Source organism: Lipophrys pholis (genome assembly GCF_963383615.2).
Source record: "Lipophrys pholis genome assembly, contig: SCAFFOLD_34, whole genome shotgun sequence".
In the NCBI taxonomy this organism is placed as follows: domain Eukaryota; kingdom Metazoa; phylum Chordata; class Actinopteri; order Blenniiformes; family Blenniidae; genus Lipophrys; species Lipophrys pholis.
The window spans coordinates 125,001-237,500 of NW_028292022.1; the positions used below are offsets into that span (position 1 = coordinate 125,001).

The 112,500-nt window shown below is 49.6% G+C and overlaps 3 protein-coding genes across 3 annotated transcripts in view; all 3 read right to left on the reverse strand.

The window, feature by feature from the left end:
• Window positions 1-19,965: 19,965 nt before the first annotated feature.
• On the reverse strand, window positions 19,966-32,376 carry LOC308128281 (leucine-rich melanocyte differentiation-associated protein-like). The gene is made up of 5 exons (XM_080493986.1): window positions 32,324-32,376; window positions 22,242-22,406; window positions 20,641-20,823; window positions 20,444-20,521; window positions 19,966-20,249 (listed from the first exon to the last, which is right to left on the reverse strand). The coding sequence occupies exons 2-5, from the start codon at window positions 22,373-22,375 to the stop codon at window positions 20,060-20,062; spliced, it is 585 nt and encodes a 194-aa protein (XP_080350112.1). The 5' UTR covers window positions 22,376-22,406; window positions 32,324-32,376; the 3' UTR covers window positions 19,966-20,059.
• A 1,762-nt stretch (window positions 32,377-34,138) lies between these two features.
• frem1a (Fras1 related extracellular matrix 1a) lies at window positions 34,139-77,646 on the reverse strand. The gene is made up of 37 exons (XM_080493989.1): window positions 77,605-77,646; window positions 71,114-71,664; window positions 68,587-68,681; window positions 64,527-64,837; window positions 63,504-63,700; window positions 63,004-63,327; window positions 62,805-62,913; window positions 61,447-61,578; window positions 60,778-61,122; window positions 55,895-56,037; window positions 54,922-55,118; window positions 54,762-54,852; window positions 54,512-54,679; window positions 54,234-54,442; window positions 52,520-52,613; window positions 52,196-52,448; window positions 51,323-51,493; window positions 51,000-51,185; window positions 50,168-50,364; window positions 48,305-48,515; window positions 47,338-47,482; window positions 47,129-47,270; window positions 44,777-44,972; window positions 44,405-44,669; window positions 43,866-44,283; window positions 41,325-41,520; window positions 41,105-41,249; window positions 40,907-41,036; window positions 40,741-40,813; window positions 40,513-40,656; window positions 39,483-39,886; window positions 39,293-39,340; window positions 39,048-39,221; window positions 38,653-38,784; window positions 36,072-36,187; window positions 35,895-35,980; window positions 34,139-35,200 (listed from the first exon to the last, which is right to left on the reverse strand). Exons 2-37 carry the CDS (start codon window positions 71,336-71,338, stop codon window positions 34,998-35,000), a joined length of 6,675 nt encoding a protein of 2,224 aa, XP_080350115.1. The 5' UTR covers window positions 71,339-71,664; window positions 77,605-77,646; the 3' UTR covers window positions 34,139-34,997.
• Window positions 77,647-101,855: 24,209 nt separating this feature from the next.
• The window catches only part of mllt3 (MLLT3 super elongation complex subunit), a 61,387-nt gene continuing 50,742 nt past the window's right edge, over window positions 101,856-112,500 (reverse strand). Inside the window, exons 9-14 of the mRNA XM_080493987.1 lie at window positions 111,447-111,500; window positions 109,241-109,379; window positions 108,083-108,179; window positions 107,946-108,005; window positions 107,366-107,437; window positions 101,856-102,225 (exon numbers count right to left, since the gene is read on the reverse strand). Of these exons, the coding sequence (XP_080350113.1) occupies window positions 102,094-102,225; window positions 107,366-107,437; window positions 107,946-108,005; window positions 108,083-108,179; window positions 109,241-109,379; window positions 111,447-111,500 (554 nt within the window). The 3' untranslated portion in view covers window positions 101,856-102,093. The remainder of the gene's footprint in view (window positions 102,226-107,365; window positions 107,438-107,945; window positions 108,006-108,082; window positions 108,180-109,240; window positions 109,380-111,446; window positions 111,501-112,500) is intronic.

Genomic DNA, 112,500 nt, shown 5'->3' on the forward strand with positions numbered 1-112,500 from the left:
AGCACCAGCCTGGGGAGTAAGTGGTGGAAGTAATGCTGACTCACCTGGCGTCCTGCCTGCTTTGTCTCTTGTCCTCTGAGGGGGAAAATCACATCATTCTGCCGGTTCTCTACATTTGCTCATGTTCACTCTGAGAAAAGCTTCTCATTACTTGCTTGACTTGTTTAATGTTACAAAAAGAAATGGTTTTTATTTCACCTTTGTTGGTTCAATCAAATGTTGTGGGGGGTGTAGGGTGTGGGGAGGGGGGGGGGGGGGTGGTGTAAGTGGGGGGTGGGGGGGGGGGGGGGGTGGGGGGTGTAGGGGGGGGGGGTGTAAGGGGGGGGAAGGCGGGGGGGAACCCTGCCGGTTTATTCAATGTTCATTGCTAAAGAAGGAAATGGAATTAAGTAAACTAAATAAATGTAAGGAGATAATCCATCAATGTAGCCTTCAGATCCTGGGGATCAATAGAAAACAGTTGTCGTAGCATTAGCATTAGCATTAGCATTAGCATTAGCATTTGACCCACTCAGGGATACTCTGTTGTAGATGAAGCAGCAGCTTCACGTCACTTTGATTCTATTGATCCTCTGAAGATAAAACAGCAAGTCAGAGCTCAGATCCATGGTAGAACCAACAACCCCATGGTAGAACCAACAACTCCATGGTAGAACCAACAACTCAGAGCTCAGCTCCATGGTAGAACCAACAACCCCATGGTAGAACCAACAACTCAGAGCTCAGCTCCATGGTAGAACCAACAACTCCATGGTAGAACCAACACCTCCATGGTAGAACCAACAACTCCATGGTAGAACCAACAACTCCATGGTAGAACCAACAACTCAGAGCTCAGATCCATGGTAGAACCAACAACCCCATGGTAGAACCAACAACTCCATGGTAGAACCAACAACTCAGAGCTCAGCTCCATGGTAGAACCAACAACTCAGAGCTCAGCTCCATGGTAGAACCAACAACTCCATGGTAGAACCAACACCTCCATGGTAGAACCAACAACTCCATGGTAGAACCAACAACTCAGAGCTCAGATCCATGGTAGAACCAACAACACCATGGTAGAACCAACAACTCCGAGCTCAGCTCCATGGTAGAACCAACAACTCCATGGTAGAACCAACAACTCCATGGTAGAACCAAATACTCAGAGCTCAGCTCCATGGTAGAACCAACAACCCCATGGTAGAACCAACAACTCCATGGTAGAACCAACAACTCAGAGCTCAGCTCCATGGTAGAACCAACACCTCCATGGTAGAACCAACACCTCCATGGTAGAACCAACAACTCAGAGCTCAGCTCCATGGTAGAACCAACAGCTCCATGGTAGAACCAACAACTCAGAGCTCAGCTCCATGGTAGAACCAACAGCTCCATGGTAGAACCAACAACTCCATGGTAGAACCAACACCTCCATGGTAGAACCAACAACTCAGAGCTCAGCTCCATGGTAGAACCAACAGCTCCATGGTAGAACCAACAACTCCATGGTAGAACCAACAACTCAGAGCTCAGCTCCATATTAGGGCTTTTCCACCAAAGAACCGGTTCTTTTTCCACGTTAGCGGAGCCAGTAGAACCACGTCATGGCGTCCCTCCAGAACGTGGTCCGTCACTGAGCTCACCAATGTAGACTGACAGAACCAGGAGACGGACTGTCCCAGTGGTTCGGTCCGGGTCGCTCCATCTAGTCTGACCAGAACCTCGATGAAAACATAGAGTCTCCTGGTGCCGTTTGTTCACCTCCGTCTTGTTTTAGTCCAGAGCTCCAGAGTGGACATAGAGACAATAATAATAATAATAATAATAATAATGATGATGATGATGATGATGATAATAATAAAGGAGAGCAAGGTGTAAGAAAGAAAAATAAACTCATTACTCGTCTTCATTATGAAGACGTTCTGTGGAGCGTCAGACTGTCCTACCAACCGACAGTCCTGACAGGAACCAGCAGGGGGCCAAGAAGAACCAGGGGAGTTCTGGTGCAACACACACACACACACACACACACACACACACACACACACACACACACACACACACTGAAACTCCTCATCAGATCAAAGCATTTATTGGGACCCGTCAGTCCTGATGGACAGAGACAGTCTGAAGCAGTGGAGCCCAGAGACACTGTGTCCAGATGAAGACAAATCCTCCAATGAAAAGCAGTGAAGAGGACAGAGACCAAGCTCTGGGAACGAGACACAAACACATCGGAGGAGAGGTTCCAGCAGTTCTGATGGCAAAGAGCCGGGTTCTGGAAAGGTTCTGGAAAGGTTCTGGTGCAGTGTGAGGGACATGGCTGGGAGGAAGAGGAGGAGGAAGAGGAGGAGGAGGAGGGTGGGCTGGAGGTCAGTCCTCAGTGTGTTATCGTTGTCACAGAGGAAGACGTGACGTCTGGGGATGAAGACGTCAGAACTGAAATATCACCTCAGTGACGTCATGTGACCCTGAAGGTTCCTCATGTGACCCTGAAGGTTCCTCATGTGACCCTGAAGGAACCTCATGTGACCCTGAAGGTTCCTCATGTGACCCTGAAGGAACCTCATGTGACCCTGAAGGTTCCTCATGTGACAATGAAGGAACCTCATGTGACCCTGAAGGAACCTCAGGAACCTCATGTGACCCTGAAGGTTCCTCATGTGACCCTGAAGGAACCTCATGTGACCCTGAAGGAACCTCAGAGACGTTCTCATCTGGGTCTTTCACTGAGACGCCTGTAGAACTGACATGAACTCAAACTAAACCAGCACCCTTAAATACACACACACATATATATATATATTACAATATTACTAGAGCAACAACACACCATCAGCAGGTCAGACTAACCTCACCAGGTCTAATCCAGCTCACGTTCACTATTACTGGTGAACAATCCAGCGCTTGGTGGGTTCTGCTTCACAATGAGAGGAAGAGCGACACCGAGGATCAAAACACAGCGTTGCTATGAAGGCCTCCTTCTCCTCCTCTTCCTCCTCTTTCCTCTTCCTCCTCCTTCTCCTCCTCCTCTCCCCTCCCCCTCCCCCTCCTCCTCCCCCTCCTCCTCCTCTTCCTTCTTTTCTCGCTCCTCCTCCTCCTCTTCCTCCTCCTTCTCCTCCTCCTTCTCTTCCTCCTCCTCTCCTCCTCCTCTTCCTCCTCCCCCCCCCTCCCCCTCCTCCTCTCCTTCCTCCTCTCCCTCCTCCTCCTCCGTCTCTCCTCCTCCTCCTGCTCCCTCCTCCTCCTCCTCCTCTCCTTCCTCCTCTCCCTCTCCTCCTCCGTCTCCTCCTCCTCCTGCTCCTCCTCCTCCTCCTCCTCTCCTTCCTCCTCTGCCTCCTCCTCCTTCTCCTCCTCCTCTCCTCCTCCTCCTCTCCTCCTTTCTGCTCCCCCCCCACCTCTCCCTCCTCCTCTCCTTCCTCCTCCCCCTCCTCCTCTCCCTTCCTCCTCCTGTCTCCTCCTCCTCCTGCTCCTCCTCCTCCTCTCCTTCCTCCTCTGCCTCCTCCCCCCCCCCCCCTCCCTCCTCCTCCTCCCAGCCATGTCCCCTCTCCCCTGTCCTCTGGTGTTCTCCAGGGCTCGGTTCTAGGTTCCGTCCCACGTGGCCATACCTCCTGTAAAACACAGAACCGCTGTTCTGCTGAGCCTCTCACTGTTGCTCTCCTGCATGTCTTAATGTCCCACCATGTCTTTCTGTGTCCATGATGTCCAGTGACCTGGGATGTGTTGCGAGGCGGTGAACTATTGGGTGGTGTTGTGAGCGGGTGTCTCCTCAGTGCTGGGTGGAGGTGGGGGTGGAGGTGGGCTGATACCCCAGCAGGTCCTGCAGGTTGCAGACGAAGCGGTAGACGTAGCGTTTCCCCGCCGTCTTCCGGATGATGTTCTTGTCGTAGTAGTAGCGGAGACCTCGACTCAGCTTCTCGTAGTTCATCTTGGTTTGTTCTTCCTTCGACCCCAGAGCAGCGCCACCTGGAGACCCAACAGGAACCATCAACCCGGGGGGGGGGGGGGGTCGTCCTGTGTCGTCCTGTATCGTCCTGTATTGTCCTGTATCGTCCTGTATCGTCCTGTATTGTCCTGTATCGTCCTGTATTGTCCTGTATCGTCCTGTATCGTCCTGTATTGTCCTGTATCGTCCTGTATTGTCCTGTATCGTCCTGTATTGTCCTGTATTGTCCTGTATCGTCCTGTATTGTCCTGTATTGTCCTGTATCGTCCTGTATCGTCCTGTATTGTCCTGTATTGTCCTGTATCGTCCTGTATCGTCCTGTATTGTCCTGTATTGTCCTGTATCATCCTGTATTGTCCTGTATCGTCCTGTATTGTCCTGTATCGTCCTGTATTGTCCTGTATTGTCCTGTATCATCCTGTATTGTCCTGTATTGGTCCCTGTATTGTCCTGTATCATCCTGTATTGTCCTGTATTGTCCTGTATCATCCTGTATCGTCCTGTAATGTCCTGTATTGTCCTGTATCATCCTGTATTGTCCTGTATCATCCTGTATTGTCCTGTATTGTCCTGTATCGTCCTGTATCGTCCTGTATCGTCCTGTATCATCCTGTATTGTCCTGTATCGTCCTGTATTGTCCTGTATTGTCCCTGTATTGTCCTGTATCGTCCTGTATCGTCCTGTATCGTCCTGTATCATCCTGTATTTGTCCTGTATTGTCCTGTATCGTCCTGTATTGTCCTGTATCGTCCTGTATCGTCCTGTATCGTCCTGTATTATCCTGTATTGTCCTGTATTGTCACATGAACTCTTTAGCACAACACGTCACCAGCGTTGGTTCATCCTGTCACTACAGAAACATCACTTATCTTAACATCACTTATCTTAACATCACTTATCTTAACACGACTTATCTTAACATCACTTATCTTAACATCACTTATCTTAACATCACGTTATCTTAACATCACTTATCTTAACACGACTTATCTTAACATCACTTATCTTAACATCACTTATCTTAACATCACTTATCTTAACATCACTTATCTTAACACGACTTATCTTAACATCACTTATCTTAACATCACTTATCTTAACATCACTTATCTTAACACGACTTATCTTAACATCACTTATCTTAACATCACTTATCTTAACACGACTTATCTTAACATCACTTATCTTAACATCACTTATCTTAACACGACTTATCTTAACATCACTTATCTTAACATCACTTATCTTAACACGACTTATCTTAACATCACTTATCTTAATATCACTTATCTTAACATCACTTATCTTAACACGACTTTATTCGTAGTTCAGAAGTTTTTTCCGCAATTTATCAATTTGAGTTGTGAAGAAAACAAAGAGAAGAACCAAACGTCTGTCATACTAACTGATCCGATCAGAGACTAAAGCTCAGTCTGATGACGTCCACACTTAAAGGACAGAACGAGACAACGTGTCCTCCAGGACGTAGGAACCTGGTTTACCTCGTCAGGGTCTGTCAGCTTGAACTCCCAGCCGTCTCCCGTCCAGCTGATACAGGACTGACAGCTGTGGTCAGTCAGCAGCTCCAGGAGGAACTGCCACAGCTGGATGGGACCGCTGCCTGGTACACACACACACACACACACACACACACACACACACACACACACACCCACACACACACACACACACACACACACACACACACACACACACACACACACACACACACACACACACACACACACACACACACACACATTGAAGTACATCAAGCACTCTAAAGGTAAATTCCCTACTTTCCACAGAGTGTCTGCAGTCCTCTGATGTCTCGTCAGCCAGGGACAGTGGGTCCTCTGCAGTCCTCTGATGTCTCGTCAGCCAGGGACAGTGGGTCCTCTGCAGTCCTCTGACGTCCTCTGACGTCCCGTCAGCCAGGGACAGTGGGTCCTCTGCAGTCCTCTGACGTCCCATCAGCCAGGGACAGTGGGTCCTCTGCAGTCCTCTGACGTCCCATCAGCCAGGGACGGTGGGTCCTCTGGGGACGACTGCTCATGTGCCAGAGCAACGAATAACAACAACTCCTGCTAACTTTGTGAGGAAATCCTCCGTCTCCGTCTCAACAATCACAGCGTCAAAGACTAGGAGGACGACTCGGCGCTCCTGGAGGGAAACCATGATCTACTGTAGGAATGGAGCAGAACACCGTCACCAGACGTGGAGAGGGCTTCGGGGTTGTTATGTTACGTTATGGAACCCGTACCCACGTGAACCCTGAACTGTATGAATGGAACCGCGAGACCGTCCGCGGTCCAGGTGCAGGTCATAGCGGTGTGCGGGTTGGGCACGACACCGTCCCCCAGAGACACCACCTTGTCCGCTGACCGTGACAGACACACTGACAAACCATGTAGTTACTATGCCTGGCCACCGGAGGGCGCTGCTGCTTGTTTTTATAATGAAACCACACAGCAAAGAGAAATATGCTATAAACGTTAAGAATGGTGAGAACTGACATTCGTATGGCTGATGAAGGAATTGGGTGGTGTTAGGGCGGAGTCTCAACTTTACAACTAGAATACAGACTGGGCGTCACGCCGCTGGGAGGCCGCCATGTTTGTTACTCTGGAAGAGCAGAAGAACTATTTACCCCCGCTGGAGGTGCACGCGTGTGTGTGTGTGTGTGTGTGTGTGTGTGTGTGTGTGTGTGTGTGTGTGGTGTGTGTGTGGAGGGGGGGTATTTGTGAGACTTGTGGATCCGAGCACCACTGTCGTGTGAAATCCGACCCCCCCAGTAAAGAAAGTTTTGCTGTTACACTGGTTTTCATTGTTGTGTAAACCAGGCCTAAGAAACACACACACACACACACACACACACACACACACACACACACACACACACACACACACACACACACACACACACACACACACACACACACACACACACACACACACACACACACACTCACCAGTGTAACCCGGCGAGGACGGCTGCTGGGACGATGGCTCCGCCCACATCGCTCTCGTTGCTCCTGTACTCTTTAAAGCCGCCATGTTGCTGTCTGGAGGCGCCGCCGCCGCCGTCTCCTGCCGCCGGGTGGACGTCCTCCAGAGGACCCGTCCAGGACACAGAACCCGCCGTGTCCGAGTCGTCGCTCTGAACATTGTCTGTGTCCGAGTCCGTCTCTGAAAGGGAGCAAACAACGATCACACACTTCTTCCTGCTCTGGGACGGTGAGGACACCTGGTCAACAGAAACCCAATACTTCATCGTCCTCAAAGTACTGAAGGTACCTGGTGCCTGTACTGTCCTATGAAACATTAAGTACTGAAGGTACCTGGTGCCTGTACTGTCCTATGAAACATTAAGTACTGAAGGTACCTGGTGCCTGTACTGTCCTATGAAATATTAAGTACTGAAGGTACCTGGTGCCTGTACTGTCGTATGAAACATTAAGTACTGAAGGTACCTGGTGCCTGTACTGTCCTATGAAACATTAAGTACTGAAGGTACCTGGTGCCTGTACTGTCCTATGAAATATTAAGTACTGAAGGTACCTGGTGCCTGTACTGTCGTATGAAACATTAAGTACTGAAGGTACCTGGTGCCTGTACTGTCCTATGAAATATTAAGTACTGAAGGTACCTGGTGCCTGTACTGTCCTATGAAACATTAAGTACTGAAGGTACCTGGTGCCTGTACTGTCCTATGAAATATTATCAGGTGAAGTGTTTTGATTCCAACTGTGGTCTGTCAACATGGAGTGAACAAGAACAAGGAGTGAACAGGGGGTGAACAAGGAGTGAACAAGGGGTGAACAAGGGGTGAACAAGGAGTGAACAAGGGGTGAACAAGGGGTGAACAAGGAGTGAACAAGGAGTGAACGAGGGGTGAACAAGGGGTGAACAAGGAGTGAACAAGGAGTGAACAAGGAGTGAACAAGGGTTGAACAAGGAGTGAACAAGGGGTGAACTAGGAGAGAACAAGGGGTGAACAAGGAGTGAACAAGGAGTGAACCAGGAGAGAACAGCTCAGGTAAAGACGTTTGTATTTGCAGTTGTAGGAAGTGAACTCTGTGTACAAGTAACTACTTTAAAGTGGAGAAAACTCAAATACAGACAGATGAAGTATTTAAAATCACATCTGAAGAAAAGTAACGGTGTCACCTGGACTAATGTTTGAACAAATATTTTCTGCTTTGATCTCAGATCGTTCTAGATTGATCCTGATGTTTCTGGATTGATTCTGGATTGATCCTGGATTAAACCTGGATTGATCCTGGATTGATCCTGTATTGTTTCTGGATTGATTCCGGATTAATCCTGGATTAAACCTGGATTGATTCCGGATTGACCCTGGATTGATCCTTGATTAAACCTGGATTGATTCTGGATTGATTCTGGATTGATTCTGGATTGATTCTGGATTGATTCTGGATTGACCCTGGATTGATCCTGGATTAAGCCTGGATTGATTCCGGATTGATCCTGGATTAAACCTGGATTGATCCTGGATTAAACCTGGATTGATCCTGGATTAAACCTGGATTGATCCTGGATTAAACCTGGATTGATCCTGGATTGATCCTGGATTAAACCTGGATGGATCCTGGATTGAACCAGGATTGATTCTGGATTGATGCTGGATTGACCCTGGATTGATCCTGGATTGATCCTGGATTGATCATGGATTAAACCTGGATTGATTCCGGATTGATCCTGGATTAAACCTGGATTGATTTTGGATTGATCCTGGATTAAACCTGGATTGATTTTGGATTGATCCTGGATTAAACCTGGATTGATTCCGGATTGATCCTGGATTAAACCTGGATTGATTTTGGATTGATCCTGGATTGATCCTGGATTGATCCTGGATTGATCCTGGATTAAACCTGGATTGATCCTGGATTAAACCTGGATTGATCCTGGATTGATCCTGGATTAAACCTGGATGGATCCTGGATTGAACCAGGATTGATTCTGGATTGATGCTGGATTGACCCTGGATTGATCCTGGATTGATCCTGGATTGATCATGGATTAAACCTGGATTGATTCCGGATTGATCCTGGATTAAACCTGGATTGATTTTGGATTGATCCTGGATTAAACCTGGATTGATTTTGGATTGATCCTGGATTAAACCTGGATTGATTCCGGATTGATCCTGGATTAAACCTGGATTGATTTTGGATTGATCCTGGATTGATCCTGGATTGATCCTGGATTGATCCTGGATTGAACCAGGATTGATTCTGTGGTCACATCCTGGAGACAATCAGTAGAACCATAGAAAATATTTCTCAAGATAAGTGATGTGTCATATCTCTTGACCGCCACGTTCTCACCTGCGTCCCCTCCCCCGTGCAGCTGAGGACCGTGAGGGTCAACCAGGTGGTGATGATGATGATGAAGGTAGCCGTGGTGTGGTGCAGTCACGGGCTCCAGAGCGGTGAGGTCTGCGCTCTGGAAGGGACGGTACTGAGCGCAGTAGCTCCTGTGGTGGGAGCGCTCTTCAGCGCAGTGGGAGGAGCTTTCTGAGGAACAGATCGATAAATCCGGATCAATAACTTGAGGCGGAGCCGCGTCTGGAGTTCTGTCAGCCGCTGTACCTTTGTTCAGCTGGAGTTTGTAGTACGATGCCAGTGATGTGGTACACGCCAGCGAGGCCTCGTCACTTTCTGCAGATTCACAGTGAAATGACGTGAAACACGTCGTCAAACTTCAAGATCAATAAAGTACAAACAAAAAGTCAGTTCAGACAACTGCAGTAGTTACTGATTTACTAGAGTATATCTGTGAGCTAACAAGAGTATTGTCATTACCAGAAGGTAGTGTTACTACCTGATGGCATTGCTAGTACCAGAAGGTATTACTCTTACCACAGGGTATTGCCACTAGCGGCTGGTACTGTTACTACCAGAAAGTATTGTGACTACCAGAGGGTATTACTCTTACCAGACTGTATTGTTACTACCAGAAAGCATTGTTACTACCAGAGGGTATTACTCATACCCAAGGGTATTGTTACAACCAGAGGGTATTACTCTTACCAGACTGTATTGTTACTACCAGAGGGTACTGTTATTACCAGATAGTACTGCATGGCTCAGCAAAATACTGCAAGTGAAACTGTTCTACTTTCACTTGTAGCATCACCTGCTAAAGTTCTCTGTCCGGATACACATGCAGTACTACACAGTACTTCCTGGACTCGGGGAGAGAATTCTTTCCTCTCTGTGCTCCTGAAAACTGATTCACTTCGGAGAGGAAGACTGATCTAGTCTTTAGAACCAGGAGAGGAGGAAGAGGAGGAGGAGGAGAAGGAGGAAGAGGAGGAGGAGGAGGAGGAGGAGGAGGAGGAAGAGGAGGAGGAGGAGGAGGAGGAGAAGGAGGAAGAGGAGGAGGAGGAGGAGGAGGAAGAGGAGGAGGAGGAGGAGGAGGAGGAAGAGGAGGAGGAGGAGGAGGAGGAGGAGGAGGAGGAGGAGGAGGAGGAGGAGGAGGAAGAGGAAGAGGCGCTACCCGTCCTCAGGGTGTCCAGATGCTCCCACAGGATCTCTCCTGCTGTGCAGTCGGACGTCAGGCTGAGGAAGTTCTGGCGGTCCAGACCACACAGCTCCCCGCCCTGCAGGGTCCTCAGACCCGAGTCCAGACCCGAGTCCAGACCCGAGTCCAGACCCGGCAGACCGAACTCCACCCGGCACCAGTCCAGCCAGTGGTTCACCTCCAGCACCGACCACAGCCTGGGGTCTGGGTGAACACATGAAGGTCATCAGAACATCTCCAGCAGGGGAGAGCAGGGGAGAGCAGAGGAGAGAAGGGGAGAGAGGAGGAGAGAGGAGGAGAGAGGAGGAGAGAGGAGGAGAGCAGGGGAGAGGAAGAGAGAGGAGGAGAGAGGAGGAGGAGGAGAGAGGAGAGCGGAGGAGAGAGGAGGAGAGCAGGGGAGAGGAGGAGAGAGGAGGAGAGGAGAAGAGAGGAGGAGAGAGGAGAAGAGAGGAAGAGAGAGGAGGAGAGAGGAGAGAGGAGAGCGGAGGAGAGAGGAGGAGAGAGGAGAGCGGAGGAGAGAGGAGGAGAGCAGAGGAAAGAGGAGAAGAGAGGAGGAGAGAGGAGGAGAGCAGGGGAGAGGAGGAGAGAGGAGGAGAGAGGAGGAGAGAGGAGAAGAGAGGAGGAGAGAGGAGGAGAGAAGAGGAGAGAAGAGAGCGGAGGAGAGCAGGGGAGAGGAGGGGAGAGGAGGAGAGAGGAGGAGAGCAGAGAGCGGAGGAGAGAAGAGAGAGGAGGAGAGCAGGGGAGAGCGGAGGAGAGCAGAGGAGAGAGGAGGAGAGAAGAGAGCGGAGGAGAGCAGAGGAGAGCGGAGGAGAGTGGAGGAGAGAGGAGAAGAGAGGAGGAGAGAGGAGGAGAGAAGAGAGCGGAGGAGAGCGGAAGATACCGGAGGAGAGCGGAAGAGACCAGAGGAGAGCTGACAGCAGGGGAGAGCGGAGGAGAGCAGAGAGCAGGGGAGAGCGGAGGAGAGCAGGGAGCGGAGGAGAGTATAGGAGAGTAGAGGAGAGCAGAGAGCAGAGAAGAGCAGAGAAGAGCAGAGGAGAGCAGAGAAGAGCAGAGGAGAGCAGGGGAGAGGCGCCACCTCCGGAGAGCTCACCATGAGGGAAGTGCTGATTGGCTCTGTCCTGTAGGAAGCCTGCGAAGCTGGCCTGGACCGCCTGGCTGACCACCTCGTGGCTGGTCGGTGTGAGGGGCGGGACATCCAGAGAGTCCAACTCTGAGACGCAAACACAGTGTCAACCATCAACAACCATCAACAACCATCAACCATCAACTATAATCAACCATAAACAACCATCAACAACCATCAACAACTATCAACTATAATCAACCATCAACAACCATCAACAACCATCAACCATCAACTATAATCAACCATCAACAACCATCAACAACCATCAACCATCAACTATAATCAACCATAAACAACCATCAACAACCATCAACCATCAACTATAATCAACCATCAACAACCATCAACAACCATCAACAACTATCAACTATAATCAACCATCAACAACCATCAACAACCATCAACCATCAACTATAATCAACCATAAACAACCATCAACAACCATCAACAACTATCAACTATAATCAACAACTATCAACAACCATCAACAACTATCAACAACCATCAACTATAATCAACCATAAACAACCATCAACAACCATCAACAACTATCAACTATAATCAACCATCAACAACCATCAACAACTATCAACTATAATCAACAACTATCAACAACCATCAACAACCATCAACCATCAACTATAATCAACCATCAACAACCATCAACAACTATCAACTATAATCAACCATCATCAACCATCAACAACCATCAACAACTATCAACTATAATCAACAACTATCAACAACCATCAACAACCATCAACCATCAACTATAATCAACTATCAACAACCATCAACAACCATCAACCATCAACTATAATCAACCATCAACAACCATCAACAACCATCAACTATAATCAACCATCATCAACCATCAACAACCATCAACAACTATCAACTATAATCAACAACTATCAACAACCATCAACAACCATCAACCATCAACTATAATCAACCATCAACAACCATCAACAACCATCAACCATCAACTATAATCAACCATCAACAACCATCAACAACCATCAACAACCATCAACCATCAACAACCATCAACAACTATCAACCATCAACAACCATCAACGAACAACAAACATGAACATAAACAACCATCTGACAGGATCAATGATAAACAAACATAAACAACAAACAAACATCTGACAGGATCAATGATAAACAAACATAAACAATAAACAAACATCTCAGTAAACAATTCAAGCTTCACCACATTTTATTAATTTCACTGGAAGATTCTGGGGAAACAACTGCTATGAAGGAATCAGTGGATTTTCAGATCCATCCCTCCATCCCTCCATCCCCCCATCCCCCCATCCCCCCATCCCTCCATCCCTCCATCCCCCCATCCCTCCATCCCTCCATCCCCCCATCCCTCCATCCCTCCACCTCTCCATCCCTCCATCCCCCCATCCCTCCATCCCCCCATCCCTCCATCCCTCCATCCCCCCATCCCTCCATCCCTCCACCTCTCCATCCCTCCATCCCCCCATCCCTCCATCCCCCCATCCCTCCATCCCTCCATCCCCCCATCCCTCCATCCCTCCATCCCTCCATCCCTCCATCCCCCATCCCTCATCCCTCCATCCCCCCATCCCTCCACCTCTCCATCCCTCCATCCCTCCATCCCTCCACCTCTCCATCCCTCCATCCCTCAACCTCTCCACCTCTCCATCCCTCCATCCCTCCACCTCTCCATCCCTCCATCCCTCAACCTCTCCACCCCTCCATCCCTCCACCTCTCCATCCCTCCACCTCTCCATCCCTCCATCTCTCCATCCCTCCATCCCCCCATCCCTCCATCCCTCCATCCCCCCATCCCTCCATCCCTCCACCTCTCCATCCCTCCATCCCCCCATCCCTCCATCCCTCCATCCCTCCACCTCTCCATCCCTCCATCCCTCCATCCCTCCATCCCCCCATCCCTCCATCCCTCCACCTCTCCATCCCTCCACCCCTCCATCCCTCCACCTCTCCATCCCTCCACCTCTCCATCCCTCCATCTCTTCATCCCTCCATCCCGCTACCTCTCCATCCCTCCATCCCTCCATCCCTCCATCCCCCCATCCCTCCACCTCTCCATCCCTCCATCCCTCCATCCCTCCATCCCTCCACCTCTCCATCCCTCCATCCCTCAACCTCTCCACCTCTCCATCCCTCCATCCCTCCACCTCTCCATCCCTCCATCCCTCAACCTCTCCACCCCTCCATCCCTCCACCTCTCCATCCCTCCACCTCTCCATCCCTCCATCTCTCCATCCCTCCATCCCCCCATCCCTCCATCCCTCCATCCCTCCATCCCTCCATCCCTCCATCCCTCCACCTCTCCATCCCTCCATCCCTCCATCCCTCCATCCCCCCATCCCTCCATCCCTCCACCTCTCCATCCCTCCACCCCTCCATCCCTCCACCTCTCCATCCCTCCACCTCTCCATCCCTCCATCTCTTCATCCCTCCATCCCGCTACCTCTCCATCCTTCCACCACTCCACCTCTCCATCCCTCTTTCCCTACACCTCTCCACCTATCCACCTCTCCACCCCTCCATTCTGCCACCACACACACACACACACACACACACACACACACACACACACACACACACACACACACACACACACACACACACACCCCCCAGGGTACCTAAATCCCTCAGATTAACACCAACAGCTGAGTTCGGTGGTGAAATAATGGAGGACGAACACATGAAGAATCTGATGAAGAATCTGATGAAGAATCTGATGAAGAATCTGAGCAGCTTTTCTTCTCCGTCGCTCAGTTTGAACAATAAAACGTATAATAGAGGAAAAACACTGCGCTGAGAGCTCAATGAAGTACTGAGAAGTACTGAGAGCTCAATGAAGTACTGAGAAGTACTGAGAGCTCAATGAAGTACTGAGAGTTCAATGAAGTACTGAGAAGTACTGAGACTTCAATGAAGTACACAGAAGTACTGAGAGCTCAATGAAGTACTGAGAGCTCAATGAAGTACTGAGAAGTACTGAGAGCTCAATGAAGTACTGAGAGTTCAATGAAGTACTGAGAAGTACTGAGAGCTCAATGAAGTACTGAGAAGTACTGCGAGTTCAATGAAGTACTGAGAGCTCAATGAAGTACTGAGAGTTCAATGAAGTACTGAGAGCTCAATGAAGTACTGAGAGCTCAATGAAGTACTGAGAGCTCAATTTAGTGCTGAGAAGTACTGCGAGTTCAATGAAGTACTGAGAAGTACTGATAAGTACTGAGAGCTCAATGAAGTACTGAAATGTCAATGAAGTACTGAGAAGTACTGATAGTTGAATGAGGTGCTGAGAGGCGGGCACTCCTACCGTATGAAGGGTAGTCCATCCTGGGGTGGAGCGGGTGGAGGAAACACTCCACCCCGGGGCTTTGCCTCTTTTGTATTGTCCTGAGGAGGAGGGAGGAGACACGGTGTGAACGACATCCGTCAGCATGTGGGAGGTGGGCGGTGCAGGACGGACCTGAGCCTTCCTCTTCATCATGGTCTTCCTCTGTTCAGCAGGGTCAGAAATGACTGAAGGTACTCCTCAGTACTTATTGTGGATACTATGGATTTATAGTGGATAAGAAGCTTGAACCAGACAGGAAACATCAAGGTGTCCCCTTCACCACCATGGAGTCCAGCCTGAAGACGTCGTCCCTCTGTCTCCACTCTGGGACTTCAGGACGGAGTCACTGGGTTTGACATGTGTACAGGAGACGTGTCTTCTGATGCTTCTTCAGTCATCATGACTCGTCTGTCTTGAAACGCTCCTGCAGGTAAACAAATACCTCATGTTGATACTTCATACAGTTTCCCAGAATGCATTGCATTCAATTCACTTCCACTTATTATATAGTAGGATGAGTGGAGACTGTGGAGGATGAGAGGAGACTGTGGAGGATGGGTGGAGACTGATGGATGGGTGGAGACTGTGGAGGATGGGTGGAGACTGTGGAGGATGAGAGGAGACTGTAGAGGATGAGAGGAGACTGTGGAGGATGAGATGAGACTGTGGAGGATGAGTGGAGACTGTGGAGGATGAGAGGAGACTGTGGAGGATGAGTGGAGACTGTGGAGGATGAGTGGAGACTGATGGATGGGTGGAGACTGTGGAGGATGAGTGGAGACTGTGGAGAATGGGTGGAGACTGTGGAGGATGAGAGGAGACTGTGGAGGATGGGTGGAGACTGTGGAGGATGAGAGGAGACTGTGGAGGATGGGTGGAGACTGATGGATGGGTGGAGACTGTGGAGGATGAGTGGAGACTGTGGAGGATGGGTGGAGACTGTGGAGGATGAGAGGAGACTGTGGAGGATGGGTGGAGACTGATGGATGGGTGGAGACTGTGGAGGATGGGTGGAGACTGTGGAGGATGAGAGGAGACTGTAGAGGATGCGTGGAGACTGTAGAGGATGAGAGGAGACTGTGGAGGATGAGATGAGACTGTGGAGGATGAGAGGAGACTGTGGAGGATGTGTGGAGACTGTAGAGGATGTGTGGAGACTGTAGAGGATGAGTGGAGACTGTGGAGGATGAGTGGAGACTGTGGAGGATGGGTGGAGACTGATGGATGGGTGGAGACAGTGGAGGATGGGTGGAGACTGTGGAGGATGAGAGGAGACTGTAGAGGATGACAGGAGACTGTGGAGGATGAGTGGAGACTGTGGAGGATGAGAGGAGACTGTGGAGGATGGGTGGATACTGTAGAGGATGTGTGGAGACTGTGGAGGATGGGTGGAGACTGTGGAGGATGAGAGGAGACTGTGGAGGATGAGTGGAGACTGTGGAGGATGAGTGGAGACTGTAGAGGATGAGAGGAGACTGTGGAGGATGAGTGGAGACTGTGGAAGATGAGAGGAGAATATGGAGGATGAGAGGAGACTGTGGAGGATGGGTGGAGACTGATGGATGGGTGGAGGCTGTGGAGGATGAGTGGACACTGTGGAGGATGAGTGGAGACTGTGGAAGATGAGAGGAGACTGTAGAGGATGAGATGAGACTGTGGAGGATGGGTGGAGACTGTGGAGGATGAGTGGAGACTGTGGAAGATGAGAGGAGACTGTGGAGGGTGGGTGGAGACTGTGGAGGATGACTGGAGACTGTGGAAGATGAGAGGAGACTGTAGAGGATGAGAGGAGACTGTGGAGGATGGGTGGAGACTGTGGAGGATGAGAGGAGACTGTGGAAGATGAGAGGAGACTGTAGAGGATGAGAGGAGACTGTGGAGGATGAGAGGAGACTGTGGAGGATAAGTGGAGACTGTAGAGGATGAGTGGAGACTGTGGAGGATGGGTGGAGACTGTAGAGGATGAGTGGAGACTGTGGAGGATGGGTGGAGACTGATGGATGAGTGGAGACAGTGGATGATGGGTGGAGACTGTGGAGGATGAGTGGAGACTGTGGAGGATGAGAGGAGACTGTGGAGGATGGGTGGAGACTGTGGAGGATAGGTGGAGACTGATGGATGAGTGGAGACAGTGGATGATGGGTGGAGACTGTGGAGGATGAGTGGAGACTGTGGAAGATGAGAGGAGACTGTGGAAGATGAGAGGAGACTGTGGAGGATAGGTGGAGACTGAGGGATGAGTGGAGACTGTGGAGGATGAGTGGAGACTGTGGTGACCAGGTCTGAACTCTTTCTTTACTCATTAACTTCTCACTGACTAATTAAACCCTGATGGTTATAATTTGTCCTCAGATTTTTATCACCGTGTCTCATGTGTCCGATTCCGTTGATTCTCACTGTGGAACTTTATTTTGTAGAAAACTGTTTCCTTTCCCCAGATTGTGTTAAATACAGTTTAGAGTACAATTTGTGTTTGAAAACGCTGAAAATGCAGTTTAGAATGTGATTAAATAAGTAAACTTGGGTTAATTTACTAAATACTAAATGTTTTTTTGGTGGAAAGTAATGAAATACTACCTGACTCGGCAGTTTAAGTAGAATTCCAGGTTCTTGTTGTTGATGAATATTTTATGACAGTTTTCTTGTAATCCAGACGTTATAACTCACTTGTCCTGTCTCCTCCTGATATTTAACTGTCCTGTTACGTGATGATGGACGTCCTGTCTCCTCCTGATATTTAACTGTCCTGTTACGTGATGATGGACGTCCTGTCTCCTCCTGATATTTAACTGTCCTGTTACGTGATGATGGACGTCCTGTCTCCTCCTGATATTTAACTGTCCTGTTACGTGATGATGGACGTCCTGTCTCCTCCTGATATTTCCCAAACTGTCCTGTTACGTGATGATGGACGTCCTGTCTCCTCCTGATATTTAACTGTCCTGTTACGTGATGATGGACGTCCTGTCTCCTCCTGATATTTAACTGTCCTGTTACGTGATGATGGACGTCCTGTCTCCTCCTGATATTTAACTGTCCTGTTACGTGATGATGGACGTCCTGTCTCCTCCTGATATTTCCCAAACTGTCCTGTTACGTGATGATGGACGTCCTGTCTCCTCCTGATATTTAACTGTCCTGTTACGTGATGATGGACGTCCTGTCTCCTCCTGATATTTCCCAAACTGTCCTGTTACGTGATGATGGACGTCCTGTCTCCTCCTGATATTTAACTGTCCTGTTACGTGATGATGGACGTCCTGTCTCCTCCTGATATTTAACTGTCCTGTTACGTGATGATGGACGTCCTGTCTCCTCCTGATATTTAACTGTCCTGTTACGTGATGATGGACGTCCTGTCTCCTCCTGATATTTAACTGTCCTGTTACGTGATGATGGACGTCCTGTCTCCTCCTGATATTTCCCAAACTGTCCTGTTACATGATGATGGACGTCCTGTCTCCTCCTGATATTTAACTGTCCTGTTACGTGATGATGGACGTCCTGTCTCCTCCTGATATTTCCCAAACTGTCCTGTTACGTGATGATGGACGTCCTGTCTCCTCCTGATATTTCCCAAACTGTCCTGTTACGTGATGATGGACGTCCTGTCTCCTCCTGATATTTAACTGTCCTGTTACGTGATGATGGACGTCCTGTCTCCTCCTGATATTTCCCAAACTGTCCTGTTACGTGATGATGGACGTCCTGTCTCCTCCTGATATTTAACTGTCCTGTTACGTGATGATGGACGTCCTGTCTCCTCCTGATATTTAACTGTCCTGTTACGTGATGATGGACGTCCTGTCTCCTCCTGATATTTAACTGTCCTGTTACGTGATGATGGACGTCCTGTCTTCTCCTGATATTTCCCAAACTGTCCTGTTACGTGATGATGGACGTCCTGTCTCCTCCTGATATTTAACTGTCCTGTTACGTGATGATGGACGTCCTGTCTTCTCCTGATATTTCCCAAACTGTCCTGTTACGTGATGATGGACATCCTGTCTCCTCCTGATATTTAACTGTCCTGTTACGTGATGATGGACGTCCTGTCTCTTCCTGATATTTAACTGTCCGGTTACGTGATGATGGACGTCCTGTCTCGGAGGACAAGCATCAGAAAACAAAGGGTTGAGTCCAGAGTGGGAACAAAGTGAACTTTAGAACTGAAGTTATAGAAAGAAGAAGAACAAGCTGAAAACTTGATTCAGGTACTCTGATCCTTCAGATGTTTACTTTTCATCCATGAACTGTGTCTTTTCTGTAACGTCACATTGTTTGTATGTAGAGAGTGAAATTCAAAGTGAAAAGCAGCGGCTCACTCTCTGGAGAAGCAGGTCGCCCCCTGGAGGCCAGAGGGGAAACTGCTCACATCACACACACACACACACACACACACACACACACACACACACACACACACACACACACACACACACACACACACACACACACACACACACACACACACACACACACACACACACAGGTCAGAGGTCATTGTTGTGGATTCTTATTCAGACACAGAACCCTGATCCAGACTCCAGGAAAATATTAATCAATAAATGTCCCCATATTTAAAGCCTCGGTCGGGCAATCCCGGTCCGGCGGTACTGGTCCGGTACAGCCTCAGTCCGGTGTGGCAGGCGGGTCCAGCAGGCGGGTCCAGCAGGTGAGTCCAGCAGGCGGGTCCAGCAGGCGGGTCCAGCAGACGGGTCCAGCTGGCGGGTCCAGCAGGCGGGTCCAGCAGACGGGTCCAGCAGACGGGTCCAGCAGGCGGGTCCAGCAGACGGGTCCAGCAGACGGGTCCAGCAGACGGGTCCAGCAGGCGGGTCCAGCAGACGGGTCCAGCAGACGGGTCCAGCAGACGGGTCCAGCAGACCGTTAACAACAGAATATGATCCAGAAGAAGACAGTTTCCAACAGATGATCTAAAAGTAGTTTTTAGAAGAAACTGAAAGAAAAGCAGGAAGAAGAGATGAAAACAGGCGGATCCTTCGAGAGCTCAGCTTTATTTCAATCCAGGTTCTGAGGACCGAAAGAGAACGTGACCCTGGAGGACAGTCCAGTTCTTCCTGTGGCTCGGCTCTATTGTCGTCTGAACCGGACGGCGCTGTGTGTGTGTGTGTGCTTCCTGAGCGCGTCGTCCTTCGTCCTCCGGCCGCCCGCCGAGCTCTGCTGCAGCCGGTACGTCCTCCGGGCCTGGACCCGCTCCTCCTGCAGAACCCCGGTGTCGTCCAGAACCTCCAGGCCTGGGATCTGACTGATCACGTACTGCCTGAGCAGGAAACACACCGTCAGTGTGCGTGCGTGCGTGCGTGCGGGCGTGCGTGCGTGCGTGCGTGCGTGCGTGCGTGCGTGCGTGCGTGCGTGCGTGCGTGCGTGCGTGCGTGCGTGCGTGCGTGCGTGTGTGTGTGTGTGTCCTGAGCCTCACTGATCAATAAGGTTGAGCAGCTGATCAGAGCAGCAGACCTGTAGTCGACGTACTGAGTGTGAGAGCCTCCGTTAAAGTAGCTGGGAGCCGCCTCGTTGTTCATCATGCTGAGGATCCTGCAGACGGGCAGAGCAGCGTCACACACACACACACACACACACACACACACACACACACACACACACACACACACACACACACACACACACACACACACACACACACACACACACACCTGATGGCGGGGAACTTCTGGCGGACCTCCTCCACGAAGAGCGGCAGGTTGCCGATCCGGTTCTTGTTGACGCAGACGGTGGTGACGCTCGGCATGAAGGGGAACTTGATGTGGGACGTGTAGCTGTTACAGTCCAGGACCAGAGTGCTCAGCTTCTGCAGCTGCCCGAGAAGAACTGGGTTTCTGAGGAAGGACTGAAGGACAACACACTTCACACACGTCACACACTTCACACACACACTTCACACACTTCACACACACACTTCACACACTTCACACACTTCACACACACACTTCACACACACACTTCACACACGTCACACACGTCACACACGTCACACACTTCACACACACACTTCACACACTTCACACACTTCACACACGCACTTCACACACACACTTCACACACTTCACACACTTCACACACACACTTCACACACGTCACACACTTCACACACTTCACACACTTCACACACACACTTCACACACTTCACACACTTCACACACTTCACACACACTTCACACACTTCACACACTTCACACACTTCACACACACTTCACACACTTCACACACTTCACACACTTCACACACTTCACACACTTCACACACTTCACACACACACTTCACACACACACTTCACACACGTCACACACTTCACACACTTCACACACACACTTCACACACTTCACACACTTCACACACTTCACACACACACTTCACACACACACACGTCACACACGTCACACACGTCACACACGTCACACACGTCACACACGTCACACACTTCACACACTTCACACACTTCACACACGTCACACACTTCACACACTTCACACACTTCACACACTTCACACACTTCACACACTTCACACACATCCCAACACACCCCTCAGCTGAACCAACACACACTAAACATTATGGCTCAGAATCTCAGAGGGAAAGAAAAAACTACAAATATAATTCATGGAGTCACTGCAGAGTCACTAGAGTCACTGCAGAGTCACTAGAGTCACTGCAGAGTCACTAGAGTCACTGCAGAGTCACTAGAGTCACTGCAGAGTCACTACAGAGTCACTATAGAGTCACTAGAGTCACTACAGTCACTACAGTCACTACAGAGTCACTAGAGAGTCACTAGAGTCACTGCAGAGTCACTGCAGAGTCACTACAGAGTCACTACAGAGTCACTAGAGTCACTAGAGTCACTACAGAGTCACTACAGAGTCACTAGAGTCACTATAGAGTCACTAGAGTCACTACAGAGTCACTATAGAGTCACTAGAGTCACTACAGTCACTACAGAGTCACTAGAGAGTCACTAGAGTCACTGCAGAGTCACTAGAGAGTCACTAGAGTCACTGCAGAGTCACTGCAGAGTCACTACAGAGTCACTACAGAGTCACTAGAGTCAGTAGAGTCACTACAGAGTCACTAGAGTCACTAGAGTCACTACAGAGTCGGAGATGATGGAGGTAGTGTAGATGATGGAGGTGTTGGAGGTGTTTGAGGTGGTGGAGGTGGTGGAGATGGTGGCGGTGGTGGAGATGGTTGAGGTGTTGGAAAGTGATGGAGGTGATGGAGGTGATGGATTGAAGGATACTCGTCCAGCAGGTTGTAGCTCAGGTCCAGGACCTCCAGGGTTTCAGTCTGAGCCAAGATGCTTTCATAAGGGATCTCGGTCAGATCCTGGTAGGCGAAGGAAAGACGCTGGAAACCTGAGACATGATCTTCCATGTCCTGAACCACAGTGGACCCGAGTCTGGTTCTGGAGAAGAGAGGACAACAACCATCAGAACCAGAGGGAGAACCAGAGAGGAACCAGAGAAGAACCAGAGGAAAAACCAGAGAGAACCAGAGAAGAACCAGAGGAAGAACCACAGTGGCCCAGATTCTGGTTCTGGAGAAGAGAGGACAACAACCATCAGAACCAGAGGAAGTGTGTGTGCGTGTGTGTGTGTGTGTGTGTGTGTGTGTGTGTGTGTGTGTGTGTGTGTGTGTGTGTGTGTGTGTGTGTGTGTGTGTGTGTGTGTGTGTGTGTGTGTGTGTGTGTGTGTGTGTGTGTGTGTGTGTGTGTGTGTTGACCGGTCTGTCTCAGACAGGTTGAGGAAAGGATAGAATAGACAGAGAGATAGATTGGGGGAGGGATACAAACCTTGGAACCACACCCTGGTTTGGGTAGGAGAGGTAGAGAGAAGTAGAGAGAGATAGAGAGAGGTAGAGAGGGAGGTAGAGATAGAGGTAGAGAGAGGTAGAGATAGAGGTAGAGAGAGAGGTAGAGAGGGGTAGAGGGAGGTAGAGAGAGATAGAGAGAGGTAGAGGGAATTAGAGAGGGAGGTAGAGATAGAGGTAGAGAGAGATAGAGAGAGAGGTAGAGAGAGGTAGAGAGAGAGGTAGAGAGAGGTAGAGAGAAGTAGAGAGGGAGGTAGAGAGAGATAGAGAGAGGTAGAGGGAATTAGAGAGGGAGGTAGAGATAGAGGTAGAGAGAGATAGAGAGAGAGGTAGAGAGAGGTAGAGAGAGAGGTAGAGAGAGGTAGAGAGAAGTAGAGAGGGAGGTAGAGAGAGATAGAGAGCGGTAGAGAGAGGTAGAGAGGGAGGTAGAGAGAGATAGAGAGAGGTAGAGAGAGGTAGAGAGGGAGGTAGCGAGAGATAGAGAGAGAGGTAGAGAGAGGTAGAGAGGGAGGTAGAGAGAGGTAGAGAGAGAGGTAGAGAGAGATAGAGAGAGGTAGAGAGGTAGAGAGAGGTAGAGAGGGAGGTAGCGAGAGATAGAGAGAGAGATAGAGAGAGAGGTAGAGAGAGATAGAGAGAGGTAGAGAGAGAGGTAGAGAGAGAGGTAGAGAGGTAGAGAGAGGTAGAGAGAGGTAGAGAGAGGTAGAGAGAGGTAGAGAAAGAGGTAGAGAGAGGTAGAGAGGGAGGTAGAGAGAGAGGTAGAGAGAGGTAGAGAGGGAGGTAGAGAGAGAGGTAGAGAGAGAGGTAGAGAGAGGTAGAGAGAGGTAGAGAGGGAGGTAGAGAGAGAGGTAGAGAGAGAGGTAGAGAGAGTTAGAGAGGTAGAGAGGTAGAGAGAGGTAGAGAAAGAGGTAGAGAGAGGTAGAGAGGGAGGTAGAGAGAGAGGTAGAGAGAGGTAGAGAGGGAGGTAGAGAGAGAGGTAGAGAGAGGGGTAGAGAAAGAGGTAGAAAGAGAGGTAGAGGGAGATACAGAGGGAGGTAGAGAGTGGTACATAGAGTAGAGAGAGGTAGAGATAGAGGCTGGGGGGGGGGGGGGGTGTAGCAGTCCTCACTATAGCCTCAGTAAATAGAACAGTCTTGAGTAGAACCTTAACAGTAGAACCTGTTTCAGCCTCCCTAACTGAAACTGGGATCTGGTTCCACATCAGAGGAACCTGAAAGCTGAAAGCTCCGCCCCCGTTCTACTTTAGAAAAGCCAGGAACCTCCAGTAAGCCAGCACTGTGAGAACCAAGAGTTCTTCTGGGGAGATCTGGGACCAGCAGTTCTTTAAGATCTGATGGAACCTGGTTGTTCAGAGCGTTCTAAGTTAGAAGGAGGATTTTAAATTCTCTTCTAGATAGAACAGGGAACCAATGAAGCGAGGTTAGTATTGGAGTGAGCTGATCTCTGGTGCTGGTTCTGGTCACGACTCTGGCTGCAGCACTTAGAACCAGTTATTGTTCCACCCTGATGACAGGGAGTTACAATAGTTACTCTGGAAGTAACTAATGATGGATTACTTTTTCAGCATCACTCTGAGTCAGCATGGTTCTCATGTTGGAAATATTACGGATTGTTTAATGGTTCCCAGGTTCCTCACAGTGGTACTGGAGGACAGAGTAATACCATCTAGTGGTACTAGATCTTTACATCATTTCTCTCTCACATGATTTGGACCAAATATAATAATTTCAGTTTTAAGTTCAGGAGCAGAAAATTACATCTCATCCAACCTTTATGTCTTCAAGACAAGGTTCTAGTTTAGAACGTTGGTTATTATCCTCAGGTTCCAGAGAGAACTAGATTTGTGTGTCATCAGCATAACAATGGAAGTTAATGGAGTGTTTATTAACTATATTCCCTACAGGAAGCGTGTATAAAGTAAAACCTATAGGACCGAAGACAGAACCCTGTGGAACTCCATGTTTAACTTCAGTCTGGACTGAGGAGTTCTCATGAACATGAACCAAGTGGAACCTGACTGATTAATATGATCAGAACCAATTTAGTTCTGTAGAAAGAACCGGTGGCAGGACTCAAATAAGTATTAATACATAAATGGTCACATGGCTGACAGAAACTACTTCCTGTAGGATTTTAGAAATAAGGGAAGGTTGGATATTGATACTCAGTGACTGGCGCTACTTCCTGTAGGATTTTAGAAATAAGGGAAGGTTGGATATTGAGACTCAGTGACTGGAGCTACTTCCTGTAGGATTTTAGAAATAAGGGAAGGTTGGATATTGAGACTCAGTGACTGGAGCTACTTCCTGTAGGATTTTAGAAATAAAGGAATGTTGGATATTGATACTCAGTGACTGGAGCTACTTCCTGTAGGATTTTAGAAATAAAGGAAGGTTGGATATTGATACTCAGTGACTGGAGCTACTTCCTGTAGGATTTTAGAAATAAAGGCTGGATGGATATCGGCCTGTAACTTACTAAGACACCTGGTCAAGGTGAGTTTTTAAGAAGAGGTTTAACAACAGGAACCTTAAAGGCTGGTGGTTCATAACCTGTTATTAGAGATCTGATCTAGTATTGATTACTAATCACTCTCTGAACACTATCAGACCAGACCTCACTCTCTGAACACTATCAGACCAGACCTCACTCTCTGAACACTATCAGACCTGACCTCACTCTCTGAACACTATCAGACCAGACCTCACTCTCTGAACACTATCAGACCTGACCTCACTCTCTGAACACTATCAGACCAAACCTCACTCTCTGAACACTATCAGACCAGACCTCACTCTCTGAACACTATCAGACCTGACCTCACTCTCTGAACACTATCAGACCTCACTCTCTGAACACTCTCAAGCCGGACCTCACTCTCTGAACACTATCAGACCTGACCTCACTCTCTGAACACTATCAGACCTCACTCTCTGAACACTCTCAGACCAGACTTCCATCTCTGAACACTAGCAGACCAGATCTTACTCTCTGAACACTATCAGACCAGACCTCACTCTCTGAACACTATCAGGCCGGACCTCACTCTCTGAACACTATCAGACCAGACATCACTCTATGAACACTATCAGACCAGACATCACTCTCTGAACACTCTCTGACCTCACTCTCTGAACACTATCTGACCAGACTTCCCTCTCTGAACACTATCAGACCTCACTCTCTGAACACTATCAGACCTGACCTCACTCTCTGAACACTATCAGAACAGACATCGCTCTCTGAACACTATCAGACCAGACCTCACTCTCTGAACACTATCAGAACAGACATCGCTCTCTGAACACTATCAGACCTGACCTCACTCTCTGAACACTATCTGACCTGACCTCACTCTCTAAACACTATCAGACCAGACCTCACTCTCTGAACACTATCTGACCAGACTTCCATCTCTGAACACTATCAGACCGGACCTCACTCGCTGAACACTATCAGACCAGACCTCACTCTCTGAACACTATCTGACCAGACTTCCATCTCTGAACACTATCAGACCAGACCTTACTCTCTGAACACTATCAGACCACACTCTCTGAACACTATCAGACCAGACCTCACTCTCTGAACACTATCTGACCAGACTTCCATCTCTGAACACTATCAGGCCGGACCTCACTCTCTGAACACTATCAGACCAGACATCACTCTCTGAACACTATCAGACCGGACCTCACTCGCTGAACACTATCAGACCAGACCTCACTCTCTGAACACTATCTGACCAGACTTCCATCTCTGAACACTAGCAGACCAGACCTTACTCTCTGAACACTATCAGACCAGACCTCACTCTCTGAACACTATCAGACCTGACCTCACTAGCTGAACACTATCAGACCAGACATCACTCTCTGAACACTCTCTGACCTCACTCTCTGAACACTATCTGACCAGACTTCCCTCTCTGAACACTAGCAGACCAGACCTCACTCTCTGAACACAATCTGACCTGACCTCACTCTCTAAACACTATCAGACCTGACCTCACTCTCTGAACACTGTCAGACCCCACTCTCTGAACACTATCAGACCAGACATCAGTCTCTGAACACTATCTGACCTGACCTCACTCTCTGAACACTGTCAGACCTCACTCTCTAAACACTATCAGACCTGACCTCACTCTCTGAACACTATCTCACCAGACCTCACTCTCTGAACACTATCTGACCTGACCTCACTCTCTGAACACTGTCAGACCTCACTCTCTGAACACTATCTCACCAGACTTCCCTCTCTGAACACTAGCTGACCAGACCTCACTCTCTGAACACTATCAGACCAGACATCACTCTCTGAACACTATCTGACCTGACCTCACTCTCTGAACACTATCTGACCTGACCTCACTCTCTGAACACTGTCAGACCTCACTCTCTGAACACTATCAGACCAGACATCACTCTCTGAATACTATCTGACCTGACCTCACTCTCTGAACACTATCAGACCAGACATCACTCTCTGAACACTATCTGACCTAACTCTCTGAACACTATCAGACCTCACTCTCTGAACACTATCAGACCAGACCTCACTCGCTGAACACTATCAGACCAGACTTCCATCTCTGAACACTATCAGACCGGACCTCACTCGCTGAACACTATCAGACCAGACCTCACTCTCTGAACACTATCTGACCAGACTTCCATCTCTGAACACTATCAGACCAGACCTTACTCTCTGAACACTATCAGACCACACTCTCTGAACACTATCAGACCAGACCTCACTCTCTGAACACTATCTGACCAGACTTCCATCTCTGAACACTATCAGGCCGGACCTCACTCTCTGAACACTATCAGACCAGACATCACTCTCTGAACACTATCTGACCTAACTCTCTGAACACTATCAGACCTCACTCTCTGAACACTATCAGACCAGACCTCACTCGCTGAACACTATCAGACCAGACTTCCATCTCTGAACACTATCAGACCGGACCTCACTCGCTGAACACTATCAGACCAGACCTCACTCTCTGAACACTATCTGACCAGACTTCCATCTCTGAACACTATCAGACCAGACCTTACTCTCTGAACACTATCAGACCACACTCTCTGAACACTATCAGACCAGACCTCACTCTCTGAACACTATCTGACCAGACTTCCATCTCTGAACACTATCAGGCCGGACCTCACTCTCTGAACACTATCAGACCAGACATCACTCTCTGAACACTATCAGACCGGACCTCACTCGCTGAACACTATCAGACCAGACCTCACTCTCTGAACACTATCTGACCAGACTTCCATCTCTGAACACTAGCAGACCAGACCTTACTCTCTGAACACTATCAGACCAGACCTCACTCTCTGAACACTATCAGACCTGACCTCACTAGCTGAACACTATCAGACCAGACATCACTCTCTGAACACAATCTGACCTCACTCTCTGAACACTATCTGACCAGACTTCCCTCTCTGAACACTAGCAGACCAGACCTCACTCTCTGAACACAATCTGACCTGACCTCACTCTCTAAACACTATCAGACCTGACCTCACTCTCTGAACACTGTCAGACCCCACTCTCTGAACACTATCAGACCAGACATCAGTCTCTGAACACTGTCAGACCTCACTCTCTGAACACTATCAGACCAGACATCAGTCTCTGAACACTATCTGACCTGACCTCACTCTCTGAACACTGTCAGACCTCACTCTCTAAACACTATCAGACCTGACCTCACTCTCTGAACACTATCTCACCAGACCTCACTCTCTGAACACTATCTGACCTGACCTCACTCTCTGAACACTGTCAGACCTCACTCTCTGAACACTATCTCACCAGACTTCCCTCTCTGAACACTAGCTGACCAGACCTCACTCTCTGAACACTATCAGACCAGACATCACTCTCTGAACACTATCTGACCTGACCTCACTCTCTGAACACTATCTGACCTGACCTCACTCTCTGAACACTGTCAGACCTCACTCTCTGAACACTATCAGACCAGACATCACTCTCTGAATACTATCTGACCTGACCTCACTCTCTGAACACTATCAGACCAGACATCACTCTCTGAACACTATCTGACCTAACTCTCTGAACACTATCAGACCTCACTCTCTGAACACTATCAGACCAGACCTCACTCGCTGAACACTATCAGACCTCACTCTCTGAACACTATCAGACCTGACATCCCTCTCTGAACACTATCAGACCTCACTCTCTGAACACTATCAGACCAGACCTCACTCTCTGAACACTATCAGACCGGACCTCACTCGCTGAACACTATCAGACCAGACCTCACTCTCTGAACACTATCTGACCAGACTTCCATCTCTGAACACTATCAGACCAGACCTCACTCTCTGAACACTATCTGACCAGACTTCCATCTCTGAACACTATCAGACCGGACCTCACTCGCTGAACACTATCAGACCAGACCTCACTCTCTGAACACTATCTGACCAGACTTCCATCTCTGAACACTATCAGACCAGACCTTACTCTCTGAACACTATCAGACCACACTCTCTGAACACTATCAGACCAGACATCACTCTCTGAACACTATCAGACCTCACTCTCTGAACACTATCAGGCCGGACCTCACTCTCTGAACACTATCAGACCAGACATCACTCTCTGAACACTATCAGACCGGACCTCACTCGCTGAACACTATCAGACCAGACCTCACTCTCTGAACACTATCTGACCAGACTTCCATCTCTGAACACTATCAGACCAGACATCACTCTCTGAACACTCTCTGACCTCACTCTCTGAACACTATCTGACCAGACTTCCCTCTCTGAACACTAGCAGACCAGACCTCACTCTCTGAACACAATCTGACCTGACCTCACTCTCTGAACACAATCTGACCAGACCTCACTCTCTGAACACTGTCAGAACTTACTCTCTGAACACTATCTCACCAGACCTCACTCTCTGAACACTATCTGACCTGACCTCACTCTCTGAACACTATCAGACCAGACATCACTCTCTGAACACTATCAGACCTCACTCTCTGAACACTATCAGACCTGACCTCACTCTCTGAACACTATCAGACCTGACCTCACTCTCTGAACACTATCTGACCTGACCTCACTCTCTGAACACTGTCAGACCTCACTCTCTGAACACTATCAGACCAGACATCACTCTCTGAACACTATCTGACCTGACCTCACTCTCTGAACACTATCTCACCAGACCTCACTCTCTGAACACTATCTGACCTGACCTCACTCTCTGAACACTATCTCACCAGACCTCACTCTCTGAACACTATCTGACCTGACCTCACTCTCTGAACACTGTCAGACCTCACTCTCTGAACACTATCAGACCAGACATCACTCTCTGAACACTATCAGACCGGACCTCACTCGCTGAACACTATCAGACCAGACCTCACTCTCTGAACACTATCTGACCAGACTTCCATCTCTGAACACTATCAGACCAGACATCACTCTCTGAACACTCTCTGACCTCACTCTCTGAACACTATCTGACCAGACTTCCCTCTCTGAACACTAGCAGACCAGACCTCACTCTCTGAACACAATCTGACCTGACCTCACTCTCTGAACACAATCTGACCAGACCTCACTCTCTGAACACTGTCAGAACTTTCTCTCTGAACACTATCTCACCAGACCTCACTCTCTGAACACTATCTGACCTGACCTCACTCTCTGAACACTATCAGACCAGACATCACTCTCTGAACACTATCAGACCTCACTCTCTGAACACTATCAGACCTGACCTCACTCTCTGAACACTATCAGACCTGACCTCACTCTCTGAACACTATCTGACCTGACCTCACTCTCTGAACACTGTCAGACCTCACTCTCTGAACACTATCAGACCAGACATCACTCTCTGAACACTATCTGACCTGACCTCACTCTCTGAACACTATCTCACCAGACCTCACTCTCTGAACACTATCTGACCTGACCTCACTCTCTGAACACTATCTCACCAGACCTCACTCTCTGAACACTATCTGACCTGACCTCACTCTCTGAACACTGTCAGACCTCACTCTCTGAACACTATCAGACCAGACATCACTCTCTGAATACTATCTGACCTGACCTCACTCTCTGAACACTATCAGACCAGACATCACTCTCTGAACACTATCAGACCTGACCTCACTCTCTGAACACTATCTGACCTGACCTCACTCTCTGAACACTGTCAGACCTCACTCTCTGAACACTATCAGACCAGACATCACTCTCTGAATACTATCTGACCTGACATCACTCTCTGAACACTATCAGACCAGACATCGCTCTCTGAACACTATCTGACCTGACCTCACTCTCTGAACACTGTCAGACCTCACTCTCTGAACACTATCAGACCAGACATCGCTCTCTGAACACTATCTGACCTGACCTCACTCTCTGAATACTATCTGACCTGACCTCACTCTCTGAACACTGTCAGACCTCACTCTCTGAACACTATCAGACCAGACATCACTCTCTGAATACTATCTGACCTGACCTCACTCTCTGAACACTGTCAGACCAGACATCGCTCTCTGAACACTATCTGACCTGACCTCACTCTCTAAACACTATCAGATCTGACCTCACTCTCTGAACACTATCAGACCTGACCTCACTCTCTGAACACTATCAGACCAGACATCAGTCTCTGAACACTAGCAGACCTGACCTCACTCTCTGAACACTATCAGACCAGACATCACTCTCTAAACACTATCAGACCTGACCTCACTCTCTGAACACTGTCAGACCTCACTCTCTGAACACTATCAGACCAGACCTCACTCTCTGAACACTATCTGACCTGACCTCACTCTCTGAACACTGTCAGACCAGACATCACTCTCTGAACACTATCTGACCTGACCTCACTCTCTGAACACTATCAGACCAGCTGACTATGGGTGAGGGCAGGTTCACCTGGACAGGTGAGGGCAGGTTCACCTGGACAGGTGAGGGCACATCAACCTGGACAGGTGAGGGCAGGTTCACCTGCACCAATAATCAATTGTTATTTGGCAGAAGGTGAATAAACCAACCCAGCATTCTCTCACTTCTGACATCTACAATGATCAGTGAACCTTTTCCTTTACAAGCCTCTGCTGTCAGCTCACTTCCTGTTTGGTCTGGATGGACGTCAGCCAGCTTTACTAGAAGAAATGAGACTCTAGCAGATGTTCAGTCGCTTTAGTTAGTGAGAGGAAGACGAGAAACAGCAGAAACAAAGAGCTGGGATAAAGTCCCGCCATGCAGAGCGACAGCTCTCTGGAAGCTGGAGTAGAGTTTCCTTCTGGGAGCAGAGCTTCATAAAGCAGAACCACTGCTCCTCTCCCAGTGTTGTGAAGCTGCAGCTCTGTTCTCCGTGGAACCCTCTGATGAAGGTCGTCCGTGTTTCTTCATCATAGATTCCTCATTTCTTCATGCGTCTGTGTGAAGTTAGAGCAGGACTCACCCGGGATGAAGAGGATCTGCTGTGTGTTCTCTCAGCAGAACTGCAGCTCCTATAAAAGAACCTCTTTCATGCCGCGCTGCTGATCACATGACGGGATAATCACATTGCTGCTGCAGCCTGTGGTGAGCAGGAGCCGCTCACCACAGGCTGAGCACCACTGACAGGACACTCTGGACTCTTTCAACACACCAGAACACCAACACACCAGAACACCGACACACCAGAACACCGACACACCAGAACACCAACACACCAACACACCAGAACACCAACACATCAGAACACCGACACACCAGAACACCAACACACCAGAACACCGACACACCAGAACACCGACACACCAGAACACCAACACACCAACACACCAGAACACCAACACATCAGAACACCGACACACCAGAACACCAACACATTAGAACACCGACACACCAGAACACCAACACACCAGAACACCAACACATTAGAACACCGACACACCAGAACACCAACACACCAGAACACCAACACATCAGAACACCGACACATTAGAACACCAACACATCAGAACACCGACACACCAGAACACCAACACATCAGAACACCGACACACCAGAACACCAACACATTAGAACACCAACACATTAGAACACCGACACACCAGAACACCAACACACCAGAACACCAACACATCAGAACACCGACACAGCAGAACACCAACACACCAGAACACCGACACACCAGAACACCAACACACCAGAACACCAACACATCAGAACACCGACACACCAGAACACCGACACATCAGAACACCGACACACCAGAACACCAACAAACCAGAACACCGACACATCAGAACACCAACACACCAGAACACCAACACATTAGAACACCAACACATTAGAACACCGACACACCAGAACACCAACACACCAGAACACCAACACATCAGAACACCGACACACCAGAACACCGACACATCAGAACACCGACACACCAGAACACCGACACACCAGAACACCAACACATCAGAACACCAACACACCAGAACACCGACACACCAGAACACCGACACATCAGAACACCAACACACCAGAACACCAACACACCAGAACACCAACACACTAGAACACCAACACATCAGAACACCAACACACCAGAACACCAACACACTAGAACACCAACACATCAGAACACCAACACACCAACACACCAGAACACCAACACACTAGAACACCAACACATCAGAACACCAACACATCAGAACACCAACACACCAACACACCAGAACACCAACACACCAGAACACCAACACACTAGAACACCAACACACCAACACACCAGAACACCAACACATCAGAACACCGACACACCAGAACACCAACACATCAGAACACCAACACACCATCAACAGGAAACCTTTACTGAGCATTCACAAACATAATTCTGTTGCTTCTATTGTCACATCTGATGTAAAGGTTCCCCCTCCCCCCAGTCTGTTAGGATCCGGCTCCTCGGCCCGCTGACCCTCCCCCATGCTTTGATCACACACTTGATTTTTCAAATAAGGTCAAAACACTTCAGTTTAACTTTTTATTAAGTAAAGAGCCAAATACAATGTGCAGCTCCGGGACCTGGACGTGTCTCATGCAGGAGTACGAGCGGAGCGCCTGGTTCTTCTGGGTTTGACAGTTTTCTTGTGGGTGGGGCCACGCCCCCCCACCACACCCCCCACCACACCCCCCACCATACATCCCCCCCCCACCCCCCACCACACCCCCCACCATACATCCCCCCCCCCCCCCCCCCCCCCCACACCCCTGGACAATAGCTTGGACTATTAACGTCATTGGTCAATTCCGTTGTTCTGTTGCCAACTGAAAACAGACATGATGAAAGCTGTGTGGGTGGAGGTGGTCCACTCTTTCTGCCATCATGTGTCAGGCTCGGAGCAGAACAGCCTTGTCCTGGGATGAATGGTCGGAATGAACAGTCGGAATGAACAGTCAGAACGAACAGTCAGAACAAACAGTCGGAACAAACAGTCGGAACAAACAGTCGGAATGAACAGTCGGAATGAACAGTTGGAATGAACAGTCAGAACGAACAGTCAGAACAAACAGTCGGAACAAACAGTCGGAACAAACAGTCGGAACAAACAGTCGGAACGAACAGTCGGAATGAGCGGTCGGAACGAACAGTCGGAATGAACAGTCGGAACGAACGGTTGGAATGAACAGTCGAGATGAACAGTCGGAATGAACAGTCAGAACGAACAGTCAGAATAAACAGTCGGAATGAACAGTCGGAACGAACAGTCGGCATGAACAGTCGGAACGAACAGTCAGAACGAACAGTCGGAACAAACAGTCGGAACGAACAGTCAGAACGAACAGTCAGAACGAACAGTCAGAATAAACAGTCGGAATGAACAGTCAGAACTAACAGTCGGCATGAACAGTTAGAATGAACAGTCGGAATGAACGGTCGGTATGAACTTCAGATTTTCAGTATCTAAGAGTATGCATAAACCATGATCATAGTATTGCTAATGTATAGTCCTTGTGGATTCTTCTTACTAAAGCTCAGAGTAATGTGTACTTGTAGGGACTTGGAGGACTAAAGGTGAAGGTGAGAGTCTGGGTGGAGTTTCCTCTTGTTCCCGTCCAGCTGTTCCTCCAGCAGCAGCTCCAGAGACTCAGGCTGTTCGTGAACAGATGAAGTGATGACCTCGACTACTCTTGCAGTCCTTGATTTGCCACTTTGCCCTCCTCCACACCAGCACACACTTGCTGCCCCCCCCCGGCCTGGGGGCGGTGGACGGGTTCCTCCAGTTGGTGTAGCTGACGGCGTGGCCCCCGGCCCACTCCCAGCGCCCGCGGCCCTCCCTGTCGTTCAGGCCTTCCACACAAAACACAAGGAATTACACTTTGTCGGGTTTTCAATCAGTTTGTAGTGAGTTTGTTGACGCGCCTCACAGCTGGATATACGGTTCAATTCCAGGCTCAGGGCCGACTGAGGCCTCGTTCTCGTTCACACCACAACGTTTCAGAAAAGTTTAACGTTTACAAGAAATATTCTGAAAACTAAACCCATTTCCATGGCAACGACAGAAACACTGAAAACGAGTTGGTCCACTAGTTGGACACACACACACACACACACACACACACACACACACACACACACACACACACACACACACACACACACACACACACACACACACACACACACACACACACACACACACACACACACACTGTTTTTACGTTGACTGTCAAAATAAAACTACCAAGTTGGATTGTTATTACGGTGACTGTCAAAATAAAACTACCAAGTTGGATTGTTATTACGGTGACTGTCAAAATAAAACTACCAAGTTGGATTGTTATTACGTGGACTGTCAAAATAAAACTACCAAGTTGGATTGTTGTTACGGTGACTGTCAAAGCTGGAAGCTCCGCCTCCAGCTCTCAGGCTCCTCCCTACTGAACCTGGAGCTCCTTCCTCATGGGAGGAGCCTGAGGGCTGAAGCTCCGCCTCCATTCTACTGGGAGAAAACCCTCCAGTAAGATGATTCCGATATACTGACCGATCCAGAAGGCTTTTCGTCCACTGAAGTCCCACAGCCAGTCCATGTCTGCTTCAGACAGAACGCTGGCCAGAGTTCCTTCATATCTGAACATCAGGAACAAGTTATCTGAAACGTTCATCGTTAACTGACGCCTCATCTGAGCAACTTTAATTCAGTCTCTGTGTTTTCACTCACCGTTCTTTGCAGGCGCGGTTGGCTGAGCTCCATGTGACCTTGTGCTCCGTACTGAGGATGAAACAATGGCCGCCATGAAAGGTCCAGCCCCGAGGACACGCCTGGGCTCTCACCATCTGAGGTCGCAGGGGAAACAAACGCTTTCAGGTCAGTTCAGGTTCTGGCTCAAGGTGTCCTGATGAGGTCTGGCTTGTCCTGGGAGCCGTTCAGTGAGCGAGACCCTGGTGCAGACCAGCCTCAGCTGCTCTGCTGGACATCCAATAATCTCATTCATTCACCACAATCCACCGAGGGGACACTACAATCCACCGAGGGGACACCACAATCCACCGACGGGACACCACACCACAATCCACCGAGGGGACACTACAATCCACCGAGGGGACACCACACTACAATCCACCGAGGGGACACCACACCACAATCCACCGAGGGGACACCACACCACAATCCACCGAGGGGACACCACAATCCACCGAGGGGACACCACACCACAATCCACCGAGGGGACACCACAATCCACCGAGGGGACACCAAACCACAATCCACCGAGGGGACACCACAATCCATCGAGGGGACACCACAATCCACCGAGGGGACACCACAATCCACCGAGGGGACACCACACCACAATCCACCGAGGGGACACCACAATCCATCGAGGGGACACCACAATCCACCGAGGGGACACCACAATCCACCGAGGGGACACCACAATCCACCGAGGGGACACTACAATCCACCGAGGGGACACCACAATCCACCGAGGGGACACCACAATCCACCGAGGGGACACCACAATCCACCGAGGGGACACCACAATCCACCGAGGGGACACTACAATCCACCGAGGGGACACCACAATCCACCGAGGGGACACCACAATCCACCGAGGGGACACCACAATCCACCGAGGGGACACTACAATCCACCGAGGGGACACCACAATCCACCGAGGGGACACTACAATCCACCGAGGGGACACCACAATCCACCGAGGGGACACCACACCACAATCCACCGAGGGGACACCACAATCCACCGAGGGGACACCACAATCCACCGAGGGGACACCACAATCCACCGAGGGGACACTACAATCCACCGAGGGGACACCACAATCCACCGAGGGGACACCACAATCCACCGAGGGGACACCATACCACAATCCACCGAGGGGACACCACAATCCACCGAGGGGACACTACAATCCACCGAGGGGACACTACAATCCACCGAGGGGACACTACAATCCACCGAGGGGACACTACAATCCACCGAGGGGACACCACAATCCACCGAGGGGACACCACCGAGCTCTGTTCTTCTGCTCACGTTGATTAACAAGTAAGATACTGCAGCTGGTTGGGTGATGGGGATCGTCCCTCGAACCCACAGAGCAGCACAGAGACTGATGGACAGAGACTGATGGACAGAAAGTGATGGACAGAGACTGATGGACGGAGACTGAGGGACAGAGACTGATGGACGGAGACTGATGGACAGAGACTGATGGACGGAGACTGATGGACAGAAAGTGATGGACAGAGACTGATGGACGGAGACTGATGGACAGAGACTGATGGACAGAAGGTTGACACAACCGTTCAGGTGAAAATCCATCATTTTGGTGTTTTTGCTGCAGAAGAATATTCACATTTACAGAACAACGTTCTGAAAACAAAGTCCGCTTACACAACGGCAAGAATGAAGTCAGCATGGCCACAGCATGACCACAGCATGACCACAGCATGACCACAGCATGGCCACAGCATGGCCACAGCATGACCACAGCATGGCCACAGCATGGCCACAGCATGACCACAGCATGGCCACAGCATGGCCACAACATGGCCACAGCATGGCCACAGCATGGCCACAACATGGCCACAGCATGGCCACAGCATGACCACAGCATGGCCACAGCATGGCCCCAACATGGCCACAGCATGGCCACAGCATGGCCACAACATGGCCACAGCATGGCCACAGCATGGCCCCAACATGGCCACAGCATGGCCACAACATGGCCACAGCATGGCCACAGCATGGCCACAGCATGGCCACAACATGGCCACAACATGGCCACAACATGGCCCCAACATGGCCACAACATGACCACAACATGGCCACAGCATGGCCACAGCATGGCCCCAACATGGCCACAGCATGGCCACAGCATGACCACAGCATGACCACAGCATGACCACAGCATGGCCACAGCATGGCCCCAACATGGCCACAGCATGACCACAACATGGCCACAGCATGGCCACAGCATGACCACAGCATGGCCACAACATGGCCACAGCATGACCACAGCATGGCCACAACATGGCCACAGCATGGCCACAGCATGACCACAGCATGACCACAGCATGACCACAGCATGGCCACAGCATGGCCCCAACATGGCCACAGCATGACCACAACATGGCCACAGCATGGCCACAGCATGGCCACAGCATGGCCACAGCATGGCCACAGCATGGCGCTGTTGGCTGTTTTCTCGGCCTGAACAAAAGGTTCTAAACATTACCGATGGGAGAACACGGTCTGGGTGCTCGTGCAGCTGATGTACCTCGTCTGTTGCCGTCCAGAGTTTCCAGGAGACGCCGTTGCAGTGAAAGAGTTGGTTGGTGTTTTGGCTGTAGTGCAGGAGTCCCCTCAGCTCCGGAACACAAGGTTTACTGACGGAGTCCAACCCTGGAAGCTACAAACCACAGAAACCTGGAGATTAACTCCTGCAGCTTCTAGACTAGTTCTCCACAGCACACTACACATTAGCGTTTCCAGGGGTCTTTCTAAAAGTTCCACCTCGGGAGCCGTTTTATAAACCTTGTCTTTTCAGTGTCTCTGTTGTCGTGTGAACAGAAACACTAGAAACAGTGAAAGGAAGTGAGACTTTGTTTGAGAATGTGTCTCATTCCTGATGTGAAGCTCCACCTGGTGGTGAAAACATGTAATTGCAGCCACCTGGTCCTGGTGTTGTCCGGCGGGTTGAGGCGTCAGCAGCGTCCTCTGACGGGCCGGCGGGTTCTTGAGCGCTGCTGACGGCTGCTGCCTGCTCAGGACGCGGATGTTTGCCTTCCTGTCCCCCCCGGCGGCGGACGTCTCGTCCTCCACCTTCATCTGCATGATGCCGTGATACTGAAGACAAAAAGACCAAAGGAGTGAAGTCTGGTTTTCACGTTGATAAATATCCTGGTTCTGCTACTCACCGTGTAAACGATGTCTGTCCCATTATGGTAAACTGCTGACGGTGCAATCTGGAGGACAAACTCAGAGTCATCGTCTGTACAAGACGTCTCAGCTGACGGAGTTAAAGCACCGCAAGCGCGAAAATTTCGTATTTGGACGTGAACTCGTTGACGTGTAAACGAGCCCCAAGTTCACACCTTCGGTACTTACAGATCTGGAACCGGGCCGAACTCGGAGGGACTTCTTGTGGAGAGTGACGCCGTCTCCCCTCCCGGGGACACCGTCTCCCATCCCGGGGACGCCGTCTCCCCTCCCATGGACGCCGTCTCCCCTCCCGGGGACACCGTCTCCCATCCCGGGGACGCCGTCTCCCCTCCCATGGACGCCGTCTCCCCTCCCGGGGACACCGTCTCCCATCCCGGGGACGCCGTCTCCCGTCCCGTGGACACCGTCTCCCCTCCCGGGGACGCCGTCTCCTCGGGTCCAGAGATCAGGGTCTGAGTCCTGCGGAGGTTTGTCCAGCTGGATGGATCCATGCTGGGGGTACACGTGTGAAGGAACCTCTTTCCCCCCTAGAACCGGACCACTGCCACCCAGGTTCAGCCTGCATCGCCCTGAGGGTGGACATTTTTTTAACAATTGACACAAGTTCCTCCAGCAGAGAGTCTCTAACCTGTCCTCCATAAAGGAGACATTCTGTCCAGAGGACCAACCAAACCAGAACCTCTCCTCTCATTCCAGCCTGCAGGTTCCTCAATCCTTCACAATAAAGTCCAGAAGTTTCCAGACAAACCATCAAACTGTTGATGGTTCCTGACTGACGCCATCTTGGGAAACCTGCCCCAAGGGATTGTGGGATATCCAAGATGGCGGCAGCTCCAGCCAGAACAGCTGAAGCTTTTTCCTCAGAGAATCCAGATGTGCAGAGATCCAGAGGACAAACGGGATCTTGTGACACGGAGCCTCGGGAACCTTCAGGAGGTTCTGTGACGCTGAGACGTCAACAAACCGGGGATGTCCCGCCAAAATAAAATGCTGGAAATACCAGTTAGTCTGAGTGTGAAGAGGAAGTTTTTATTAGAGACGAACATCAAGAACTAGAAGTGGATCCTCAGGTTCCCAGAGGGTTCTGGGAGGAGAACTTTAAATGTTGAAGACAGCAGCACACACACACACACACACACACACACACACACACACACACACACACACACACACACACACCTCCACGGAGGTTTACCAGAGTCTCTGATGGACACGAGCGCCCTGTTGACGTTCCCGATCACGGTTCCTTCAGGATCCACCAGCAGAACTTCAAACGTCTCCTCAGCCTCTTCCAGATGATCTGAGATCACCTCCACCTGCCAGCTCTGCTTCGACACGCCTGCGAGCAGCGAAATCTAGAACGCTTCAGCCCTCGTGATGTGAGTGACCTTGTCTGTACTTACACCACCCACTCAGGACGTACCAGGGTCAAACTGGATGAGGGAAGACGGCTTCATGAGGAAGTCCTTCCCAGCAGAGGCAGTCAGGTCCTTCACCTGGAGGAACAGGGTCCATCAGATCCCCCATGAGGACGTCACATTCAGGACAACAGACCGTGAAGCTGTAGGACAGCAGCACCACTACTACACCTGGACAGTGATGTAGGACGACTCCGCCAGGTTTCCTGTCCTGATGATGTCGAGCGACAGCGTTTCCTGCTCTTCACACGTGAAGAAGTGTGGCTGTGAAAGCTCCACCCTGCACCACCTGAAGTCAAGACTACAAGCACACCCACTCACTGTGTGAAGTCCAAGCGGACATTTTGAGAGAGTCCAGGAGTGTCTTACGTGTGGGACGGTCCCATGTTGCCCAGAGGATCCGACACCCTGAACTCCAGGCTGTCGGACAGCGACTCCTCCTTCAGGTTCACCATGTAGGCGATGGTTCTCTTCATCAGCTCCGTCTGGGAGAAGCGCCGAGAGACGAAACCTCCTGGGGACAGCGAGGACGAGTGTTGGTCATCCTGACATGGACCGCAGCTGACCTGGAACTAGAGATGGTACCGACCGGAGGTGGTGTTCTCCAGGTAGCCGAAGTAAGGAGGACGGACGATGCCGAATATCACGTCCTGCTGGCCTCCGTCCTCGGCCTTCAGCTCTCGAGAGGACAGGAAGATCCCATACCGGCCATCAGCAAAGAGCTCCACCCTCCACAGGGGGAGGAGCTTCACCACCTCAGGGGGCAGCGTGTCCACCGGACTGATCTGAAATCAACCAATCAACCAATCACTGTAACAGGACGGAGTCCCTCAGTGGGAATCACCTCCTCCACCTCCTCCTCCACCTCCTCCACCTCTTCAATCCTTTAACTTTTCTTTTGTTTTTCAAAAACATTAAAGTCAAAATTAGTTGAATTTCCACTTTGATAAGCTGCTGCTTGTTCTGATGGAGGTTTACTGATGGAGGTTTAGACTGATGGAGGTTTACTGATGGAGGTTTACTGATGGAGGTTTAGACTGATGGAGGTTTACTGATGGAGGTTTACTGATGGAGGTTTAGACTGATGGAGGTTTAGACTGATGGAGGTTTAGACTGATGGAAGTTTCCTGATGGAGGTTTAGACTGATGGAGGATTACTGATGGAGGTTTCCTGATGGAGGTTTAGACTGATGGAAGATTACTGATGGAGGTTTACTGATGGAGGTTTAGACTGATGGAGGTTTAGACTGATGGAAGTTTCCTGATGGAGGTTTAGACTGATGGAGGATTACTGATGGAGGTTTCCTGATGGAGGTTTAGACTGATGGAGGTTTAGACTGATGGAAGTTTCCTGATGGAGGTTTACTGATGGAGGTTTAGACTGATGGAGGTTTAGACTGAGGGAAGTTTTCTGATGGAGGTTTAGACTGATGGAGGAGTACTGATGGAGGTTTCTTGATGGAGGTTTAGACTGATGGAGGTTTACTGATGGAGGTTTCCTGATGGCGGTTTAAACTGATGGAGGTTTAGACTGATGGAAGTTTCCTGATGGAGGTTTAGACTGATGGAGGTTTACTGATGGAGGTTTCCTGATGGAGGTTTAGACTGATGGAGGTTTACTGATGGAGGTTTAGACTGATGGAGGTTTAGACTGATGGAAGTTTCCTGATGGAGGTTTAGACTGATGGAGGATTACTGATGGAGGTTTCCTGATGGAGGTTTAGACTGATGGAAGTTTCCTGATGGAGGTTTCCTGATGGAGGTTTAGACTGATGGAGGTTTACTGATGGAGGTTTAGACTGATGGAGGTTTAGACTGATGGAAGTTTCCTGATGGAGGTTTAGACTGATGGAGGATTACTGATGGAGGTTTCCTGATGGAGGTTTAGACTGATGGAAGTTTCCTGATGGAGGTTTACTGATGGAGGTTTAGACTGATGGAGGTTTAGACTGAGGGAAGTTTCCTGATGGAGGTTTAGACTGATGGAGGAGTACTGATGGAGGTTTCTTGATGGAGGTTTAGACTGATGGAGGTTTACTGATGGAGGTTTCCTGATGGCGGTTTAAACTGATGGAGGTTTAGACTGATGGAAGTTTCCTGATGGAGGTTTAGACTGATGGAGGTTTACTGATGGAGGTTTCCTGATGGAGGTTTAGACTGATGGAGGTTTAGACTGATGGAGGTTTAAACTGATGGAGGTTTAGACTGATGGAGGTTTGGACTGATGGAGGTTTCCTGATGGAGGTTTAAACTGATGGAGGTTTACTGATGGAGGTTTAGACTGATGGAGGTTTGGACTGATGGAGGTTTCCTGATGGAGGTTTAAACTGATGGAGGTTTACTGATGGAGGTGGATGTGTCACTATCACAGGTCACTTATGTCTGTTTGCTTGTTGTTCTCCGTCTCAGATTAAAGTTTATTAATGTTTTGTTTCAACATGTTTACCAGCTGGAGAACCAGAGGTTGTTTACCAGCTGGAGAACCAGAGGTTGTTTACCAGCTGGAGAACCAGAGGATGTTTACCAGCTGGAGAACCAGAGGATGTTTACCAGCTGGAGAACCAGAGGATGTTTACCAGCTGGAGAACCAGAGGTTGTTTACCAGCTGGAGAACCAGAGGTTGTTTACCAGCTGGAGAACCAGAGGATGTTTACAAGCTGGAGAACCAGAGGTTGTTTACCAGCTGGAGAACCAGAGGTTGTTTACCAGCTGGAGAACCAGAGGATGTTTACCAGCTGGAGAACCAGAGGATGTTTACCAGCTGGAGAACCAGAGGATGTTTACCAGCTGGAGAACCAGAGGATGTTTACCAGCTGGAGAACCAGAGGATGTTTACCAGCTGGAGAACCAGAGGATGTTTACCAGCTGGAGAACCAGAGGATGTTTACCAGCTGGAGAACCAGAGGATGTTTACCAGCTGGAGAACCAGAGGTTGTTTTCCAGCTGGAGAACCAGAGGATGTTTACCAGCTGGAGAACCAGACAGAGCACAGAGACGTAGAGGAACGTGTATGGAAACAGACGGTTCATCAACGCTCAGCCTCTGTTGTTACGTTCCTCTCAGCTAAAAGCAGCAGGCGCCGCGGCGCAGTGAGATCGATGGTGTAATATCGGTGAAGTTCTCCACCTACCTGGATCATAAAGGAAACTGGCTCTGGGTGGAGCCGCCCCTCCACCAGGAAGCCTCGGTTGGTGCTGTCGGCAGCCACGAAGCCAAACCGGTCTATTTGTGACGGCCCTCCGTCGTGTTTGTACATCAACTCCAGCTCCGTCACCTGGCTCTGGGTGAAGTTGGAGCCGGCGGCCAGAGTCTCGCCGGCTAAGAAGAGCGTCCCGTACTGCGGAAGCTGCAGGAGGACGAAGGTCAAGGCGCTGGGCGGCGTGTCGGGGTCCGACAGGGAGAGGCAGTCCGGGCCCAGAATCACGGCCGAGCCCTGGGGCACCGTCAGGCCGCGGTTGGAGGACAGAGACGGCAGCACGCGGTCCACCATCTCCACCACGATGCTGAAGCTCCCATTCCGGCTGCTTTTACCGTTACTGACAACAAACCTGGTGAAACAGGCAGGAGACCCGGCGTCAGACCTTCAGCCGGAAGGACGTAGTTTCCTGAGCACAGTGTACGAAGTATCAGCCAGTAAGCATGAAGTATCTGTTAGTATTTTAAACTCACTGGAAGGTTTCCTGCGCTGCACTAGCTTGGTTGTTGTGAACGTAAGCGATGACATTTGCGGCGACGTCCATCTGACTGAAGGAGGCGATGGCGATGCCGGGGTGCTTGATGTACTCGATGTAGCCGTGGAGCGGCGGGCTGGTGATGATGTAGAGCAGCTCCTCTGGCTTGTCACTGGCGTCCGTAGCCGAGAGGACGTCTGTGGTGAGAACCACCCGGTCGCCGCGGCTCACGTTCAGCGGCCTTGTGAAGACGGCGATGTTTCCTGAACACAGACCAGAAGGTTCCAGGACGTGACGGCGCCGGCGCTCCGGGATCAGCCGGAGCTTCGTGATGCTGGGAACAAACTACAAACAGTTTAAACTACTGAACCTTTCTCCAGATCTTTCACCACGATGTGGAAGTGCTGCGAGGGAGAGCGGTTTCTTCCATCCTGTAAGTGGAAAACAAAGAAATCCTCCTTCTTGCCAGCGTGGAGGTCTGTGTGGACGTAGCGCAGGAGGTTCATGTCCACCATGTCCTGGGTGCAGTTTGTCCCGTCTGTCAGTGTCTCCCAGTCCTGCGTCTCCTGCAATCAGACAAACAACCGGCGGCGGCGTTCAGAACAGCAAAGGAAAAGTCCAACGTTCCAGAGGATCCGAGACTTTGTGTTCTGATCCAGAATCAAAGGTTCTTTAGAACCTGAAGACGTCATAAAGACTTCGTCAGAGAAAAAACATCAACGTGAATATTGAAACTATAAAAACTAAAGATGATCAGTCAACGGAAATACTACTCTGCTATGACACTGCCCACATCCATCATTCATCATCCATCCATCATCCATCATCCATCCATCCATCCATCATCCATCCATCATTCATCATCCATCCATCATCCATCATCCATTCATCCTCCATCATCTATCATCCATCATCCATCCATCATTCATCATCCATCCATCATCCATCATCCATCATCCATCCATCATCCATCATCCATCATCCATCATCCATCCATCCATCATCCATCCATCATTCATCATCCATCCTCCATCATCCATCATCCATCCATCATCCATCCTCCATCATCCATCCATCCATCCATCATCCATCCATCCATCCATCCATTATCCATCCATTCATCCATCCTCCATCATCCATCCATCATCCTTCCATCCATCATCCATCATCCATCATCATCCATCAATCCATCCATCCTTCCTCTATCCATCCATCCATCCTCCATCATCCATCCATCCTCCTCCATCAGGTTTTCAGTATAGCGTAACGGTTCATTTTGAATTCAGATGTTTTGAGTCCAGTAATCTGGTTTTTCACGCCGACGTTTCCAGAATCGGGCGTGAATCACTGCTCACTGTCGTGTTGAGATGTTTGACTTGAGAAAACCAACGGAGACATTAAAAGACCAGCAGCCTTCAGTTTATCGTGACACTAGCAGCAGTGGGCCTCCGTCAGTCGGTGTGACAACACTAGCAGCAGTGGGCCTCCGTCAGTCGGTGTGACAACACTAGCAGCAGTGGGCCTCCGTCAGTCGGTGTGACAACACTAGCAGCAGTGGGCCTCCGTCAGTCGGTGTGACAACACTAGCAGCAGTGGGCCTCCGTCAGTCGGTGTGACAACACTAGCAGCAGTGGGCCTCCGTCAGTCGGTGTGACAACACTAGCAGCAGTGGGCCTCCGTCAGTCGGTGTGACAACACTAGCAGCAGTGGGCCTCCGTCAGTCGGTCTGGCCCATGGATGATGGCCCCAGTTGATATCTGGTGCCGTGGAGGGTCCAGGTCCGGAGCAGCGTCGCCTGTGGCAGGTGAGGCCGATCCGGGAGACACAGATGTCCACAGTGGAGACAGGTGTCAGGTGTGCACGCCCTCCCTCTAGCGCTCTGTTTCATCTCGTACGAGGCTATTCACCTCGGCAGTAGCCGAAGCGATTTAAGAAGAAGAAGAAGAAGAAGAAGAAGAAGAAGAAGAAGAAGAAGAAGAGGAAGAGGAAGAGGAAGAGGAAGAGGAAGAGGAAGAGGAAGAGGAAGAGGAAGAGGAAGAGGAAGAAGAAGAAGAAGAAGAAGAAGAGGAAGAGGAAGAGGAAGAGGAAGAGGAAGAGGAAGAGGAAGAGGAAGAGGAAGAAGAAGAAGAAGAAGAAGAAGAAGAAGAAATGACAGGATTTTTTTCAATTTCCAGACGTGAGACGAGCCGTCTGTCTTTATCCAATTGGAAAATGAAAATTGGGTCATTTTCTGTTTCCCTTTTTCCGACATCAAAATCAAGTGGACTGGCAGAAGGGTCCAAAGGAACGGCCGGTGCCGGTACCATGAGGCATCAACAGTGTCGTAGGACTTGCTGGACCATCTCAGGGAGTCCAGGTCCGGGTCTTTCCTCAGGGTTGACTCCTAAAGCCTCTCAGGTGACCGGGTGTGCCGCAAGGCAGCGGAGGTTTGATCCGTCCCTTATGGACGACCGTCCCAGGTTCAGGAGACCCATCCACCCAAAGGGTCTGGTTAAAAGGTGCCAGAGAACTTCTCCAGTCAGTACCAGCAGTTGCACCGGGCTCAGAGACGACCAGTGGGACTCGGTGGTCAGAGGCTTCCTGAGACGCCCTGAGGAGCTTTTTATATGAAGTGTGTGACGACATCAATCCAGAACGGCTCCATCGGGTCAACAGAGCAGGAAACCTGAACAGTACATCCTGCTGCCATGAACGTTGAGTTTGTTTCCTGAGCTGCACCGACCTTAAGCTGAAGGAGTCCTTGGGTTGAAACTCTCTCAAATATGTAGGTGACCTCTGAGGACGGGCTGTCCTCGTCCAGAGCAAACAGAGTAACGCTGGATATGACCCTGCTCGCTCCTGGCTCCACCACCAGCCCGTTGTTCCTGACAGAAGAGATCAGACGTCAGGACCGAGCAGTCATGTGAGGAGTGATGAGAACACGAGCCCCACCTGATGACACGAGGCTGCTGGTCGTTCTCTGGCAGGACCGTCACCACCACCTTCCTGTGGAGCTCGTGTCTGCCGTCAGTCAGCTGGACCAGGAAACTGTCCTCCATGTTCTCAGAGTCATCGTGCTCGTACATCAGCTCCATACCTGTTGAACAACAGCAGACATGAACTTCACCACCAGGGGAACACCACCTTCTGTTTGCAAGAAGAGAAACTGTCATGGCGGTGCAGGGGGACATCTGGACGGAGACCTCCTCTCTGTGGTGTCAGTCTCCAGGGTTACATGTTAAGACAGTGGCTGAGGTCTGTTAAGAACACTGGGACACATTGGGAGTGTCTCTGGAGCACCGAGGTCTGCTGGATCTTCTCCAGACACAGAGACAGGAGCGAATGGGACGGACTGGACAGGAAGGACAGGATCCTCTAGAACACCGTGGAGCTCTAACAGCTCCTTCAGAGTCCGACTGATGAACAACCACAGCGCCTCAGGACTTTAATTCAGCTGAATTACTGTCGGTATGGACTCCATCACCAACGAGGAGCGGCTGCAGCTCATCCAAACAGTCAGTCCCTGGTCTCTTCATTGATTTTAGCTTGTAAATACGAATGTTTCTTCCTCTTTCAACGGCAGGGGTGTCCAACCTCGGTCCTGGAGGGCCGGCGTCCTGCAGGTTTAGCTCCTCCCTGTTCCAACACACCTGATTGCATCACAACCTTGGTGATGACATCATCATTAGATCCAGGTATGCTGGAGCAGGGAGGAACTAGAACCTGCAGGACCGAGTTTGGACACCAGGGTATTACAGTATATTATCAATCTAACATCTATTCTTTAAAGTCTCATATGTGTGTGGAGCTGCGGTGGCGAGTGAATTACAATGAACACCAACCGTCTGGGAGCATCAATGGGAATGCAGTTTAAAGACTCGCAGTGAAGTGAAACGCAGCACTGCGATCTGAAACGTACCATTAGTAAGATCGGTCCAGGAGAAGGCCACCACAGGCGGATGAGTCCTGACTTCCTGTCTCTTGGTGAGGGGTGGTCCACCGCCGTGGGTCATGAGGCTCCCATGTTCAGGAGGTTTGACCACACTGAATCGGAGCACATCTCTGGGGACGTCCACATCCATCACATTCAACACCGAAGAGTCCAACAGTTTCATCTCTCCTTCACGAACCTCGTCACATGAGACAGACGGGAATCAATGAAACATCTGAAGGAAAAGTGAGTCTGAAATCTGACTGGGCCGTGTGAGTAGGAACGATAACGCTGGTGCCTCAGAGAATCCAAATCCTCAATATATTCATTTGTCATAGGAAACACCTCACACTGATAGTCAGACATTGAACCCGATGGTCCCAGACCCGGATTGTTCTTCTAGGAGCTCTTGGCTTCTCTAGTCATGAATTATGTCCTGGAGATTCACAGTTCTGCAGGAAGATCATTTATTCTCTGATTGGAAGGTTTCTGCTGACTGATCCTGACTGATCCTGACTGATCCCGACTGATTCTGACTGATTCTGACTGATCCTGACTGATCCTGACTGATTCTGACTGATTCTGACTGATCCCGACTGATCCCGACTGATCCTGACTGATCCTGCAGTCCATCTCCTAAACGATGGTTCTCATCTTCCCCTCCCAGAGAAATCATGAAAAACCTGGTTGGCAGGTTGAACTGCAACCAGGAAGGTTCCGGTCCAGCAGAGACCAGTAGAGACCAGAGCCACATGATTCACCAAGAGTCTCTGGATCAGAAGCTTTTTGGACGTTTGGTCTCTGGTCAGTAAGAATTATTAAAGCAGGACAACAACAACAACATCAATGCAGACAAATGTGATTCTGATGGGAAGAAAACTAATATGAGCTGCTCTCTGTGACGGCGGCAGCAGCACTGGTGGTCGTGGTGGTGGTGGTGGTGGTGTTGGTGGTGGTGGTGGTGGCGGTGGTATTAGTGGTATTGGTGGTAGTGTTGGTGGTGGTGGTGGTGGTGGTAATAGTGGTATTGGTGGTAGTGTTGGTGGTGGTGGTGGTATTAGTGGTATTGGTGGTAGTGTTGGTGATGGTGGTGGTGGTGGTGGTAATAGTGGTATTGGTGGTAGTGTTGGTGGTGGTGGTGGTGGTGGTATTAGTGGTATTGGTGGTAGTGTTGGTGATGGTGGTGGTGGTGGTAATAGTGGTATTGGTGGTAGTGTTGGTGGTGGTGGTGGTGGTGGTATTAGTGGTATTGGTGGTAGTGTTGTCGGCGGCGGCGGCGGTGGTGGTGGTAGTGTTGTTGTTGTTGTTATTGTTGTTGTTGTTGTTGTTGGTGGTGGTGCTGGTGGAGGTAGTGTTGCTGTTGTTATTGTTGTTGTTGTTGGTGGTTGTGGAGGTAGTGGTGGTAGTGTTGGTGGTGGTGGTGGAGGTAGCAGTGGTAGTGTTGTTGTTGTTGGTGGTGGAGGTAGTGTTGTTGTTGTCATCGATGTTGTCATCGTAGTCACTGTTGCTGTTGTTGGTATTCCTAGTAGTGTTGTTGTCATCATCATCATCGTTGTTGTTGGTATTGTTGTTGATGTTGTCGTCATTGTCGTCGTCCGTGTTGTTGGTGTTGTCATCATCGTTATTGTTGTTTATGTTGTTTATGTTGTTGTTGTTGGCAGCAGGTTATGGTGTGATGCATGTGTGTTGTGGGGGACAGAAACATGAAGAACAGAACTGTAAACGTTCCTGTTGTCATTTCATTCAGTCAACTTGTTGTTGTTGTTGTTGTTGTTGTTGTTGTTGTTGTTGTTGTTGTTGTTGTTGTTGTTGTTGTTGTTGTAATAAAAGACAAACGATATAAAAACCTACTGTGATGTTTTGAGCCACAAAGTGTGGGATCTCGTCGTTGGTGGGGTTAATGATGACGTAGAAGGGGACATGAGCGGAGCGGTGTTTGCCGTCGGTCACACAGAGCATGAGGTGGTCCGCGGTGGGCTCCACCCCCCGGTGTCTCGACTGGACGTAGTTCACGTGACCCGCAACTACATCTTTGTATGGAAACGAGTCTTTGGAAAAAGGAGATCAGGAAGTGACTCAGTTTGTTTCCTCGGTCTAACCAAATCACCCAACATGTCCCACTGCCTGTCCCACTGCATGTCCAACTGCCTGTCCCACTGCATGTCCCACTGCATGTCTCACTGCATGTCTCACTGCGTGTCCCACTGCACGTCCCACTGCTTGTCCCACTGCATGTCTCACTACATGTCCCACTGCATGTCTCACTGCTGGTCCCACTGCATGTCCCACTGCTTGTCTCACTGCATGTCTCACTGCATGTCCCACTGCCGGTCTCACTGCTTGTCCCACTGCATGTCTCACTGCTTGTCCCACTGCATGTCTCACTTCTTGTCCCACTGCATGTCCCACTGCATGTCTCACTGCTTATCCCACTGCATGTCCCACTGCCTGTCCCACTGCATGTCTCACTGCTTGTCTCACTGCATGTCCCACTGCCGGTCTCACTGCATGTCTCACTTCTTGTCCCACTGCATGTCTCACTGCTTATCCCACTGCATGTCCCACTGCCTGTCCCACTGCCTGTCCCACTGCATGTCCCACTGCATGCCCCACTGCATGCCCCACTGCATGTCTCACTGCATGTCCCACTGCATGTCCCACTGCATGTCCCACTGCCTGCTACCTATGCTGATGCCAGTGTTGCTTTTCTCAAATCCAGGAGTGGGGAGGATGTTCTCAATGTAACCGAACTGAGGCGGAGAAATGAGGGTGACCATCAGACTGTCCACCGCTGTGTCCACGTCAAAGGCTTTCAGATGAGACGCCGTGATCAGAGCCGTCCCACCTTCATCCACCACAAACAGGTCCCCTGCAAGAAGAGGACAAAACACGGTGATTACCCTTAATGGCAGGACAGGAGAGTGACGGGAGACACTTTGTTTACATTACAAACATGGACATGGACAGTCGGTCTTCATGTCCCTAGTGGTCTGTGAAGGGACAGACCTGTTGTGAGTGAAGGTGGATGACTGTCCACAGGAAGCACTGTGACCTGCAGGTCATATAGAGGCAGACTCTCCCGAGTCAGAGGCGAGTGTCCCGCCCCGGCAGGAAGTTCTCCATCAGAAACCACCAAGGTGATGGTGTCATGGCGAGGACTCAGCCCGATCTCCAGCCCTGCCACCAAAATCACAATTCACTGATTGTAACAATTACACACGGACAAGCAGCTGCTCACTACAGAGACACCAGCGCAGACACCAGGATAGATACCAGAGCAGACACCAGAGCAGGCACTAGAGCAGACACCAGAGCAGACACCAGAGCAGACACCAGAGCAGACACCAGGGCAGACACCAGAGCAGACACTAGAGCAGACACTAGAGCAGACACCAGCGCAGACACCAGCGCAGACACTAGAGCAGACACCAGAGCAGACACCAGAGCAGACACCAGGGCAGACACCAGAGCAGACACTAGAGCAGACACTAGAGCAGACACCAGCGCAGACACTAGAGCAGACACCAGAGCAGACACCAGAGCAGACACCAGGGCAGACACCAGAGCAGACACTAGAGCAGACACCAGCGCAGACACCAGGATAGATACCAGAGCAGACACCAGAGCAGGCACTAGAGCAGACACCAGAGCAGACACCAGAGCAGACACCAGGGCAGACACCAGAGCAGACACCAGGGCAGACACCAGAGCAGACACTAGAGCAGACACCAGAGCAGACACCAGAACAGACACCAGAGCAGGCACTAGAGCAGACACCAGCGCAGACACCAGAGCAGACACCAGAGCAGACACCAGAGCAGACACCAATGGAAACTGAAGGACAGCGTAGAAGGATTCCAGAGTGGCGGCCCCGCCCACCTGTGTGTTTGTAGGAGATGCTCTCTGCAGCGACGTCTCCCTGAGTGAAACGATCCACCGCCTCGCCGTTCCTCAGCACCACGCCGAGCGACGGCTGCCGGGCGATCAGGAACACCAGAGTGTCGTTGTCGCTGTCGGCATCAGTAGCATGGATGTACTCTGCTGTGATGGAGGTTTCCTGCCCCTCGGCACACGGCAGCACCGCCTTCAGACCGGCGGCCATCACTGGGACCTCGTCGTTTATCGGTAAGATCTGCAATCAGAGGCCGAGTCCAAGATGTAAGGTCTTCTCTCTTCTTCACGGGTTCTAGGATCAGCACTGACCTGGACTTGGACGAGAAACGTGACTGAGTTGGTTCCGTCTGTGGCGGTGAACTCCATGTCGTCCTCGGTGGTCTCTGAGTCGTCGTGACAGTACCTGCATCCACAAATCAACCAGCGCAGACTTCAGAAGATTCTCTTTGGAACAAAGAACCACGTCTGTGCCGTGACGCGGTTCTAAAGGAGAACTGAACATGAATCGTTCCTCTTGTGTGGCTGATGGTCTTTATATGACACCAGCCAGAGACCGACTGACGACACACAGAGCTGTTCACTGACTGAAGGTTCCTGTTCCACTCTCTTCCTTCTTTGATATGAGTTTATGTATTTTTCTCCTGAGTCCCTCCCCTCTTCCTCCCCTCCCCTCTTCCTCCCCTCCCCTCTTCCTCCCCTCTTCCTCCTCAGGGTAATAAAATAGCAGGAGTCCGAAGGCCGGCTGAAACCAGCCACGACCTCTTCCCGCTCCAAAGTCTGTCACCGCGATGGTCAGATTGTTCTTCTGCCAGAGGTTCTTGCAGAACAAAGAACTTATCTTGAGTGTCAGAATGATGAGGACACACAGAACAAGTATGAAACTGATGATGACGATGATGGTGAAGATATGTAAAAACGTCTTGTTTCCTAGGGAGATTAAAGACCTCTCCATCCTCCATAAGAACAAGACGAAGGTTCGGCAGTTCAGGTCCTGTCCAACAAAATGACGTCATTTCCTCCTTCCAGCTCCTTCTGGCCGAACAAATTAGTTTGGGCTGTACCAACCGTCCTGGCCGAACTATGTAGGAGCCGCTCTGCCGAAACTTCTGCTCTGCCGTGTGCTGCTCATGCGTGTTCTAGTTCGCTCATGACTATCAGTCATATTTTAATCATATTTAGCTTGTAACAGCGCTACTGTAGGAGCGCCGCAGCTCGTTAACATGTGGGAGTGCAGGCTGACGTGATGCACCTGAACGCATCACGAGCAGCTGTCAGCTCCAGGAGTTAAAACTGGACTAACATCGCGCTCTGACTAAAACTTTTTTATCACTGAAAAAGTTCAGAGGAATGTGTTTCTGAAAGCGCTGGAGGCCAGAAATAAACTGTGCTGTTGAAAAGTTTAAACGCCGCTTCACAGACTTGTGCCTGCTGTGAGGGGGCGTGGCCTGCTGCGAGGGGGCGTGGCCTGCGAGTTCGGCAGCTTCATATCGTAGTATGAACAGTCCTGCCGAAAAAGCTTTTTTTTTCTGCTGCTGGCTGACGTCACTGCCGAATGTTCTTCTTGTTCTTATGGGTTCAAAAGGGAGGATGCAGGGGCCTTTAAGCTTTTCTGTCACGAGGAGCACGTTGGTTCTTAATGGACCTTAACTTAGAGGAACGTTCTGATCGCTTGTAAAACAGTTTTAAAAAATAGAAGATGTCAGTCATATTAATTTCTAGTTGAATGGAGCTCGTTGGTTTTCAGAACATTTTATTCCTTCGCCCTGAAAATGATGGTTAAACTGTCAAACTTGAATTTCCTGGTGAATTAGAAGCGGACATTTAGACGAGAACATTTTCATGGTGGCCATTTGGTAAAATCCAAGATGGCGGCCATAAAGGTATCAGGGCCTGATTGCTTTCACAATAAAGTTTCCAAACAGGCGTAGTTTGCTGCTCTTCCTAAAGCGCCAGTGAAAAGACCTGGTGACCCGGACCTGCAGTGTGATCTGGATCTCTCCAGACACGATGCAGGATCTCCCACCTGAGCCGGGAGCGCTTCACGTCTTGCAGAGTGAAAGTCTGCCCTGGTTGAAGCGGGATGCTGTTGAGCTGCAGATCTCCGTGACGTGGTTCCCGCTGGAGCTCCACCCGCAGAGCTTCTTCCAGGGAGTCTACGTCGGACAGCATCAGGTTCTGGGAGCCGAGCCCACACACCCCCCCCTCGTCCAGGGTGAGGGGGCTGCTGACCACCTGAAACACAAGCGTCTCCTTCAACACCCACCTCCGCAGAGACCTGACGGAGGCAGCGCTCTCCTCTACCTGTGGAGGCTGGTCGTCCACCGGCGTCACGGTGATGTTGAAGCAGATCCCAGAAAGTCTTTTACCCAGACGGTTGACGACCGACAGGACAAACTGCACGTCTTTAGGATGAGGACCGATGTCCACTATCGGAGGCATGTAGGCCACTTTCATGAAGTTCACCGCTTGCTACAGTGAGATAACATCAAGAAGAACTCAGTGAAACTAGAGTGACCCAGAAGACCCCTCTACCTGAATGAACTGAATGTACCTGTGTGAAGACCCTCAGTGCGGGGGTGTTAGTGTCTTTGGTGAACTTGGGGACGCTGTCCACCAGGAACAGCCTCCCTGCGTCTGAAAGTCTGAAGAGTTCAACACCTTCAGGACGGGAGTCCTCCAGAGACCGACTGCCGGAGCGAGGACCAACTCACCTGTGAGGACTGACGTAGAACGGTGGAGTCGTGACGGTGAACGTCAGCTCGCGGTCTGACGACTCCTGGTCTGTGAAGTGAAGTTGTTTCCGCGTTATATAAACGACTTCGGTTTCTTTGAGGACGAGACAGCGACTGGACCCGGGAACCTCTTCGGGCGGCTGATCGGGAGCCGGCTCGATGTGAACCATCACCACCTGGAGGGTTTCAGCACAAACCACCACCAGTAAGAAGTGGTGTCACTGTGTTCTGGACTCGTGTCCATCACCACTGGTAAAGCCTCGCTGAGCAGCCAATCGGGGAGGAGCAGACCCGGGACGTCTCACTGAGTCTGGTGATGTTCAGCTCATCTTAAGTTAAAGTCCCTCATGTCTGATCTTGTCCTGCACGTCCCTCTCTGGGTTTGGACCCTGACGTCCTCCCTGACGTCCTCCCTGTTTCACCCGTTCTCCACTACCTCAGGGACTAATAGTCCGTCTGTCTTCATCTGGTCGCCTTGTTCTGTCGACATCGTCACCTTCCAGGTTTTCAAGGTTTTTCAAGTTTGAGATAATTATTGACGTTATATTTCTGATCCTCTTTGATATAAAACCTTTGACCTTTGATCAAAAGACCTTCGTGTTTTATATCTTTTTCTCTTTCAGGCAAAGTAAAAGACTGAAATAAGACGGGTTCTGCGTCATGCATCAGTTCTCCGTTCTGACAGTGACGGGAGGTTCTGATGAGCTGCTGCTGCTCGCCTCAGAAGAAGAGCTGGAATAACGGGGGTGGGACACAGACCGTCTGCAGTCGACTTCAATCCAGCATGAATGTAGTTTCTCACTCCTAAATAAAGACGTAAATCAGTTTGACATTCAGAAATGGAACCCAGCAGCAGGTGAAAGACGTCTGACTCCGTCAGGCCCTGACACACCCACAGCACAGAGCTCTCCAGTCCCCCTGAAGCTCCCAGGCGGGACTTCCTGCTGCTCACCTGAGGCTCGGACAGGTTGGGGGGGTCGTGGTAATCGGAGAGCACCACCTCGAAGAAATCAGCAAACACCTTGTGTCCCCGGTGTCGATAATAAATCACAGACTGGGTGAGGTCCTTCTGCAGAAAGTGTCTGACGGGATAATCTGGAGAGAAACAAGACTGGTGAAGCGGGTCCAAGTCCAAGTACAGAACCACAGAACTAAGTACTGATACGCCCTGTTGCTTCACAATCACAAGGATCAATGGATTTTCTTGGGTTTTAAGTGACAGACCAACACAACGTGAAGCGGAAAGACATTTATACTTAAAGTTTCATTGTTTTACAAATAAAAAACTGAAAACGTTGACATACTAACGTCTTCATCCACCAGTCAGTACTTTGTAGTCAGTACTTTGTAGTCAGTACTTTGTAGTCAGTACTTTGTTCATCCTCCTTTAGGTGCAATCGCAGCTTTTCGGGGTTGATAGTCTGTAACCTCAGGTTGATGATAGAGTCTGTAACCTCAGGTTGATGAGAGAGCCTGTAACCTCAGGTTGATGAGAGAGTCTGTAACCTCAGGTTGATGATAGAGTCTGTAACCTCAGGTTGATGAGAGAGCCTGTAACCTCAGGTTGATAGTCTGTAACCTCAGGTTGATGAGAGAGTCTGTAACCTCAGGTTGATGAGAGAGTCTGTAACCTCAGGTTGATGAGAGAGTCTGTAACCTCAGGTTGATAGTCTGTAACCTCAGGTTGATGAGAGAGTCTGTAACCTCAGGTTGATGAGAGAGCCTGTAACCTCAGGTTGATGATAGAGTCTGTAACCTCAGGTTGATGAGAGAGTCTGTAACCTCAGGTTGATGGTAGAGTCTGTAACCTCAGGTTGATGAGAGAGTCTGTAACCTCAGGTTGATGATAGAGTCTGTAACCTCAGGTTGATGAGAGAGTCTGTAACCTCAGGTTGATGAGAGAGTCTGTAACCTCAGGTTGATGATAGAGTCTGTAACCTCAGGTTGATGAGAGAGCCTGTAACCTCAGGTTGATAGAGGGTCTGTAACCTCAGGTTGATAGAGAGAGTCTGTAACCTCAGGTTGATGAGAGAGCCTGTAACCTCAGGTTGATGAGAGAGTCTGTAACCTCAAGTTGATAGAGAGTCTGTAACCTCAGGTTGATGAGAGAGTCTGTAACCTCAGGTTGATGAGAGAGTCGGTAACCTCAGGTTGATGAGAGAGCCTGTAACCTCAGGTTGATGAGAGAGCCTGTAACCTCAGGTTGATAGAGAGAGTCTGTAACCTCAGGTTGATAGAGAGTCTGTAACCTCAGGTTGATGAGAGAGTCTGTAACCTCAGGTTCATGAGAGAGCCTGTAACCTCAGGTTGATAGAGAGTCTGTAACCTCAGGTTGATGATAGAGTCTGTAACCTCAGGTTGATGAGAGAGCCTGTAACCTCAGGTTGATAGTCTGTAACCTCAGGTTGATGATAGAGTCTGTAACCTCAGGTTGATGAGAGAGCCTGTAACCTCAGGTTGATAGTCTGTAACCTCAGGTTGATGAGAGAGTCTGTAACCTCAGGTTGATGAGAGAGTCTGTAACCTCAGGTTGATAGTCTGTAACCTCAGGTTGATGAGAGAGTCTGTAACCTCAGGTTGATAGAGAGAGCCTGTAACCTCAGGTTGATGAGAGAGCCTGTAACCTCAGGTTGATGATAGAGTCTGTAACCTCAGGTTGATGAGAGAGTCTGTAACCTCAGGTTGATGGTAGAGTCTGTAACCTCAGGTTGATGAGAGAGTCTGTAACCTCAGGTTGATGATAGAGTCTGTAACCTCAGGTTGATGAGAGAGTCTGTAACCTCAGGTTGATGAGAGAGTCTGTAACCTCAGGTTGATGATAGAGTCTGTAACCTCAGGTTGATGAGAGAGCCTGTAACCTCAGGTTGATAGAGGGTCTGTAACCTCAGGTTGATAGAGAGAGTCTGTAACCTCAGGTTGATGAGAGAGCCTGTAACCTCAGGTTGATGAGAGAGTCTGTAACCTCAAGTTGATAGAGAGTCTGTAACCTCAGGTTGATGAGAGAGTCTGTAACCTCAGGTTGATGAGAGAGTCGGTAACCTCAGGTTGATGAGAGAGCCTGTAACCTCAGGTTGATGAGAGAGCCTGTAACCTCAGGTTGATAGAGAGAGTCTGTAACCTCAGGTTGATAGAGAGTCTGTAACCTCAGGTTGATGAGAGAGTCTGTAACCTCAGGTTGATGAGAGAGCCTGTAACCTCAAGTTGATAGAGAGTCTGTAACCTCAGGTTGATGAGAGAGTCTGTAACCTCAGGTTGATGAGAGAGCCTGTAACCTCAGGTTGATAAGAGAGCCTGTAACCTCAAGTTGATAGAGAGTCTGTAACCTCAGGTTGATGAGAGAGCCTGTAACCTCAGGTTGATGAGAGAGTCTGTAACCTCAGGTACTACATCCTGTAGCTCTGCTGGAAGCTGAAGCTCCTCCACAGTCTCAAGTCTTTTCTCTTCCTTTCACCAACATTCTTCTGGATTTGTCTCCATCTGTCTTCCATCAGCATTGAGCAGCCTCCCTGTCCCTCCCTGCAGCATGATGCTGCCTCCACCGTGCTTCACAGCATGATGCTGCCTCCACCGTGCTTCACAGCATGATGCTGCCTCCACCATGCTGCCTCCACCGTGCTTCACAGCATGATGCTGCCTCCACCGTGCTTCACAGTGGGATGGTGTATTCAGGGTGATGTGCAGAACTAGTTTGCATTCAGGTCTGGTTCCTCTGACCAGACCTCCTTCCTCCATGTTTGCTGTGTCTCCAACAGGACTGGTGTCAAACTGCAGACATCTGGGGGTTTTCAACAAAGTCTCCTTTTTTGTGTGATTTGTGGGGTTTAGACTGAGGACGGATGGTAGTCCAGAGGACTGATGGTAGTCCAGAGGACTCATGGTAGTCCTGAGGACTGATGGTAGTCCAGAGGACTAATTGTAGTCCAGAGGACTGATGGTAGTCCTGAGGACTGATGGTAGTCCAGAGGACTGACAATTGTCCTGAGGACTGACAATTGTCCTGAGGACTGATGGTAGTCCAGAGGACTGACAATTGTCCTGAGGACTGATGGTAGTCCAGAGGACTGACGGTTGTCCAGAGGACTGACGGTAGTCCAGAGGACTGACAATTGTCCTGAGGACTGATGGTAGTCCAGAGGACTGATGGTAGTCCTGAGGACTAATGGTAGTCCAGAGGACTGATGGTAGTCCTGAGGACTGATGGTAGTCCAGAGGACTGACAATTGTCCTGAGGACTGATGGTAGTCCAGAGGACTGACAATTGTCCTGAGGACTGATGGTAGTTCAGAGGACTGATGGTAGTCCAGAGGACTGATGGTAGTCCAGAGGACTGATGGTAGTCCAGAGGACTGACAATTGGCCTGAGGACTGATAGTCCAGAGGACTGATGGTAGTCCAGAGGACTGACGGTTGTCCAGAGGACTGATGGTAGTCCAGAGGACTGATGGTAGTCCAGAGGACTGACAATTGTCCTGAGGACTGATAATTGTCCTGAGGACTGATGGTAGTCCAGAGGACTGATGCTTGTCCAGAGGACTGATGGTAGTCCAGAGGACTGACAATTGTCCTGAGGACTGATGGTAGTCCAGAGGACTCATGGTAGTCCTGAGGACTGATGGTAGTCCAGAGGACTAATTGTAGTCCAGAGGACTGATGGTAGTCCTGAGGACTGACGGTTGTCCAGAGGACTGACGGTAGTCCAGAGGACTGACAATTGTCCTGAGGACTGATAGTCCAGAGGACTGATGGTAGTCCAGAGGACTGATGGTAGTCCTGAGGACTAATGGTAGTCCAGAGGACTGATGGTAGTCCTGAGGACTGATGGTAGTCCAGAGGACTGACAATTGTCCTGAGGACTGATGGTAGTCCAGAGGACTGACAATTGTCCTGAGGACTGATGGTAGTCCAGAGGACTGACAATTGTCCTGAGGACTGATGGTAGTTCAGAGGACTGATGGTAGTCCAGAGGACTGATGGTAGTCCAGAGGACTGACAATTGGCCTGAGGACTGATAGTCCAGAGGACTGATGGTAGTCCAGAGGACTGACGGTTGTCCAGAGGACTGATGGTAGTCCAGAGGACTGATGGTAGTCCAGAGGACTGACAATTGTCCTGAGGACTGATAATTGTCCTGAGGACTGATGGTAGTCCAGAGGACTGATGCTTGTCCAGAGGACTGATGGTAGTCCAGAGGACTGACAATTGTCCTGAGGACTGACAATTGTCCTGAGGACTGATGGTAGTCCAGAGGACTGATGGTTGTCCTGAGGACTGACGGTTGTCCTGAGGACTGACAATTGTCCTGAGGACTGATGGTTGTCCAAAGGACTGACGGTTGTCCAGAGGACTGACGGTTGCTCTCTCCAGCTCCTCCAGAGGTCCCATGGTCCTCTGGGCTGCTTGTCTCATCCATGCTTCCTTCCAGCCTTCAGGTGAGGTGTCCTGTCCTGTCCTGTCCATGTCCTGGTCGGTCTGCAGTCAGACTCCATGTTGGGATGGTCGAGACCTCGATTCTCCATCTGATGCTTTTTAAAAAAGTTGACCTTCTTTAAACTGATTCAACTGAACATGATCAATGTCCTCCGTGGACTCGATTTCCTGATTAGCAGACTTCTGAAGGGTTCTTGGTAAAGGCGGATGACACACATTTCAGCTTTTAATTTGTAAAAACCTTTGAAAACCTTCCTGTCCTGTTGTGTTGGCCTGTCACTTACAGTCACAATAATCCACATTTACATTTCAGGCTGTAATGTGACAAAACGCAGAGAAGTTCAGGGTGTAGGAATACTTTTACTTTGTACATCCTGTAATACTTGAATGTTGCTGGTTTCTGCTGACCTGCCAGACCCGGTCCGGGGACTTTCATCACCTCTCCTGCTTGTGGTGGAGAGGTGATGTTAAATAGGATGTAGTCGTCACTGGAGTCCATGTCTGCGGCCTGGAGGCTGGAGCTGCTCAGCGAGGCCTGGCGACCTTCCGGGACCTCCACCAGCATGTTGGTGATGAGAAACGGAGGCGTGTCGTCCTTCGGGAGGACCTTGATGGGGAACTTGTGTCGGGTCTGATGGGGACCGTCAGTGATGCGGAAGGTGATGAAGTCTTTAGTGGTGTCACTGTCGTCATGGTGATAATGAACCACACCCGCTCTGATGTCACCGACGGAGAACATGAGGCCCTTGGTACCTAAAGTTTACGTCCAACAATCAGAAAGATCTGTGATGGAGCACGAAGAATGAACTTTCACACAGAAAAGTCTTTATGACAAATATTCCAAATGAATCTTATCAGCTTTAACCAAACACTGTTATCATTTTAAAGACACATCTAGCTCTTCTTCTGTCTCCTGACTCGTCCTCCTGCTGCCCAGCGGCCGCTCCCAGTGGACAGTCGGCGTCCATCCAGCCACTTTAATGCTTCCATCAAAACAGGTCTGGTATTTCTGACCCGTCGTGGTGAAAGCAGATGTTTTCGAGACTCTACAGCATCTTTCAACGTGTTTAAACTGACCTCTGACCGTCAGCTGTCCGTGCTGCAGACCGTCAACAGCAACGATACGAACGGCCTTCAAATCATCGTTGTCCACAACTTGGAGCTGCTCCCAGGTGATTGGACGGGACTGACCCTCTAAAAGACTGAGACCTGCAAGACAGCAGGTGGATGGATGGGTGGGTGGGTGGGTGGATGGGTCGATGGATGGGTGGGTGGATGGATGGATGGATGGATGGATGGATGGATGGATGGATGGATGGATGGATGGATGGATGGGTGGATGGATGGATGGGTGGATGGATGGATGGATGGATGGTTGGATGGATGGATGGATCGATGGATGGATGGTTGGATGGATGGATGGGTGGATGGGTGGATGGATGGTTGGATGGATGGATGGATGGATGGATGGATGGATCTGGGCCGTGTCATAGCAGAGTTGACCTGGTCAGCTGATAACTGAGTTTTTAGATTGTTTCAATATTAATGTTAATTTTTCTCTGATGAAGTCTTTCATGGTGTGTTTAGGTGGATGGATGGGTGGATGGATGGATGGATGGATGGATGGATGGATGGATGGATGGATGGATGGATGGATGGATGGATGGATGGATGGATGGATGGATGGATGGGTAACGCGTCACGGCGGCTGGTGAAGGTCAGTAAAAACCCTTCCCATGTGGACAGAATTAGTTTGAAGGAGAAAAGAGGTTGTTTTGGTTGGTGAGGACGTGAGGACGTGAGGACATGAGGACGTGAGGACATGAGGACGTGAGGATGTGAGGATGTGAGGATGTGAGGACATGAGGACGTGAGGACATGAGGACGTGAGGATGTGAGGACATGAGGACGTGAGGACGTGAGGATGTGAGGACGTGAGGACGGGCCCTAAGGGAGACGTGATACGTGAGAACACCAGCTGTGGACTCCTTTAAGACTGTATGTGTTCCTGTGAACATGGTGATAGTTATCAAGTGTCTGCATGTCTAACTTTTCTGGAAGCAAAGCATAGAATAGGATTATATATGGGAGCAGGACCTCAGTGAGGTGTGACCAGGAGGTGTGACCTGGAGGTGTGACCAGGAGGTGTGACCAGGAGGTGTGACCTGGAGGTGTGACCTGGAGGTGTGACCAGGTGTGACCAGGAGGTGTGACCTGGAGGTGTGACCTGGAGGTGTGACCTGGAGGTGTGACCTGGAGGTGTGACCTGGAGGTGTGACCAGGAGGTGTGACCTGGAGGTGTGACCTGGAGGTGTGACCTGGAGGTGTGACCTGGAGGTGTGACCAGGAGGTGTGACCAGGAGGTGTGACCAGGAGGTGTGACCTGGAGGTGTGACCTGGAGGTGTGACCAGGAGGTGTGACCAGGACAACGTACCGATGTTCCAGGAAACTCTGGGGGCGTTTGTGTCTGCGTTCCTCACAGACAGGTGAACAGTCATTGCTGAACTCTTCTTGAAGAACAAATCATGAGCCTCAAACTCCGCCTGTTTAGAAACATTGAAAGGACTTTCAGACGGAACCACACAGCAGGTCACCTCTTATTTTGTTAAGAATATTCAAAGAGAAAGCTCCACCTCATAATTGCGACGTTTGACATGTGAAGAGTTGGGAGGCTGATATCCAATGAGCATGTGGTTTAAGTCGAGCCAGGTGAAGGAGGAGATGGGGCGGGTGTGGTCGGACAGGTGGGTGATGAAGCCCTGCTCAGGGGGCCTGGTCACGTTAAACACCAGCAGCTGTTTGGGACTTTCATCGTCGTCGGCGTCGAGCGTGGCGGTGGACAGCGGCGTGAGGATGAACTGGTCCACTTCCAGGATGAAGACGGACATGAAGGAGGGTCTGGGTGGTTGGTTGGACGCAGCGCCAGAGATCCTCACGGGTATCCAGGCCTGTTCAGACTGAAACACAGCGGGAATGGACTTTATCAGGATTTATATATGATCCGGGAGAGATCCCCGTCACTGGGTTCGTCCTGGAAACTAAACAGAACCTCTAGAATCCGTCCGCTGGACTCAGGAGGAAGAGTTGCTCGCTCAAGCTGGACGGATGTGACACAGTGGACGCGTCCTGTCACCTGGTAAATGCCCCCACTCCTGGTGTCCTTCAGCTCCAGTCTGATGGTGATGTAGTCCGTGTCGGGAGACGGAGGCTCGGTGTGCTGGTACCTCCACCCCATCAGCAGGAAGTCATCGCAGGACACGCGGCTCTGCTTCATCAGCTTCAGGCCCTTCAGGCAGTCATCAGACGCACACTGAGCTCTGGCTCTGTTATCTGAAGAAACAGGGACCACAGGTTGGCTGTGAAGCTCATGAAGTCCTAACCTGAGGTGTTGAAGTGACACGGACCTCTCTTATAGGGAAAAACAAACAAACAAACAAACAAACAAACAAACAAACAACAGAGATGAACAAACAAAACAGTTTGACAGAGAAAGTCCACACAAACTGTCCATCTGGTCCAACGGGTCTGCATCCAAACAACCAGGTGGTTTAGTGAAGAAAGAACTTATTCCACCACAACCCACTGAGCCCCGTCTTTAAGACACCGTCTCCATTCCTCCAGAGGACGTCTTCAGAGGACCAGAACGGAGGTTTTTGTTCGTCTTTCCTGGACATTGCATGGACGTCCTGTCTGGACGTCATATGAACATCTGAACAAGAACTCTGGACGACGTTGATTCATACAATACTTTCTAAGCGTGTCTTATATAAGCACAGTGAGAGGGACGTTGGTCCAGTGGACAGGAGTCTGACCTGTCGTCCAACAGGTTTGGGTTTGGTTCCAGGAGGGGTTACGATCTTTCTTTTTTTTTATTGCGTCACGTCATCCAGAGGTCTCGTTCAGACGTTCATATGTCGTCCAGACAGGATGTCCATGCAATGTCCAGGAAAGACGTACAAAAACCTTCGTTCTGGTCCTCTGAAGACGTCCTCTGGAGGAATGGAGACGACGTCTTAAAGACGAGATTTGGACTCTTTGCTCAGTGGGTGGTGTGACTTTATACCTGAAAGACACTCGTCATGTTTTATTTGCCATCATGGACACTCCGTCTTTACCCCGCTGAGACTAAAGGGTGAGTATGTGGGTGTAGCGAGACCTAGCTGCTGGTGCTGCTGGATGAAGCTCTCTGGAACGTCGCCCCTCTTGGTGGCCCGTTCTGGTTCTCCGGTGACCAGGCGACCGTGGGCAGGAAGGTGGCTCTCAAACCTACTGAGGTGGACGTTACACTCCAGGTTTGACCGCCGCTCGTACTGGAAGGAAACCACGTCCCCGTCCAACGGCTCCGACAGGCCGTAGAATTCAGGAACCTCCAAGGACTTTAGTCCGAACCTGATGATACCACATTCAGGTTCCACAATGTCTACATGGAGCAAGAACTCCTCCACGTATGTCTCCGTCTCCGTCAACCTGAAACCAGAAACAAGAGAATCTTTTACCAACAAATGTGTTCCTACAACTTCCACAGACAAAACGTCCAATTTCAATGTGGACAAAACCTTGAGGACACTTTTTATGGTGCTTTTATTGAATGGACTTGATTTTTCTCACTGGTGGTTTGGTTCATTTAACAGAGGAACTCTGTGTGTGTGTGTGTGTGTGTGTGTGTGTGTGTGTGTGTGTGTGTGTGTGTGTGTGTGTGTGTGTGTGTGTGTGTGTGTGTGTGTGTGTGTGTGTGTGTGTGTGTGTGTGTGTGTGTGTGTTAGTGTGGTGTAGTGTGTGTGTTAGTGTAGTGTAGTGTGTGTGTGTTAGTGTAGTGTAGTGTGTGTGTGTTAGTGTAGTGTAGTGTAGTGTGTGTGTGTTAGTGTAGTGTAGTGTGTGTGTGTGTTAGTGTAGTGTAGTGTAGTGTAGTGTAGTGTAGTGTGTGTGTTAGTGTAGTGTAGTCTGTGTGTTAGTGTAGTGTAGTCTGTGTGTTAGTGTAGTGTAGTGTAGTGTGTGTTAGTGTAGTGTAGTGTGTGTGTTAGTGTAGTGTAGTGTAGTGTAGTGTGTGTGTGTTAGTGTAGTGTAGTGTGTGTGTTAGTGTAGTGTAGTGTGTGTGTGTTAGTGTAGTGTAGTGTGTGTGTGTTAGTGTTGTGTAGTGTAGTGGTAGTGTGTGTGTGTTAGTGTAGTGTGTGTGTGTTAGTGTAGTGTAGTGTGTGTGTGTGTTAGTGTAGTGTAGTGTAGTGTAGTGTGTGTGTGTTAGTGTAGTGTAGTGTGTGTTAGTGTAGTGTAGTGTAGTGTGTGTGTGTGTTAGTGTAGTGTAGTGTAGTGTAGTGTGTGTTAGTGTAGTGTAGTGTGTGCGTGTGTTAGTGTAGTGTAGTGTAGTGTAGTGTGTGTGTGTTAGTGTAGTGTAGTGTGTGTGTTAGTGTAGTGTAGTGTGTGTGTGTTAGTGTAGTGTAGTGTAGTGTAGTGTGTGTGTGTGTTAGTGTAGTGTAGTGTGTGTGTTAGTGTAGTGTAGTGTAGTGTAGTGTGTGTGTGTTAGTGTAGTGTAGAGTGTGTGTGTTAGTGTAGTGTAGTGTAGTGTAGTGTAGTGTAGTGTAGTGTGTGTGTGTTAGTGTAGTGTAGTGTGTGTGTTAGTGTAGTGTAGTGTGTGTGTGTTAGTGTAGTGTGTGTGTGTTAGTGTAGTGTAGTGTAGTGTAGTGTAGTGTAGTGTGTGTTAGTGTAGTGTAGTGTAGTGTAGTGTGTGTGTGTTAGTGTAGTGTAGTGTGTGTGTTAGTGTAGTGTAGTGTGTGTGTTAGTGTAGTGTAGTGTAGTGTAGTGTGTGTGTGTTAGTGTAGTGTAGTGTGTGTGTTAGTGTAGTGTAGTGTGTGTGTTAGTGTAGTGTAGTGTAGTGTAGTGTAGTGTGTGTTAGTGTAGTGTAGTGTAGTGTAGTGTAGTGTGTGTGTGTTAGTGTAGTGTAGTGTGTGTGTTAGTGTAGTGTAGTGTGTGTGTGTTAGTGTAGTGTAGTGTAGTGTAGTGTAGTGTTGTGTAGTGTAGTGGTAGTGTGTGTGCAGAGCTCTCCACTGCAGAGCGATCCAACATCTGCAGAAGCGTTTTACAGATGTTGAGGGACGCCAGCTTTCTGAGGAAGTACATCGGCTCTGTGCTGTCCTCCACAGGACATCTGTGTTTGCAGTCCAGTCCAGCCTGTCATCAAACTGTCCTCCCAGGTATTAGTAAGTCTTAATGTCCACAATGTCCCCCTTGATGGTGACATGCACCGGTCACCACCTCCATCTCCTGAAGTCCACCACCATTTCCTTGGTCTGGGTGGTGTTGAGGCGCAGGTGGTTGGAGTCACTCCATGTGACAAAGTCCTGGATCACTGTCCTGTCCTCCTCCTCCTGTCCACCACTTCTACACCCACAATCACAGTGTTCTGCCCGTGGCAGGACTCTGAGTCGTCTTAGAAGTGGGACGTGTGAAGAGGACCGGAGACAGCTCTGTCCTCTGTGGCGCTCCGGTGCTGCTGTCCACAGTGTTGGACCTGCAGTCCCCCAGTCCAACATACTGGGGTCTGCCTGTCAGGTAGTCCCTCATCTATACCACCAGGTGTGTGTCCACCCCATCTCCGTCAGTCTGTGTCCCAGAAGCGGGGGCTGGATGGTGTTGAAGGTGCTGGAGAAGTCCAAGAATGTGATTCTCACAGCACCACTGCCCCTGTGGAGGTGACAGAGGGACCGATTGTGTCCTCCACTCCCACCGTCTCCTGGTATGCAAACTGCAGAGGGTCATCGGCATGACGGCCCTGTGGTCTCAGAGGGTGGAGCAGCAGCCGCTCCATGGTCAGGGGTGCAGTGGTCTGGTGTGAGGGTGTTGAAGAAGCAGCAGGTCTTTGTCCTCTGGTCCCTCCATGGGGACTCCCCTCCTCCAGCTGCAGTGAGAGTCTTCATCCCGTCCCACACCTCTTTCATATTGTTGTTCTGCAGCTTCTGCTGCAGCTTCTTACTGTACCGCTCCTCCACCTGCCTGAGCCGCACCCTGACCTCCTCCTGCTGCAGCTTCTTACTGTACTGCTCCTCCACCTGCCTGAGCCGCACCCTGACCTCCTCCTGCTGCAGCTTCTTACTGTACTGCTCCTCCACCTGCCTGAGCCGCACCCTGAGCTCCTTCTGCTGCAGCTTCTTACTGTACTGCTCCTCCACCTGCCTGAGCTGAACCCTGACCTCCTTCTGCTGCAGCTTCTTACTGTACTGCTCCTCCACCTGCCTGAGCCGAACCCTGACCTCCTTCTGCTGCAGCTTCTTACTGTACCGCTCCTCCACCTGCCTGAGCCGAACCCTGACCTCCTTCTGCTGCAGCTTCTTACTGTACTGCTCCTCCACCTGCCTGAGCTGAACCCTGACCTCCTTCTGCTGCAGCTTCTTACTGTACTGCTCCTCCACCTGCCTGAGCCGAACCCTGAGCTCCTTCTGCTGCAGCTCCTGTTGATCTCCGTCTGTAAAGACCTTCTTCTTCTGCTTTACAAGGCCTCTGATGTCAGTTGTGATCCAGGGCGGGTTGTTGGCAGCGTCCAGTTCTTACAGGAACCACAGTGTCCATGCAGATGTTGATGTAGTCCGTGGTGCAGTGAGCAGCCGCCTCAAGGTCCTCGCTGTCCTGCAGTCCGTCCCAGTCCGTTGTCTTAAGGCAGTCTCTCAGAGCCTGCTCTGTACCCGGAGACCACTCCCTGAATGATGGGGTTGTTTTTGGGAGCCTCCTCACTCTCAGGATGTAGTGACGGTGCAGCAGGACCAGACTGTGGTCTGCTTCACCCAGAGCAGGCAGTGGCAGTGACCAGAGCATCTAGTCCACGTCTGTGTCCCTACTGTCTTTTACTATCCTGCATTTTAATATATCTGGATGTACTGCCTGATGCCCTCTAATGCTGCACAAAAACCTACCTATGGGTATCAATAAAGTGACCTTTGATCTTTGACCTTTGATCTTTGACTTTGACCTATAGACATAACAGGCTGGAGCAAAGACACAACCAACAGAAGCAGCTGCGACAGACCGGTCAGCGCAGACTGGACTCAGAGAAGGAGGAGCAAAGCTCAGGAACCAATGAAAATCCATCTAATTCAAGACAAAGGAGTGAAAGCAGGACTGGAACCACAGGAAGTAAAGTTCACAGGAAGCCGGCAGCCAGTAGAAATAAAACAGGAAACATGTTATAACACCACAGGACCACAGGAGGCAGTGATGAGGTGTTAAGGTACCTGTACAGTCGGAGCTTCACCACGTCCTCCGCTAACAGCGGGCAGCCGTTGTGGACGTACTTCACCTCATGGGGGCGATAGTGGCAATCAAACACCTGAAGAACAAAAACAAAGGAGGGGATAATCCCGTTTAATCTGATTAGGAGGGAAATCAGTCGGATGTGTGGAGGAGAGCGGTCACAGTATCCAGGAAACCTTTCTTTGTTCTGAGCATCGCTTTACTGGGACATACACAGGAAATAAGGCAAGTGTCCTGTCAAAGTAAGATGATTGACTCAGTGAAAATGGGCAGTGACATTATTCTGGACAACAAGTGAAGATGAAAGTGTTTCCAGCATGTTACTGCAATAAAATGTCTTGATTTCCTTGTGGCGGCCGCGGCGGCCGCGGCGGCTGCGGCCGCGGTGGGCGGCGGCCGGCGGCCGCGGCGGTATCATTCAGCCGCCAGGGACTTTTGTCAGGGGGACAGTCCAACCGTCTGCAGCCGAAAGGCAGGAACAGGATTTCACATAATATGAAACCAACACAAACCTTGTCTTCACTTTTTAAATCATTCTTTAGTTGTTTTGCTCATATTGTCAAACGAAGCACCAACTAAACAATGAGCTAACAAAATAAAATCTAATTATCACAGTGACTGTCAAAATAAAACTACCAAGTCGGATTGTTATTACGGTGACTGTCAAAATAAAACTACCAAGTTGGATTGTTATTACAGTGACTGTCAAAATAAAACTACCAAGTTGAATTGTTATTACGGTGACTGTCAAAATATAACTACCAAGTTGGATTGTTATTACGGTGACTGTCAAAATAAAACTACCAAGTTGGATTGTTATTACGGTGACTGTAATAATACATGTGCAGAAGAACTAGTTACGACCAGATTTGTTGGACCTGAAATGCAAAGAAAGTTTTGCGTTTTGACTTGAAGTGGTTTCTGTGTAAACGGAGCCAGAGAGGAGCTTTAGTTCTGGAGTCTCTTCTGTTCCGGTTCTGAGGTGAAACCTTGGGTCTGGTCCACTGTCCTCTGTCTTCCTGTTTCCACTCCGGAGGGCCTGTCAGGTTACATGTCACCACAGTGATCTGGGATCGGCTGCAGCACCACCCGACAGGAACAGATGGAGGTTATGTCTGGCAGTCTACTCCAGTCCTCATCATATTGGTTATAATATCAACCTGGAGACTTGAGCAGGTGCTTTAGTGAAACAGACACAAACATTTACTTGTTTCCAGATAAAAAATGTTATGGAGGATTAAAAGTACTGACTTAGGTACTGACAGTATTCTGCTCTGCAGACCACTGTCTGCTAAACCAATCAGAGTTTCTAAATCCCCCTGCGGGCAGCAGGTGGAGGTCGAGGGTCATGTTCAGGGATCCACAGTGGAGACCTGTCCGCTGTGGGATTCAAACCTGTGAACTTCCCAAATCAATTGTGCTTCCCTAACCTCCAGGCCTCCACTGCCAAGAGCAACCAATTAACAGAACGACGAAGTCACATCGTGACGAACTCACTAAAACCACGACTTTTCTGTGAAGGATTTAAAGTAAGAAGCTTCACCTCAGTCCAAATTAACTCGTTCCAAACTGGCTGTAGAAGAAAGACCACCAGAACAAACTCAGTCTAAACTGGCTGTAGAAGAAAGACCACCAGAACAAACTCAGTCTAAACAGGCTGTAGAAGAAAGACCACCAGAACAAAGTTAGTCCAACTGGCTGTAGAAGAAAGACCACCAGAACAAAGTCAGTCCAAACTGTGTGTAGACGAAAGACCACCAGAATTAACTCAGTCCAAACTGGCTGTAAATGAAAGACCACCAGAATTAACTCAGTCCAAACTGGCTGTAAATGAAAGACCACCAGAATTAACTCATTCCAAACTGGCTGTAAATGAAAGACCACCAGAATTAACTCAGTCCAAACTGGCTGTAAATGAAAGACCACCAGAATTAACTCAGTCCAAACTGGTTGTAAATGAAAGACCACCAGAATTAACTCAGTCCAAACTGGCTGTAAATGAAAGACCACCAGAACAAAGTTCTGGTACTTGAATGAGTTGATTTATGAGATGATTTCAGAATTATTTATGAATTAATACATTTAGTTAATAAACGCCTGTTAGCTGAATTGAATGATTCCTGGTGATTATTGTGTATTTATTGTGTATTTATTGTGTATTTATTGTGTATTTATTGTTGACAGTTCACTGGTTTGTAACAGTCTGTGCTCGGATCTCACACCTTCCCTTTTATCTAAGATTGTTTTATTTTACACAGAAATATTAACTAACTTAAATAAACCTTTTTACAAACGAGACTGATATTTTGGTATTAGCTATTTCCCGTTCATCTGGTGGTGCTCAACCTCATCTCACCTCATCTCACCTCATCTCACCTCATCTCACCTCATCTCACCTCATCTCACCTCATCTCACCTCATCTCATCAAACCTCATCTTGTTTAAAAACGAGACTTTGAGCTGTGAAGTGTAAAAGATGCAGAGCGGCTGCAGCAGGTGAGACGTTACCTGAGGCAGGAGCTTCCCCACCCGCTGAGTGATGGGCTCGTTCAGCACCACCTCCACTTTGCAGGCGTCCTTCAGACCGGGAAGGTTGAAGTGCAGGTCTCCTTCCTGAAGGGAGGCTGACTGACCCCGCTTGACCTTTAACCTCTGTGTGACCCGGACCAGAGCTTCATGAGCCGAGCAGGAAGCTGCCAGAACCAACAGGAGCAGCAGAGGCCACTGCATCATGACTCCTGGCTGAAGGTCACCTCCACCTGCTGGGCCAGACGCTCCACCTCCACCTGCTGGGCCAGATGCTCCACCTCCACCTGCTGGGCCAGACGCTCCACCTCCACCTGCTGGGCCAGACGCTCCACCTCCAGCTGCTGGGCCAGACGCTCCACCTCCACCTGCTGGGCCAGACGCTCCACCTCCACCTGCTGGGCCAGACGCTCCACCTCCAGCTGCTCGGCCAGACGCTCCACCTCCAGCTGCTCGGCCAGACGCTCCACCTCCACCTGCTGGGCCAGATGCTCCACCTCCACCTGCTGGGCCAGACGCTCCACCTCCACTGGCTGTGGAGCAACAACAAACACCTCAGTGGAAAGAGAGAGGGGAGAGGGAGGTAGAGGGAGAGAGAGCGGGAGATAGACGTGGGAGAGAAGGGGAGAGGGAGGGAGGTAGAGGGGGGAGGGAGAGAGAGCGGGGAAGAGGGTGATTTTGATTATGAGGAGGAAGGTTTTCCTCTGCGGAGGACGATGAGGAAGGTTTTCCTCTGATGAGGAAGATGAGGAAGGTTGTCCTCTGATGAGGAAGGTTGTCCTCTGAGGAGGAAGATGAGGAAGGTTTTCCTCTGAGGAGGAAGATGAGGAAGGTTGTCCTCTGAGGAGGAAGATGAGGAAGGTTTTCCTCTGAAGAGGACGATGAGGAGGGTTGTCCTCTGAGGAGGACGATGAGGAAGGTTTTCCTCTGATGAGGAAGGTTGTCCTCTGAGGAGGACGATGAGGAAGGTTTTCCTCTGATGAGGAAGGTTGTCCTCTGATGAGGAAGGTTGTCCTCTGCGGAGGACGATGAGGAGGGTTGTCCTCTGAGGAGGACAATGAGGAAGGTTTTCCTCAGATGAGGAAGGTTGTCCTCTGCGGAGGACGATGAGGAGGGTTGTCCTCTGAGGAGGACAATGAGGAAGGTTTTCCTCAGATGAGGAAGCTTTTCCTCAGATGATGAAGGTTGTCCTCTGCAGAGGACGATGAGGAGGTTTGTCCTCTGAGGAGGACGATGAGGAGGGTTGTCCTCTGAGGTGGACGATGAGGAGGTTTGTCCTCTGAGGAGGACGCTCTTCAGAGAGCAGCAGGGCGGGAGTCACATGATGCACCTGATCACCATGAATCTTATTTATTCTCCTCGTTGTTGAAGCCGCCGGGATCAAAGGGATCAAAGAGCAGCGGCTTCTAGTCCAGGAACTACGGAAGGTTCTGGTCGGCGTTCTGGGTGTGCGCTGGAAAACAGTCCTGGTACACTGAGTACTGGTCCTGGTACTTAAAGGTGCAGGTACTGATTTGTAATAACTTCTTATTTTAGTTAGAGATTTAGTTAGAGATCTAGTTAGAGCTCTCTCTCTCTCTCTCTCTCTCGCTTCTCTCTCTCTCTCTCTCTCTCTCTCTCTCTCTCTCTCTCTCTCTCTCTCTCTCTCTCTCTCTCTCTCTCTCTCTCTCTCTCTCTCTCTCTCTCTCTCTCTCTTCTCTCTCTCTCTCTCTCTCTCTCTCTCCTCTCTCTCTCCTCTCTCTCACTCTCTCTCCTCACACTCTCTCCTCCCCCCCCCCCTCCCTCCCTCCCTCCCTCCCTCCCTCCCTCCCCCTCCCTCCCTTCCCTCCCTCTCTCTCTCCAGAATGATTCTATTCTTCGTTTCAGTGGGAAGAGGCAGGAACATGTGATTATTGATTATTGATCATCAGGTAGGTTCTTGTTGATCTCCGTGAGGTTTGAGGCTGACGTTCCTTCACCAGCCTGGGAGGTTCCAGCGCTGCACCGCAGTGTTTCATGTCTGTAAATCTGACTGAAACAGGAAGTGACTTTTACTGTGAAACATGAAGCTTCGTGATGCGTCAGCCAGACTGGAGGCTTCTGGTCCAACTGCTGGACACCCAGCGGCGCCGATGGAGGTCTGGTTCCTCGCTTAGTGATGAGTGGAGTGTCGTCTGTGTGTGTGTGTGTGTGTCGGGGGTGTGTGGGGTGTGTGTGTGGGGGGGTGGGGGGGGGTGCATTCCTCTCACAGTCACTGAGGGGTTCTTCACACACAAAGCACCCTCTACCTTCTAATCAGGCCACTGAGGAAGAGGAGCAGCGTGTTGCAGCCTGAGGAAGAGGAGCAGCGTGTTGCAGCCTGTCCATGAACAACGTGTGTTTATCTGCTTCTCCAGGGAGTCTGAAGTAAAACAGTCTTCATGTGGTTACCATGGAGACGGTTTACTGCCTCAGCTGTCTCAATCTGTGACGGTGTTGATCACAACGTTCACACGTTCTGCCTGAAAACAACGTTCTGCCTGAAAACAATGTTCTCCTTGAAAACAACGTTCTGTCTGAAAACAACGTTCTGCCTGAAAACAACGTTCTGCCTGAAAACAATGTTCTCCCTGAAAACAATGTTCTGCCTGAAAACAACGTTCTGTCTGAAAACAACGTTCTGCCTGAAAACAATGTTCTCCCTGAAAACAACGTTCTGCCTGAAAACAACGTTCTGCCTGAAAACAATGTTCTGCCTGAAAACAATGTTCTGCCTGAAAACAACGTTCTGCCTGAAAACAATGTTCTGCCTGAAAACAATGTTCTCCCTGAAAACAACGTTCTGCCTGAAAACAACGTTCTGCCTGAAAACAACGTTCTGTCTGAAAACAATGTTCTCCTTGAAAACAACGTTCACACGTTCTGCCTGAAAACAACGTTCTGCCTGAAAACAACGTTCTGCCTGAAAACAACGTTCTGCCTGAAAACAATGTTCTCCCTGAAAACAATGTTCTGCCTGAAAACAACGTTCTGTCTGAAAACAACGTTCTGCCTGAAAACAATGTTCTCCCTGAAAACAATGTTCTCCCTGAAAACAACGTTCTGCCTGAAAACAATGTTCTCCCTGAAAACAACGTTCTGCCTGAAAACAACGTTCTGCCTGAAAACAATGTTCTGCCTGAAAACAACGTTCTGCCTGAAAACAATGTTCTCCTTGAAAACAACGTTCTGTCTGAAAACAATGTTCTCCTTGAAAACAACGTTCACACGTTCTGCCTGAAAACAACGTTCTGCCTGAAAACAACGTTCTGCCTGAAAACAACGTTCTGCCTGAAAACAATGTTCTCCTTGAAAACAACGTTCTGTCTGAAAACAATGTTCTCCTTGAAAACAACGTTCACACGTTCTGCCTGAAAACAACGTTCTGCCTGAAAACAATGTTCTCCTTGAAAACAACATTCACACGTTCTGCCTGAAAACAACGTTCTGCCTGAAAACAACGTTCTCCCTGGAAACAACGTTCAGACGTTCTGCTGACTGTTGTCTTGAGAACCTTCAGTCACAACAAAGGAACCATATTGAACGTTCCCACTGACTCACCAGCCCAAAGCCATTTCCACAGTCACACATTCACACACAATGCAGGCTCCATCCACTGGGAGAAGTTTGGGGTTCAGTGTCTTGCTCAAGGACACTTGGGCATGTGGACAGATTGGGGATCGAACCTGCAGCCTTCCAATTGAAACACGACCCACTTTAGCAGCCCGGCCTTCATAAAGGAACCAGAGTGAATCAGGTGTCACACGTTTATCACCACGGCAACGTTCACAATACAAGAATCACTAAACAGTGAGGGATGTTTCCTCCAAACGTCGTCCAGTCAGACGAGTCAGTCAGAGGAGTCAGTCAGAGGATTCAATCAGGTGTCAGTCAGAGGAGTCAGTCAGAGGAGTCAGTCAGAGGATTCAATCAGGTGTCAGTCAGAGGAGTCAGTCAGAGGAGTCAGTCAGAGGAGTCAGTCAGGAGTCAGTCAGAGGAGTCAGTTAGACAAGTCAGTCTGAGGAGTCAGTCAGAGGAGTCGGCTAGACGAGTCAGTCAGAGGAGTCAGTTAGACGAGTCAGTCAGGAGTCAGTTTGAGGAGTCAGTTAGACGAGTGAATCAGACGAATCAGTCAGAGGAGTCAGTCAGACGAGTCAGTCAGGAATCAATCAGATGAGTCAGTCAGAGGAGTCAGTCAGATGAGTCAGTCAGGAATCAATCAGACGAGTCAGTTAGGCGAGTCAGTTAGGCGAGTTAGTCAGAGGAGTCAGTTAGGCGAGTCAGTCAGAGGAGTCAGTTGGATGAGTCAGTCAGAGGAGTCAGTTAGAGTCAGTCAGACGAGTCAGTTAGAGGAGTCAGTTAGACGAGTCAGTCGGAGGAGTCAGTCGGAGGAGTCAGTTAGGCGAGTCAGTCAGATGAGTCAGTTAGACGAGTCAGTCAGAGGAGTCAGTTAGAGGAGTCAGTTAGACGAGTCAGTCAGAGGAGTCAGTTAGAGGAGTCAGTTAGGCGAGTCAGTCAGACGAGTCAGTCGGAGGAGTCAGTGAGACGAGTCAGTCAGAGGAGTCCTGCTGCACCAGGTCAGAGTCATCAGTGAAGTTGTTGTTGGAGGTTCTGACTACAGAACCTTGCTGGGAGGGGACATCACAGTTCTAACATGTTCCCTTCCTCACTGTCAGTCATGATTTAAAAGCTTTTCTATAAAACTTCACGTCCAGACCCAGAAACGGGTCCTGACTTTAATTCACACAAAGTGCAGCCGGGCAGATCAGCCTGGCTCCAGGTCCAGCATGGTGTCCTGTCCTGGGTCTACGGGGGGAGTCCTGGTGGGAGTCCCGGGGGGAGTCCCGGGGGGAGTCCCGGTGGAGCTGAGGAAGCAGGAACACATCCTGCTTTCTTTCCAGGACAGGCTCCTTCCTGTTTTCACAAGGCTTCATGTTCCAGTCTCAACCCACTGCAGCCTCGTTGTTTCTAAATCTCACTATTTCCACAACGTGAAGAGAGACACAACGAAGTGGAGCGTCTAATGAGGGGTGCAGCACAGAGCGTCTCCACTCCGTCACATGGAGTCCAGCAAACCTCTACTTTGTCTCTGGACTGAAAACATGAAGCTGGGAGGGACTTTCCTGGTTGGATGTTGAGCAGCAGGAGAAGCAGCAGGAGAAGCAGCAGGAGAAGCAGCAGCAGCAGCAGCAGCAGCAGCAGCAGGAGAAGCAGCAGCAGTAGCAGGAGAAGCAGCAGCAGCAGCAGGAGAAGTAGCAGCAGCAGTAGCAGCAGCAGGAGAAGCAGCAGGAGAAGCAGCAGCAGCAGCAGCAGCAGGAGAAGCAGCAGGAGAAGCAGCAGCAGCAGCAGGAGAAGCAGCAGCAGTAGCAGGAGAAGCAGCAGCAGCAGCAGGAGAAGTAGCAGCAGCAGTAGCAGCAGCAGGAGAAGCAGCAGCAGCAGCAGGAGAAGCAGCAGCAGGAGAAGCAGCAGCAGCTGCAAGAGAAGCAGCAGCAGGAGAAGCAGCAGCAGGAGAAGCAGCAGCAGCAGGAGAAGTAGCAGCAGGAGAAGCAGCAGCAGGAGAAGCAGCAGCAGGAGAAGTAGCAGCAGGAGAAGCAGCAGCAGGAGAGGCAGCAGGAGAAGCAGCAGGAGAAGTAGCAGCAGGAGAAGCAGCAGCAGGAGAAGCAGAAGCAGCAGGAGGAGAAGCAGCAGCAGCAGGAGAAGCAGCAGCAGCAGGAGAAGCAGCAGCAGCAGGAGGAGAAGCAGCAGCAGCAGGAGAAGCAGCAGCAGCAGGAGAAGCAGCAGCAGGAGCAGTAGGAGAAGCAGCAGCAGGAGAAGCAGCAGCAGGAGAAGCAGCAGCAGCAGGAGAAGTAGCAGCAGGAGAAGCAGCAGCAGGAGAAGCAGCAGCAGGAGAAGTAGCAGCAGGAGAAGCAGCAGCAGGAGAGGCAGCAGGAGAAGTAGCAGCAGGAGAAGCAGCAGCAGGAGAAGCAGAAGCAGCAGGAGGAGAAGCAGCAGCAGCAGGAGAAGCAGCAGCAGCAGGAGAAGCAGCAGCAGCAGGAGGAGAAGCAGCAGCAGCAGGAGAAGCAGCAGCAGCAGGAGAAGCAGCAGCAGGAGCAGTAGGAGAAGCAGCAGCAGGAGAAGTAGCAGCAGGAGAAGCAGCAGGAGAAGCAGCAGCAGGAGAAGCAGCAGCAGGAGAAGCAGCAGCAGGAGAAGTAGCAGGAGAAGCAGCAGCAGCAGGAGGAGAAGCAGCAGCAGCAGGAGAAGCAGCAGCAGCAGCAGCTGGGAAACCTGTTGTAAGCAGACTAATCCTCATAACGACAGGGTTGAGAGGAAACCAGAGGACATGAAGGAGCAGCTGCTGTCCAGCTCAGTCTGAGCGGAGAACCCAGAGTCTCCAGAGGATTTCATTAGAATCCATATTTCTCTTGACTTGATGGAAAAGCAGAAGACAACATTCCATTGTCTTCAAAGAGGAGACGTTAAAGGAGACGAGTTCTTACCTGCAGACGTGAGGTTCTGGTCTCCGGGACTCGTCTGCCCTCCTGCAGCTGGCAGACTGAATAGACTCCTCCTCTGAGGGTCTAAAGGAGGAGGAGGAGACAGAAGGGAGGGGAGGGGAGGGGACCACTACACTGAGGACGTCCCCTTTATCTGTGAGAGACACAGGACGAGCCAGGAGCCCGGGGTCCTGCAGAGGTCAGAGGGAGGGGCTGTGTCTGTGTGTGTGTGTGTGTGTGTGTGTGTGTGTGTGTGTGTGTGTGTGTGTGTGTGTGTGTGTGTGTGTGTGTGTGTGTGTGTGTGTGTGTGTGTGTGTGTGTGTGTGTGTGTTGGTCTGTTCTGGTACCTCTTACCAGGACGTGTCCCAGACTGAGGTTAGGACCGTGGGCTCGGTGAGCTGTTGTCCCCCTGGTCCTCCCCTGTTCTGCCCCCCTCACTGTCCCCTGGCCCTTCCTGTTTGTCCTCCGTGTGTCTCATCAGCCTCATGTGTCTCATCTCCATCTCCACCCTGCCCCCTTGTCCTCGTGTCTCATCTCCATCTCCACCCTGCCCCCTTGTCCTCATGTGTCTCATCTCCATCTCCACCCTGCCCCCTTGTCCTCATGTGTCTCATCTCCATCTCCACCCTGCCCCCTTGTCCTCATGTGTCTCATCTCCATCTCCACCCTGCCCCCTTGTCCTCATGTGTCCGAGACCAGACCGTCTCCGTCTCCGTCACTTTGGGACTGTTTCTGGATTTTTGGTGGATTGCCTTTAGATACCGATTACCTTTAGGTACCGATTACCTTTAGGTACCGATTACTTTTAGATACCGATTACCTTTAGGTACCGATTACCTTTAGATACCGATTACTTTTAGATACCGATTACCTTTAGGTACCGATTACCTTTAGATACCGATTACTTTTAGATACCGATTACCTTTAGATACCAATTACCTTTAGGTACCGATTGCCTTTAGATACCGATTACCTTTAGGTACCGATTACCTTTAGGTACCGATTACCTTTAGGTACCGGTTACCTTTAGGTGCCGATTACCTTTTAGATACCGATTACCTTTTAGATACCGATTACCTTTAGGTACCGATTACCTTTAGGTACCGATTACCTTTTAGGTACCGATTACCTTTAGGTACCGATTACCTTTAGGTACCGATTACCTTTTAGGTACCGATTACCTTTAGGTACCGATTACCTTTTAGGTACCGATTACCTTTTAGGTACCGAATACCTTTAGGCACCGAATACCTTTTAGGTACCGATTACCTTTTAGGTACCGATTACCTTTAGGTACCGATTACCTTTAGGTACCGATTACCTTTTAGGTACCGATTACCTTTAGGTACCGATTACCTTTTAGGTACCGATTACCTTTTAGGTACCGATTACCTTTAGGTACCGATTACCTTTTAGGTACCGATTACCTTTAGGTACCGATTACCTTTTAGGTACCGATTACCTTTTAGGTACCGAATACCTTTAGGTACCGATTACCTTTTAGGTACCGATTACCTTTAGGTACCGATTACCTTTTAGGTACCGATTACCTTTAGGTACCGATTACCTTTAGGTACCGATTACCTTTAGGTACCGATTACCTTTTAGGTACCGATTACCTTTAGGTACCGATTACCTTTAGGTACCGATTACCTTTAGGTACCGATTACCTTTAGGTACCGATTACCTTTTAGGTACCGATTACCTTTTAGGTACCGAATACCTTTAGGCACCGAATACCTTTTAGGTACCGAATACCTTTTAGGTACCGATTACCTTTTAGGTACCGAATACCTTTAGGCACCGAATACCTTTTAGGTACCCATTACCTTTAGGTACCGATTACCTTTTAGGTACCGATTACCTTTAGGTACCGATTACCTTTAGGTACCGATTACCTTTTTAGGTACCGATTACCTTTAGGTACCGAATACCTTTTAGATACCGATTACCTTTAGGTACCGATTACCTTTAGGTACCGATTACCTTTAGGTACCGATTACCTTTTAGGTACCGATTACCTTTAGGTACCGAATACCTTTAGGTACCGATTACTTTTATACTCATTAATACTCTCGTGTCTCACAGTGAAACTTCCAGAGGTTCTTCACAGCAGAAGGTCTGATGAGGAAACATTCCTCAGCTTCTCACTTCAGCTCCGCTGCTTCTCCAGAGCGTCACACACACACACACACACACACACACACACACACACACACACACACACACACACACACACACACACACACACACACACACACACACACACACACACACACACACACACACACACACACACACACACACACTCTGCCCTGCAGCAGCTCCACTGTGCAGACTGACGCGGTCGTCCGAAGCTCCTGCAGCACCATGGGCAGAGTGTGTGTGCAAGTCCTGGTTCAGGTCCTGGTTCTGCTGGTTCTGCTGGTTCTGCTGGTTCTCCTCCTGCTGTCGTCCGGCAGCGACTCACTGAAGACACACAGAGACGTGAGGGACAACCAGCCACTGAAAAACGACATTCTGGAAATGCTGCACATCAGCAGGATGTCTGTGAGGCGTCAGAACAAAGCTCACGCCTACATGAAGACGCTCTACCAGAGTCTAGAGGGGACGCAGGACTCCGGCCAGGCAGAGGGAACGCTGGTTCACAGTTTACGCAGTGTTGATGGTGAGAACCTTTTCTGTCTTAAAGTAACATCGTCTCTTTGACTGAGTTCCGTCCAAAACTAAAGAATGTCAATGAAATGTTCAGTTTGTCCTCAATCGTTCATCTGGTGGAGAACCTGAAGGTTCCTGTGTGAGGACCATAACGTCAGAACCACTGCTGAGATCCAGAAGGCTCGTGATCCAGGAGCGTGATGTGGTGTTGTGGTCTGCAGGATCAGCCCAGGATCAGCCCAGAGAAGCTGGTCTGCAGGATCAGCCCAGGATCAGCCCAGGATCAGCCCAGAGAAGCTGGTCTGCAGGATCAGCCCAGGATCAGCCCAGGATCAGCCCAGAGAAGCTGGTCTGCAGGATCAACCCAGGATCAGCCCAGGATCAGCCCAGGATCAACCCAGGATCAGCCCAGGATCAGCCCAGTGAAGCTGGTCCAGGAGAGGAACCCTGATGATCAGTGGTAGAACCCTCTGAAATGAACCCTGTGGCTCAACGTGACGCAGGAGTCCAGGCAGTGGTCTACTTTATTCTAGTGGGTCCAATCCCAGCCTCGTACAGCCCCATCCTGGAGCAACATCTGCCCCGCAGCACCCCTCCCAGAGCAGCAGCTGCTCTATAACAGCCCCGAACAACAACCACCGCGCTCATTAATGCATAAAGTCTGCGTCCACACTTCACTGAGGTCACGACAGACTGGTTCTGTTTGATCTAAATGGAAATGTGTTGTCAGCAATACAGGACGTCAAACCGTCTCTACCAGTGAACAACCAGGGACAACCAGGGACAACCAGGGACAACCAGGGACAACCAGGAACAACCAGTGAACAACCAGGGACAAGGCGAGACCATAAGTGTCCCTTTCATGGGTTAAAGCTGCTGTGTCCTCTTCACAGTCATCAGGCGTCCCTCACTAGTGAGCTGTAGTGTCCCAAAGCGTCCGTAGTGACGGGGCGACAGCAGGATAGAGTGTCTCTGGTTTGGTTCTCTGGTCTTTGTTCTCCACGTTCCTTCTTCACTCACTATCGCTGTCACGCCAGAACTTCACTGCTTCTGTAGTCGTCAGCGTCGGGCAGAGCTTTAAGAGGTGGTCCTCCTCTTGGTGTCCTGCTGTCTGTCTCTCATACTAATGAGGACAAAAACATAGTATTCAGTGGCGTGGACAGACATTTTGTCCTGCAGGTGGACAGTGTAGAATAAGACACCTTGTGCAGCGAGTGGATCCATCGGCTGCTTTATTATAATAATGTCAGATTATAAAACAAAAATAAAGTACATGTTGTTAGTAATTGCATATTTATTTAAATATTGGCAGACTTTTAATAATCCCCCCCCCCCCCCCCCCCCAAAAAATAAAAGGAAAGAAGGGAGGGAGAGAGAGAGAGAGAGAGAGAGAGAGAGAGAGAGAGAGAGAGAGAGAGAGAGAGATGAGTAGACGTCGCTACACCATCCTGAATAAGTTCAGATATACTTTTATTGTCCCTGTGGGGATTTTTTTTATCAGTCTGTACTGCAGTACATGTACTGGGTGAAATTTAAGGTGTAATTGTGAAAAAAGCTGTAGTGAATCCGTTTGGAAACCCAGAGGAACCCAGAGGAACCCAGAGGAACCCAGGGGAATCCAGGGGAACCCAGAGGAACCCAGAGGAACCCAGAGGAACCCAGGGGAACCCATAGGAACCCAGGGGAACCCATAGGAATCCAGGGGAACCCAGAGGAACCCAGAGGAACCCAGGGGAACCCATAGGAATCCAGGGGAACCCAGAGGAACCCAGAGGAACCCAGAGGAACCCAGGGGAATCCAGGGGAACCCAGAGGAACCCAGAGGAACCCAGGGGAACCCAGAGGAACCCAGAGGAACCCAGAGGAACCCAGGGGAACCCATAGGAATCCAGGGGAACCCAGAGGAACCCAGAGGAACCCAGAGGAACCTGGGGTCGTGTAGAACAGGCATGTGGTGCAGTTTACTGAAAACTATTAGAATTTTTGGGGAGAGAAATCTGCCTTGACAGCAATATTCCAATTTGGTGTGACTTTAGTGTGATTGTGAAAAAAAGGTGCAGTGAATCCACTTAAGTGCACAGAGGAACCTGAGGAACCCAGAGGAATCCAGAGGAACCCGAGGAACCTGGCAAAATACTCAAACACTGAGGGTTTAATCTCTGCTCAGAAAGTATTTGCTGATTGTGGTTGTGAGGAGAGACTTTCCTCTGAGGAACGACTGGCCGGCCCCGGAGGGCAGAGTTACGTGATGCACCTGAACGCATCACCATGTATTGTTGGTCTGAAGCTGGTTCACCAGTAAAGATCCTCCAATCGGCCTCGCTGTTTCAGCCGCCGGGTTCAAAGTGTGAAACAAGTAGCGGCTGACAGTCTGGACGTTAGGAAACGTTCTGGTACGCTGAGGGGTGAAATTTAAAAGTGCCAAAACTGCGTACCGGTGGGTACAGCGTACTGGTGCATACCGGCCCACTTAAAGCGCTACGTCGGGTGACGGAAGCCCCGATGGTCCAAAGGTTCTGCTTCCTAACACAGAAAAGGTGAATTTATGAACGGGAGAGTGAAAGTTACGCCACAAAACCATGCTGATATGAGTCTTTACACATTTTTCAGTGTATGACGTAGACTACACCACTGAGTCCAGGTACCAACCAAGGGTGGAGATGTTCCAAAGAGGGTGGAGATTATTTGAAGGTCACGATCAGGTGATGGTGGAGGCGGAGCTCCGTGAAGACCTTGTGTTCAGAAACATTTGGTATTTTCATGTTTTTCATGTTAAATCTGGATGATTGATGAAAGTGATGGGTGAAGTTTGTGACGAGCTGCTGAGTGTCGTCTGCTCTGGATGTCCAGGTCCCTGCAACGCTCCTCTGGGATGGATCTGGTTCAGCTTCAGAGACCTGCAGCCCCCCGTGCAGCGAGCCGAGCTGGTTCTGTTCAGGAAGAGCCTCCACCTTGGCCCGCTCAGCGTCTCCGTCACCCTGCACGGCCTGTCGGCCCCCAGAGGAACCGTGAGTGAAGCCCCCCCAAGATCCAGAGGAACCGTGAGTGAAGCCCCCCCGCTGGAGGAGAGATCAGGGGGAACCGTGAGTGAAGCCCCCCAGAGATCCAGAGGAACCGTGAGTGAAGCCCCCCCAAGATCCAGAGGAACCGTGAGTGAAGCCCCCCCGCTGGAGGAGCGACTGCTGGCACTGAACCACAGACCCTCGTCCGGGTTCGATGTGTTTGACGTGTCGGCCTGGGTGTCGGGGGTCCGGACGGAGCTGGTGGGCTTCCAGCTCAGATACACAGACGACAGGGGGAGTCTGGTCCTGCATGAAGAACTGACACAGAGTCTGTACAGTCTGGACCGAGGGTCTGTCACTGAACCTCTACTGGTGCTCTACCAGAGCGGCTTCACCACATCATCCACTGGACTGTAGCTTCCACCTCACTGGATCCACCTCACTAGATCCACCTCTGACTGGATCCGCCTCACTAGATCCACCTCACTAGATCCACCTCATTTGATCCACCTCACTGGATCCACCTCTGACTGGATCCACCTCACTGGATCCACCTCACTAGATCCACCTCATTTGATCCACCTCACTGGATCCACCTCACTGGATCCACCTCAATAGATCCACCTCACTGGAACCACTTCACTGGATCCACCTCACTAGATCCACCTTACTAAATCCACCTCACTAGATCCACCTCACTGGGCCTACCTCCGCCTGGATCCACCTCACTGGATCCACTTCACTGGATCCACCTCAATAGATCCACCTCACTGGATGTACCTCACTGGATCCACCTCTGACTGGATCCACCTCTGACTGGATCCACCTCACTGGTACCACTTCACTAGATCCACCTCACTGGATCCACTTCACTAGATCCACCTAATTTGATCCACCTCACTGGATCCACCTCACTGGATCCGCCTCACGAGATCCACCTCACTGGATCCACCTCAATAGATCCACCTCACTCGAACCACCTAACTGGATCCACCTCACTAGATCAACCTCACTGGATCCACCTCTGACTGGATCCACCTCTGACTGGATCCACCTCACTGGTACCACTTCACTAGATCCACCTCACTGGATCCACCTCTGACTGGATCCACCTCACTAGATCCACCTCATTTGATCCACCTCACTGGATCCACCTCACTAGATCCACCTCACTGGAACCACCTCACTGGAACCACCTCACTGGATCCACCTCTGACTGGATCCACTTCACTAGATCCACCTCACTGGATCCTCTTCACTAGATCCACCTAATTTGATCCACCTCACTGGATCCGCCTCACGAGATCCACCTCACTGGATCCACCTCACTGGATCCACCTCACTAGATCCACCTCTGACTGGATCCCCCTCACTAGATCCACCTCACTAAATCCACCTCACTGGGCCTACCTCCGCCTGGATCCACCTCACTAAATCCACCTCGCCAGATCCACCTCACCGGATCCACCTCACTGGATCCACCTCACTAGATCCACCTCACTGGATCCACCTCACTGGATCCACCTCACTAGGTCCACCTCACTAGATCCACCTCTGACTGGTTCCAGTCAGTAAAACTGTTTCAGATCAGAGCAGTGAACAACTTTTAAAAATGTTGATTTTCACCTAATTGTGTAAAATCAGCAGGAAGCCGCTGCCTCATCTAAAAGACGTGATTTGATTCAGGAACATAATTTTGTTTGTCTGCTTAGTTTTTGTTTTGTTTGGTGTTAGTGAGCTAAAGACTCACCTGGACCGCTGGTGATCTTGTTCATTCACCTTTATCTTCTTCTCCAGTGATGAAAGTTCAGATCAAAGTTTTCAATGTGTGAAACGTTTTGAATGAATCAGAGTCATTTCAGCCTGACTGGTGAGCAGCAGCAGGAACACGGACCGTCACAACGTCCGAGGCGTGTGACGTCACTATGGCAGGAGAGAGCTGCAGTTCCCCGAGTCAACACAAGGTGGCAGTGCTGCTCTGACCACCTGTCACTGAGACTGGAGGGAAACGTTCAGGTTCAAACTGATTCAATTCATAGAGTCTTTTCCTATTGCTGCTCAACAGCACACACACACACACACACACACACACACACACACACACACACACACACACACACACACACACACACACACACACACACACACACACACACACACACACACACACAGACCAGATTTTGGTTTGGTTGTGAACGTCTCTGGTCACTTTAATGAATCTGTAAGAACCAGAGAAGCTCCTGGATGTTGGAGGTTTCTAGTTACAGAAAGAAGACGGGATTCATAAACAATAAACAATAAACAATAAACAATAAATGGCTTCAGCTCTCATCACTCCGCAAAACACCAAGTCTTATATTCAATTCAATTCAACTTTATTTATACAGCACCAAATACAAAACACTCGTTTCAAGACTCCAACAAGTCAACATGAGACGGTGGAAAGAACCAGATGTTTGTTTGTTTGTTTGTTTGTTTGTTTGTTTGTTTGTTTGTTTGTTTGTTTGTTTGTTTGTTTGTTTGTTTGTTGTTCTCAGTCCTCTATCGTTCTCTCTTTCTATCTTCTGACCTCCGACCACGATGTGACGCTTGTCATGTCTGACTAGTACTACTGCGTCCTGGAGGTACAAAGCAGAGCTGCTGCAGGTGGGACTGATTGGCTCACACCATACCCAGCACAGGTAACCACAGGTAACCACAGGTAAGTACAGGTAAACAGGTAGGTAGGGTTAGAATGTTTATAATTTCCTCAACAATTCAAGCAGTGGTAACAAATTACAACAATATTCCTATAAAAATAATATTTATTCATTTAACAATGAACTTTTGTATTTTGAAAAATATACAAAAATGTATTCCAGGTAAAACCCAGGACACCCCTCCGGTACTAACAGAGTGGAAGAACCCAGAACCTTTTTAGGCGCTCCTGCTCCCCTGGACTCTTTATTACCAGAACACCTACAGAGGAAGAACCTTTCAATCATTCAGACCTTTTTGAAGAACAATCTTAGAACACTACTTTCTTTACACGGGTCCTCACCGACACAACTAATCACTAATAAACATTTTAAACTTGAATCGTTTGTGTTTGTGTTTCCTTTCTAAATCACGCCCAGAACCTCTGTAATGACCACTGCCCCGTTTAACAGAACATCAGGAACCTTCCTCCTCTGAGTCTGGTTCTGCAGGTTCCTCCTCTTCTGTGTCTGGTTCTGCAGGTATCTTCTCTTCTGAGTCTGGTTCTGCAGGTTCCTCCTCCTCTGAGTCTGGTTCTGCAGGTTCCTCCTGAGTCTGGTTCTGCAGGTATCTTCTCTTCTGAGTCTGGATCTGCGGGTATCTTCTCTTCTGAGTCTGGTTCTGCAGGTTCCTGCTCCTCTGAATCTGGTTCTGCAGGTTCAGGTTGTTAAAAGTGAGTGTTTGTTCTCCGGCGCCTCCTGCTGCTCAGGTGTACCAGTTGTGAAGCAGTGAGACAGTAAATGAATCTGTAGTGAGCGACGTTCTGCAGCGGAGGAACCTTCAGACTCGCTGTCCCTCCAGAAACCTCCAGCACCTCTGCAGAGCGTCCTCCAGTCTTCCTTCACAGTTGAAGCTGAGTTTAAAGAGACGTTCCAGGGTGAGCAGTCGTCACACAAGTTTGTTCTCCACCCTGGGAGTTCTTTCAGTTTGAAGTCACTTCAACACAGACCAGAGAGGAGAGAGGAGAGTCGACCAGAGAGGAGAGAGGAGCGTCGACTAGAGAGGAGAGTCGACCAGAGAGGAGAGTCGACCAGAGTGGAGAGTCGACCAGAGAGGAGAGTCGACCAGAGAGGAGAGAGGAGCGTCAACCAGAGAGGAGAGAGGAGAGTCGACCAGAGTGGAGCGAGGAGCGTCGACCAGAGAGGAGAGAGGAGAGTCGACCAGAGTGGAGAGAGGAGCGCCGACTAGAGAGGAGAGTCGACCAGAGTGGAGAGAGGAGCGTCGACCAGAGAGGAGAGAGGAGCGTCGACCAGAGAGGAGAGTGGAGAGTCGACCAGAGAGGAGAGTCGACCAGAGAGGAGAGAGGAGCGTCGACCAGAGAGGAGAGAGGAGCGTTGACCAGAAGGGAGAGTCGACCAGAGAGGAGAGAGGAGCGTCGATCAGAGAGGAGAGTCGACCATAGAGGAGAGAGGAGCGTCCACCAGAGAGGAGAGTGGAGCGTCGATCAGAGAGGAGCGTTGACCAGAGAGGAGAGTCGACCAGAGAGGAGAGAGGAGCTTCGACCAGAGAGGAGAGAGGAGCGTTGACCAGAAGGGAGAGTGGAGCGTCGACCAGAGAGGAGAGAGGAGCTTCGACCAGAGAGGAGAGAGGAGCGTTGACCAGAAGGGAGAGAGGAGCGTCGACCAGAGAGGAGAGTCAACCAGAGAGGAGAGAGGAGCGTCGACCAGAGAGGAGAGAGGAGCGTTGACCAGAAGGGAGAGTGGAGCGTCGACCAGAGAGGAGAGAGGAGCGTCGACCAGAGAGGAGAGTCGACCAGAGAGGAGAGAGGAGCGTCCACCAGAGAGGAGAGTGGAGCGTCGATCAGAGAGGAGCGTTGACCAGAGAGGAGAGTCGACCAGAGAGGAGAGAGGAGCTTCGATCAGAGAGGAGAGTTGACCAGAGAGGAGAGAGGAGCGTCGATCAGAGAGGAGAGTTGACCAGAGAGGAGAGCGGAGCGTCGATCAGAGAGGAGAGTCGACCATAGAGGAGAGAGGAGCGTCCACCAGAGAGGAGAGTGGAGCGTCGATCAGAGAGGAGCGTTGACCAGAGAGGAGAGTCGACCAGAGAGGAGAGAGGAGCTTCGATCAGAGAGGAGAGTTGACCAGAGAGGAGAGAGGAGCGTCGATCAGAGAGGAGAGAGGAGCGTCGATCAGAGAGGAGAGTTGACCAGAGAGGAGAGAGGAGCGTCGATCAGAGAGGAGAGTTGACCAGAGAGGAGAGTTGACCAGAGAGGAGAGTTGACCAGAGAGGAGCACCTGATTTTTAATTGAACTCAACGTCTTTTCTGTCAGTGGTTCTAACGCTGTAGCATCAGCGTCAAGGTTGAGGGTCAAAACCCTCTGCAGACTGGAGTTCTGACTGTGATCGTATTCTGACTGTGATCGTATTCTGACTGTGATTGTATTCTGACTGTGACCTTATTCTGACTGTGATTGTATTCTTACTGACTGTATTCTGACTGTGATCGTATTCTGACTGTGACCTTATTCCGACTGTGATCGTATTCTGACTGTGACCTTATTCTGACTGTGACCGTATTCTGACTGACTGTATTCTGACTGTGACCGTATTCTGACTGTGACCTTATTCTGACTGTGATTGTATTCTTACTGACTGTATTCTGACTGTGACCGTATTCTGACTGTGATCGTATTCTGACTGTGATTGTATTCTGACTGTGACCTTATTCTGACTGTGATCATATTCTGACTGACTGTATTCTGACTGACTGTATTCTGACTGTGACCTTATTCTGACTGTGATCGTATTCTGACTGTGACCTTATTCTGACTGTGATCATATTCTGACTGACTGTATTCTGACTGAATGTATTCTGACTGACTGTATTCTGACTGTGACCTTATTCTGACTGTGATCTTATTCTGACTGACTGTATTCTGACTGTGATCGTATTCTGACTGTGACCTTATTCTGACTGTGATCGTATTCTGACTGTGACCTTATTCTGACGGTGACCTTATTCTGACTGTGATCATATTCTGACTGACTGTATTCTGACTGTGATCTTATTCTGACTGACTGTATTCTGACTGTGACCTTATTCTGACTGTGACCTTATTCCGACTGTGATCGTATTCTGACTGTGACCTTATTCTGACTGTGACCGTATTCTAACTGTGACCGTATTCTGACTGTGATTGTATTCTTACTGACTGTATTCTGACTGTGACCGTATTCTGACTGTGATTGTATTCTGACTGTGACCTTATTCTGACTGTGATCATATTCTGACTGTGATTGTATTCTGACTGTGACCTTATTCTGACTGTGATCATATTCTGACTGACTGTATTCTGACTGTGATCTTATTCTGACTGACTGTATTCTGACTGTGATCGTATTCTGACTGTGACCTTATTCTGACTGTGATCTTATTCTGACTGTGACCTTATTCTGACTGTGATCTTATTCTGACTGACTGTATTCTGACTGTGATCGTATTCTGACTGTGACCTTATTCTGACTGTGATCTTATTCTGACTGTGATCTTATTCTGACTGACTGTATTCTGACTGTGATCGTATTCTGACTGTGACCTTATTCTGACTGTGATCTTATTCTGACTGACTGTATTCTGACTGTGATCGTATTCTGACTGTGACCTTATTCTGACTGTGATCATATTCTGACTGACTGTATTCTGACTGACTGTATTCTGACTGACTGTATTCTGACTGTGACCTTATTCTGACTGTGATCGTATTCTGACTGTGACCTTATTCTGACTGTGATCTTATTCTGACTGACTGTATTCTGACTGTGATCTTATTCTGACTGACTGTATTCTGACTGTGATCGTATTCTGACTGTGACCTTATTCTGACTGTGATCTTATTCTGACTGTGACCTTATTCTGACTGTGATCTTATTCTGACTGACTGTATTCTGACTGTGATCGTATTCTGACTGTGACCTTATTCTGACTGTGATCATATTCTGACTGACTGTATTCTGACTGACTCTATTCTGACTGTGACCGTATTCTGACTGTATTCTGACTCTATTCTGACTGTGACCGTATTCTGACTGACTCTATTCTGACTGTGACCTTATTCTGACTGTGATCTTATTCTGACTGACTGTATTCTGACTGTGATCGTATTCTGACTGTGACCTTATTCTGACTGTGATCATATTCTGACTGACTGTATTCTGACTGACTCTATTCTGACTGTGACCGTATTCTGACTGTATTCTGACTGTGACCGTATTCTGACTGACTCTATTCTGACTGTGACCTTATTCTGACTGTGATCTTATTCTGACTGACTGTATTCTGACTGTGATTGTATTCTGACTGTGACCTTATTCTGACTGTGATCATATTCTGACTGACTGTATTCTGACTGACTGTATTCTGACTGACTGTATTCTGACTGTGACCTTATTCTGACTGTGATCTTATTCTGACTGACTGTATTCTGACTGTGATCTTATTCTGACTGACTGTATTCTGACTGTGATCGTATTCTGACTGTGACCTTATTCTGACTGTGATCTTATTCTGACTGTGACCTTATTCTGACTGTGATCTTATTCTGACTGACTGTATTCTGACTGTGATCGTATTCTGACTGTGACCTTATTCTGACTGTGATCATATTCTGACTGACTGTATTCTGACTGACTCTATTCTGACTGTGACCGTATTCTGACTGTATTCTGACTGTATTCTGACTGTGACCGTATTCTGACTGACTCTATTCTGACTGTGACCTTATTCTGACTGTGATCTTATTCTGACTGACTGTATTCTGACTGTGATCGTATTCTGACTGTGACCTTATTCTGACTGTGATCATATTCTGACTGACTGTATTCTGACTGACTCTATTCTGACTGTGACCGTATTCTGACTGTATTCTGACTGTATTCTGACTGTGACCGTATTCTGACTGACTCTATTCTGACTGTGACCTTATTCTGACTGTGATCTTATTCTGACTGACTGTATTCTGACTGTATTCTGACTGTGACCGTATTCTGACTGTTACTGTATTCTGACTGACTGTATTCTGACTGTGACCTTACCTACTCAGACTAAATCAACAACCACAACATGAGAGAAAAGTTGTTGGAATCTTCTGAACTCCGTTTTCATTTTCAGTTCCTGGGAAAGCAGTTCAGTTCAATGCAACTTTATTTATACAGCGCCGAACACAACAAAGGAAAAACACTGTGTGTGTGTGTGTGTGTGTGTGTGTGTGTGTGTGTGTGTGTGTGTGTGTGTGTGTGTGTGTGTGTGTGTGTGTGTGTGTGTGTGTGTGTGTGTGTGTGTGTGTGCCGTTTCCCTGCAGCTCCTCTACAGTCGGTCCGTCTGCTGGCAGGAGGTTTGAGCAGCTGAACAGGCGGCGGAGCAGAAGGAGATTCTCATCCTCACTTATCACACATGGCTGACTCATGAGAACACACTCATGAGAACACACTCATGAGAACACATTCATGAGAACCAGCCCATGAAAACCAGCCCATGAGAACACACTCATGAGAACACACTCATGAGAACCAACACATGAGAACACACTCATGAAAACCAGACTAATGAGAACACACTCATGAGAACCAGACTCATGAGAACAGCCATGAGAACCAGACTCATGAGAACCATACTCATGAGAACCAGACTCATGAGAACACAGTCATGAGAACCAGACTCATGAGAACCAGACTCATGAGAACACAGTCATGAGAACACAGTCATGAGAACCAGACTCATGAGAACCAGACTCATGAGAACCAGACTCATGAGAACACAGTCATGAGAACCAGACTCATGAGAACCAGACTCATGAGAACACAGTCATGAGAACACAGTCATGAGAACCAGACTCATGAGAACGCAGTCATGAGGACCAGACTCATGAGAACCAGGCTCATGAGAACCAGACTCATGAGAACCAGACTCATGAGAACCAGACTCATGAGAACACAGTCATGAGAACCAGACTCATGAGAACCAGACTCATGAGAACAGACAAAGCAGCAGCGACTCACTGTGCCTTAATCTCTGTCTGTGATGAGATTTTGATTCAGAGACGCTTTCTTCCCCCAGTTTACCTCCAAACCCTGTGTGTGTGTGTGTGTGTGTGTGTGTGTGTGTGTGTGTGTGTGTGTGTGTGTGTGTGTGTGTGTGTGTGTGTGTGTGTGTGTGTGTGTGTGTGTGTGTGTGTGTGTGTGTGTCAGACGGGGTGGGCTGCAGGGTCACGGTTCGCTGGCCTGCCTGGATCCATCAAGAGGAACAAAGCAGCCAGAGGAGCAGCAGAGCCAAGACTCCGGGAATCAAAGAGCAGCACTGGGACCCGCTCCAAAAGACTGGACCCATTCTGGTGGTGCAGGGGGTCTCGAGGGGTCTCGGGGGTGGAGGGGGGGTGGAGGGGGGCGTCTGAGTGGCGAGGTTAGCGACGCTTCATCCCTCCTTTGAAGTCTGCTTGCTTTTGTCCTTTACATAACTTGATCTCATTTTTGAAAAGCTAATTTGTCTGCGTTTTGTGAGTGGGGTGGGGGCGCATGGGGGTGGGGGCGCATGGGGGTGGGGGCGGATGGGGGTGGGGGTGGATCCGGGTGGGTGGGGGTCAGAGGGAGCAACAGCTACCCAGAATTCCACAGGGGAGCCACGAGGGACAAAGTGCACATGATGAGAGTGCTGGAGGTGTCGGGGGCCTCCGTCCTCCGTCCTCCGTCCTCTGCTCTACCGCTCTACCGCTCTACCGCCACCAGCTCTGGAGAAACACCTCAGCTCAGACTGAGCAACAATCACTGGAAGCTTTTCAGGTACCAGGAACCACCACAGGAATTGAACCTACAACCTTGCATTACTAATACTACATTACCCATAAACCATCTGTGTTGAAGAGCCACAGGGGGGTGTCCCCCCCCCCCCCCCCCCCCCCCCCCCCAGATTGTGACCCTCCAGCTTAATGTCTGCACATGAAGGATCCATTCCACTCACCATTCTGGAAGTTTGACTTGTTTTCACATCATTTGTCACGAGCGCCGTGCGAAGTCTCCACTTCCTGTCCAACGTGTCCAGTAGCTGAGACCGTGAGGCTCCATGTCAGAGACAATAAAGACGCGTTGGACACTGAAGTGAAGGACCTGCAGGGTATTTCCTCACTAAGCTATGGTAAAGGCTCGTGAGCCTCCTGATATCAGTCAGCTGAAACGTTCACCAGAATGGTGAGAGGAAGAGAAGTGAGGACTCCACCAGCGATGTCCTGAGACAGACGTCTTCAGACACTCCAGTGGAGACATTTTTGCTTTAGTGGACGACCAACAGTCGATCAAACACTCACCTTTATGTCTCCCTTCCTCCACCTGCAGCCTTAATGACTTCCTGGAGGTGCTTTGACCGCCGTCCAGAGGCTCTGTGGGGGGGAGGCTTTTCTTCTGGGCCTTGGCCTCGTGCCAGCGAGACAATCAGCGTCTGTCTCTTCAGTGGAGATTATTTCCGAGGGTCCCCCTCTTCAGTGGAGGAAATGTTGTTTGGAGGCTCAGACAGGATGTCCTGCTGGCTGCTCTGCACTCTCACCCATTTCCCCCGACTCCATTCTTACCCTGGTCCCCTCTCACCCCCCTGCTGCCCCCCTCCCGCCCCCCTCTCACCCCCCTGCTGACCCCCTCCCGCCCCCCTCTCACCCCCCTGCTGCCCCCCCCGCCCCCCTCTCACCCCCCTGCTGCCCCCCCCGCCCCCCTCTCACCCCCCTGCTGCCCCCCTCCCGCCCCCCTCTCACCCACCTGCTGCCCCCCCCGCCCCCCTCTCACCCCCCTGCTGCCCCCCTCCCGCCCCCCCTCCCGCCCCCCCTCACACAGTCCAAGGATTCCCACTAGAAATGTTCCTGCGCCCAAAACAATTCCCCTCTATAAACTCGTGCGTACGCACATCTGCACACACGTTCCTTTAATAGATCACTCCACCTGGAAGGTGACGGTTCAGGCTCCGCCCTCAACACGCCCACTTTCTACCATAAATGGTCAATGCAAAATGTCTCGTCCATATTTAGTGTCTCAATCAGCCTGTTGATCGCCGGCATTGGACAGTCAATCCTGGAAGAAAAGGAATTTTACAGAGAGAGAAATAGTGATGGAGGAGGTGGAGGTCAGGAGATGGTGGAGGTCAGGAGATGATGGAGGTCAGGAGATGATGGAGGTCAGGAGATGATGGAGGTCAGGAGATGGTGGAGGTCAGGAGATGGTGGAGGACAGTAGATGATGGAGGTCAGGAGATGGTGGAGGTCAGGAGATGATGGAGGTCAGGAGATGGTGGAGGTCAGGAGATGATGGAGGTCAGGAGATGATGGAGGTCAGGAGACGATCTTATCTGGTGTCACAGTAGTGGAATCACTAATAAAAGAAAAAACAAGAGATCAGCAGCTCGTCTCTGATGGAAATAGTGAGAGAGTCTGAGAGAGATCAGCGACTGTAGAGGTGGAGGAGAAGAGTCTGATCTGAAGGTGGAGGTCAGAGGAGAGTGACATCATAGAGGAGAGTGACATCATGGAGGAGAGTGACATCATAGAGGAGAGTGACATCATAGAGGAGAGTGACATCATGAAGGAGAGTGACATCATAGAGGAGAGTGACATCATAGAGGAGAGTGACATCATGAAGGAGAGTGACATCATAGAGGAGAGTGACATCATGGAGGGGAGTGACATCATAGAGGACAGTGACATCATGAAGGAGAGTGACATCATAGAGGAGAGTGACATCATAGAGGGGAGTGACATCATAGAGGACAGTGACATCATGGAGGGGAGTGACATCATAGAGGACAGTGACATCATGGAGGGGAGTGACATCATAGAGGACAGTGACTCCAAAGGTTCATTGGACTTTGTGTTTTATCCTCAGTCACTAGAGAGTGACGAGGAGGTCGACTGTCTCCAGCTCCAGAGGCTCCAGAGGTTCCAGAGGCTCCAGAGGTTCCACAGTGTCCAGAGGCTCCAGAGGTTCCAGAGGCTCCAGAGGTTCCAGAGGTTCCATAGTGTCCAGAGGCTCCAGAGGTTCCATAGTGTCCAGAGGCTCCAGAGGCTCCAGAGGTTCCAGAGCGCATGGCGGTGCAGAGCATCCACACTGCAGCTTTTATCACGACTGTCACGGCACTATTAATGTGTTCACTCTGAAATTAGACTGATTGTTACTCACTTTGTATCATTGATCTTCAATCACTTCTACCCTCTGGATCATTGATCTTCAATCACTTCTACCCTCTGGATCATTGATTATCAATCACTTCTACCCTCTGGATCATTGATCATCAATCAGTTCTACCCTCTGGATCATTTGAAGATGAAGGTTTGACATATGAACATGGTTCTGCTGATTCAGCAGTAACGTTCCACTAAGAACCCTCTAGAACTCTGCAGCTCGGCTGTTTATGATCACGTGGATCAATGAATCTGATATTTGAAGATAATAAATGTTTGAGATGAACCTGGTTCAGTTCTCCACTCCACAGTCAGCGCTGCCAGGTTCTCCGTCTCCAAACTGTGTGTACGCAAGGTTCTAAGTTGTTGTAGCGGTACCAACATTCTCCAGCTCAGTTTATTATTTTAGATCACAAAGTTTGTGTGGGAAGTGGTGTAGGCATCTTTCAGGACCTTCTGTGCTTCAGCAGCTTTTATAGACGAGGCTCCTGGTGACTCCATCATGAACACGGAGCACCAGATCATCTTAGGACCACGCAGCCGTCTGCAGGAACTTCTACACCTCCTCTCCTCCTGCTGGGGAACCGCCTCCCACCTCCTCCTCTCCTCCTACTGGGGAACCACCTCCCACCTCCCACCTCCTCCTGCTGACTCCACTGTGGTTTGTGGTATGAAGGGAACACCACCTCCTTGATAAGAAGGTTCAGGACAGAACGTTGGTTCTCTGTAGAGATTGATGAAGGTTCAGGACAGAACGTTGGTTCTCTACAGAGATTGATGAAGGTTCAGGACAGAACGATGGTTCTCTACAGAGATTGATGAAGGTTCAGGACAGAACGTTGGTTCTCCACAGAGATTGATAAAGGTTCAGGACAGAACGTTGGTTCTCTACAGATATTGATGAAGGTTCAGGACAGAACGTTGGTTCTCTACAGAGATTGATGAAGGTTCAGGACAGAATGATGGTTCTCTACAGAGATTGATGAAGGTTCAGGACAGAACGTTGGTTCTCTACAGAGATTGATGAAGGTTCAGGACAGAATGATGGTTCTCTACAGAGATTGATGAAGGTTCAGGACAGAACGTTGGTTCTCTACAGAGATTGATGAAGGTTCAGGACAGAACGTTGGTTCTCTGTAGAGATTGATGAAGGTTCAGGACAGAACGTGGGTTCTCTACAGAGATTGATGAAGGTTCAGGACAGAACGATGGTTCTCTGTAGAGATTGATGAAGGTTCAGGACAGAACGTGGGTTCTCTGTAGAGATTGATGAAGGTTCAGGACAGAACGTGGGTTCTCTACAGGGATTGATGAAGGTTCAGGACGGAATGATGGTTCTCTACAGAGATTGATGAAGGTTCAGGACAGAACGATGGTTCTCTACAGATATTGATGAAGGTTCAGGACAGAACGTTGGTTCTCTACAGAGATTGATAAAGGTTCAGGACAGAACGTTGGTTCTCTACAGATATTGATGAAGGTTCAGGACAGAACGATGGTTCTCTACAGATATTGATATAGGTTCAGGACAGAACGTTGGTTCTCTACAGAGATTGATGAAGGTTCAGGACAGAACGTTGGTTCTTTACAGAGATTGATGAAGGTTCAGGACAGAACAATGGTTCTCTGTAGAGATTGATGAAGGTTCAGGACAGAACGTTGGTTCTCTACAGATATTGATGAAGGTTCAGGACAGAACGATGGTTCTCTACAGAGATTGATGAAGGTTCAGGACAGAACGATGGTTCTCTACAGAGATTGATGAAGGTTCAGGACAGAACGTTGGTTCTTTACAGAGATTGATGAAGGTTCAGGACAGAACAATGGTTCTCTGTAGAGATTGATGAAGGTTCAGGACAGAACGTTGGTTCTCTACAGATATTGATGAAGGTTCAGGACAGAATGTTGGTTCTCTACAGAGATTGATGAAGGTTCAGGACAGAACGATGGTTCTCTACAGATATTGATGAAGGTTCAGGACAGAACGTTGGTTCTCTACAGAGATTGATGAAGGTTCAGGACAGAACGATGGTTCTCTACAGATATTGATGAAGGTTCAGGACAGAACGTTGGTTCTCTACAGAGATTGATGAAGGTTCAGGACAGAACGATGGTTCTCTACAGATATTGATGAAGGTTCAGGACAGAACGATGGTTCTCTGTAGAGATTGATGAAGGTTCAGGACAGAACGTGGGTTCTCTGTAGAGATTGATGAAGGTTCAGGACAGAACGTGGGTTCTCTACAGAGATTGATGAAGGTTCAGGACGGAATGATGGTTCTCTACAGAGATTGATGAAGGTTCAGGACAGAACGATGGTTCTCTACAGATATTGATGAAGGTTCAGGACAGAACGATGGTTCTCTACAGAGATTGATGAAGGTTCAGGACAGAACGATGGTTCTCTACAGATATTGATGAAGGTTCAGGACAGAACGATGGTTCTCTACAGAGATTGATGAAGGTTCAGGACAGAACGATGGTTCTCTACAGATATTGATATAGGTTCAGGACAGAACGTTGGTTCTCTACAGAGATTGATGAAGGTTCAGGACAGAACGTTGGTTCTTTACAGAGATTGATGAAGGTTCAGGACAGAACAATGGTTCTCTGTAGAGATTGATGAAGGTTCAGGACAGAACGTTGGTTCTCTACAGATATTGATGAAGGTTCAGGACAGAACGATGGTTCTCTACAGAGATTGATGAAGGTTCAGGACAGAACGATGGTTCTCTACAGAGATTGATGAAGGTTCAGGACAGAAGGTTGGTTCTTTACAGAGATTGATGAAGGTTCAGGACAGAACAATGGTTCTCTGTAGAGATTGATGAAGGTTCAGGACAGAATGTTGGTTCTCTACAGAGATTGATGAAGGTTCAGGACAGAACGTTGGTTCTTTACAGAGATTGATGAAGGTTCAGGACAGAACGTTGGTTCTCTACAGAGATTGATGAAGGTTCAGGACAGAACGTTGGTTCTTTACAGAGATTGATGAAGGTTCAGGACAGAACAATGGTTCTCTATAGATATTGATGAAGGTTCAGGACAGAACGTTGGTTCTCTGTAGAGATTGATGAAGGTTCTGGTGGGAGACTCTGACACTGGAGAGGACAAGGAGGAGGAGGAGGATGGTGTAAATAGAAGATACATAGAACATTTAAATTAGAATTAATGTTAAATTCAAAAAGTTTTTTAAACATTTTTCTTTTTTTATAAACGGGGAATGGCAATAAATATAAGAGCGATGAGGAACATGGCAAATGACACATTTATAATAAGGAGCACATAGAACAAGTTCCTAATACCAGCACAACGTTAAAAATGAGTATTGCTCATTAATCAGAAAGTATTACGTCTTGGTTCTGATGTGGAACGTTCCAGGCGGATCCAGAAGGTGGGCCTGATGTGGGCCTGAGGTTGGAGGTACGACGGGTCCACTGGACCTGCTCCTTGGCACTTTAGAACCCTTTAGACCATGTCTCCTGATGAGCATAGAACCATGTGTTCTGCTTTGAACGTCCAGACCTTTACTTCCTGTTCTCTCCTCTCCCAGTCAGAATCAATCAACTCGTTTCCATTACGGACGTTTTTCCTCTAAAACTCTTTGTTGTGGCGACGAAGCAGCTGAAGAAGGTTTAGACGTTTGATCACTTTATGTTTTATCTTTATTTGGTTCCAACCTGCCACAGACCTGCGGTTCCACTTCCGGCCATGTTTGATGGGGGATGAGGGAAGGTTCCTGTCCGGTGGAACCACCACAATACAGCTTTTCTAAGTTTCTTGCTTTATTTGTTTCTACGTGTTCTACTGCTCTTGAAATGAAGAAACGCCTGCGAGCCTGATTTTTATTTCAGTTCCTTCATTCTTCAGTCAGAACAGGAGGGAACGTCACAGAATCTTCTTTGGTCTCATGAAGAACGATGTGTACTTTGCAGTCCGTGTTCCAGGACCTTTGTCGCCACTGATAGAACCTCGGTACTGCCTCTGGTGTCCTTCAATCCAGACTCAAAACAATGCAGCCTGCAGGGGGCGCTGTCTGACTGCAGCGTGAGACAAACTCCTGGACAATCAGGAGGTTTGGACCGGGACTTTGTCTCTCGCTGCAAGAATGATGGACTCAAATGGTCTCAGACTATTTTAAATGTCTCTCAGTCTCATTCCTGTGTTCTGTCTCTGAGTTTTTATTACTACAAGATATTCCTCACACAACTCAAACATGTACATTTATACCATGTACACAGATTTCTAAATATTCCACTACATTCACTACTATTAATATACTCTATGTACATTTTAGATCCTGAATGCAGTTTTTCAATCCTTCCTCCTTTTTTAAATATTTTTAAAAATAATTGTCTTTTTTTATCGTCTCATATAAAAGATATTTTTATTTGGGGAAAAAAAAGACGGTTCCTCCACAAACCAGTTTTCTGTTCATGATACAGAACCTTTATTGAACGTCCTCAAATACACAAGAACCCATAAGAGGGTGAAGCAGTTCGTCGTCAGACCCGATGAAGCAAAGAACAGAACCACAGTTCTGATTGAACGTCTCAATAAATAGGATGTGTCAGGTTCTCCTCCTCCTGCTGCCGTCGCCGCTGCCACTGCTTCTCCTGCTGCTGCTGCTTCTCCTCCTGCTTCTCCTCCTGCTGCTGCTGCTCCTCCTCCTGCTGCTGCTGCTGCTTCTCCTCCTGCTGCTGCTGCTGCTTCTCCTGCTGCTGCTGCTGCTGCTTCTCCTCCTGCTGCTGCTGCTGCTTCTCCTGCTGTTGCTTCTCCTCCTGCTGCTGCTTCTCCTGCTGTTGCTTCTCCTCCTGCTGCTGCTTCTCCTGCTGTTGCTGCTGCTGCTGCTTCTCCTGCTGCTGCTGCTGCTGCTTCTCCTCCTCCTGCTCCTGCTGCTGCTTCTCCTGCTCCAACACTCCTTTTCCTCCTCCTCCCCCTCCACCTCCTCCTCCAACACACCATCTCCCCCACCAACACTCCTCCGCCTCCACCAACACTCCTCCTCCTCCCTCTTCTCCTACAACACTCCACCTCCTCCTCCAACACTCCACCTCCTCCTCCAACACTCCATCTCCGCCACCAACACTCCTCCACCTCCTCTAACACTCCACCTCCTCCTCCAACACTCGATCTCCGCCACCAACACTCCTCCACCTCCTCTAACACTCGATCTCCTCCTCCAACACTCCATCCTCCTCATAGAGCCACCCAAACTAAATCAACTGAATGTACTTCCTAAGTACTGTACACACATTTCTTCAAGATCCTGTGTGTGTGTGTGTGTGTGTGTGTGTGTGTGTGTGTGTGTGTGTGTGTGTGTGTGTGTGTCTGTGTGTCTGTGTGTGTGTGTGTGTGTGTGTGTGTCTGTGTGTGTGTGTGTGTGTGTGTGTGTGTGTGTGTGTGTGTGTGTGTGTGTGTGTGTGTGTGTGTGTGTGTGTGTGTGTGTGTGTCTGTGTGTCTGTGTGTGTGTGTGTGTCTGTGTGTCTGTGTGTGTGTGTGTGTGTGTGTGTGTGTGTGTGTGTGTGTGTCTGTGTGTCTGTGTGTGTGTGTCTGTGTGTGTGTGTGTGTGTGTGTGTGTGTGTGTGTGTGTGTGTGTGGGTGTGTGTGTGTGTGTGTCTGTGTGTCTGTGTGTGTGTCTGTGTGTCTGTGTGTGTGTGTGTGTGTGTGTGTGTGTGTGTGTGTGTGTGTGTGTGTGTGTGTGTGTGTGTGTGTGTGTGTGTGTGTGTGTTGCTCAGTGTCACTGAAGTATGAACGACAGAGTGAATAAAAAGGGGAGAAAAGCTGCTGCTGACATAAAGGAGGAAGTGGTGGGAGTTTCCACTGGGGGGCGCTGCAGGTGACGGAGGAGCTCCACCTGTCTTCTTCTACGTGTGGAGACGAGACACAAACATGAGCACAGAAAACCTTCGTCTTCCACTCCAGTTCACTGGAGACACAATCATTCACAACCAAGTCCTGGGAGCCACGTGGTCACCTGACCGGAGGAGCGCGCACGAGGAGCGCGCACGAGGAGCGCGCACTGAACCTGGTCTTCACAGCACCCGGATCTCGTCAAATGAAGACGCGCTTCAGAACGTCAGACAGCAGACTGAGCTGGGAGGACGTTCCACCGTCAGCAAGGGTTCCGCTGGATGAACTTTGAGTGGAACCCAGTGGAACGTTGTGGAACGCAGTGGAACGTAGTGGAACGACGGTTTAGAAAGAAGAGTGAAGGTTTGGATGTGAACTGATCAGGACCTCTGACGCTCTGTTCAGGCAGCTTCTCTGCTCAACGGCACGTCGGCACCGTTTCATCAAACTGATCGTAATGTTGGTTGATAGATCTTTGACAGTGTCACAGTCCTGCTATCGTCTCAGAGACAAGAGACAGAGACAGACAGACAGAGACAGAGACACACACAGACAGACAGACAGAGACAGACAGACAGAGACAGAGACACACACAGACAGACAGAGACAGAGAGACAGACAGACAGACAGACAGACAGAGACAGACAGACAGACAGACAGACAGACAGACAGACAGACAGAGACAGAGAGACAGACAGACAGACAGAGACAGACAGACAGACAGACAGACAGAGACAGACAGAGACAGAGACAGACAGACAGACAGACAGACAGACAGACAGAGAGACAGACAGACAGAGACAGAGAGAGAGAGAGACAGAGACAGAGACAGAGACAGAGACAGAGACAGAGACAGACAGACACCTGTAGTGACTTTAATAAATAAGACGACTCGTGCTAAGGCATCGCTGTGGGCGGCGTCACGCTGAACAGAAACTTGTGGCGACGACTCGCAGCGACTCCGCCGCCGCTGCTCACCCTCGTTTTAACAAAGTGAACTTCTCAAGGCTTTCTGGGTAATGTCCTGACGGAGCGGCGGCGGCCAGCCTCCGTCAGGCGTTCAAGTTGCATCCAGAGGAAAGTGTGCTGGTGCGAGTTCAGGACAGGCCCGACGTGTCCAGGTAGCTCTGCAGCTTCCTCACTGTGCTTCTGTCCAGCGAGCACAGGTCAAAGTCAAAGGTGGTGTTGGTGATGTGGAAGTGTCCCGTCTCCTCGATCAGGTTCACGATCTGGAGGACAGAAGTCCAGAGGGTCAGGTCAACTGAAGGACAACTTCTACCTGCTGCTCCAACCCCCTACCCCCAACCCCCTACCCCCAGCCTCTACTCTAACCTCCAACCTCCAACCCCCTACCCCCAGCCTCTACTCTAACCTCCAACCTCCAACCCCCTACCCCCAGCCTCTACTCTAACCTCCAACCTCCAACCCCCTACCCCCAGCCTCTACTCTAACCTCTAACCTCCAACCCCCAACCTCTACTCTAACCTCCAACCCCCAGCCTCTACTCTAACCTCCAACCCCCTACCCCCAACCTCTACTCTAACCTCCAACCCCCAACCTCTACTCTAACCTCTAACCTCCAACCTCCAACCCCCAACCTCTACTCTAACCTCCAACCCCCTACCCCCAACCTCTACTCTAACCTCTGCTCCAACCCCCTACCCCCAACCCCCTACCCCCAACCTCTACTCTAACCTCTAACCTCCAACCTCCAACCCCCAGCCTCTACTCTAACCTCCAACCTCCTACCCCCAGCCTCTACTCTAACCTCTAACCTCCAACCTCCAACCCCCAACCTCTACTCTAACCTCCAACCCCCAGCCTCTACTCTAACCTCCAACCCCCAGCCTCTACTCTAACCTCCAACCCCCTACCCCCAACCTCTACTCTAACCTCCAACCCCCTACCCCCAACCTCTACTCTAACCTCCAACCCCTACCCCCAACCTCTACTCTAACCTCCAACCCCCTACCCCCAACCTCTACTCTAACCTCCAACCCCCAGCCTCTACTCTAACCTCCAACCCCCAGCCTCTACTCTAACCTCCAACCCCCAGCCTCTACTCTAACCTCCAACCCCCTACCCCCAACCTCTACTCTAACCTCCAACCCCCTACCCCCAACCTCTACTCTAACCTCCAACCCCCTACCCCCAACCTCTACTCCAACCTCTACTCCAACCTCTAACCCCAACCTCTAACCCCAACCTCTACTCCAACCTCTACTCCAACCTCTACTCCAACCTCTAACCCCAACCTCTACTCCAACCTCTAACCCCAACCTCTACTCCAACCTCTACTCCAACCTCTACTCCAACCTCTAACCCCAACCTCTACTCCAACCTCTACTCCAACCTCTACTCTAACCTCTACTCCAACCTCTACTCCAACCTCTACTCTAACCCCCAACCTCTACGCTGAGCTCGGCCCCCTGTAACTCAGACGACATTGAAGGTTTATTCAGACATTATTCTAATATACCTAAAGAAAGTTACTGCTGTACGTATAGAAAGTACTATTACACAATGTAACTGAAACACATTCACATGTTCTGAAGTACTCCTGCTTTAGAAAATCACACTGAAAACGCCCCAATGATTGTTCTACGTAGTACTGTATTATAAACTGTAAAACAGCCTTACAGAGAGAAGACAGTTCATCCAACCATCATCCATCAATCATCCATCCATCATCCAACCATCATCCATCATCCATCCATCATCCAACCATCATCCAACCATCATCCATCCATCATCCATCATCCAACCATCATCCATCAATCGTCCATCCATCATCCAACCATCATCCAACCATCATCCATCCATCATCCATCATCCAACCATCATCCATCATCCGACCATCATCCAACCATCATCCATCAATCATCCATCCATCATCCATCCATCATCCATCCATCCATCATCCATCCATCCATCATCCATCAATCATCCATCCATCATCCATCCATCATCCATCCATCCATCATCCATCAATCATCCATCAATCATCCATCCATCATCCATCCATCATCCATCCATCCATCATCCATCCATCCATCCATCATCCATCCATCCATCCATCCATCATCCATCCATCCATCATCCATCCATCCATCATCCATCCATCATCCATCAATCATCCATCATCCATCCATCATCCATCATCCATCCATCATCCATCATCCATCATCCATCATCCATCATCCATCATCCATCCATCCATCATCCATCAATCATCCATCAATCATCCATCCATCATCCATCCATCATCCATCCATCATCCATCCATCCATCCATCCATCATCCATCCATCCATCATCCATCCATCATCCATCAATCATCCATCATCCATCCATCATCCATCCATCATCCATCATCCATCATCCATCATCCATCATCCATCATCCATCCATCCATCATCCATCAATCATCCATCCATCATCCATCCATCATCCATCCATCATCCATCCATCATCCATCATCCATCCATCATCCATCCATCCATCCATCATCCATCCATCATCCATCCATCCATCCATCATCCATCCATCATCCATCAATCATCCATCATCCATCCATCATCCATCCATCATCCATCATCCATCAATCATCCATCCGTAAATTACAGAGAGTAAAGAAGTCCATCCATCTCTGTCTCCTCCATCTTCCTCCAGATCTTTTGGTTAGACTTCAAGTCTCTCCCAGACCAAACCAGAGTCCTGGACCGCCCTGGGTCTCCTCCCAGACCAAACCAGAGTCCTGGACCACCCTGGGTCTCCTCCCAGCCCAAACCAAAGTCCCGGACCGCCCTGAGTCTCCTCCCAGACCAAACCAGAGTCCTGGACCGCCCTGGGTCTCCTCCCAGACCAAACCAGAGTCCTGGACCGCCCTGGGTCTCCTCTCAGACCAAACCAGAGTCCTGGACTGCCCTGGGTCTCCTCCCAGCCCAAACCAGAGTCCTGGACCGCCCTGAGTCTCCTCCCAGACCAAACCAGAGTCCTGGACCGCCCTGGGTCTCCTCCCAGACCAAACCAGAGTCCTGGACCGCCCTGAGTCTCCTCCCAGACCAAACCAGAGTCCTGGACCGCCCTGGGTCTCCTCTCAGACCAAACCAGAGTCCTGGACCGCCCTGAGTCTCCTCCCAGACCAAACCAGAGTCCTGGACCGCCCTGGGTCTCCTCCCAGACCACACCAGAGTCCTGGACGACCCTGGGTCTCCTCCCAGACCAAACCAGAGTCCTGGACTGCTCTGGGTCTCCTCCCAGACCAAACCAGAGTCCTGGACTGCTCTGGGACTCCTCCCTGTCGCACCTGCCTGGTGGAACCCTCAAGGGAGGCCACCAGGGGGCGTCCTGATCAGATGATCCTCCTCAACTGGCTGAGGTCAATGTGGGGGAGCAGCAGCCCCAATTTCAGTCTCTCCAGATGGATGAAGTCCATCCCTCCATCACCAAGAGTGACGCCTCCACCCTGCAGAGAAAACTCCTTTCAGCAGCTCCTGTCCTCCATCTAATTCCTTTAGTCCAGACCCAAACGTCCTGACCACAGTGGGACAGGACATGCAGAGGACAGGTGGACAGAGCTCTGCTTTATAGCTCAGCTCCTCCTCACCACAACGGTTCAGTGACTGGATTACTGCAGCCAGAACCAGGGGACCAGCTCACCATCCTCCTCCATCCTCCCTCCATCCCTCCTCCATCCCTCCTCCATAACTCCTCCATCCCTCCCCCATCCCTCCTCCATCAGTCCTCCATAACTCCTCCATCCCTCCTCCATCCTCCCTCCATCAGTCCTCCATCCTCCACCATCCATCCTCCATCAGTCCACCATCCCTCCTCCATCAGTCCTCCATCCCTCCTCCATCAGTCCTCCATCCATCCTCCATCCCTCCTCCCTCAGTCCTCCATAACTCCTCCATCCCTCCTCCCTCAGTCCTCCATAACTCCTCCATCCCTCCTCCATAACTCCTCCATCCCTCCTCCCTCAGTCCTCCATGCCTCCTCCCTCAGTCCTCCATGCCTCCTCCATCAGTCCTCCATCCCTCCTCCCTCAGTCCTCCATGCCTCCTCCATCAGTCCTCCATCCCTCCTGCGTGCGATTAATTCACAAAAAGTTGCATCTTTATCAAATAAACAAAAAACAGAGTGACTGTCAAAGAGCACTGCTATTTGGAGGAGCAAATGAACCTGGTCTAAATCAACATGGTCTAAATCAACGTGGTCTAAATCAACATGGTCTAAATCAACGTGGTCTAAATCAACATGGTCTAAATCAGCGTGGTCTAAATCAGCATGGTCTAAATCAACATGGTCTAAATCAACATGGTCTAAATCAACGTGTTCTAAATCAACATGGTCTAAATCAACATGGTCTAAATCAGCGTGGTCTAAATCAACATGGTCTAAATCAACATGGTCTAAATCAACGTGTTCTAAATCAACGTGGTCTAAATCAACGTGGTCTAAATCAACGTGGTCTAAATCAAGGTGGTCTAAATCAATGTGGTCTAAATCAACGTGGTCTAAATCAACGTGGTCTAAATCAACATGGTCTAAATCAACGTGGTCTAAATCAACGTGGTCTAAATCAACATGGTCTAAATCAACGTGGTCTAAATCAACGTGGTCTAAATCAACGTGGTCTAAATCAACGTGGTCTAAATCAACATGCTCCACTGTTCACCTGTTGTTATACAGTGAAGTACAAACATTCAAAGTTCAGCAGTGTGTACAGGTGTATACAGGTGTGTATACAGGTGTATACAGGTGTGTACAGGTGTGTACAGGTGTGTACAGGTGTGTACAGGTGTGTACAGGTGTATACAGGTGTGTATACAGGTGTGTACAGGTGTGTACAGGTGTGTTTAGATGTGTACAGGTATATACAGGTGTATACAGGTGAGTACAGGTGTATACAGGTGAGTACAGGTGTGTACAGGTGTGTACAGGTGTGTATACAGGTGTGTACAGGTGTGTATACAGGTGTGTATACAGGTGTGTACAGGTGTGTATACAGGTGTGTATACAGGTGTATACAGGTGTGTACAGGTGTGTACAGGTGTGTACAGGTGTATACAGAATGAAGCATGAACACACACGTTAGAGAGGAAGACATTGTCTAGGCCAATCCCACTCACCTGTCCAGGTGAGGAGATGAAGAACATTAAGTCACAAATGATCTGGTGAAACTTTAAAGTTTCTCTGTAACAATCAGACTGCTTCATTCAGCCTGTTTCTGCTCCTCAGCTTCACTGAACGTTAGTAAATGTTCTGTTCATGAGGCTGGAGAACCCATGTTCCTCACAGGAACTCTGAAAAGACCCGAGTCACTGAAACACACCTACAGGAATTAGTCCAGAGAAGAAGAGCTGACCTGTTGCAGGATGTGACCTTCTCTGAGTGTCATCAGTCTCTTGTGGAGCTCCACCAGCTCGTCCAGGTACGCCTGGAAACAGCACAAACACAGCAGCGTCACCCCGACATGGTCCCTGTCCCTGTCCCTGTCCCTGTCCCTTCATCCTGGAGAGACCCCACAACGGTTCATCCTCCTACTGAGAGAAGGTGGACAAGGTCTGGAGGGCGTAGTCCAGGGTTAGGGTTAGGTGTGTGTGTGTGTGTGTGTGTGTGTGTGTGTGTGTGTGTGTGTGTGTGTGTGTGTGTGTGTGTGTGTGTGTGTGTGTGTGTGTGTGTGTGTGTGTGTGTGTGTGTGTGTGTGTGTGTGTCTCTCTATTCATGGGTATTCATTTGTGCACTAAATAACTCCGTCTAAGACAATATCTGGATTTTGAGAGAAAGGAGTTGGTTTGTCTGTCCACATGTGGACAAAGTGTCTCTTGGTCTCTGGTTGGCCGCCCCTGGTCTCGAGGGTCTACTGGAGCAGGGTGGAGAACCTTGTTGGTTGACAGGCTGAATGAGGTTGGATTAAAAAGCAGAGCGGGTTCCCGAGTCGTCACCTTGTCACAGTCCAGGGTCTTGCTCTTGTCTTGCTTGCTGGGACTCCTCACCTCCAGGATCTGAGGGAACCGAGAGAAGGACTCAGACTTCTGCTCCTCTCACACGTCTCACCTGACTCCGGACCGCAGCGGCCCACCTGATTGGTCGTGGTCTTGGTCAGGGGCGGGGCTTCAGAGCGGGGGGGCGGGGAGTGGGCGGAGCTGTCACTCTCACTGCCGTCACTCAGACTGACCCTTCACCATTCAGAGGACAGAGACATTATAGTTATAGAGTTATACTAGTTATTGGTTCTTACAGCAAGTGATGACGCAACTTGTGTGTGTTTTATGTCTCCACTGACCTGCGCTGGTGGTGAGTGAGGAGTGTGTGTTTTATGTCTCCACTGACCTGCGCTGGTGGTGAGTGAGGAGTGTGTGTTTTATGTCTCCACTGACCTGCGCTGGTGGTGAGTGAGGAGTGTGTGTGTGTTATGTCTCCACTGACCTGCGCTGGTGGTGAGTGAGGAGTGTGTGTTTTATGTCTCCACTGACCTGCGCTGGTATTGAGTGAGGTGTGTGTGTTTTATGTCTCCACTGACCTGCGCTGGTGGTGAGTGAGGAGTGTGTGTGTGTTTTATGTCTCCACTGACCTGCGCTGGTGGTGAGTGAGGAGTGTGTGTGTGTTTTATGTCTCCACTGACCTGCGCTGGTGGTGAGTGAGGAGTGTGTGTGTGTTTTATGTCTCCACTGACCTGCGCTGGTATTGAGTGAGGAGTGTGTGTTTTATGTCTCCACTGACCTGCGCTGGTATTGAGTGAGGAGTGTGTGTGTTATGTCTCCACTGACCTGCGCTGGTATTGAGTGAGGAGTGTGTGTGTTATGTCTCCACTGACCTGCGCTGGTATTGAGTGAGGAGTGTGTGTGTTATGTCTCCACTGACCTGCGCTGGTATTGAGTGAGGAGTGTGTGTGTTATGTCTCCACTGACCTGCGCTGGTATTGAGTGAGGAGTGTGTGTTTTATGTCTCCACTGACCTGCGCTGGTATTGAGTGAGGAGTGTGTGTTTTATGTCTCCACTGACCTGCGCTGGTGGTGAGTGAGGAGTGTGTGTTTTATGTCTCCACTGACCTGCGCTGGTGGTGAGTGAGGAGTGTGTGTTTTATGTCTCCACTGACCTGCGCTGGTGGTGAGTGAGGAGTGTGTGTTTTATGTCTCCACTGACCTGCGCTGGTGGTGAGTGAGGAGTGTGTGTGTTATGTCTCCACTGACCTGCGCTGGTGGTGAGTGAGGAGTGTGTGTGTTATGTCTCCACTGACCTGCGCTGGTGGTGAGTGAGGTGTGTGTGTGCAGGTCGGTCAGCCTCAGAATCCACATCATTGTCATCGTCGTCCTCCAAGTCATCATCGTGATCGTCTGAATGGAGATCCTGCATCACCGACTGCAGCGGGCCCAGGACTGAGGACGACACGGTCCAACGGTTCAGAGCACATCAGACACAGGAAAACACATCAGACACAGGAAAACAAATCAGACACAGGAAAACACATCAGACACAGGAAAACACATCAGACACAAGAAAACACATCAGACACAAGAAAACACATCAGACACAGGAAAACACATCAGACACAGGAAAACACATCAGACACATCAGACACAACAAGACACATAAGACACAACAAAACACATCAGACACAAGAAAACACATCAGACACAGGAAAACACATCAGACACAACAAAACACATCAGACACAACAAAACACATCAGACACAACAAAACACATCAGACACAACAAGACACATCAGACACAACAAGACACATCAGACACAACAAGACACATAAGACACAACAAAACACATCAGACACAGGAAAACACATAAGACACAACAAAACACATCAGACACAACAAAACACATCAGACACATCAAGACACATAAGACACAACAAAACACATCAGACACAACAAAACACATCAGACACAACAAAACACATCAGACACAACAAGACACATAAGACACAACAAAACACATCAGACACAACAAGACACATCAGACACAGGAAAACACATCAGACACAACAAGACACATCAGACACAACAAAACACATCAGACACAACAAGACACATCAGACACAGGAAAACACATCAGACACAACAAAACACATCAGACACAACAAAACACATCAGACACAACAAGACACATCAGACACAGGAAAACACATCAGACACAACAAAACACATAAGACACAACAAAACACATCAGACACAACAAAACACATCAGACACAGGAAAACACATCAGACACAGGAAAACACATCAGACACAGGAAAACACATCAGACACAACAAAACACATCAGACACAACAAAACACATCAGACACAACAAGACACATCAGACACAGGAAAACACATCAGACACAACAAAACACATAAGACACAACAAAACACATCAGACAACAAAACACATCAGACACAGGAAAACACATCAGACACAGGAAAACACATCAGACACAGGAAAACACATCAGACACAACAAAACACATAAGACACAACAAAACACATCAGACACAACAAAACACATCAGACACAGGAAAACACATCAGACACAGGAAAACACATCAGACACAAGAAAACACATCAGGCACAACAAGACACATCAGACACAGGAAAACACATCAGACACATCAGACACAGGAAAACACATCAGACACAGGAAAACACATCAGACACATCAGACACAACAAGACACATAAGACACAACAAAACACATCAGACACAGGAAAACACATCAGACACATCAGACACAACAAGACACATAAGACACAACAAAACACATCAGACACAGGAAAACACATCAGACACAGGAAAACACATCAGACACAACAAAACACATCAGACACAACAAAACACATCAGACACAACAAGACACATCAGACACAGGAAAACACATCAGACACAGGAAAACACATCAGACACAACAAAACACATCAGACACAGGAAAACACATCAGACACAACAAAACACATCAGACACAACAAAACACATCAGACACAGGAAAACACATCAGACACAACAAAACACATCAGACACAACAAAACACATCAGACACAACAAGACAAACCAGACACAGGAAAACACATCAGAGAGAAGATGATCTACTTATTTCACTTCTAAAACATTCAAATCAATATTTAGCTGTGATGATCTGTGATGATGAGTGTGTTCATGGTGATGAAGGAACATGTCGGTCAGTGGAGCAGTGGAACCTATTGATGTGTATCCTTTAAAAAAAACCTGAATATGAGGACGGGCTTTCTGAATATAGATTAGATTACATGAGATTACATTAGATTACATTAGATAAACCTCTCAGTCACACATGCAACAAATTCCAGAAATATTGTGTCAGTCTAACGTCACTCAAACCCAGCTGACATGGCAGTGAGTGATGGATGTTCATACATGCAGACGTACAGGAATTGGGGGGGGGGGGGGGGCTCACAGGTCACAGTGGGACTGTTACCTGTATGGGGGGTCCCTGGGACAGTCACCCTTTTCCTGATGATGAAGTCCACCACTGCATTCAGAGAAGACCACAGGTACAAGCAGAGGTCAACAGGTAGCACTCAGCTCGGGGGGAGGAGCCTACTCTCAGTTCAACCTGGGGGGTCCTTCTGGTGGGCCTGATTCCACCTGATTCCACCTTCTGGTGGGCCTGATTCTACCTGATTCTACCTTCTGGTGAGCCTGATTCCACCTGATTCTACCTTCTGGTGAGCCTGATTCCACCTTCTGGTGGGCCTGATTCCACCTGATTCTACCTTCTGGTGAGCCTGATTCCACCTGATTCTACCTTCTGGTGAGCCTGATTCCACCTTCTGGTGGGCCTGATTCCACCTGATTCTACCTTCTGGTGAGCCTGATTCCACCTGATTCCACCTTCTGGTGGGCCTGATTCTACCTTCTGGTGAGCCTGATTCCACCTTCTGGTGGGCCTGATTCCACCTGATTCTACCTTCTGGTGGGCCTGAGTCCACCTGATTCTACCTTCTGGTGGGCCTGATTCCACCTGATTCTACCTTCTGGTGAGCCTGATTCCACCTGATTCCACCTTCTGGTGGGCCTGATTCTACCTTCTGGTGAGCCTGATTCCACCTTCTGGTGGGCCTGATTCCACCTGATTCTACCTTCTGGTGGGCCTGAGTCCACCTGATTCTACCTTCTGGTGAGGCTGATTCCACCTGATTCCACCTTCTGGTGGGCCTGATTCTACCTGATTCTACCTTCTGGTGAGGCTGATTCCACCTGATTCTACCTTCTGGTGAGCCTGATTCCACCTGATTCTACCTTCTGGTGAGCCTGATTCCACCTGATTCCACCTTCTGGTGGGCCTGATTCTACCTTCTGGTGGGCCTGATTCCACCTGATTCTACCTTCTGGTGAGCCTGATTCCACCTGATTCTACCTTCTGGTGAGCCTGATTCCACCTGATTCTACCTTCTGGTGAGGCTGATTCCACCTGATTCCACCTTCTGGTGGGCCTGATTCTACCTGATTCTACCTTCTGGTGAGGCTGA

What these genes read in the sequence shown, in the direction of transcription:
- LOC308128281 (XM_080493986.1), bottom strand. Translation starts at nt 22,375, where the DNA reads ATGGAAGATCATGTCTCAGGTTTCCAGCGTCTTTCCTTCGCCTACCAG. An exon ending in CAGAAGTTCCCCGCCATCAG is followed by an intron (nt 20,522 to 20,640) that starts GTGTGTGTGTGT and finishes GCCCGTCTGCAG; the next exon opens with GATCCTCAGCATGATGAACA. An exon ending in ACTCAGTACGTCGACTACAG is followed by an intron (nt 20,250 to 20,443) that starts GTCTGCTGCTCT and finishes TTTCCTGCTCAG; the next exon opens with GCAGTACGTGATCAGTCAGA.
- frem1a (XM_080493989.1), bottom strand. Translation starts at nt 71,338, where the DNA reads ATGATGCAGTGGCCTCTGCTGCTCCTGTTGGTTCTGGCAGCTTCCTGC. An exon ending in CCAACCTGTCCGAGCCTCAG is followed by an intron (nt 55,119 to 55,894) that starts GTGAGCAGCAGG and finishes GAAACCCTCCAG; the next exon opens with GTGGTGATGGTTCACATCGA. An exon ending in CCTGGAGAACACCACCTCCG is followed by an intron (nt 41,250 to 41,324) that starts GTCGGTACCATC and finishes CGCTGTCCCCAG; the next exon opens with GAGGTTTCGTCTCTCGGCGC.